This window comes from Pieris napi, chromosome 12 (assembly GCF_905475465.1).
Source record: "Pieris napi chromosome 12, ilPieNapi1.2, whole genome shotgun sequence".
NCBI classification, from domain to species: Eukaryota; Metazoa; Arthropoda; class Insecta; order Lepidoptera; family Pieridae; genus Pieris; species Pieris napi.
The window spans coordinates 6,969,695-7,113,873 of NC_062245.1; the positions used below are offsets into that span (position 1 = coordinate 6,969,695).

A 144,179-nucleotide genomic window follows, 5' to 3' on the forward strand; every position below is an offset into this window, starting at 1 on the left:
ACGGTAAAAAAACATTGAGCGTTGGGGGAGTACTGCGGTATAATAGACTTCCACAAAATATAAAAAGTGCAGACAGCCTGGCAATATTTAAATTAAGACTAAAAGACCATCTCTTGAGTGATCTCAGTTACCTGCGTAAATGAAAGTCCACCCAAGTTCTACTTCGCTAATTGATCCTTGAAGCTCTTCAATGACCCACGACGTGATAAATTGTATCTTTAGTATATAAGTTCTCATGTAAGTGACTATTGTCTGTTATGAGAATAAATAAATGTCTTTAAACCTAAATATCAATTAGCAACCTATGCAGTATCGTTTGTTGTTTTCTATTTCAAACTGTAGCTGTCGGGTTTATTGATGAAGTCCGTTAAAATGCCTGCGTTCGTTTGGCAGTAACTTTATCTCAGTTATCAGTCCAAACATTTTTTTCTCTTTCGTCCTAAACGGTTGATAAATGTACCTATTTAAATATTTTATTATCAGTCACCCAGAAATCGGGTTTTATGTAGTAAAAAATGGTCAATCAATGCTCTTGTGAAATTATTTTACTTGGTTTAATTTTTTGTTCAGCGTATTAGGTATTTTATGGATTGCTTTGCGTATTCTCAGAATGGTGTGAAATGTAAAACAATTACTTTTCAAACTTAGACTTGTTTATGTCAAAATTTAAAACGATTAAGATATTCTTAGCGCTAAAGATTCAGAATCTTATCGCTTACTAGTACCGGTAATCTTCAAAATTTATTAGACATTTCTGACGTAAGAGAGGCTGAATTCAATACTGAAGTCTGAATTTGTGAATACCCTAGATCATCGTTTCTCAAGCGGGGGGTCTAGTTTGTTTTAAAAGGGGGTCGCAGTCTATTAAAAAATAATAAATACAAACTACATATATGTACAAAAGATTCGTTTATTAAAGGAATGAATAAATAGGGTAGTGTTATAATGCTAATGCTTTTTCGTCGCGAGATAAAAAATGGTTGAGAGAAACGATGCCCTAGATGCTAAAATTAAGATGAATACTTAGTACACTAAGATTGAAGTAGTTAACGAAACAGACATATTTTTGGGAGCAATCGACTTAACTCAATTTTTATGCGCCTACATAAATGTGACAAACATTCAGCAAAGCATAAAAATAATTTACATCTTCTGTTGCGCTTTACATAACTGCGCTATCTGAACAAATTCATGAGTAAAAATGAATATCACATAACAGATATAGACACCAGCTATGGTACCACACGGTATGTAGAACCAAAAAAATATGTTACCGTAAATGTAAGGTAGTGCCCATATATTTAATTTTAAATGCGTTAAATCCAAATCTACGAGACTAATTTTCAATTGTGTAATTTTTACTACCTTAATGTTTTTAAATTTAATAGATTTGGTATAATTATTTCCCCATTCCTCATTTTTATTACATTTCTCTACTATTTTGTCAAAAATATGATAAAACACTAAATATATCATTCATCTGATTTCTTTTAACACTAGGCTTCGAATACTCCCCCTATAACACGTTCGTCTATTGTATGAGAAAAAAGGAAAAATGTAAAACATTTTGAACTGTAATATAAAGTGTCTCAACCCCAGCCCAATGAAATAACTAGATAATGTGGGCATTGCTATTTAAAGCTAATCAAACTTTGTTAAGAAGTAGTCTCACATGCGCAGGCGTCGCGCGACGCCATATTTGTTTAGTTAGAATTCAAATTTCGAACGCGGCGGTCGTTTAGTGGTGTTTATGTGATTTTGTATGGATTTAGTTTTATTAAGGGTAAGTTTTGTAATGGATCTATAATAATATTCGAATCAAACAATAAAGTAGAAGTAATATCGATAGAACTCCTCTTTTTTATTATTAAGTACTTTTAAAAGGTACCCTACCTTTTATTTTTCAACTGTATTGTTTGTTTGGGTATATTTTTGGATTATATTACAAGGATAACGTGTCATAAGGATAATTAATTGAGCGCATTATTTCAACCCTATCATCATTATTGCGAATAGCATGACGTTTCGAGTTGGCTCATCATAATATGAAGTCAAGGGTTGTCGCTGCATTTTACTATGTGATGTACAATGTACACACGATTTTACGTTTCTACATTTGACGATCGTAAATTTTGGGTTTTACATATATCTACTTAATAGGGTTGTGTTTATTACTGTCATTTTTTTAATTGTAAACCTAAGATTAAAAGCTTCAAGTAAAATTTGTAACAGCCCTAAGTCTATAGGTCTAATCAATTCTACTAAGTGCCTCTATCATACATTCCAACGAATTCTCGTATCTTCGTAAATTAACGCTGAAATTATTCGAATTAGATTCTGGCGTAGTAATGATCTCACAATTTTATTATTGACTATTATTTTGTTATCCCGAGTTTCGTTTAGACTTAGATATCAAATGTACGTAGAACACGTTTTTAAATTATTAACTTACTAAAAAACACATGTAAAAACATACTTTGGAATGTATTAAATTGAAACTACATATTAATAATATCCCACAGTAACAATATTAATACAAACATCTAAAGCATTATTCATAAACTTAAATAGTGCGTTGTAACTGTCAATGAACAAATAACTTTCAAGAAATGGCGCTCTGTTTACACCACACGATAAAACAGGGTGGCAACTATAGATAGCGGGGTCAAAAGTTAAGGATGAGAATAAAGAGACCCTGATAGCATAAACACGACAGTGTAATAAGTCTGGTAAACTCTAGGCAGTTTAAAAATATAAGTTAAACAATATTAATATTAGTAATAATAATGATATTTATATTGTCATTAATTAATAATAGATTCCTTCCTTTATCTATCTATAAAAGTGTGAGTTCTATTTTACTGGTCAAAAATTCTCTATAGTTTTCAGGAATAGATAATAATATTACATTACAATCCTTATAGTATCTCAAATAAACTCAAACCGCACCCTTAAATAAAAAATAAACACAGACACCGATATATTATGTCTATAATAAGAAGAAATCTATAAACAAAGCGTGGTTCAGCCACGCATATTATAAATTTAGTCAATATCCCAGTAGTGATTTGATAGTGAAAAAAAATTAAAAAAAAAAAAGATGAAGTATTTCTTGTTCATTTAAACATTAATCTTTTGATTAATATTCTACAACAACGCCCGCATAAATTAGCCCAATAAATAAATAATAATGTTTGGCTACGCGTTATAAAATTATGTATGCCCTCTTTTCGCGTTGATGAGTAATTCAACGCAGCGTGGCAATTAAAAAGAATTTGTGCTCCCGAACGTAGGTCATTCATCCCACTCCGCCATATGGGGACGCGATCAAGACTATGCATTAATTAGACGAACTAACACGTGCATAATGTAAATGGATTATTTTGACAATTCTTAAAAGTAAAAAGATGTGTCTAACTTCGTTATAAGTTATGATGTCTACCTACAGTCACCACCACAAGCCTGTGTTATGTTCAACACTAGGCGAGATTACAAAAAAATCTGTGGCTCTCGGTTTAACCCGTTTCAGTCGAAGCGTGTTGATAAATAAATTCACTACACTGTAAAAGGATTGCTAGACTAACGCGCCAAATAATACTATAGAATATAGATTATAACCATAGACTAATTAATGCTAAGAAGTTAGCAACCTTCAGCCACTGCTATTTTAAAAATGGAATTCAATACACACAGGCCATGCACACATGTAGCCTTTGTAAAACACGTTAAATTAAATTACAAGTGACTTAAATCTCCAACAATCAATCTAAAACCGTTCAAATCACGCCGCATTTATCGAATTAGTGTAGAAACGTTAATAAGGATACTGGTACTGGCCGTCGTTTGCTCTTTGCCCGCGGATGCAACCAATTGACCAATTTACTAAAGCTAAATGGTTCTTTAGGAATTGTGCCCGCTTTAAGTAATAGTCAGGAAAGGTCATAGATACGTAAAAATATCTCCAAAATCCTTACCTTTTAACGCATTTACATTTTGTGTGCTGTCAGAAATTTGTGGTTTATTTAATGAGGTAAACACCGTTCTACCATTACAATGGCCATAATAAGTGCCTATGTTTATGACCCGCATATATATAAACGTTAGTTTTACACACCAAAAAATTAAATATAATAAAAAAATACTTTACTACTAAATAAAACGAACGGTCAAAAGTCGGTGCAAACATGCTGCAAAGGGCTTTTAATCAAAGCTAATGCGTAGGCGACACAATGTGAATATAATTGTCTATCCAGACGATTTTAATTTGTATTCGTCGAATTACTGTCTGTAAAGCAAGAGTAGGTAATCTAGCTAAGTTTCATTTCAATTCTTGTATTACAGATTTTTCAACGAATTATTGCTCTGTCTCAATGGAATAGTATCTACAAGAAATAAAAATATAATACTAAATCGAAATAAGGATGGATGAAGGTAATTGTATTTATTGTAAATTTGTGTGTGTTTCATGTAATCATACTTTATTTGCATGTGTGAAATTGGTCGACACTGGTCTAGTATAAAATTCAACCATAGCGGGTATATCCCACCGAAGGTAAAAGCCGAATCTTTCTTTTTAATCTCAGAGTGCCCATTGATTTGCTTCCCGTAGTAATTTGTTTCGGTAGACCACAGACCGTCATGTGCTCCATCGATAGAACCCTGACGTTTAGCACAAACTTCTATAATTCCAGCTTTATCACGAACTATATGCTTGCTTAATCCAAATACGTTTACAGACCGCTCATGTTTTCAATTTGAATATATATTGATACTTACTGAATTACAAACTATTTGCTTTACGCTTAATCTGAATGAACTGTGCAGTGGGTGCTTTTCTCACACAGAGAAATAGCTGTGAATCTAGCGACGATATGGCGCCATAACGAGGTGGTAGCTTCTACTTATAATTATAGATTTAAATTATTTAATTATTAATTATATTAATAATTAAATTTATCTTATCCCAGCTAGAAGATGAATTAGAATAGAAGAGATCAAGAACAAGGAAGAAGAATAATGTAACTAAATCTGGTTCCTAAGTACTAGTGCCGCAGGAGTGTTTTATGTATCTCCTGCTGCTTAAGTGCTTATCAATAGATTTAGAGATTCGTCTTTTAAAGAAGAAAGAAGAGAAGCTAAAACAACCGAATTTGATTTAGGAATCTCATGTCTTTATTGAAACATGCACAGAGCGAAATGATTCGAAATAAAATTATGTTAATATTATATAATTGTTACACAGAAAACAACATACCTTTGTAATAACCAGATGCAAGTATAGTGGACAAAATATTCACCAGTAATAATAATGAATGTTACATTAAGTAAATGTGTTGTTCCTAGGCCGGACTTTTAAAGTTTGATTAGATTTTTATATAAAGATCATTTAATTGATTACGAAATTCATTCATTGTATGTTTACGGGATCCACTAGCCACTTGAACGAAGGGTAAACTCAATAAAACGAAGCAAATGAGAGAAGTGAAATCAAAAGCCATCTTGGTATACGTTAGCAATTAAATGAAAGACTTTATTTTACACAGACATACATACCATTTTATACGATTTTCAGATACAGATGGATATTAATTTTAAAAATTAAAATGTTATCGTTTTTTACAGTGGGCCAAACCATTGCGGGTGATCAGCGTATCAGTTGTGATAAAAAGTAAGACATTAATTATTTCGTTTTGTTTCAGAATGAAATGACCAAAATATTTTTTTAAATACTTTATTTAATAATTGCTTAACAAGTATAGTGATTGTCAAGCGGAAGGAAAACCAAGATAACGTTACAGAATATTTTTCTTGAATTTTCGATCTCTACAGATTGTTTTGTTATACAGCAAACAATTATTTAAAATGAAAAAACATTTCGTCAAAAAATATTTTTATTGAGAGCAAAATTGTCGTTTCTAAAACGATAAGAATATTTCGGTGTATATAAAATCGCTTAATTTGGATTGAGATAGAAACAATTAAAAATACAAACAACAGGCTTGCTCGGTAAGTACTCAGCCGTGTTCCACATTGTTGAATCTTTGATATAAAGATATTCCGGTTTCCTTTCGAACACTTGCTCGTAGGGTGATGGTTTTCTTAGTGCGTAGGAAAACATTCAGTGGCTAAGTGGAAGTTCAGGACAAACACTTCTTTATAAATTCTAAATATACTTTTGAATTGAAATTAGAGATAACTTAAGGAAAATCTAAATTGTTATTCAAAATAAGAATGATATTGACATTCACTCTTGTAGTTTTATCATAGTATAATTTTCATGTGATAAGAATTAAGGCAGGGTGCTCAATTTAAATAGGAAAAGGGGTGTTAATGCAAAATTAATAAAATCATCTTATTTCTTCGTTACTGAGTCCTTAAATTTTTCGTGAACTAAAGATTTCTTTTTAAAACATTTATGTTTTTGTGAAACAAAAATGGCAACCCTGGTAAAAACACGAAACTCTTAGTCCACGTTTTATTTTAGCGTTCAATAATTTTAGGAAGGTCGGATGCACGTTCTATGACGCAAGATTTAGAAAGATAAATACACAATCAAACACACACGAGAGACTAATTGAAAAATTGTGACCAATAGAATCCCAGCAATTGCATTCCCAATTGGCCTATTCAGTGCACTGCAAATCTGTGCAATCAACTGTCAGTTATTTGAATCTACGATATCCTGTATGGGTATATTACCAATTTATCACAGCCTCACTCAAGTGTGATAGATCAAATTATGATGGTTATTCGACCCGTATAGATCACTTAAGTTAATAAAACTCCCCTTGGCTATTAAATTTAATAGTCTATGAAAGGGCCACAAACGGTTCTTCCTGTTTAAACGGAAGACGCCGATTGGCTCAATTGAGTGCTCTGTTCACCAATCAGCGAGGCTGTTGCTATGATATATTGGTTCTTGAGGAATGTCTAACGGTTGGACATTTTAGAAGCTTTAATGCATGTTTCATTTATTCCCTAGTTTCACTTATTTTAATTATTTTTTTATCCTTACTAGTTAGAGTTAGTAGAGTTGAAGTTTTTATGGATCCTAAGTGAGACCAATATATATAGGTTCTATAGGTTTCAGGATCAAGGAGTTCCATTGTTTTTATAGCAGTGAAGCTAGCTAGTTTGACACAAGTTAGTCACAAGAAATTTTGACAGTGGCAACATTCCCTTTCTTCAGCCTGTATTGTCACATCGCGTAGAGAAATAAGAATTCTTAAATCCTTGTAATTATTTCTGTATCTGCATTCGCAATAAATTACAGTTTTTATTTTTGTAGCTCACGCCAATTTCCCAAAAGGGTAGACATAAGCCACATACCTACCTCTACTTGCTATGGTCCCACCTGTCTTGCTTTCTCTACTCTCAGAATAATAATTTAGAACTATAGTAAGTTATTACTTAATGTGATGCGAGTGGTTGCCTTTCTGTCTCTATTATAGGCTGTTCAGGAGCGGCGATCGGCAGACGTAACTTAACTTACAAATGATCTCTTCAACAGTTACGTCAAATATTTAGTTATTGACAACTCCAACGAAGTTTAATAAATGTATTTTATTTGAAAGATCTATTTTCTATTACAACCCGGCCCGGCTTCGCTCGGGTGAACATTGATTTTTAAACATTTTTTGTAGATTTATATGTTCTTCAATATTGTTAAACATTATTTTATTCTATCATCAATAGTTGTTTGTTGTTTTAGCAGAACATGCGAAGAAAGATATTTTATAGGCATTTTTTACACCTTGGGTACCAGTATTGTAGTTTTAGTAGGGACTTTTATTTTTTTCTCGCAATTAAAATAGCCTAAATTAATCAGTGATAAAATATTCAAATGGTGAAAGAATTTTTAAAATCGGTCCAGTACTTTTTGAGCCAATTCGTTACATGTAAAGGCCGATTTACATTATCTTAGTGTTTAGGAGAGTGCTTTAGGATAGTATTTTAGTTGAAACATGTAAACGCTACTTGCTTTAGTAAACGCTACGCTAAAGAACTTGCCTTTCAAGTTGTACTAAAGCACTCTCCTAAACACTAAGATAATGTAAATCGGCCTTTACATACAAATCTTTCCTCTTTATAATATTACTAGCTGACCTGGCAAACGCCTGCCATGTATAATATCATTTATAATAAAAAATAGGAGTTGATCGTAGAGGGGTGAAAATTTGGGTTTGTATGTGTAATGCTGTATCATAAAAAAATAAAAATAAATAAAAATTTATCTAAAAATTAAAAAAAATAATAATTTAGGGGTGGACTACCCTTAAAATTTAGGGGGATGAAAAATAGATGTTGTCCGATTCTCAGACATACCCAATATGCACACAAAATTTCATGAGATTCGGTCAAGCCGTTTCGGAGGAGTTTAACTACAAATCCCGCGACACGAGAGTTTTATATATTAGAAGTCATATTGATAGGTCAGTTAACACTGGTTCCGAGGGCTTCATATTCAGGGGCTTTCGAACTCGAATTTACTTCCCGATTTTAATGACTTAATTAACGTCTTTGATAACAATGTTCTATAAAAAGACTCAAATAAGTACAATAATATAATAAACAATGATAAAACCAATGTTTATAATAATAAAAATCATTTAATATACAAATAAAAATGTGGATAAACTTAAACAATTCTTTATCGTCTACTTATAGAGATTGTATTTACTACAGAAATGAACCCATAAAATACTCCAATAATATAACTATTGCACTATATTTTGTAACTATTGTTGCTTTATACAAAAAGCAACAAAAAACTATGTAATAACATATTCATAAAATTTAACTTATGCTCGTAGTGTGTGTATGTAAGTAACAGCGTAGTACTCCCGTAAAAAGGAGTTCTCTCCATTATCTTTTTAATATTGGCAGTTTTAAAACTTTTCCACTTTGACCACGAGAGTCCCTATATCTTGGATGGTGCTTTCTACGAGGTCACCGGGTTTAAGGTATTCCGGGGGTGATCGGTACATACCCACACCCCCAGGAGTGCCTGTTAATATGATGTCACCCGGTAGGAGAGTCATTACCCTGAAAAAGGTTTGGTTAAATTGCAGTGAATGTTATTTTTTAATAGTACGTGATTTAAAAAAAATCAGTAGCGCTACAACCTTTTTAGGTCTTGGCCTCAGATGTTTGAATCTGTTTCATGATCATTTTTAAATCTAATAGGAAGGTGATCAGCCTCCAATGCCTGACACACGATGTTTTCCTTCACCGTTCGAGCAAAATGTTAAATGCGCACATAGAAAGAAATTCCATTGGTGCATAGCCGGGGATCGAACCTACGACCTCAGGTATGAGAGTCGCACGCTGAAGCCACTAGGCCAACGCTGCTGCAGTACATGACTTACATGATTAAATACAGTGTAAATATTTATAACTCTATATAAATTGTTATAACGAAAAGCTCTCTATAACGTAAAAATGAATTTAATTTATTTGGTTTAACCCATTACCCATTTATTAGCTCTTCCCTCCCTATAACGAAACCTGTCTATAACGAATAAAAAGGCTCGGTCAATTGAAATTCGTTATAAAGAGTTTACACTGTAAATCATGTACAACTCTTTCAATTAGACTTAAATTTTCTCTCTGCTTATAATAGAACTGGTGTGGAAATATGATGCCCTATGTAACTTTTTTCTCAGAATTAGCAAGCAGAAAACTGGTATGAATGAGGAATAAATCTATGAATCTAATAACGCTGAAGCAATACCACGAAAACAATTAGCATGACTTCTTTTGTTCCTTCTTTTTTCTTCTCGGTAATTTAGCATCTTCATTGCTTAGTTTTAAGGTAAACAAATTTAAAGTAATTAAAAGGCTTCTAATTCCGCGGTAATCAAACAAGCAACTCTACTCTATATGTAATAGAAAAGGACAGGTGAGTGCTTTAGTTAGAATAAAGGAATCTTAATATACTTACGATGATAGCCTCTCAATAACATCAGGTATCTTATGCACCAACTGATCTGTGCAACTCGATTGCTTAAGTACGCCATTAACAGAGCATTTGATCTCTAGTTTTTGTGGGTCTGTTATCTCATCACTTGTGGTAATACACGGCCCAATAGGACAGAATGTGTCCATTGACTGAAATTTGTGTCTTGTTTTATAATTGCATCAGACTAAGACTTAATAGGCGTTCTGTACATACATTTTTATTGTTAAAGAACTAAAAATATATAATATATATAATATAATATATATAATATAATATATATGTAATATATAATGGCGAGGTCTTACTGACCAATACTTAGTACTACTACTAGTATACAGTCAAAACCGTTTACGACGACATCGTTTAGACTTTAAGACAACATACCGGTTATATTGACCAAAATCAAAGGTCCCGGCTGATAGAAGTATGTATAATAATACATGAACACTAATCATCGGCTGTTATGACTATCGGTTTTTACGACCGAATATGAGTAGTCCCTTCGATATCGTTATAATAGATATTGGCTGTATATAGAAGAACAAATCTGAATCAATTCAGTAAAATTTTAGTTAGAAAACCTTCAGCTGGCTAAATTAAATACATAATCATTTTCCATTCGGATTTTTTTCTCTACGATTTTAATCAAGTTTAATAGATCGATATACTTAACTTAAGAAATTTTACCTCAAAAAAGTGAGCTTATATACATTAAACAAAACGTTAAAAATTTAAAATGAGATTTAAACATTATAAAATATTGTTATTTTTATAATTTCAGGAAGTAGCAAACCTTCAAGGATACGGAGATTATTTGATTTTGTCAAAGATTTCTATTTAAAACTAGTTTTAATTGTGTATCTTACCTTTCCAAGCAAAAACTGCCCACCATTCTTAGTCTTCTGCCAATCCCTTGCGCTTATATCCTGAGCTACTGTGTACCCAAAGACATAGTCAAAAGCATTCATCGCTTTGACGTTACTCGCTGGCTTCCCGATCACTACCACTAATTCCACCTCCCAGTCCACTTTCTGTAATTTGTAACTAACTTTAAAAAAACAAAAGAAGGTTTATAATATGATGAGCTGTTTTTACTCTTTAGCTTGGTTGAGTTTCAGGAAGTATTCAATATTGAGTTTAACCTTAGTTTTGTGCGTAACGTAACCGATATTTCATAGAAAAATTTCGCACAGACGTAAGTATTTACTACTTTGTCAAACTCATGCTATATATTGGACGATATAGGGGCGAACCTAAGATTTTCAAGGATATTCGAAAGGTGGACGAATGTTTTGAAACAAGACATTTTTACAAAAAACTAATATGTCTTCTGTGCTCACTTAATGTATATAAGACAAATTAATTAATAATTCATTTTGAAATTATCTTATTTCAGCAATTTTGTGACAAAATGTAGTATCTGAATTTCGTGGATAAGTAAGTAGTTTCTTGGGTGTGGGCTATAGTGGAATGTGTAGAATACCACATTCTCACTATTAAATAATATGATCTATGAATAGGACATATTCTTCGTCTCTTCAGTTGATAATTTTTCCTTTATAGATCTTTATAAGCAAGTAGGTGATCAGCCTTTGATGTCTAACGCATGTATCTATTACGCTTAATGCGGATATAGATAAACTCATTGGTAGAGGTTCGAATTTCAATTCAACCCCACTGTTGAGACCAGCATACTTAAATTTATGGCTAACCCTGCTCTCTAACACGAAAATATTGTGACCATAAACAGTCCATGCATTAGGGTGACGTCATCCCGCATAAACGCAATTATTTCATCCACCTACATGAATGAGACTCAATTTGCCTCAATAATTGACCCCAATTGGACCATGGGTCATATGCTCTGATTCATAGTTTATAAAAATTGTGGATTAACACATCTGCCGTTGCATGCAGATGGTAATTGAGAACGAAAATACAATAAATATTTAATGAATCGCACACGAAGTCTTAATGATAATTAAAACATAATGACGTACAGAGATGAGGTACGTGGATTCGATTCCCAGCCAACCAATAATTGATTCAGCTTGCAGAGATCGGGTGACACGTGCTATAAAGAAATATTTCGTGCCACCAACATTCTACTATTATAAAATTTTAGCGGATTTAAACCCTTGTCAATCCGAGACTAAATGATAAATGATTTATTTCTGTAAGTAGGTTTTTACAAACACTTTTACACGTCAAACATTTTTTTTTAAACTAGATGAGATCGACGTTTCCTATCTAGTCAGATAAATCGTCTCTGAGAAGAAACGCTGAAACAAACTCAGAGGTCACAGTCTCTTTTAAAGTCCAGACATAACAAGATTACGTGAAGACCATGTAGATTGCAGTCTGAAATGGTCTTTTGAGGAAAGAACCACACAAATTGAGTGGACCTGTCAAGTCCAAAGACAAGACATTTGGGTAGGCCGCATAAATTACTCAAACCGTCAGACTATGACTAAAGTGTTACATACATTAAATAACAGGACATCTGTGAGTGTGGCTTGGATGAAGGCACTGTATCTCACATTCTATTTAATTGTACCAAACTAACCTATCCTCTCTATGACGTTCTTCCCCGTAAAGTTCCCCGTCCTTTAAGTGTTAAATGTTTGTTAATGTTTGTGTTTAGTCCATATTGTAGATTTTTATGTAAATATATAGAAAGCAATAAAATTAAAGTGTAATAAACAATATTTAATAATGTTATTATTACACACTCATATTTGTGTTGTCTGTGCCGTCTTAAAACTAACAATCGAATTGCAACTATTTTGTTTTTGTTTAGGTGCATATTCAAAATTAACTTAATTATTATTTTCACCGATCAATCTCCATCGTGCCTTCTCCATCTACACGACACTGGCGAAGTACCTTGTGCCCAGATGGCACAAATAAAAGCCATTAAAAAAATAAAAAATAAAAATAACAGGACTTACATCAGTAACATCAACTCTAAGCCGGACGCTATCCGATGGGCCTACAACAGTACTAGCGAATTTGCTGAATATCATTGGAACCTCAGGAGGCGTCAAATTTTGTTCTTCACAGTGATCTTTATAGTTTAGTCCTATGCATAGAACCTTGTCCATACCCGTAATCGGTGCTTTAAGATTTACAGATGATACCGGTAGCTTTGCTGCGTCAGTAACACATTCACAGAGGCTGAAAATATAGTTTGGTGAGCACACAAACAATAAATTGAGCATAAATTCAAAATGTTGTACAATCATATATTTTAAAATTGTAAAAATATATATATGAAATTGTAAATATGTGATTTATTTACTATAAAATGTAAATTATTTATGGTGAAAAATAATAAGTATTAATAGAAATTTATTAATAAATAGTATTGAAACAATCAGGTATAATAAAATTTATATCATAAATGAATTAAGTTAAAAAAACTAACAAATATTTTCCATTTGCATTTTTGCTAATGGCACATTTTATGCTATATCTATCTATATATATATATAATGAAAATGGTCTTCGTTTGAGGCTCAATCACGCCGAAACCACTGATCGTATCGTATATGAAACTACCACCATTCGATGCGAAATTTTTCCTAGATGGTGGAATTCTAACGTTCCTTCAGTTTTTTATTGCTGTTTTACTTTTATGAAAATTTATCCATACGGACTTCACCGCGGAAACATTCGGGGAGACTTCCTAGAACCTCTAAACGTCAACATCTGTTAAAAACTCGATTTTCGAAATATTTCAATTTTCTTAGCGGGAAGTTAAAAAGAAGAATAATAAAAATATGAAAAAAAATAAAATAATGAAACATAAAATTTATTTTAATTCGTCCAGCAAAGCGGGCGCGAAACGGCTAGTACATTCATAAAAATAAAAAAGTCACCATTTCAACTAAAGTTTCATCTGTCTCTTTACATCGCAGTGCTAAAATAGTGTAACAGAGAAAGACTAAATAATACTTAAGTTAAGAGAATTAAATTTAGTTCTTACTATATCAATAATAATATAGCTGTTTCCCACCTAAATTTAATACCCTCTCACCAAAATATGTGACCCCCCACTCATGCATGTCTCGTTGTTAACTTAATTTTTTTCATTGCAGATTATCACTACATAGTATAAAACTAAGTTGCTTTCTCTGTCCCTATTTATGCTTAAATCTTTATAGTAACGGATTTTGATGCGGTTTTTTTAAATTGATATAGGAGTAATTGAAGAGAAAGGTTTATATGTATAATAACATCCATTAAATATGGATGGAGAAATACTGTTATTTTTGAGGTTTATAATGTGATGTCGTAAAACGTAAATAGTTACATTTTTCCGCTTAAATTGCGAACCCTACAAGATTTATCAAAATATTTTTTTTTTTTTTTTTTTTTTTATAGAACGGGGGGCAAACGGGCAGGAGGCTCACCTGATGTTAAGTGATACCGCCGCCCATGGACACTCTCAATGCCAGAGGGCTCGCGAGTGCGTTGCCGGCCTTTTAAGAATAGGTACGCTCTTTTCTTGAAGGACCCTAAGTCGAATTGGTTCGGAAATACTTGAGTGGGCAGCTGGTTCCACATAGTGGTTGTGCGCGGCAAAAACTGCCTTGAAAAACGCTCAGTTGTGGAACGGCGGACGTCGAGGTGATACGGGTGGAATTTCGTATTCTGTCTCGACGTCCGATGATGAAATTCAGCTGCAGGTATTAATCCGAACAACTCCTCTGAACACTCTCCATGGTAAATGCGGTAGAAGATGCAGAGTGACCCCACATCTCTACGCAACGCCAAAGGATCAAGCCGCTCGGAGAGGGATTGGTCGTCGACAATTCGAACCGCTCTGCGTTGTATACGGTCAAGTGGAAGGAGCTGGTACTGGGGAGCCCCCGCCCAGAGGTGAGAGCAGTACTCCATGTGGGGCCGAATTTGCGCTTTATATAGTTGCATGCGGTGGCCCGGAGTGAAGTACCGCCTCGCCTTGCTGAGCACACCAAGCTTTTTGGAGGCTAATTTAGCCTTTCCCTCCAAGTGACCGCGAAACTGAACGTCGTTCGATATGTCAACGCCAAATATTCCAATGCTGGCTGTGGCTTTAAGAAGAGTGTTTTCGAAAAGAGGAGTAGCGACAAAGGGTGTTTTTTTAGCGGAAAACGCGCAAACTTGTGTCTTCTTGGGGTTAAATTGGACTAGGTTTTGTCTGCCCCAGTCTGAGACTCCACGTAGTAGAGTTTCGACTTCAGACACAAGTTTGTTCCGGTACTCATCAACAACTGCCCGAGAAATACCTGCCCGGCCAGTGTAAAGAATATCCCCAGTGCTGTCATCCGCATAGCAGTGAATATTGCTAAGTTGCAACATATCATTGATATGCAGAAGAAATAGGGTCGGGGATAGAACACAGCCTTGTGGGACCCCAGCGTTCACGGGTTTAAGGTCGGAACATGCTCCGTCGATGACGACCTTGATGCTCCGATCGGCCAGAAAGCTGGAGATCCAATCGCATAATTTCTCGGGAAGCCCATAGGCTGGAAGCTTCGAGAGCAGTGCTCTGTGCCACACCCGATCGAAGGCTTTCGCTATGTCCAAACTTACCGCCAACGCCTCCCCCTTGGACTCAATTGCTTCCGCCCACCTATGGGTAAGGTATACAAGGAGGTCACCAGCTGAGCGACCACGACGAAAGCCGTACTGAGAATCGCTAATCAACTGGTGACCTTCTAGATAACTCAAGAGCTGGCAATTAATAATGGTTTCCATTATTTTGGAGAACAAGGAGGTTATAGCTATTGGGCGATAGTTGGACGGATCAGAGCGATCGCCTTTTTTTGGGATCGGATGTATCGAAGCGGTCTTCCAGCACTTCGGGACAGTGCCGAGCGAGTACAGGTACCGGAAAAGGCGCGTTAAGACCGGAGCCAACTCAGGAGCACAAGTACGCAGCACAATTGGGGGGATACCATCCGGCCCGCTCGACTTATGAATGTCCAAGGAAGATAGTGCTTTGCGGACAGCACGTTGCCGGAATGTGATTTCCGGCATCGAGGAATCACACCGCGAAATGGTCGGTGGTGATCTCCCTCGGTCATCCAAAGTCGAGTTGGACGCGAAGAGACAGCCCAAAAGGTCGGCCTTCTCCTTCGCAGTGTGGGCCAGAGAGTCATCCTCCCTGTGCAGTGGCGGAATGGAGGGCTGACAAAAATTCCCCTGGACAGCTTTGGCGAGAGACCAGAAGGCTCGAGTCCCTGAAGGGAGTTGGGCCAATCTCTCGCCAAATCTGGCAATGTGCTCTGACTTTGCCTTAGTGATTTCTCGTTTGAAGGACCTGGAGGCTGAGTTATATGCTGTTTTAAGTTCGCTGGTATTGGCATCACGAGATTTCGCCGCTTCCGCCCATGCCTTAAAGCATTCTCGCTTTCGACGCGAGGCCGCCTTGCAAGAACGTTTAAACCAGGGCTGAGACTTGCCACCGATCGGCACCGCAGAAAATGGAATAAAGAGTTCCATGCCCTGCAGAACCACTTCGGCGACAGAGGCGGCGACGGAATCTGGAGCTTTCGGCGAAAAGCACATGGGCCTCCAAGGGTAGGACGCAAAGAAAGACCGCATCCCGTCCCAATCTGCTGACTTATAGTGCCAAATACGGCGACAACCCATAAAGCGGGGCCGTGAAGGGCGCGTAGATGGCACAGTACTCCGGACCACACAATGATCTGATGAACCCAATGGCGGGTCAACAGAGACTTGATAGTTCTCCGGATGTGAAGTCAGCAGAAGGTCCAACAAAGAGGGTTTATGACCATCCACATCTGGTATTCGCGTAATCGCAGGGACCATTTGTGTCAGGTCGTAGGCTAAAGCAAAGTCGTGAAAGGATCTTCCCGCGTGATCGGTAGTTTCAGAGCCGAGCCAATCGGCATGGTGGGCGTTAAAATCGCCAAGTATCACGATTTCAGCGGTAGGAACCCTTTCGAGCAGGGAATCTGTAGCCATTTGGATGTGCTCAATGAGTCGGTCAGTTTCGATATTTCCGCTATGGGACCTATACAGGCATGCGTAGAATCGCGGATGGTCATCGCAGTCTACGCGCAGCCAGAGGTTAGATAGGTCCCTTCCTTCAAGCGTCCCGAGGCGACGAGAACAGATATCCTCTCTGACGTACACGCAAACTCCCGCCCGCGGCACAAATGAATGTTCCAATTTGTACCCCGGGTAGGAGAGGTAGGAAGTATCAGCCGGGGAGGAAATCTGAGTTTATAATGGTGGGTGACTTATATGACAGAATTTAAATTTTTATAAATTTTAAAAGGAACACACCGATAAACATGATTTTTGTGTAAACAATAATATTTTAAAAATAATAAAATTGCAGCTTTTTGATACATTTTTTATTCACATTCCTCTCCTAATGGTAGTAATGCTTAATAGCATTATAGTGTTATTAAATAACTGGACTATACATATAGTCCATTTATTTATTAACTTTATAATGTTGGTAAAGATAAAGCATATAATTCAACAGTAAATCAGAATAGTCATAAAATTTTTGTCTAACTATTACTAAAGGCCTTATAAGGCGCTGGATTGATAATGATATTTTTATTCATATAACAAAGGTGATTTTGTTAGATAAAATTGCAAAGGGCAAAAAAAAGAGTTTATTGTATCCTTCTTAATAACTTCTTACCTAATTATAAATAATATTTATTTTTTATTTAATCTAACCCGGAATTTAACATTGTAAGATTTTGCTTTCGGAGGGACTTTCAAATACCAGTTTTCTAAACAATGACTCTTATAAACTAGAAACTATACCTACTAGATTAACTAGATTAATAATCAATGTTTTTTTAAAGCTTAAGAAAATCTTAGTCTCTATGAAAGAATGCAAAAATTATTTAAAATATTGAATGCAATGAAATAAGGTAAAATTGTAATCACTTGATATCATTGACAAGTGAAAAGATGTTAAGTATATTGTAGGATTACTGTTGTCATGATAATGTTATCAGGTGTCAGATATTAAGCACTAGCAATACCTATTTTATTCTTAAATGTATTCATTACAACCAAAATGTAATTTTAATATTACACAGATAATTAAAACAATATGTATTATCATCTAAGAAGCAACTAAAATATGGTATTGATTTAAGGAATAGAAGTCAGTCCTTATTAATTTATTCTATTTTGCATTGTGCATTATTTTAATATACACTCTAAAGTTTTTACCTGGTTTTAAAGGCTACCTCTTATTACTCGGGTATAATAAATAAATAATCTTATTTGTTTTGTACATATAAATATGTTACCAAGAACTTATTAAAAATTTAAAATAATTTATAGACTTACCGGAAAATTTGTTTCATTTCCTTATTCCTTAGGATCTCCAATAGCGTTCTGGGTAAGGTCGGCACCGCCTTATTAAGGTCAATAACATTATCGCCATCTAAATATCCGACACGAATTTCATTTGGATTATTTGAGTAAGTAAATTGAACAAATTTCATATTTGCTACTTTTCCCGCCGAAAAACGTCGAAATCCGAATGCTGTGCCGGGTGTCGTATTATTGACAATATTTTGCAAAGTTTTAGGTTTTATATGCCTTATCACGCGATGGGCGAACCTTGTACTATGCATAGCCGATGAGGATAATATAATTTACGTCACTTGTTCAAGATTCACAAATAGATTTTGTGTAAATTGTACAAAAACTATTTTACAACAACAAAACTTTTTGAATAATTGTTACGCAAGTATAATATACTTGGTTTCAAAATGACATTGACAGATATATCCGTGACATATAACAATTAACTAGAATAGAGTTAGAATTTATTTAATAGAATTAGTGATTAGTCTAGCAATTCAAAGGGGGAAGTAGTGTGACCGTTTTTAGTATATTCAGTACCAAATTGGTATAATTTGGGCTCCGTGTAACTAATTTAGTATTTTTTTGGTATCCTTTTATATTCTGGTATTTTTTGGTACATTTAAACTTTCAACATTTTAAAACACATTTTGATATATTTTTGGGCTGGGCGGGAAACACCCACTTCCATTCGTTCGTATTTCGTTCACATGTTTTTGTCTTTGTCTGATGTTTACCGCAAATGTATCATTTTGTCTCTTTCGAATGGTTAATGCTAACAAATTCGCGAATCGTGCTTTAGCTACGTATTTCTCTACTTTTTTACTCTACTAATTACTCTACGTATTTATCTACGTTAAATGCTGTATTTTTATACATGTGGTCCCTTTTGGGACCACGGATGTTTTAGTTCTTTATTTATTTCTCTCTGTGTGCATGTGTAGTGAAGATAATGAAGCGCAAAATATACGATCAGAAATATAGATCTGAGTGGGAACAAAATTCTGAATTTTCGTCATGGTTGACAAAAGATAAAAATAATGAGAACGCCTTGTGTAAAACGTGTGGAGCAACATTTTTAAGCAGAATCGCTACAATTAAAAGTCATGCATATTCTGAAAAACATCGATAGAAACTTATACGTTATAGTGGACAACCCAAGGTAAGAAAGCCCCCATTAACATATTTATAAGATTATTGTGTCCCTTATTTTTTTATGGCACATGAATTAATTGTCCTACTTCTACAGGATGTCCGATGAATCTTGGATAGTACATGTACAGTTGTACACACATGTATAATTGATTTAAATTCATCAAATTAATCAAATCCTGTTTATTTTCAGAACGATGATAAATTACTTCAAAGGAAAGAACCCATATCTGAAGAAGTAAGAAAAGCAGAGCTTATATTTTATGCAGCGTTGGCAGAACATAACATACCATCTCGGGCCATGGATCATCTCAGCGATTTATTCAGCAAAATGTTTTATGATTCGGAAATCGCAAAGGGCTTTTCCTGCAAACGCACTAAATCTGCTCAGTTAGCTCAGTGCAGCGAATACTGACTTAGTATTTGTAATAAAACTTATTGTAAATATTTATTATTATTTTAATATTTCTGTATAATGAAGGTGTGTAATTGGTAAAATTAAAAAATATCTGATAATAAGCGTTTTAATTTAAAAAATCCTCTTTTTCTTTTAGTATAATTCAGCATGTGTTTTGGTATTATTTAGTACTGGCACCTTGTAGTTTTAGATAGTAGATCGCTATTTTTTAAAACGGTTACACTGGGGGGAACGCTGCCAGTATCTTCGGAACCTTGCCTAAAGGGACTCCTTTTAGTGATATATTTTAGTTTATGTTTCCTATCTATTATATATTACGGTGTATCTCCATTAAAACTAAATTAGACATACTATAACAGTATTTTAACTATAAATACAATTAACTATATACAAGAAATGTGATGATACAATGTCAAATATATTTATGGAAATATTATAAATTTCAAGAGAAGCAAAAATAAAATCTTTTTGAAGATAAAAAAAAATCGTTGGTACTTTATGAATTCTGCAGTCGATATAAAATTATTTTCTAACTCACAATATATTCTACTGTATTATTTTTTACTCTCAAGACAATACCAAAGTCGTTAGGGTCGTTATCGACGTACGGGATTGGGATCCATTATTTACGTTTCTGAATCTCACCCTTATGGCCGATTTACACGTATTAAGTTGACTAAAATTTACTAAATATTAACTTAATTTTAAGTAACTTAACCCGTGTAAACAGTGAATTTAGTAAGAAGTTGCAAGTTAAAATTTAGTTGCAACTAAACAAGGTAGAATAGAATTTTGTCTATTTTTCGGTTAAGTTGGTTGGCGTGGCTAATCACTTGACACGTTTGGACAGGCAAAATTTAGTTAAATTTAAGTGAAAAGCATAAGCTGGCGGAGTCATTGCAAAGCTATGCTTTTGCTTTCGGCGCTGGAAGCTCAAACACATATCCAAAACTATTTGTCCGATATGCGTATACAACAATTAATGAACAGTAGTAGAACCCCTTCCCCAATGAATAATAGTAGCCGTTTTACTCCTTCGCCTTCTTCAAATACGTATTACGTTGAGTCCCCAGAACCTTCACAATCATGTATTGGAGCATACAATACAGTAAATCCCCAATCAGGAAGAGAAAATCCTATAATATTTTGTTCTGTGGTCGTCCATCTTGAGCAAATAAATGAGTTTAAGTAATTATTTAGTATTTTTACGTGTAAACGGTTACTTAAAATTAAGTCACTTGAAATTTAGTTAAAATTTAGTTAAGACTTGGCAACTTAATACGTGTAAATCAGCCTATAGTATGGATTATGGAACATGGCCTGCATTGTAACCTTTCATTGTATAGACATTTATACATGTTTATACCTGGAGAGACTAATCTTCACATAATATATAGCAAATTTTTAAGGTGTAACTTAATTTTTTTATAAATGGACAGAATTTGGACAATACACGACAACAATGCGACGACACAATAAAAAATAATATCTTAGCCCCAAATATAAAAATAATCAATCAAAAATCGCTGTACCTCTTAGGGGCACCGTTTTGCATAGAAGCTTTTGAAGAATACATTAATTCATCAATATCAAAATTTAAAGATCATTCTCCTCGCCTTTTGGATATTAGGTACAGCCCACTCAGCACTGTTCATTTTAAAATTCTGTCTTTTTATTCCCAACTTAAGGTGATGTACTTCGCTTCTATTACATGATTTGGATAATCTTTTAAAATCTTCTTTGGAATCTATTTTAACGTTCGTTCTGGAATCAAGCGTCGCTCGGCGGATTAGGAGTACACAAGATCTGAAAGAAAATCCTCTGAATCTGATCTGAGAAATCTAGCAGCAGTCGGGTAGATAAAACCCTTAGATCTTATTCTACAAACTACGAAATTGCGGATTTAAAAAATGCGTGAGTAGCATCCATGATCCAGCCCAGGCTTGAGTTTGCCATCAGCCTTCGATTCGGAGTGCCCTTACCATAAGTGTCCCAGTTGCTTTGAAGTAAGTAGCCTTAGACACAATGGCCTCCATTGCCAGAGTGCAGGTCGTTTTTGTCGCTACGGCGCGCTCAAAGACATCATACGACGCTCCCTTGCCTCCGTCAATGTTCCAGCTATTTTGAAGCCAACAGGTATCACTAGAGAAGATGGCAAGCAGCTGGATGGGATGTCATTGATGCCTAGGAGGCTGAGACAGGTTTTGGTATTTGATGCTACATGTGGATCGACACATTAGCCCCATCTGAGTACTTTCCCTCCGGGTTGAGGTTTTTAAAAAAAACTGGAACTATGTATTTAGTTCCAAAATAATATTTTATATATAATAAAATTTGATTAAAGATTCCACTTGAATATTTAAAATATTAAATACAATAATGAAAATAATAAGATGTTGAAGTTTTTTATTTATTGAAATTTGCTTCTACAGTTATATATTATACTACAGCTATATTATGTATGAATCAAAATAATTAGATCAATCAAACTTAAATATGCTTAGTGGTTAGTAGGTTTTTTCCTTGTTATATGAAATTCTTCCCGGGTGTGATATGGAGCATATGGATCATCTACATAATATTTAGGTTTCTTCCAGAACTTTGTTACCATTTTATCTAACAATGTAGACTGAGTTGCATTACAAAATACATGCTGCCTTAAACGCCTTCTTTGTGGTTGCGATTTCTTCCAGATTTTTTTATTTCTACCAACTTTAGTCCTGATCCAGCCACCCCAATCTAGTCTTAAGAACCTTCGAACTGCAGCTTTAACAGTCTTCCGTTTACCCCTCTTTAAACTAAACTTGGTGACTGTTCGAACAGATAGAGGTGTTATTCTGTTACAAATATCAAGGATTTGTTTGTTTTGTATTAAGGCTGGTCTAGATAATCCTATATTGTTTAAGGTATGTTGTCTATTCATTATAGTTGAAAGACTTCTAGTTTCATTGCAAGTAACCGTAGTCCCATTAACGTAAGGAACTAAAATCGGTCGTAAACGTCGGATCACTGAAAATAAATATAACCTATATTACTATTAATATAAATGTCTGTATTATCAAATACGACTAACTTTCAATTTTACTCTACCAGACAATGTGCAGCGAAACATTTTTTAAAAACTGTGACAGAAAACTACCTAGACTACTAAAACATAGTTTTTATAGAATTTTAATTATCTAAGTATCAATGCAAAAGGATTAAGGAATAACATTTAGAAATTTAAAAAATATGAATAAACCATAGTCAACAGCACAGCCGTCAGCCACAGACTTTTATTATGGTTTAACATTAATAATGGATATAACATGACTAAATATTGACCCTTATATTTTAAATAATTTTAAAATCACATGATTTCTAAAGCCCTTAAATCTTCTTTTCATGCCTTCTGAATGTAAAGTTTAAAACTCTAAAGTATATACATCTTATCTTCACATACAGTTGTTTTGGCATGTGGTTTTAGAAGCACAGTTTTACAATATCCATGTTTTTAAATATGTTATCATTGCCTGTTCTCTATGGTTTTGACTTATGACAGCCCGAGTGAAAAAATCATTGCCTGCCGAAAATGTACAGATTTACAAACCAAATAACAAATCCTAGCTTAGTTTTGGTAAGTTTTGTTATTTAATTTTACTTTTATTTATGTTATAATTTAACTTTACATTAGTTTTTTCTTCAGAAGTATTGATATTAAAATTTCTTATCTTACTTAACTTTCCGCCCATATAAAAAATATTTTTAATTTTCTATTTGATATCACTATAAAATTTTAGTTTTTAATTAAAAAATGCGGTCCAACCTTTACATGTAATGTTAACTATAATGTTGTGTTGTAATTACATAACAACAACCATTGATCATCGTCATAAATAACCTTAAACTTAATTTGTCCAATCAAAACAAACAGCTGATAATGGTGAATCTTTTTCTACTACCAGCTATAATGGTATTTAATGTTAACGATATTAATTATTCAATTATCATATTGATTGCATCTGAGGATGATTGACATGAAATCATTATTTCGCCTCAAGAGGATTGTTTCCTACTATACACATGAATTAATACATTTTTTATTGTTAATGTATTCTTCAGGTCAGAAAACAAATTGGTGATGGATCATGTTCAGCCCTTATAGTAATGAGATCACCTCATCGGAGGAATGCATCAGACAAACATTCGGCAAAAGTTCCCCCAAAATCACGTAAATTACTATGGGGGACCCTTGGTGCTTCGCTTCTCACTGGTACAGCTGTTGTGTATGCCAAGTAAGTAATGAAGACATACATATCTACAGATCTTTAGTACCTTGACAGTTTGACATGTATAGGTTCAAATAGGACTCTGATGGGTATCATAGTTTAATTGGAGTGGATCGAAGTGGCTTGGAATGAGTCTGTTATTAAAAATTGCCAATTAAACTATGTTGGTAAAAGAAGCTATGTAAGAAGCATAAAAATATATAGTTTTTTTTAGATAATTTATTTGATATCACTATAAAATTTTAGTCAGGAACCCACCTATGAAAAACCATGTTAGGTGACCATTTGAAGATTAAATCTATCTAAAAATATTATTGTGTTAGGGCATTAATTATGGTTAGAGTATTTTATAGTACTAGTAACATAGAGGGAAGTGTGAACTGGAACATGAACACTATACAAACTATGTCTTCAACAGGCACAGCCCAGAAGCAAGAAACTGGTTGGAGTCAAATGCCCCCTGGGCTAACAACTTTGTGGCCCTTGTCTACCAAGAGAACACAACTTATTGGCAATTCACCTTTAACCAACTGAGCAAAGCAACCTCCACCATCACAAACTTTATGTTTGGAAAGGTAATAATTTATTTAAACTTTATTTTTTATTATTTAAAATTTTATTTACAGGCTATGTGGGCGATTGTTTCTATTAGATATTTCTCATACAGTTTTTACAATCATTCACAAATTTATAATATTACTATTAGGTCCATAAATTTTACTTGTAAATTATCAAAATTTCACATGATTTCTATCTATTTTACTAGAATGATATTGATATTTAAAAATATGATTGAATAAATTTTGATAATAGATTTTTATCAATATTCTAGTAAAAATCATAACTTACTAAGTTTGTTGCTAAATTAAAATAAAGTAATAAATCAGTCACATCATACACATAATATGAAGTTAGTCTTCTGTTGGATTCTTGATGAAATTGTTGTGGTTCAAGTGGAAAAAAATCTGTGTCATAACATAGAAATAGACACATGTCTGCATTTCTCAGTTTTTTTTTCAGACACTACAAATGAGGCTTATATTTGTCATTAATAGAAGAGTTATAATGTTTCAGGAAGGAGTATCCCCTATGGATTTCCAACAACGTTCAGAACAAGATATTGAAAAAGATGCTGCAAGGGATTTTGCTAAGAAGACTTATGAACGTAATGAATCTACATTCTTAAATCTCTCTAGATACACAATATAATTATATCATGCTTAAAACATGTTTCACAATAATATGAAATGATTAATACCCATTTGAAAAATAAGAGTTTGCAATCATAACAAAACAGTCATATTATGATGACCTTTCTTTAATCGTTCTTTGTAAAGTTAGATATCACTTAAAGCTATAGTAAATGACTAACTATCATGAATACCTAACAGTTCCACCGACGAAGTTTGAACCATTGTATGTTGAAGAAAAACAAATGGAAACTCCTGAAATTGAAACACCAGGTTAGTGTTCATAATTCACAGACAAAAAGGAAGCAGTATTTTTTATGTGTATGTCTATGATATTGTTGAAATTGGATATGAACTATTTAAGTATGCATGCTATATTTTCGTAAGTGTTTGAATATTTGACCACAAACTTCTCATAAACTAATAATCATATAGATTATTCAACAGTTCAACAACAATTTCATTAAAATCAGTCGAGTAGTTTTTGAGATATGGGTGTCCCAGACTTCAGGGTGTCTAAGTAAATAGGGTTTTGCAGGTATTTAAAAATGGTTTTATTTTTTTGTACGTTTTTCTAAGGTGAGATTAATAAATTGCCTAAATCAGTGCAACTATTATTTTCTAGTATAGACACACACACATAGACATTGTTCTGACCTTCTCAATGTAATATTTCATAGATACCATTACCGATACCAATACCATTTAATTCCACAATTGGCCTGTTCATTCTCGACGCGTTCTTTTATAATCATTGAAGTTGGTGTTTAGCTTAGATTTTCCCATCTGAGTGTAGATTTGAACCTAGCTATTTTAAAAATCTTAAAAATGTCTAAATAATTCAAGTTTAAGAAAAAGCAGTTAGCTTATAGAAATTCCGTAAAATTTCAGCAACCCTCGTCCAAACGGAAGCCTGTGAGCCTCACGAAGCCCCACCAATCAGGATTACAAAAGACATGGTGGAATTAGAACATGATATGCACGAGAACACTAAATCGGCCATAGACAATTATAAAAAGGCAACCAAGTTCTGTGCTGAATATAATAAGGCACTTTATAGGGTAAGTTGTAAATAATTCTAATAAAAACACTGCCGAAGATAATATAAATTATTAATACTTATTGTTTGTAGTTTTTGTAGGTAATTAAAAAATATGCGATTATTAGAAGTCTTGGTTTGTCTTGTATTTACACCCACCGCATTTTTAATTAAAAAAAAAGTAAAAAATCATTTAATCACATGGGTAACATAATGTACACTTATGACTTGTCAGTAAAGAAATACATATTAATGCTTCTAATTTGACATTTACTGCCAGTTCTCAAATCAAGGGCGTAGAACGGGAGAGAAGAACTGGCAATAGACTCTCCGCCACTCTTTTTAATCGCCATTTTTTTGTTTTACAAAATGTTTGTAAGGAGCTGCAACCATTACACCATGTCCCATGTGACATTTTAAGTAATTAATAATAATAACAAATTAAAAACAAAGATTTGTCCTCTATCAGCAGGAGGCATGGTGAAATAGGAGCACGTACTTACATTCGTGGGAACAACACGCAAACACATAGTCGAAATAATCAACATCATTATTATTTCTGATTATTTAGTAGATTTATACATCGAAGTCTATTAAAACATTAATTTCTTCTGGAACAAGCTTAGGCTTAGTTTTCACCATATCTTGTATTTGATTTCGGGAAACGATAAATATGTAAAATCAATTTTATACAATTACACCAGTTCATAAAGGAAATAAGAAAAATCTCAATATGCAATATATTTTCCGGATTTTCTGTATTTGCGTTTGATCTAATAAATGTCTTTAACAGATAATAGAAGCGCCGCTAGAAGATTTAGACAAGAAGCAATTCACATCTCTTCAAGGTGCCGTAAACGAGCGCAACGCAACCGTTGCTAAGGCCAAGGAGACGTCTGCGAAGGCTAAATGTGCTATTGGTAAGCTTTATTTAGGTTTATTTATCCGGAATTCAAACCGCAGTCCATAGATATAATAATGTTTAGTTCATTGTTGGACTTCAACTGCCTTTTATTTGAAAATCAGTGATTCAATCTAAAGTGTTTCTGTCTGTCGTTTATAGAAGGGTTACTCACGGTAACATGATGGTGAAAAAAAAAAAAAAAAAATTAGGAAAACTTGAGATTTGTTGTCATAATCATAATAGTAGTTTTACAGAATTTTTTATTACTTTCTTAGAGTTTTTTTATTTATTCAGAAGATTCACAGCACAATACAGAAATAAATGTATATATATATATATATATATATATATATATATATATATATATATATATATATATATTTATACCATTATAGGCCAATTACAAATCTTCACATATAGTTTTTTTTTTACAACAAGAAGGTAAACATGCCAAATATTTTTAGTTTGTAATACAAAAAAGAAAAAAAAACAGAATCCAAATCTCAATGCATTTCATTAATTATGGTTAACCGCTATATTATGCCATGTCACCCGTCCTGTACATATATATTTGAAAAAGATGCAATGTATAGAGTATTCTGAGAACCGGATTCGCTAAATACGAAATCTATTGTAGTTTTACGCAGCGCTGCAGTATGGTGGAGTGCACCTAATAGAGATCTTTAATATTAGACTAATAATATTCAGTTAATTAAGGAATTTATATCCGCTCTTATATACTCCGGACATCTAATTAAGATCATTTCATAGCAATAATCCTGTGGCCCAATGCTTTATTGTATTCTTGTTATTTCATGTAATGAAAATTAATGTCTTATAATCAGAGACCCTATATATGGAGCAGTGTTAGCCTAGTGGCTTCAACGTGCGACTCTCATACCTGAGGTCGTAGGTTCGATCCCCAGCTGTGCATCAATGGACTTTCTCTGTGCGCATTTAACATTTGCTCGAACGGTGAAGGAAAATATCGTGAGGAAACCGACATGTCTTAGACCCTTAAAGCCGACGTCGTGTGCCAGGCACTGGAGGCTGATTACCTACTTTCTTATTAGATTTAAAAATGATCATGAAACAGATTCAAAAATTTGAGGCCAAGACCTAAAGAGCGCCACTGATTTATTTATTTTTAATCAGAGACCCTGGACCGTATGATAAAGGCTGGCGTACAAGCTCCGCCAGAGAGCATCGCGGCCACTCAGAGGTACATCAAGCAGTTCAGAGCGGACCTGTCTCAAGCTGAAAACGAATACAAGGAGTGCCTGGAGAAGGCAGTTCTGTCAGATAAATATTGGAATAAGGTATATTTATTGTTAACAATATATTATATCCCAGGCTCTTGGTGTAGTCTGTCTTCAGGAACCTGTGAGATCCTTGTTACATACAACAAAATTTTATAATACATGGTATTAACAGTAATTGGTAGGCCAATTTAAACAGTAAAAAATAATAGTGTAAACTCCATGTAACGTCACTCGATTTAACGACAAAGTCCCTAAAGCGTCGAAATCACTCTGCTTTGGTTGGTTTAGCTTATCTTCCATACAATACTATGAGAAACTAAATAGTAGGTTAGAATTATAATGCAACATATTGTTACGAAAATTAGTACAAATGCAGTAAATTAGCATTCTTTAGACTGTTATTTGAACAGTAAATCCATAGCATTCTTGATTTGGATTAATTTTTTCTGTACATTACCCAGAATAAAGATAAAATAAAAAAAAGAGTGTGTGTACGTATGTACACGCGTTAGAAGTTATACTTCTTTGGCGTATGGAAAAAAAAATACTAAAATGCAGTAGTGATTAACGATAAATATGAAAATTAAACAATAAAATTATTATTAGTAAATACTATCACCGACGTAAATGAAATTGGTTTAATAAAAACACAAAAATAATATTTATTTATTCACACTGTTTAATTGTACTGTTACGAAACACGTGTTCTAAATATAAAAATACTAGAATATACAACTTGAACATAGTTACTATCGATTTTCATTCCACCTAGAACTAACTTTACGATGTAGAATTTAGGTGTCGGTGTGCGCGCGCATCGTAAAAATTCACTCTCATCATTTTTCTCCATCGCGCCATAAGAAGTATAACTTCAAAAAATAATTTAAAACATTAATATTATTTCCAGGTGGAAGCTGCCCGTAAAGCATACAAAGACGAATTACAAATGTTATTCCCGGGAGTCAACCTCGCTGCCCGCAAACTAGAACTTAAGGGCGACACAGATCTACTCCTGCTATACACATTGAAACAGGTAATTACTTTCCCATAATACCTTCTTGTATGTCATGGAAGATAGTTATTTTTTTTTTATTATAATATATTTATTCACAAAAAAGTTACACCTTAATTCAAACCATGCCCCGCAAAACTGCTTACGCAGTTTGACTGCAGGTAACTCGCCTTAAATAAACATAACTTCTAAATCACTAAATTAGGTCACACTAATACTATTACTTTACTTAATGGCTACATCATATTTAGCAAATGGTTTTGTTAATCTAATATATACAATTCTCGTGTCGCGGTGTTTGTAGTTAAACTCCTCCGAAACGGCTTGACCGATTGTCATGAAATTTTTATACGCATATTGGGAATGTCTGAGAATCGGACAACATCTATTTTTCATCCCCCTAAATGTTAAGGGTTTTTATTTTTTAGATAATTTTTTTATGATACAGCTAAAAAAAGACATACAACCCCTAATTTTCACCCCTCTACGATCAACCCCTATTTTTTATTATAAATGATATACATGGCAAAACGACGTTTGCCAGGTCAGCTAGTAAACCTCTAAATTTATCCAATGAAGGCTCACGTCTTATGTCCTCGAGTAAACTATTGAGCAAGGAACCCGTTTAATCAACGTTCTTATCTCCATAATAATTTTGCACCATGGGTATTTTAAATTTACCTTTGGACATTGACCTTGTGTCAGTTATATGTTGCACCAAACTAGTAATCATTCACATAGTAAAGACAGTAAATGTGTATTCGAATAAATTTTATAGGTACAATATCTACAAAACGAAATAGCGGAACTACAAACTACAAGAGATTTGAAAATCAAGAGGGCGATTGAGTGTAAGTACCCATTGGTAAGACCCTAAACAAATGATTATATGCGACTAAATTTACAAAAACATAATTATATGTATTTTATTTATACGTTTTTGCACAAGACTCAATTAAAATAAAAAAAAAAAAAACAAAAGAAAAACATGGTGCGGGCCGGCCTTATTTACTACGCGACCAGGCAATTTATTTTGTTTCAAAAATATAAATCTTAGTGCCATTTTTTTAAAACCACCCTCATTTTTTGTTTTTTAATTTTCTTTACACAAGAAAAAATTAAATAATAAGTTGCGCATTTTTAAGTCTGTTTTATTATTTTTATTGGAAAAATAAATAATAATATTTACGAGTGCATATAATATCATTAATTAAAAATTCTTTAGTAGATTTAAAATGATTTTTAATTTCAGGTCACGACGAACAAGCTATCATAGAAGCGAAAGTAGAAGATATGATAAAGAGAGAGAGACTGGAGAAAGAAAAAGAGTTCCAAAAGAAGGTATCATTATGATTAACCTGTAATTTAAGAAGACAAGAGCAGTGTTGACTCTCATCCCCGATCGACATCCGGTCGTACGGTTTAGAAAACCGGCATTTCTCAAATCCAAAATCGATGACATGTGTCAGACACAAGGCTGATCACCTACTTGTCTATGATAAACAATAATCAAAGAAAGCAATGCAATCTAAGGCTGTTATTATTAGGACATAAAGAGATAAATAAATTCACGTATCAATTCTTGAAAAGGCCGGCAATGCACTCGCGAGCTACTTTGAGTTTGGGAGCGTTAAAGTATTACGTCACGAATTTTGGGGGGGGGGGGGTCCTTTTGTAAAACGTTACGATGCGGGGCGAGGATTGAATTACGCGTTATTGTTAATATTATTTTCGACTTCCCAGTATTTTACATCACATAATGGTCACTAGGTGGTCACGAAACGTTCAACTATACTTGGGTACAGAAAAACGTTACGGCGCGTTACATGGGGGGGGGGGGGGTCAATAATCTCCAAAAATTGCGTGACGTAATACTTGAACGCCATCCATCCACTGCGGTATCTCTTAATATGAGATGAGCCATCAAATGACACAGAGAAAACATATTTATACAATGTATCTGTATAAATATATAAATAAAGTTATGAATATAAAATAATGAATTATTTCAGAGCTTAGCTGTTCAGGCGGAAGCGAACAGAAAACTAAAGGAGCAACTTAAGAAACAGTTTGAAATTCAACAAGAAGTGTTGCAAGATCAGCTTTCTAGAAAAGAAAAAGAGGTATATTTTCTTTCCTTATCTGTGTCTTCGAATATTGTTTGACCTATGATTTCCACTGCATATTTTTTTTTAACTAAACTAATCGTGATTTAGTTACACTTTAGTCAAATGAACTTAATTAATATGAAAATGAAAGAAATAGTTAATTCTATGTTTATTAATTTGTTCTGTGTTTTATGTTTATTCAAATTAACATTTATACTTTATATATAATTGATACATTTAAATTAAGATATACTCAACTATATTTTTTTTAATTTTTAAATGTAAGTTATTACGTAATATTTATTATTTTAAGGTTTTGGGTAAATTCAGCCGTTCAGTATCGGAACAAGTCGAGAAAGAACGCGTTGTGTTCAAACGTGAGCTCGCTACGATGGCTGGGAAACTAATGGCCATTGAACAGACTCTAAAACGTGAGTTTATTAAACTTTATTTTATTAGGCGTTTAATCAATCTTTAAGTATGGTGATTAAAGTAAATCTCTTATAACTTGCACAGTTAACCTATCACGTTAGGTTGGTTCCGTGTCGTAGGAAACGCGTTGTAGGATTAGTCTTTTTTAATTCTGGTATACGCGTTAAATGCGGGTCATCCATTAACGCGTTATGTACAAATGATTCTCGTTTAACTTTTCTCGTTAAAGGGAATTTAAATCTTTAATTTTAAAAAAAAATAAAAAAACTATGTCATAACGAAATAATTGCAAACAAATAATTGAAAATGTCACAGTACAAAAATGTAACGTGTGAAATCCCCGCGTTTTATGTTACCAGTGTTATAACAGGCACGGAAATCGCGTAATATGATGGTTCTGCATTATATTCCTGCATGCCAATCAAAATGTAATGTTTGATATCATGAATTTGTAAAAAAAAAATAAGTATTTTAAACATAACTTTATCATTTCTATTTAACAGAATATAACACAAACCAGCAAAAATATTTAAAATTACACTAATATAATTGAATATTGTTCATAAAATATTGTATAAAAAAAAATTACTTGTTTAAGGCCATTATTTTATTTATTTCCAGAGCGAGCCAAAGCGGAAACGGAAGCCCGTCGCTCCCAGTCCTTGTGGGCGGCAGCGGAAGCCTTACACGCCGCCACACGTCGCACTACCCAACACGCGTTACTAACACACGAGATCACAGCGTTGGAGAAGGCCGGTAAGTTTAATAGATACATAGATGTTATAAAAGGGTTTTCTTGTTTGGTTCAAAGAGATTATCTCAGGAACTACTGGTTCAATTTGATAATAACGTTTTTTGTTAATCCATTCAGCGAGAAAGGTCATAAATGTTCCAAAAAAAATGGTGCGTGTACTTAAGTACGCGCGTAAGAAGTTATACTTTTTTGGCATTATTAAAAATTGTTTGTGATTGCATGCAAATAATTATTTACAATTAAATAATCAAAGACTGGAAAAGGAGTCATTATAGTCAATAAAGTTCAGTTTACATTTAAAAAATTAAATAAATGAATATTTATTATTACACTCTTAGATTAAGTGTAACATATTATTCGAATGTTGTTTTTAAATTATGTCCAATGCCGTAGCATCTTCCGTAGGCAACTTCATTCTGTTAATTTTGTGTCACGGTGCGCGCGCATCGTAAAATTTCACTCATCAATTTTTCATAACGCGCCTAAAGAAGTATAACTTCAAAAACGTCTAAATTTACATTGAGAGCTAGAACTGTTATGACCTTAATGGAGTTTAGACTTTACAATAAAATATTGAAAACTTTAATATATCGTCTCTCAATAGGTAAAGACGACAAACTGGTGCAAACAGTGCTTCAAGGAATTCCCAAGGAAGTCAGGGAGAAGGGAATTGTCACTGAGAAAGCGCTACGGGATAAATTCGATACGGTATAAAATATTTCTTTATAAATACATATCTATGTAATTCATAATTTAATATAATATTGTTTGATAGAGCTTGAATATATGAAAAATAATATTTAAACGTAGGTACAGATGCGTTTTATAGGGAATTTAAGTTTAGTTTAAAAAATATTTTGTTATTGGTAAAGCAAAATAAATTTAACCTATTAATTTCAAGGCTAAGGGAGCGTTCGATTATTACGTAATGAATTTTGGGAGGGGGGGGGGGGGGTTTTTTTTGTAAAACGTTACGATGCGGGGCGGGGAATAAATTACACGTTATTGTTAATATTATTTTCGACCTACACCAACCACATAATAGTAACTGAAGAGTCACTAGGTGGTCACGAAATGTTTTACTAGACTTGGATACAGTACTGTACTTGGGTACTGAAAAACGTTACGGCGAGTTACATGGGGGTGGGGGGGTCAATAATCTCCAAAAATTGCGTTACGTTATACTTGAACGCTCCCTAAGGCAAAAATTCTATTAAATATAGCAATGAATGTTGCAGCTAGAGAAGTCGGCTGTGAAAGTGGCGCTAGTGGGTCGGGAAGGAGCAGGGTTGCCAGTTTACTTCCTGTCATGGTTGCAGTCCAAATTACTTTTCCAAAAGGTATTTTTATAGAATATATTAAAATTTTCCTAAAATGGTAATTTTTTATCTAACATTTTATTCTTCATTTTATACTTATAATTTTTTGTCTAAGCTTGGGATTTCATTTTATGATATTGGTAAGCAGAACTAAAGCAAAAAAAATAAGATTACCATGATTAACTACAATACAAAATCTAAGATTTTAATGTAATATTTCAACATTTAATATAAATTTTCGGGAAAGACAGTTATTTCCATTTAAAAAAAATATGATTTTTTTAGTTTGCCGAAATCCCAAAAGACGAGTTGGACAACCTCCCAACAGACTTCACTAAATTGGACACATTTGATATAATACAAAGAGCCAGGTATGGTTTTAACTATATTTAGTATGCCCTAAATATTTCAAATTTATTTGTTTGATTAAATAATATGAGCTAATTTATGTTTTAGATATTACATGGACCACGGCGATCTTTCCTCAGCCCTACGTTATATAAATCTTTTACAAGGCGCTCCAAGGGCAGTAGCCAAGCCTTGGTTGGACTCAGCTCGCAGACATCTTGAAATACGACAAGCGGCGGAAGCTGTCATGGCGCATGCCTCTGTTTCTGGTCTATTATACTTGTAGGGTTGCTAGTGATAAAAACTAGAAATTCGTTTTATGTTATCGGAAATCGCTGTTGATTTTTAATTATATAGGCCTAGTATCATGTGTTCTGATAAAGGCAAATATGTAATTAAGTGTATGAAATATCTCTTATAGGGTTCAAAAATGTGTATATTATTATATATATTAACTATGTGGAAAAAATTTCATATGCTTTGAATTAGTCAAACTTTAATGAAAAAATATTAAAGATGCAACTTTTGTTTAATGTCACCAAAATTACACTACTTGACTTTTTTGGAACCTGTTGAAACTAGGTCTATCTAATTTAGAAAAAACAGTAAATAATTTTGTAGGCGCTGGTTTGTAGTTAATGGTCGCCGGTTTCATTTGTTTTCGGTGCGCTGTCGCCAGATTTGAGGTATTTTCAAAAAGCATTAATGTCAACTACAAAAATCCTTTGACTCCCTAGAAACATTACGTCCTAAACCATTACATCCTAAAATATTGAAAAATCCAAATTTTAGTTCTCATTTCCAGCAATAAGATGCATCTTGAGATTTTAGTTTTTCAAAGGCTGGTGGTCTCTTACGATTTTAAATTTTCTATAATTTTTGAAATATTTCATAGAAATTATATTTTATAATTTTTAATTTTTACAACACATTTCAGTTTGCATATTATTTAAGTATAAAAATAGTAAAATCCACGCATTTAAAATGCTGACATAACCTTAAAATCTTAGTTAAATGAGGTGACCTTTCTGTTATGTAAATATGGAATGTATGTAATTTAAAATTAAAGTATGAGTTCAAATGATTGGACATTGTTATTTAATATCTATAAACTAGAAAATATATTTATTTATTCATTGAAATACCTATACACCTATGCTTAAACTCTAGGTTTATCTTTAAAGTAAGCAACCATTATATTTATGCAGCCAACGATTCTTGAGTGTCAACTGCCTAGCAATCACGCCATATGGCCATATTATCTTTCCTGACGGCGTCGTCTTACCGTATCCAGAAACGAGACAAACTTGGCTTGCTAATTGCTTGGCAATATCGTATAGGTTTTTGACATACGGGACGGGAGTCCCATAGAGCGTTAAGTTTCGTTTATGGTCTATATATTAATGCTTTCTCTCGTCTTGTTTGTCTTTGATAGGGCTACTGTATGATGTATCTATGTTCTATACACAGAGTGCCTTTAATTTAATAGTCTTTCTTAGTCTGTGACTCTGTGGTAACGGTATTTGGATATTGATAACTTTGCCTTTCCCATTAGGGATAAATTATTAATTAATATCATTAATCATCAATCATCATCATTGGTATTGATAACCAGTTATCACGTCCACGGAAAATAAAGAGTAATTCGTTACACGAATTTCCAAATTAAAAGTTCGTTGGTATTTCAATTTTCATTTATATTTTACTTAATCAGGTCAACTGTTTTAAATGGTGTGATAAAACTCCTTAAGAAACTAAATAACTATATCATAAAACTTATAGGTTATATAAGTTAAACAAATATTCAAAAACAAAGTTTTCAAAAAGGTTAAGAAATAATAGTATGGTGTTTTACTAAATATGTCTACCGGCCTGGTTAATCTACAGAGCAACTTAGATAGTACTGAAAGCAGTTCTCTAGAACAGCATATACCTATAACGACTCAACCTCGCCCCGAAGTTCCCGACTCAGATGCGGAAGAAATAGACCAAGAAGGTGAGAAGAGAAAAAAGCGAAGAGAAGATTTACAAGACTGTTGTTGCGATCCGTACTATGATCCAGATGAGTGGGAGTTTTATTTGTTTTGTCGATGTTTTGGTTGGTGTTGTGTACAGTTGGGTAAATGTATGGAAAGTATGTTAGAGGGGTGTGGAGATTGTATAACATCATGTTGTGATGGTGAAAGCTCTGAAGATACTGGTGGTTGTGAAGATGTTGAATGCTGTGATTGCAATTGTTTTGATTAGAATACCCTGCATTTAAAAGTTATATTTGATGCTCAAAACATTAAAGCTTAAGGCAGTACACTTAGCCACATTGGAGTATTTAGCCTACATAGTTTTTATATTTATTAGATAAGGACAATTATTGGAAGTATAAATATTATAAGGAAAAAGCTTACCTTAGGGATGTGTTTACTAATTTAAACATATTGCAATCTACTTTGGAAATGCACAGTATGTTTAACATATCATACACTTGAATGTGAACAAACAAGTGAAGAAATATGCTATAATATTCCACACTACTACACTTTCTATCTGTGATAAAAGTTAATTAAATGAATTTATGACAATAATATAATGACCTAGTTTACATGTGAAAAATCTTACTATTCTTAAAATCTTACACTTATTTATAATGTGTATATTATAGTAACACAAGTGCCATTAATGAAATTACTTCCAATTTGTTATATTTTGTTTAATGTTGGCTTAAGGAACTTATAATGAAACATGTTTTTAATTTTGATATAAAAGTTTTAATAAACAGTTTTATAAATGCTTGTTAAAATATTTTCATTTTGATGGCCATTAATGTCTTAAATTTAATTATATCTGATAAAAACTGCAATAAGGATCTTTTTGCCAATATTGACATTGCTCAAACAAGGGCAATAATTAAAAAGAGGCTAAACCCTTTGGAAACAAGGAAGCGGATTGTGATCCATCCACACGGATAAAAAAATGGAGTTTTTGAAACAAAAACAAATAAGAGACGATGATTTGTCCAATTATGCTGAGGAAGAGCATCAAAAACATTTGCTGCACAGAAAAGAGGCCCACCAAAAATCCACGCGGCATAAAGAGGAGGCTCACCAAAAAGCGATGCAGCAGATGGAAGAAAGGCACAATAAATATATGTAGCAGCAAAAAGAGTTGCATCAAATTGAGGTGGAATGCAAGAAGAAACAATTAGAAAATAATTAATTGCCACTTTAGGGTTTCATGTAAATTTTGTACTTAATGGTTTTTTAATAAAAATGGTTTGTATTTAAGTTATAATTAAACAGTTTATTAATCAAGACACATGTTTTATTTATAATCTTGTAATAAAGTAGGTAGATGCTAACTCACATAATGTAATAAAAGCCCTTAAGAATATCATAGGTCCCTACCTAATGTGTAGCTGTAGTTTATTACAAGTATGTACTTATAGTAATTATAAGAATATTGTAGGCAATAAAATACATAAAGAGTTAATATTATTTATTAATATGCTTAATTATATACTGCTGCGGTTCTGTAGCTAGTAATGAAGCAAAATAGGTTTGTATGAGCTGCTGTCTATACTCTTGTTCATTGGCAGTTTAAGATCATTCCCAATTTCAGTTACAATTCGGAGCACTGTTCGGTGTTCCCTTCTATACCTCCTATCGGTGTCAAAAATCTACGTCAACCCAGGTTTCTAATGGCGGATGGCGATGCCTAAATATTTTTGGTCTTCTCATTAACACATTCTAATATAATATCATCGTCTTCTTCGTCTCATTCATTAAAGTATCTCACTATGTTTAAATTCATCATTAGATAGTAATTAACGTATTTATCATAGTTTGATTTCTGTGACAAACAGCTGTTACTACATAAATAACCAGCGGCCATCTTGTTAACCCTCCGATACTGAGTAGTTAACTTTTTTGACTAATGGTTAGATATTTGACCATTAGTTACTCTAACTACGGGTCAAAAAATGCATTTTGCTGATATTTAACTAATAGTTAGGATATTTAACCAATAGTTGAGTTATCTACGGATCAAAAAACCGGCCCTAACAACTAAAAATGGTGTAACAAGAATAACAGAAGATACAACCACCCAATGAGCCTACAATAGTTGGATGTGAACGTGTTATTAAAATAATTCCAAATAGCTTATTGTTTTCATATTATAAATTTGGAAAATATATAGGTACATTTTTTCCAAATTTATAATTTATTTAAAGAAACATAACATCATAGGTGAATAAAACAATTCATGAATATAATAAGAAAAAGTTTAATTATAATGAATACTATTCGTTGATTTACAGCAAATTATAAACTCTAAAACTAGAAGAGGGTTGTCATCTTTTTTATTATCTCCATCGACTTTTTAATAATTTCTTCATATCACACTTCCTAAACTACAAATCAACTCAAAATAAAAGCCTTCCGACATAAAAAAATATCTTTAAAGTTTTTACTATTTTATACGCCGACGCCATATTGACAGTTTGAAGAGTTTCGTTTCGAGTTTGAGAGTGGCAGAAAGTGGAATTAAATTTAAATTAACAGTAGCAGTACTTGCCTAGCCAACAGGCAAGAAATAAAAGGTCAAAATCTAAGTAATTTGCCTAGCTGTATAATCAACTGGCTGAACATCTTTCAGGCCGCTAGTTAAACGGCGGCGTAATATTTTTTCATTATTTTTATAATGAATAACAAAAATCTTGTGACATTTAAAGCATATATTTTATTATATATAACAGTTTCTTAATAGTTTAGTAGTAGTTACAATATTTTAAAATGCTTTTATTTTACCATGTTGCAGTTATTTTATTTAATGGAAAAAAAACGAAAAAGTATTAAAAAACCTACTTTACGTTTTATTTAATGTGACGTTCTAATAACAGTTTAATATGACCACTTATTAACGCTTTGTACATTAATAGTACACAGAAAAACAGATAACATAAATTATTAGTGAGGCAACGGGTGTCCTCTTCGCAACCAAATAAATTCAAATCTAAGCTAAAACAAAAAATACTTAAACGTATTTTTTTCGTACTTAAAATAATAGTCAATGAGGTATGAAGTAAAGTTTTCTTCGGTTAGGAATTAAATTACGTCATCTTAATTTATGTAGTCGATTATTAAGACATTTTAGGCGAATTCGATGCTAATTTCGTGTCCGCCAGCTGGCTTATTAATAACTTGGTTCTTCAATTTCATGTTGAAAAAATTCCCTGTCATCTTATACCTACGAAGAATATGTACCAGGGATACCTTCATTGTAGTAATGGCGTATACTTTAGCTGAAACAAAAAACCAAATTTAATGCTAGTTCCTTTATATAAATATGTACTTAGAATTTGAGAAATTTTGTTTGATTAGTGAAAATAGACAAAAAATCTTACCAACACAATTTCTTCTTCCAAAACCAAAGGCGCCTAAAGCGTTGGAATTTTCTGGAAGTCTCCCTTCCAACCACCTTTCTGGTATAAATTCACTAGCATCTTTACCCCATAGAGCTGGATTATTAAGTATGCCGTATAATAGAATAGCGCATGGATACCCTTTACGAAGGACTGTGTTTTCTGAAATAAATATGTACCAATAAATATCATCTCTAGCCAAAGACTAATAGTATATTGAATACTATATTATATGTTTCACCCGCATTCATTTGAAACAACACTGAATCGTGGGGAAGCTTAGCTCCAGCTTCACAAGATTACTTCCTAGTCTTATTAGACATATCTATTATTAAATAAGTCGCTTATTATTTTTAAGTAGGTAAAATAAATGATTCCAAAATCTCTCATAATTGTGTTTACGTGATTTTGAGACATGATCTCAAGGTTTGTTTGCATTTTGTATCTACGTATACCACCTCAAAATAATAGCTACGTTCACAAAACAAATGCGTACTAAGTTGAATGTCTTCAGTAATTAAACGGCCAGTGAATGGTGCTACCGGACACTGTCGCATCGTCTCTTTTAGGACTGCATCTATATACTTCAAGTTGGTCAAGTCTTCTTTCTCCACATCTCTATCGGATTCGCCGAATATCTCACGAATTCTGTAAAAGATAAGTAATGTTTACCCTTGATTTAGGCCGTATGAGGTTCTACGCAATACATTACTGTTCGGTATTAAAATCATCGGTCATTTTTCCTATTTGTATGCTGTCTTCTTTACATCCACTGCTATTGGAGCTGTCATGTGTTAGAGGAAAACTATTATGTTATGATTTTCAGCCGGTATAAAATGATTCGCTCAACTATAGCGCTTCCCGGACAATTATCAGAAGTACCTATATGTATAATTGTATATACGTACTTGTAGGTACGGCATAATTTCTATTCAACGCTACTCACACGCGACATTAATTTCCGATCATACATAGACCTTATTAATAAACAGGAACAATATACATAGTTCTTAAAGTCGTGGTTTCGTAAATGGATCTTAATGTCTGCGGTACATACATACATATTTTGTAATTTTCTATTTGGCTGAAATGTTTCTAGACCTTAGATATAAGATTGTAGTAATTATTTAAACGTTACGAAACATCATCCGGTAATAAACTATAGAAAATTTAACTGAGGCATTTTTATTTAAATATTTAATTAATATAGGTACTTACTCTTGTTGACATTTTTCTAGTATACGGGGGTATGTACCTAGAATTAACAACGTATAAGCAAGAACTGCCGAGCTGGATTGAGAACCCGCGAACATAATATTATTCATTTCGTCTTTAATATCATTGTCGCTTAATAGGGTATTACTAAAATCCAGCAAGCGATGTAGGAATGGCTTCAATTTTTTTTCTGAAACAATAAATTATTGAAAATCATTATTTGATCATTCGGTCTTTCGGTCAATCGGTCTCTCTATATGGATTTTCTTAGAAGATTCAGAAATCTTGGGATTAATTTACACATTTTAAATGATAAAATCTATCGTAATATTTTACTTATTCGCTATTTACATTGTCTCTTAAATCTCACCTGAACATTCTTTATTATTATCTTCGGTTGCGTAAACCTCACGCTTTTTTTTCAGGACCTGTAAATTACATACTTTAAAGAAAATCTACATATTAGAATAATTTCCAGCTAGAAAAAAAAAACTATTACATTTATAAATATAAAATGTAGCAATTAAAATTGTACTCTAAAGTTTATTCTACTAAACATAAACACAACAAATAATACAGTTCATTCTAACGATACCGAACTAAATCCTAAACAAAATATAGAATGGTTCCAGTTTCATTAGTCTAGTGCACGTTTAACTGCAGATGGTGAGGACTCGAATTCCCGGGTCGGGTAAAAATATACGCCAAACTAATTTTGCTAATAGAAGTTCAACGGTAGCCCTAAAATAAGAAATTAAGCGGTGTCTGAACACCCCCGTGCCTCGGAAGCACGCTAAGCCGTTACTTATACACTAATTAATGTCGAACGGGGACACAAGAAAAAATGAAATCACTTTCTTTAACTTTTGCCAGAAAATTCAATATTTATTTTCATACCAACTTTGCTGGTCTATTACTTTATTTTTTTTCCATAAAGAGATCGCTTGATTGCGATGAGGACACCCGTTGCCTCATTAATAATGTTATCTGTTTTTATATGTACTATTAATCTACGAAGTGTTAATAAGTGGTTATATTAAACTGTTATTAGAATGTCACATTAAATCAATCCGTAGTTTATACGTACAAATATTTATATCGGGTGTTTTTTTTAGAGGTATAGAACTTTAAATTGCAATAAAACAACGATGGATTATTGGACTGACATGATTTTTTTTTGAAAGATCTTGTGGCAATACATTTTAAATATGATTTCTGGCATATGACTGCCACGGCTGGCTCGGATATAGTCCAATCTGGACGTCCAATTTTCCCGTCCGTTGTTCTCGATTTTCATAAGCGAATTTTGTTTAGCGATGAAGCACACTTCTGGTTAAATGGCTACATCAACAAACAAAACTGCCGCATTTGGAGTGAAGCGTATCCTCAAGTGTATGTCGAAACACCGTTACATCCAGAAAAACTGACTGTTTGGTGCGCTTTATGGGCTGGTGGCAGCATTGGTCCATACTTCTTCAAAAACGATAATGGCCAGAATGTTAAAGTCAATGGTGATAGGTGATGTCATGATTACTATTTTTTTCATTCCTGAATTGAACAATCATGATGTCCAAGAGCTGTGGTTTTAACAAGACGGCGCAACATGTCACACAGCTCGTGCCACAGTCGATTTACTGAAAGACACCGCCTAATTTCACGTTTTTGACCTGTGAATTGGCCTCCAAGATCTTGTGATTTATCACCGCCAGATTATTTTCTGTGGGGCTATGTAAAGTCATTGGTCTATGTGGATAAGCCACAAACGCTTGACCATTTGGAAGACAACATTCGCCGTGTTATTGCCGATATACGGCCACAAATGTTGAAAAAAGTCATCGAAAATTGGACGTCCAGATTGGACTATATCCGAGCCAGCCGTGGCAGTCATATGCCAGAAATCATATTTTAAATGTATTGCCACAAGATTATCTTTCAAATAAATAAAAAATCATGACAGTCCAATAATCCATCGTTGTTTTATTGCAATTTAAAGTTCTATATCTCTAAAAAAAACACCATTATAATGAATGTTTCCATATATTTTGCAAAACTTTAAAATTCTAATACCGGTGTATCTGACCTGTTCAGTTAACTCATGAGTTATTTTGACATGAGCATCTTCTATTTTCTTCAATTTTGATGTTCTGTAGATATTATCGAAATAGTAGAGAGGGTTTTTGGCTCTCGCTACGACGCCGTCGACGACAGCACGAAATGCCATAAGACATTTGTAGTTGAACTCTTTCTGATTGCTAATGTCTACTCCCGCCATTGTTACTGTACGAAAAAAATATAGTCTAATTAAAGAAATAAAATTTTATCTTTAATTTAACGCAACCTTATATTTAAGCGTACAAAGGTCTGTTTGAAATCATAAACTTTTTCAAACCATTGAAATAGTAAAAAAACAGTGTAGCCTGGGTATATATATAACATGGGTTATATTCTAAGTAGTTATTCTTATTTCTATTTATATTACACACGGATAATGAATATAAAATTATATGTGTTTATTCTGCATATGTTTGAAATTTATTTTGATTGTGTACTAAATTTAATTTGGTCGAGCATTGTAAACCTATCGAAGTTAAATTAGGAAAATCGAGTTTAAGATCGATTTTAATGTGTGGTATTTATTATATAGCTAACGTATTATGATGCAATGCAATGAATATATCTAAACAAGTAAGATCTGCAGGTCTTAGCGTTACAAAATATGTTTCGGTTTAGGAAGAGTCAAATAAACAAACATCCTACTTCAACGCTTACACTTCAACATAAACAGTGTTATTACTTAGTTACTATACTAACAAGAAATAGTCTCCAATGCGGTTTTCTCCAAATAGTCATGATGGTCGAATTGTCCCTTGCCCACATGGTTTTTCAATGTTTCAACCAAACGTCGACTCTGAGCATTAAAAATTCCCATAAAGCTGTCCACTACTTGTTGATTGAAGGCTGGGTTTATTAACTTACGGTGTTGCTTCCAAATTGCCTCTAAAAATATAAATAACTGTTGAATAATCGTAATAAGTTTTCCCAGGAAAACATTGACGGCTGTTATCTACAGCCTGATAAAAATGTGAATGAAACGAACACACAAACTGGGTTTGAGCTTCCTTTTATTGTGAATTCTTCTATAAATGTGAGGATAATTTAAAATTAACTTTCGGTTTTATACTGGTTACATACCTGGTCCAGTCAGTAGACCATTACTACCAAGCAATTGTTTTAGAAACTTATTCGCAAAGCCAGGCCTTTCTAAGCATGTCGTCAGCACCTTGTAGCAATCATCCGGATCCGTAATAACTGGAAAAATATACTAATGAGTCGACTAATAAGTGATACGTTGTTTCAATAACATAATATAGTTATCGATTACATGCTTTTTTGAAAAAAATCGTAAAAATTGTGAGTGTCTTTCATTCAATCCTTATAACAAATACCTAAAAATTTCAAAAGCGTCTAATTGTAAACTAAAAAAAACTTCCGTTAAAAAGTCTAAATTATGATACTTACGATAAATTGGCATAATTCCTGCGTAAACAACGGAAACATGTCCATTATTGTATGTGTATTCAGTCAACTTCTTTATGTAGTGCCATAAAGCTGAAAAAAAAAATTAAATTTCAACTAAAAGATAACTTGAGAGACATATAGGTGGTTCGGAGCACGTAAAAATGTTTTCATGAAGTCTTGTACTCACCTGTGGTACTACACAGGGCAGAAAACTTTTGCCTAGTGTAGGCAATCTTTCTGTACCTTATACACGTGGCCAATTATTGGTTCATACAGTTTCCTTCACCAAATTATTATTTTTATATAATATGGCGAAGCAAATAGAAAAGAAAAAGAGTATATTATTTTTGAAGTTACACTTCTTTTGGCGCGTTAGGGATAAATGATGAGAACATTTTTTACGACGCGCGAGCACACCGTCACTAAAATCCGACACCCGCTCACCGTCACAAACCGACACCCTGAAGTTAGCTATAGTCAACATTTTAGTTTCTTTGGCGCGTTAGAGAAAAATCATGAGAATACATTTTTTCTATTGTCAGTCTCATTTCTTCTACAAAAGCGAAAGATAAAAATTTTGAAAATATTTTTATCTTATTACGCTAAAGAAGTATAATTTCTGACGCGTGTACATAAGTGCACACACGTTTTTTTTATAAAAATCTGTTCTATCTATTTTTTTATTGAAATAAAAGACATACCAATTGAATCTCCCAAGAGCAAAGAGATGTTGCCCAAAATTGGTACCCGGCCGGGATATACTGGCATATCCCCAGGGTACATTTTGATAGACAAATATATATATACACAGCATAATGCAAAAATTATAAGTAACCACAACATAGTCCGGCCCTTCTGGTAGTTAAAAATATTATGATGCATTTGTAGTAGGTTTGATAATATAAATGTATAAAAGTTAAGTTAATAATTTTGTTTTTTTAGAGTTCCGTTGTTAAATTATATGTATATCCAGTTTGACAAACTATCTCAGAGTAAGAGCCATACATCACCGAGATGCCATGCCGTGGCCAGCGACGCCGCCATCTTATTCTTATTGAGATGTATGCCGACTAACTCACTTGGCGACCGCTCCGCATGCGGCGACTGGCGGGCTACCTGGCGACGTCGCCAGTAGTTTGCACGTTTTTGTATGAAACTTGTTGAAAACTAGATAATATCAAATATTTAAAAAATTATGCGGTGCTGTTAGTAGAAAAAAAAACTCGATTTTTAGTATTTTAACGAATTATTTTAATCATATTTAAGTATATGCATATTCTATAATAATGACTATTTTTGCATAATGACGTCATAAAAAGTATACTGGAAACTAAGTATAAAATCATCTATAGGTATTATAATTAATGTCGTAGTCGTAAGTAATATTGAAATTAATAAACTTCAAAGAAGACCAGTTCATAAGAAACGGCAATTGGAAATGGCAATAAATTAAATAGCCAAACGTGCACAGGCCATTAATTAAAATTACTAAAACATGTTTGAATAACTTTCCTTATCGACAGTTTTTTGTTGTGTATTTTATTACAATACAGTGCTAATTTAAAGGTTAAAATCTTAACCGTACAACAGTAAAAACAATTAAATATTATTCAATGTTTATGTAAAAATTGTTAAAAGTCAAGTTTTTCTCGCAATTCCAATAAAATGTGTCAATTTATTTACCTATATTAGGTACACATGCCGAAGGACCTTCATGGCTCCAAAATTCATAATTTTATTATCTAACAACCCTACGGATCCCTAAGCCCTACAGACGTACTCTAACACAAAAATAGTCAATATACAGGGTGGCCAAAAAGTCGTGCATCAAACGCAAATAGGGGATAGATGAGGTCATCACCTGCAAAAAATTGTTCTACGGGAGGTCTCTAAGCTCAATCCCTGCTGAGTTATAATTTATTTTGCGTTCAAAAAATACCTTTAAAGTTTTTAATATATTTGTCATAGTACTAGTATCTTATTAATATTACTTTATGAACTAGTTTTAATGAAAATATTGAATTTATATGTTCTAAACTATTTTTTGGACATTTAGATAAAAAAGTTGACCAAAAAGTAACTTTTTTAGAATCGCTTATTCTGTCATAGTTTGAAGGCGAAACAGTCAAATTTTGGTTCAGTCGCGAGGTACGAATTTTTATACAATTAATTGAACGAAATGTCATTATCGCTGAGGTCACGTGGAAACATAAACGTGCTGATTTTTTCGACGTCTTGGTATGAATAAGCGATGCATAAGAGCTCATGGTAGGAACAGCTATAGAAATGTCATGAACAATTAGGCTTTGAAGCTTTGCATTTAGGCGACATTCACCAGTCTTATGCATTTGACGTAAATTGAGTTTCTTATCCTACTATAATAGCTTTGGAACTAAAAATATTCTTCTAGTTAAAGGACCTGGGGCCTTAGTCAAGATGCCTTAACAGTAGTGTTTGTAGAAAGTCGAAAACTTAATTTGTATGAAAACTTTTAGACACGAACTGTAATTTCCATACACATTAAGTTTTCGACTTTCTACATAGGTACACTACTGTTAAGGCATCTTGACTAAGCCCCCAGGTCCTTTAACTACAACGCAGACAATGCAAATTTAGATGCTCCCATATAACTAAGTCTCGTATGATGGGTTGTAAAATGAAACTACAGGAGGTTAACTAATACCTCCTTAAAATTCAGGCGGGAGGCATGGTGAAATTGGAGCACGCACTTATATTGTCATGGGAATAACACGCAAATATATACCGGATATATAGTCGGAATAACTAACATCACGGCATACACCACTAGTAGCACCCGTTCACGAGTATGACGCATGGCCAGCCATCGGCCCCCTGCCATATTTAGGGAAACAGACAACCCGACGTATGGACGCCGCCACACTATCAGGAGTGCCTTACCAGAAGTTGAGGTTGAAAGATAGCGTTCCAGTCCTATTAATGAGAAATCTAGACGCACCACTATGTAATGGTACACGGCTACAAATTACTCATCTGTCACACAACATTACAAAAGCTATAATCATGACTGCAATGGCAAAAGGACCAAATTCTGTGTTCGGTAACCCATAAATAGCTATATTTTACAAGTAGTTTAAGAACATTTTCAACTCCTGCTTGCTGAGCTGCTGTCTCAGAATTACTAGTTAATTTAATTATAATAAATAGGGCACTTTAAGAGTTGTGCCTGTCAGAGTTCAGACATCAATGTCAAGAGAAACTTCATAATAAATTCCTCCTGTTCGTACTGTAATTTTATACTCTTTGAATTAGTTGTAAAGTGAACTGAGTGAGGAATGACTTGTTTGTTATTTTTCCTGTGAATGAAATCGCAAAATGTACATATACGAATTACCTTTTGATATAAACAAGGAGTTGTGTAGATTGCTGGATAATGATGATGATTGGAAGGATCTTGCTGGTATACATATGAAGTATTCAGCTTTTGAAGTTAATGTAAGTATCACGACAGGTTCTTTAGGGTTTTTCCAATGGAGATATTTTGTTCCTTGGGATTTCCAAATTGTTTGTTACAAGTGCGTTATCCGCTTTGACGTAATATAATTTTTGCTAGGTTTCCTCTTTCTTTTGCATCAAATATTGGATGTTTATGATTTTACATATGATATAAATCAATTTTAAAATACAGTTACATAAATAAAGTTTACAGGCGTGATGTATACAAGTGTGCTTGTGTTGCTTGCCTTGAGATTAATAAAATTATCATTTTCATAAAGCCATGTATTTCTTTTCTATTCTTCATATATATATATATATAAAAATACATTAATCATATTCAAAGTTAATGTTGAAATGATTTTGCAATAAATATGCAACATATCTTTTCAGGAAATAGAACAAATGGCAAAGCGCCAGGCATCCTCCCCAACTAATCAGCTTTTTACAAGATGGGGTCAATTAAACCATAGAGTGGAAGAATTATTTATTCTATTATATAGAATGAAACATATCCCTGCTTTGCGTTGCCTGGTGCCTGTAGTTGATGGGAGATTCCATAGATTACTTCATAAACATGATAGCAAGAGTATTAGGGACCGAAGTACTTTAGATGGTATGTCATTTATACTATATATTTTGAGAAATAAATCATTTCCTAAAAACAAGAAATATCTTTATTAAAGGAAGATACTAAGTATAACATTTCTCATATTGTTTTTATCAACAATTAACTCACCTTGAACTCACCATAGATACTCAGTATTAAATAGTGTTACTTCTATTATATAATTCAGTTTAAAATTTTATATGGTTATAGTAAACTATTATAACTTTATATTATGTTTCCAATAAATGCTGGATTTTTTTCTTTAAATTCTTTTGTATAGCATTGCAATTCATGATTCCGTCAGATTAGCTTTTTAGTTTATTTTAAGGTTTGGTTTTTCTAAGATTTGGATATGCACTTCTTGGACTTTACACAACATGTTTATTTTTTTAGAGGTTTTTTTAAATAAAAAAATAAAATTTTCTAAAATTAAATGTTGGCCAGGTAAGAGTGTGTCTATGGACATTTAGTTCTATGCAGTCTCATCATTTTGGCAGTGTGCCGTTTAGCTAGTAATGTTTTGTTGTTTGTTTACTTTTTATAATTTACTAGCAAACTCGGCGAACTCCGTTTCGCCACCAGATGGCTTCGTTTTATGTAACATTTCGTTTGGTGATCCCGCTTTTCTGTTGAAATTTTTCCTGAATTTTCTTTGCTATAAACTTGCTATAAACCTCACGGAGCCCGAGACCTTTCTAACGAATGCAAAACCGTGGAAATCGGTTCGTGCGTTCTGGAGTTATAGCGTCAGGAAGGAACACCCAACTTATTTTTATATAGTAGATGAGTGATCTGGTTACCTAAGTGTTAATAAACAATTTCATTCTGTTATATGAATGAGGATAATCAATTTTTATTTTAGTTTTCCTTATTTACTTCTGTTGATGAATTATAGATTCACTCATTCATATCAAAGAATTATCTTACAATAATAGTGCATGTTATCAATTTATTACTAATTATTTATTTAAAATAGTTGATAATTTAACGGACCAATTAAATTATTTTTTTCTTAACAGATTTTGTCTTAAACCATATAATATGTCCTACAAGATACTCTTCATATAACATGTATATAACAGTAGGTAAAGCCATGGGAAAAACAAGTCTACTAATCCTTGGTATTATTCCAGTCAATGAAAATAGACAGATGACACAGAAAATAGAGGGCAGTGAATCATCCTTACCAGTCATGCTTTTTGAAAAGGTAAATGCATGAACATTTTGTTAAAATACATAATGAAATAAAAAAGTAAAAAAGAGTGGCAGAGAGTTTATTGCCAGTTCTTCTCTTCCGTTCTATGCCCTTGCCCTTAATTTGAGAACTGGCAGTAAATGTCAAATTAGAAGCATTTAATGTATATTTCTTTTTGACGTTCATAAGTGTACATTGTGTTACCTACATGAATAAATGACTTTTGCCTTTGAGTTTAAAAAACGCGAAATTGAAAAAAATACACTTTTATCACTTAAATCATTGTCTCTTTAAACTGGTTTTTAAGCTTTCAGAGCCTTCAATTATTGCCAGGAATTAAATTCAATAACTTCGTGTTTTACGGAATGTGTTAGAAACTAAAGCCTTAAAGCCAGTTTAGTAATTTATATTTTATCTGTCTTCAATTGAAGTCAATAGAAGAAAAAAAATTGTTTTGCAGCATGGCCAATTTCCAACACCAAACCGAGTCTTCGATGTACCTTCGCCAAATCCACAAACTACAGACGACTCTAATACCGATTCAACAAAGGTAAAATACAGTATATAGTATTTCCTTCAACTTCGATTTTGTTCCCTTTTGAGTAGAGACTCTTGGGCCGTGGGGTTCAAGTGCAGTGCTTATTAAAGATTTAAATTGGCGCCTAGTAGATAGTACCCGGCTCAACGAATAAGTATTGCAATATAGCGAGGAAATGCTGCCAGCGATAAAGGTACACTGCCACAGTGACCAAACTTTTTAAATTTGTTTTGACTTGCATTTTAATTATTTCTATTATTACTTTATAGTATAAAGTATTTGTTTACATTAAAATCTGGTATTTAATAGGCATCTGTTGGACTTGGTTTGTCTTCCTCATGGTTCTTCCTTTATGTTCAAATTTTGCTGCAGATCCTAGCATGTACGTTGACAAGAATTCGTCCGAAATGGAACCGTACGTGCATTAGCCGTTAGCTACGTATTTTAGTTCAATTAAGTTTTAGTTTAGAAAAAACACTAAAAAATTAACATTTGATTAGTATGTTATAATTGACAGCGAATCCATGGGTCCCGGGTTCGATCCCCGGCTGAGACGAACATCGATGTGATGAGCATTTGGTGTTGCGCTTAGGTCTTGGGTGTTTAAATATGTATTTATATATCTATCTATTATCTTTTCTATTATTATTAATAGTAATAGAAATGATCTTCAGGAATCTGGAATGGAGAGACATGGGCATAACTATTAATGGCCGCGCGCTAACGCACCTACGATTCGCTGATGATATCGTATTATTTGCAAAAACACCAGCTGATCTAAGCAAGATGATAAATGATCTAGCATTGGAAAGTGCAAAGGCCGGATTGAAGCTAAACCCGGAAAAAACAAAAATCATGACCAATGGCAACAAAGACCCTGTAATAGTGGAACAGAACCAAATCCCCTACGTGGAAGAATATTTATACCTCGGCCAACTGATGTCTCCAGACGACAACGGAAACAAAGAAGTCGAAAGAAGAGTTGCAAACGGCTGGAAAAAATATTGGAGCCTAAAAGAAGTGATGAAAGACAAGACCCTACACAATTCAACGAAAAGCAAATTATTTAACACATGCATCCTGCCAGTGCTGGCTTACGGGAGCGAAACATGGGCTTTAACAAAAAACGTAACAAATAAACTCTCCGTATGTCAACATGCCATGGAAAGGAGCATGACTGGGATCAAAAGAAAAGACAAAGTAAGGAGTAACAACATCAGAGGAAAGACTAAGGTACAGGACATAACATTGAAAATAAGAAGACAAAAGTGGAAATGGGCAGGCCACATGATCAGGGGAAAGGACAAATGGAGTAAAATAATCACACAATGGTACCCAAGAGATGGAAAGAGAAAGAGAGGTAGACCACAAAAAAGGTGGGACGACGACATTATACAAGTCGCGGGAACAACATGGGGTAGAGTGGCCATAGAAAGGCCAGAATGGAGAAGGTTGGAGGAGGCCTTTGCCATTTGGCAAACGGACACCCAAAAGTGGAAGAAAAGTACAATATACGAAAAATAAAGAAAAATTACTGGCATGTCCGAATAGAGGCTATAATAATAATAATAATAATATCTATCTATCTAATATGTATGTATATCCGTTGCCTAGTACCCATAACACAAGCTTCACCAGCTTAGCATGGGACTAGGTCAATTTATGTGAATTGTCTTAAAAAAAAAACATTTAACGTAGAATTTACACCTCGCAGGTTTGACTTTATCTCAAAGCGTCCAGTCCATACCTTGTATATCTCGTACATAGAAATATAAAATTTACAATTGTGAGCGTCAAATAGCATTAATAATTTTTTTTTAAATTACATATTTATATTTTCAGAATTCGTCAGCTCAGAGTCAAGATGGGAGCTTAGGGGATGAATTCCTTAAGAGCATATCAGCTATACCAATGCTCAGCTATGAAGACTTAAGGACTGCAACCAATAATTGGAGCGAGGCCAATTTACTAGGCAGAGGCGGTTTTGGACAAGTATTTAAAGGTATACCTAGTTATTTTAGCTTTTTCATAAGAAATTATTGTATTGTTAATAATGATATATTTTTAAAGCATTATATTAAGTAAGACTTACACTTATTTCCAAAACTTGGATGGTCTCTCTTTAACATCAGATCTAGTTATAATTGCTTTAAATTTTTGTGCTTTGCAAAATTTATTTTAGTTCAAAATAGAAAATTACCATTTTTGTTGTATGTAGTTACGAAATGGTTATTCGGAAATTTGGTTATAGTATATAGTATTCCGTACTAATAAAATAGAAAATAAAATATATAACAATTGTTTTAGATTTTGGGTCCAAAAACTAAATCGTTCATTCACTGATTGCGTATATTTTTTATAAAATATTTTTACTCATCAGACGGCCTTTGAACGCACTATATGTATCTTCATAATATACATATTTCAGTTTCTTCTTTCCAGGCGAATGGAAACTATTACCGCTCGCTGTGAAACGTCTAAAGGACAACGATGATAAAAACAAGGAATTAATCAGAGAGATGTGTCTGAATCAGTATAGACATGATAATATATTGCCCTTATATGGATACAGCTTGGGAGGTATATATTACTTTATATATAATAAAGAAATTACTTAACAGAATGACTCAATTTATACTCGTGTGTAATCGAAATAGATTCACTATTTTCTATATACGATATTAATATTTAATTTTACATAAATATAATACATATATATGTATGATTTCTTTTATTTCTAAGATAAAAATGACATATTATGTAGAATTACTTGATTGATGTTTAAAAAATTCAACAAAATATCTCCTTTAAATTTATTATATTAAGTGGTAGTGGTATCGAGTCATCTGATATATAACAAGTACATATAAGGTTAAAAATATAATAAAGGCTTAATAATAAACAGAAAATATAGTGTCAATTCCATTTACCGTAAAAGTCCCTATAACATCGGAATTACTCGATTTCGGGATTTCCTTGTTGGAATATGATAACGATCGCTAAAAAACTTTACACTGTGTTTTTTATATTTATGGCCAGCGGATTGATTTATCATTTGGATTATTAATAAAAATAAATTCAACGTGTGATTCTTATCCCTGAGGTCGTAGGTTCAAACCCCGGTTGTGCACTAATAGACTTTCTATCTATATGCGCTAACACTAGGCATCCATTACACTTAAAAATGGACGGCGTGTGTCAGGTACCGTAGGTTGATTACCTACTTGCATATAAGAAAAAAAAACAATGATCACGAAAAATTTAAATTAACATATGTCTTTTATATCTCCCCTTGAGTCGTTTTATAAACATCTTAGGTTAACATATCCCCCAAAAATGTTTTTGTAAAACAGAGAAATATCAAATATTAACAATTCATGTTAATTATTCACAAAATCTCTACTCAAAATAAATATTCCAGGCCCGGAAGCATGTCTGGTATATCAATTAATGGCGGGTGGATCTTTAGAACAGAGATTGAGAGGGAAGACATTACACCGGCCACTTTCATGGGGACAACGGTACAGAATAGCTCACGGTGTTGCCAGGTAAATAATCTATTTAAATTAATTTAGCAGTTCATAAGTTATTCTGATTCTGTAATTTTTGTTAAAAGAGGACTCCAATACCTGCACACGATGGCTGGTACGCCATTAATACATGGAGATATTAAACCAGCTAACATCCTACTGGACCAGTGCTCTATTCCCAAAATCGGAGACTTCGGCCTTGCAAGGAAGGGGCCCTATGGAGAAGATCGGACACATTTGAAAGTCTCTAGGTATTTAATTATTTATTATTCTTATTAATGAATTTCAAAATTATGAGGTTATTCACATGCAATTTTGTAATTTGTTTGTATAACTTTTTAACCGGATTATAGTTATGTATTATTATAAATTTACAATTATTTAACATAATTTTAAATTTAACCGACGTTTCGCGTGCTTTACAGCGTGCGTGGTCACGGTGACTGAAGACAAAAGGTTTTCAAAAAAGTATCACACCTGTAGAAAAAGTTGTATTATCTTTATTTATTTCCCCGGAGTGGGTACCGACTAAAAGATGGAGGGTTTTGGCAGAAGTGGCTCACGGTGTCCTCTATTTTCGCGGATTGTTTATCTTGAGATTTTTATTTGGATATTATTGGATCCCAGTGTTTGAAAATTTTAGGCCGTCTTCTCTATTGATAATGTGTTTGTTTTATGTTATGCTACAGGATATAATCATTGCTTAAAATAAGAATCTTCCATAGCGTCAAGTATCACTTCCGTATGTAAAATCTATTTTTTTTATGATCTACTCTTAATCCTTGAATTAGTGCAGTATGTGGTCTAGTGTTTGATTCCTATGAATAAAATGAATACTTTCAATGTGACTAACGTGCGATGTTATGAAATAACGTAAATTGTATTTTAAATTAAGCGAAATTTAATAAGGTTTTTTTATGTGTTGTTACACATAGAATTACAATATACCGAATACATTGTGATGACACTGAATAGTTTAATGTAATTCTAGAGTTCACGGTACTCGTCCCTACTTACCAGATGAGTACCTACGGTCCCGGGTTCTATCTCCTGCGGTAGACGTGTTCAGCTATGGAGTTGTAATGCTGGAAATGGCGACGGCCCTTCCGGTCCTCGACAGGACCAGGAAGGTTCTTCTGCTGAGTGATTTCATGCATCAGCAGGCCAGGGAAAACGTGCCTTTTTGTAAGTAAAATCCACAATATAATTCACTAAATACATATTTTTTTTCAACTCATTAATAGTATGTTAAAAAAATAAACATTTCTAAAAGGGAGAGTATTAATTTTGACAAATATTATTTTTATGAATATATATATACATATATTTAAACCGTTACAATCCTTAATCAGTTTTAGCCTTAGATTGTCTGTTTTATTGAAATTTTTCTTTCAACAAGATCAATTCTGTACCTGTGTGTGTAGAAAGTTTCCTTTTTGATTAAAAAATGTAACTACTACTTCAAAAATGTGTGCGTGCACTAGTATATACACGTAAGAAGTGAAACTTATTTATGACCTTATTTTTCGAAAAATGATCTACTATATGCAACTTTACAGAAATTGGTTGAATAATGTTAAATTACATAAAGTTTAACAAAAGGCTTTTATTGTCATAGACATGAATACAAATAATATAATTATTTCATTTTACCTTATTACTACTAAGATTATTATAGAATTTCATTAATTGTAATAGAATTATTACTATCATTGTTATCCCTATTATATATTTTTGTTATTAATGGCTTCGAATCTCTTCGAATCAACCGTTGTAGGGACGAGAAAAAGATAGCGCGTAACGGAAAAATGTGACGGTAAATTTTTAAACGCCGATAAAGAAGTTTCACTTCAAAAATATTTAATTACCACTGTGTTTTGATATTTCCAGCCATATTAGAAGATCGTATTCTCAGAGGGACTCCGAACTCAAATCCCTTGCTATGTTCAGCCTTTATAGATGTCGGTTTACACTGTACTAGACTAATCCGACACGAAAGGCCCTCAATGTTGGACGTGTATAAAAGACTTGACGCCATAGAATTTCCGGATAAACATTATGCCTAGTATTGCTATTTTTAACTGACAACAATATTAAAACATGGATTAATAAATAGTATGAAACTTAAAAGAATTTCGAGAGTAATGGTAGATACCATTTAAAGTTTTTGACGTGATAACGTCTTTAAAATCGTTTTAGTCGGGTGACATGTTCAGAAACTTGTGTCACACCAAAACCTCACGAGCGCGATCGCAGGTATAACGAGAGAGAGACGGACCGATCTCCCGTCTCATCTCGAGCGCTGCCAGTCATTCCGTGAATGTATGAAGAAAATGTATGAAGAAAAATGTATATCATAGCCGAATAAGTAAACTTGTCATTTTACACCCGAAATTTATCATCAAAAGTGTGAATAAAACGATAGATGTAATTTAAAATTTGAAAAAATTGTTATCTTCATTAATTCCTTACTTCCCAAAAACTTATATCACCAATAAGACGTTATCACGTAAACATCTCGATCGTAAACCTACTTTACAAACAACCAATATTTTTTTTTTATAACATTCAACAGTTATTAACTTGTATATGGCCAAATTTAACTAAATTTTGCCTTTAAAGCGTTTAAATGATGTACATAATTCAGAGACTTGGCCCTAAATCCGACTCAACGTCAAAAATGTGGAATGAATCAGTTTGTGACAAGTATTCTTACTGAATTTTACCCTAAGGGAATGTTAAATCATTAAGGAAGTTTATATGTTATTCTAACCTTACGATTTTAGATATAGCTGTAAAGACGGCTAATAATTTATGTTACAAGTTATCTTAATGTATTAAATCAGCTAAAGCTACACGAGAAACTATGACAACTTTTAAAAATATAAGTCAGTTGTCACAGAAGCAAAAATTTTTATATTTATGAACAAGCTTTTGTAACAATATTAATTTAAAAAAAAAATAGTTTTCTTGTCGCATCTGCAAGACAAATCTGTCTCAAATAAATGAGATCCCTACAATTGTTTCTGCTCTTGCGGCAGAAGTGGCCTTAAACTAGTATTATGAGTATTTATTAAGATTTATATGTATATTATCATTGTTATCGAATGTTTTTTATTTAAGTGACTGATTCTACATTGTATTTTTTAATAAATTATATTTTTCTTAATTGTTTTATTACTAATTATAAAATTAATTCTCAGTACAGAACAAGACATTTCTACATGCATTGCCAAGACCCGAGCAACCTTCGCACATAGTTGGCCTGTATTTTTTTTTTGAGGCAAACGGGCAGGAGGCTCACCTAATGTTAAGTGATACCGCCGCTCATGGACACTTACATTGCCAGTTCAATGGCAAGTGCGTTGCCGGCCTTTCAAGAATTGGTAGGCTATTTTCTTAAAGGACCCTAAGTCAAATTGGTTCGGAAATACTACAGTGGCAGTATGGCAGTCCCGGATGTTGATACGTCGAATCAAGGTTAAAATATTCGGATCCATTTCAAATCTGTGCTTCTCTCCCGTAGCGCCAATACCGTCTTCACCATAAGGGCTCACGGGGCCCGTGCCCAGGGCCCCCATTCTCAGGGGGCCTCGAAGGACCGACAATTCCTCTCCCACATTTATTCTCAAAACATTTTTGTCGCGCACAGTTATCATAAGACATTATATACTACGCCATTATATCGATAACTGCGCCTATTTCTACTGTACTAATTAATAAGGATATAATAGAAGACTCAACAGAAATCTCGAAAGAAACCGTTATCGTAATCGTAACCAAAAAAACCAGCAGCATTCTAATATCATTAATGACATATATATCAATATATCATACTGTATTTGATGACCTAAATGGTCATACTTGGTAAAAAAAATTATTATAATTAGCTTTTTTTTTACTTTCCAAAAGGGCCCCAAATTTGTGTGTGCCCAATGGCCCCAGCCTAGTTTAGACGGCCTTGCGTAGCGCAGCACAGATTGGAAGGTAACTAAAGCTGTTTACATGTTTAATTTAATGTACAGCCAAGAGCACGTTCAAGTTTTAACTTGTTTTATATAACTTATCGTCGCTGTAGAATGATAACCTCGTATGTCCAGAGAACCAAACATTACAGGAAACGAAAAATTTTTTTCGAAACGAACGAAAAATATATATTTTATATTCAATTTGTTAATCATAAAGACTACAGATACAAGATAACAGATTGTAGCATTTTTAATGCATTGCGCGTACGCAACAAGCTTTCCCAATCGCGAAATAGTAATTTTAATAGATGTGGATTTCATGATTTTTGGATATTAAATGACACTACAAAATAATTCATTGAAAATATATTCAATACATTCATAAACTATTCATTCAAAAACAACACATAATTAGGCATTAGATTTCATAACATTTGCAGTACATTTAACAGTAATCCAAGGCGGTTATTTTTGTAAAAAAAAATGTTAAAATTTGTTCACATTTGGAAAAACGGTAAATCTTTCTTGTAAAAATATTTTCTTACTCATACGAATTAAAGTAAATGAAAGTTTTAAATGTTAAGATTAATAAATTAATTGTTGTAATAAACTACATTTTTAATATGGCTTTAACAGGAAGCACATCACAATACATTTCTAAATTTAAAAAAAAATGATCGCGTATTATCGTATTTTTTTAAATAAACATTAATCAGTCAAATAAACGCTTTTACATTAAAAATAATAACATTAATTTATGTTGTACCATAAAACCAGATTTTTTGTCACTTTATCCAAATATGATGCAGTAATTTCAAAATTGTCTAAATTTACACAATTTCGAAATCCACAAAAGACCAATTTGCACCTTAAAAGTACTTTACGGCTAAATTAGATTGATTATGGACATTAAAACTTGTTTATTATTTAAATTTCGGTTTAAATCATCAGTACATAAATTTTAGCTACGGGACAGAAATTAATAATTTTAATTAATTTTAAAACTATTCGAACATACTAGCCAGTGTCCCATGACTTTGTCTGCTTATATTTGTTTCATTTTTCAAAATTAGCGGTGAGCAAAAGCTATTTTTGTTAACAAACTATTAAATAAATAAATTTTTGTCACAATTATTTATATATTAATCAAAAACTATCGATTTCACAAATTTCATCAAAAAGCTCTATTTAAAAACTATCACTGGATTTAGTAGGAAATTCAAAACATACTTTGTTGATACGACACAGTCGTTTGCTATCGTTCGAAATAAGTCGCACACTCTCGATGTCGACGGCTCCTGTGTGCGAATAGACCCCCTTGCCGTTTTACACTCGAGACAATTGATTTCATACCCCTTTATATCCAAATACCTAGAGCCAATGTCATATGAATTTGGCTCATTCAAAAGTATACCCTTGAAGCGGATCTTGTCATTTTGTCGAAGTAATTTCGTGTAATTTGTGAAAAAGTTATCAAAAATGAGCCGTATCTCCGAGTGACGTTTTAATAATCCCCCACTTGTTTCCATGTCGACTGTCACTTCATATGTGTATCTGTAGAAAATATTAACAAATTATTTTCTAACGATTGCTTAACCATTTTTAAATTATTCTGGAATAGAGGTTGTGGTGATACGTGTTGGTATAAAGAAAATGTGGTACATTAGTATAATAAAAATCGTAAATAACAATCATACTTACTCATTCAAGTTATTCAAATGACAGTTCTTCCCACTTTGCCGCGCAACCGTCCTCACAAACTCGCAGCCCTCCAAATCTATGTCTTCTGGCCTCGAACATAAAGTCGAAAACTCCTCGCCATAATAACACTTGAAATATTCCCTCAAAAAGCCCGGCAACCACAAGGAGAAATCATTCCATTTATTCCTAACATTTGTCACTGTGACATCCTTGATATAACCTTCCCAATTGATTTTAGCTCCATCTAGTATAGAGCACTTGATTTGCGTGGACGCCATGTTGTTGTTAATCCAAGATGGCGCATGACAGTTGTTGTAATAATCCTCCCACTCTACGAAATTTGTGTTTTCTTCGTAATCTGTGATGAATTCGTTTTTTAAAAGGTTTTTGAGGCTGGCTTTGTCATCTGTTATTAGTTCTAGAAGGCCAGACGGTACGCCTTCATCTTGAATGCCAGTAAGCAATTGATTGCTGAAGTATATTAGGGTAATTAGACCAATTGCAAGCTGAAACAGAATTCACACAACGTTTATGCATTACAACTAAATTCAATACAAATTGGATCATTTTGAAACATGAAAAAAAAAGATTTAATATTTCAACAATTTAAAAAAAAAACTATTAATAAAACCTTATTGAAATAATTAAATTTAAAAGTTTTTGCACTCATTAATAAATATTGTCCTAGATAAAATATGCACCAAAGTTTGGTTTGAGTAGATTTGACCCTTAAGCTAAAAGAACTCAAAACACAGATTAAAAAAAATTGGCATAACTGTAAAACTGTTTGTTATTAATTATAAATTACCTGAAACGGAGTAACAAATTTCTTGGTAGCCTCCGTTTTTGCAAGGACACAAGTCACACCCAATGTCACGGTCAATGCAAACAATACTGTCGCTGTGTACACCAGCCTTGGAACCGTTATATATTGCAGGAACGCGAATATCGGTAGAGTTACCGTCACCACGCCTATTAAGGGAAGGAAAAGGAAGGAACACACTAGTGCTAACGTCCCTCGAATCAACCCATACGTCGTACACCCGTGAGAACAAGTTATGAACATCTGCAACCAACTCAACGTTACACAATGTGGCAGGGTGTACTTGAACAATCCCTGCCAGTTACTCCTTCGAGCCATCATCACTAATATCACCGGGATTAATAGTGAAAAAAACACGCGCGCATTCAAGCAAAACTCAATGCTATTTCCTAAGATATAAGATGGATAATTCGATATGTGCAGATCGAGAAATCGCCATCCTTGGTGGACTACCGTATCTTTCTCGTAGGGATACTTCGCTAAGACATTTAAACCAAAAGATATCAACGCCAAAACGTCGGGACACAGCTGACCGTTCGTCCCAAAAGAGAAAAGCGTCATAAACATTAAACAAAATGACAAAACGCAAAATTCGGAAAACGGCACCCATTGGGTCGCTATAAACGGGTACAAAAACAAATTAACAAATAACGCCACGAAAAATTGCAAAAATGGTCCCAAATTATTTTTAACAAACAAATTCTCCGACTCGTCTGGTTGCAAATTGCCATCGCTATATCTCAAAAATAAGCCCGACCATTTTCGGAAATCGATGAACTGTCGTTTCGCGAGCAACATTTTGAATGTACATATGACCATGGCAATGATGCTTATGTAGTATATAATAAGTGGTACTAAATGGTAAAGGCTGTCCGTGCTAACCGACAGATAAGCTATGATTAAAAGGGAGAGTTCTAAATTTGACAATCGAAAAGAGAATGACCCAAAATAGTATAGAAGTTTTAGATACAGTATCTGTATGAAGACTAGGGGGTGCAGAAATGCTTGTTGGAGAATTGGGATATGGTCAAGGGCCTTAATACTGGGGTCGGTAAGGGTTAAATCGCGGCTGACTAGAGGTAACCCTCCTTGGCAATAGTCCACAGCGGCTGAGACCAGATTGTCAACTGTCAAATTACGAATTTCGTCACTGGGACATCGATCTGGTAAATCTGAAAGAGAGATTTCTTTTTACTTAATAGGTAGAAATATAATATTTTTACTTCCATTATGAATTAAATAGGCTATAAAATAAAAAAAATATATTATTAGAACCTTGAAAAATCCAAATTAGAAAAGTCTATTAGATTAAAGCATATTAAAAATATAAATCACATAAGTATAGACATTTTATATAATTCATCATCAAAAATGAAGTTCGTAACCATAGAAGACACTTCTGCAATATTGGCAATTTAGACACTTTGCCAACTCAAAATAATTATTGTTACCTCGTGAATCAAACCAAGGACATCCGTATTATTTATTTATTAATCAACCGGATCCACAAACTATATAAAGAATTACTAATAACAATAGAATTTTGGTTCGGTTTTCACCGTTACCACGATAAGATAATAAGATCTATGTTATGTTATGTTTTTTAAGCTTTGGTAGCAAAAAATACTATTTAATTATTATATACGTGCGTGCAAGAGATAGGTATCGAATTACAACATGGAGGCGTAATCGTAAAATTAAAATTCAACTAAATTTGGCGAAACCTACCATCATCAACAACTTGCGCAGTGCGTAAAGTACCATTCCCGACATGGTCACCTCCCTGCAATGACTCTAACGCTTGAGCATCATCCAAAGCCGGTGCTTCATCTAAAACATTTTTTAATAATACGTTCTAGTATTGTACATTGTTTTCCTTACATAGTTAATAGTGTAATTTCAACTTCATTAGCAAAATAAATGTATCATAGCATAGTCCTTTAAGCTTCTCTTTGTTAGCTTTAATAAGCTATATTACACTTGAATTAAAATAATAAATATACCATAATACACGGAACAGATAAAGTTTTACTTAAAATTCAAACTCTCTCTCTAAACCCTGAAATGTGCTTTCGAATCACGGCTGTGCACTAAGATTTTATCTCTATGTGCGCATTTAACACTCGCATGTACCTATGCAGGACAATCGAGAGGAAATCGGCATTCCTAAGATCTAAAAATCAACTAACGTATTTGATTAAAAAATAATGATTACGAAACAGAAGAAACTGGCATGTCTAAGGCTATGTTCAGATGGCAAAAACTTGATGCGCGTTTTCAAATCGCGCGACTAGACATTGTGGTATTTTCATACAACTGTTCACATGAGCGCGCGTTGACGCGCGCTTTGATATTAATGTAATATCCGTTTGCTGTTCAGATGAGCGCGCGCTTTCATCGCGATCGCATGTAATTTTGTTAATTTTCGTAATTATATTTTGTTCTCGCATTTAAAATGAGTGAAATTTAAGATATTGACATCGACTTACTAATCGATGAAGTAGAAAAAAGGCCAGCACGTTGGAATATAGCAAATTTGTATAAAAAATATGATATAATTTGAAATTTTTTTTCAAAATTGGATGAACCCAATGTGTACGTTTTCTTTTTCTATATTTTTCTGTATAATATAACCACAAAATAATAGCCACTTCCACGTCCGTTTTCTACGTTCTACCGAACTAGACTGACGAGTACTCTCGCAACGCGCGTTAACCCGCGTTACATGTGAACATAGCCTAAGACGTGTCACAAAAGGCTTATCACTTACTTGCCTATAAAGTATATGTCAATTAAATATCTGAAGAGAATCCGGGTTTGTAGCGCCACCAAGGAATAGCTTACTTGGTCCATCTTTTTATTTATTGAGTTAATTAGGTAATTTACCATGAGATTCGTCCAATGCCTCATCCTCTTCATCCTTTTTGAGTGTCGTGGTACAAATTTCACGAATACGCCGTTCGAGTTGCGCCGTCGTTATATACTGCTCACCGTTAGATAAACTGAAATACAAGGGAAAAACTAATGTAGTTATCCTTAACCTAATGTAGTTAATATTAGGAGTGGTTTTATCTATTTTCCCAATAATGACAATATTCGAGTGGAAACTTAGTGCGAAGTACGAATGTCAAAATCCAATACATTTGCGACATATGTAACGCCGAGTCTCGACTCGGAATCTTTTAGGTCCGTATTCAAAGACGTCACTCAAATTAATGATTGATACAATTCAGATTGCTACTCAAATAGCTACTTTATTACAGAGATTTGACTAAGGATAAATATTTTGCTTCGGTCTCTGGTTCAACTTAGCATTCAATTGCGTTTTTAAAACAGATAAAAGTTGGCTTTATTAGACGCTCTGTGATTAAACAGATTAATTAAATATTTACTTTTCAATTCAAATAATATTTATAATACCGAAACATTATATGTATAAAAGTTCTTAGCAATATCAGTTATTTTAATGTATGTAGCAAGATTATTACAGTTTTTAGACCGTGTGTCTACCCAATATACCAAAAATTAAGGTAAAGGTTATATTAGTTTAAAATTAAGCTTTCCTTTTAAGTGAAATCTTAGAAAATTGTGTCGATTCTATACTCCAAAAGAAGTTTACATGGCTTCGTTACATCAAAGAAAACGTATGAACGAAATATTCTGCAGGAGACTGCCACATTAGGTTGAATGAAATTATTATTAAAATATATTGAAACGTTGCCATTACCACGTCGGTATTTGCAATACGCCGCTGGATTAAAAAAAAGGGTGCGTGTACTTATGTACGCGCGTAAGAAGTTATACTTCTTTGGCATTATTAAAAATAGTTTTTGATTGCATGCAAATCATTAATTACAATTAAATAATCAAATACTGGAAAAGGAGTCATTATAGTCAATAAAGTTCAGTTTACATTTGAAAAATTAAATAAAGAAATATTTTTTATTATTCTCTTACATTAAGTGTAACATAGATTGCATATGTCCAGTGCCGTAGCATCTTCCGTGGGCAACTTCATTCTGTTAATTTTGTGTCACGGTGCGCGCGTAAAATTTCACTCTCATCAATTTTTCATAACGCGCCTAAAGAAGTATAACTTCAAAAAATACCCTTTTTTTCAGTATGTCTGGTTTGTATACCTTGCAAAGAGGTCTCTAGCAGCTTTTCGGGCTACAGTCTCCTGTCGGCTCGCAGCTAGACAAGACTTAGCACGCACTATCGGCGCACTGTCCTCGTCTATAACGCCACTGCGAATACACCTGGAATAAAATTATTAAACTTTAATTGAAGAGTAAATGAATACTTTACTGTATACAAAAGATATTTTTCGCTCAACCCCAAGTAAACACCCAAACCTCTTCCTAAGTTAATTACTATGATTCTACAATAAAACAATAATTACTTTTACGTAACGATCAAGAAAAAGTTTATAATGCATATAAAAGTGATTTTGAATAAAACTGACTTTGTAGTAGCCGCATTGCTCACTCCACCTGAGTCTTATGAGCTCAGTAACTACCTAGATCGCCGGTTACGCGCAGACTTTTACCAGATGCAGTCTCCATTAACTCTCTTAAGCATAGCACTATTAGCATTTATATACATACAGTGTAATACTTTATAACGAATTTCAAGGGACCGAGCATTTTTATTCGTTATAGGGAGGGAAGAATTAATGTATGGGTTAAACCAAATAAATTTAGCTTATTTTTAAATTATAGAGACTTTACACTGTAATTAATAATCTGTCGCATGCTAGTGGTTAATACATAGATACATTTATTATAAATCCAATTATATACGATTAGAAAAGATGAATATAATAGCTTGTGTTTACACATAATATCCAAACCTATCAAGCAGTTTTTTTCATTAATGCGGGCCATAGACGGACCGCATTTTGCAGTCAAGACCGACTGCAATATGCGGTTTGCTCAGGAACTGCTCGAGCGGTCCGTGTATTGCGAATATGAATTTAGTATGGAAACTGCAGATCGCCGTGCGGCGACCGCATATTGCAGTCGGTTTTGACTGCAAAATGCGGTCCGTCTATGGCCCGCTTAACACAGTGGATAACTAGGAGAAATATAGAGTAGAAATATCGAAATCAATGTCAGTTGTCGGCATTTAAAGGTTTGAGTAAGTTCACGAGATAGCGGTTATGGATACTAAATCGTTAAATAAGTATCTATGTCAGGCTTGTGAAGAACTTACATGAAGCTTTGAAGTTCAGCCTGTACCCTATTCCACTTTCTCTGCCAAGTCAAAAAATCACACAAATTTTCCTTCATTGGGAATAAGTTCTCGTCTACCTCACAAGAACATTATGTAATATCTGACCAATACTATTGTTTTCATGTTTACTATTTACAAAGATTTATCGTGTTTTATAAACAATTATCATACCTCATATCATTCTTTGCATATTGCAGCGAATTTTCAACTTTTTTTATTGTTTTCATAACTCGTTGACGAAAATATTGACGTTTAAAAATTTCTGACATATTTCATATTTTAATTTCTGTCAATCTTTTTTCTATGAATAAGAACTTTGTTTAATTTAACTACTGTTTGTTTGACCAATTATCAGACCTATTATAAAAAGAGACATTAATGCCGGCCATATACACTACGGTCTACCGGAGAGGTCCACCTGGGCCTGGTATGCCTGGGCCAGGTATGCCTGGGCAGGTAGACCGGAGTGTGTGTGTGAATAAACCAGTGCAGGTTTTTGAACCTGCGCAGGCGACCGGCGCAAGATCGAAAATCGATTCTTTCGAGTCCACCTGCGCAGGCATACCTGACCTCTCCGGTAGACCTTAGTGTGTATGGCCGGCATGAAACGCCATAAAAGGTCAAATTATATTTTCAAATAAAACAAATTTGCATTTTTAATTATAACTACTAATTATAACATACTACATCCTGTATCTTTTCCATAATATCCACTAGATTGGTACTGATGAGTCCTTGCGTTAGACATACTATTTACAGTTGTTTATTGAGTGTATTGAAGATAATATTAAGTTATAAGAAATATTTTTTTTTAAATCATAACTTTTTGTTTACTTCGGACCCCACAATAAAAAAAATATTCTCTACCGAAAAGTGACCCTGTATTACAAGTTTTGGCGCATTTAGTAGGGATTCTGAAAAGGCCATAAGTCGTTCTAATATCTTATTTAAATATTAATAAATACATACATAATGCGATTAATAAAAAAAAATGTCTGTTCGTTTAGTATGGTGTCCTGTTAGTACGAAGTAATATCAGCGGTCCCTTGGCTGTCGTTATAACCGGATTCTACTGTATATATATATATAAGAGCAACTCTAAAAGCTGTCAAATAATTTTATCTAGTAATCTCAAGAATAAATCAGAATGAACAGAACACACATCTCTAACCTAACAATTACACCTACACATGTAATGTAGTCTTTGGGCTGATTCAGTGGGTTTTAAAAATTTGGTTGGATTTAGAAGACAAGTTGTGAAATTCTGATTTTATTATATAAAATTTTATTGTATTACCTTCGTAACATTTTTCTGGCCTCTGGATGAGCTTGTTCAGTAGCACAAATAAGCCATTCCAAAGCTTGTTTAAAATTAGACACTTTGTCAGCCTCAAGTTCTGAAAATTAATATTATATGATACTGTGTATTTAAATTAAATTATTTAACATTTAGCATTTAGTCACATAATATATTGGGATTGGAGTCATTTTAATTTTATCATTTGTTTAATCAATTAATGTTTAACATCTCAACAACATAACAAAATGTTAAAGTTTAAATTTTCTAACAGATACCAATAAAAAGATTTTCTTAGCTTGTAATATCAATCACACCACGGACAGGTGGTTGATTATGATGTATGCTTTAATATCCTTAGCAGCCTTAAAAAAGCTATTGTGCAAGTTTTTAACATTGACAAATTTATTATTTCACTTGAAAAACCTGATATATTTATTACCACAAAAATATATTTACCACATTTTTCTTCTAATAATTGCTTTGCCAACACAACTTGAGACTCAGCACAACCATCCTCAGCTAACTGATTACGCAGACGTCTTAGAGATCCTTGAGGTCCATCTGAGATAAATAATATAAAAAAAAGTAAACAATGAAACTGTGTGCTTATTATGAAAAATATACCCCAGAAAGAACTTAAACAAAACATAAATGTTTAATAATAAAACATACACTATCTTAGTTTTATTTTGTACAATACAAAAGTTGTCATAAAAGTACCACTACTTGTTGAAAAGTAATGTAAATTTCCTATCATGTTAATTAACTTAATTTTAATATATTATCCACTTACCATGAATATTCCAACGTTTTCTTCCTACAGGCATTATTTCATAATGTGGAAAAAAAATTAAACTAATTATAAATTAAGTCCTTATGGCATTATAATATATTATTTCGTTTATTGATAAAAAACTTGTTTTTTACCATATGGAATAAAAATATTAAAAACAAGTTTTAGAAGTGATTTTTATTGATTTGATTTGTTATAATTACACAGAACTAAACTAAACTTTGATAACTGATTGTCACTGTCACATGGGCAGTGGTCATTGGCATTTAGCAAAGATAATATGTCGGCTGGCGAAAAGTGCTAAATATTTATTTAAGCACTACAATTTTTTAATTTTTGATAATAACAAGATTGGTACTGAAGTCACCAGTCACAAATGGAGCTATTATTAGTAAATAATAAGTAACAGTCGCTAATGAACGTGTATATGAGGCATATGACTAAAACTATTTACGTACGGTATACCACCACCGATGGTTTAAATGTCTAATTATCTTAAAATAAATTTTTGACATGCTTGCTTAAGTTACAAATAAATATAGTAGCATTTCTTCTTCATGTGATTCTAATGCCTATTTTAAAATAGCGTCAAGTGTACATTTTCGTTTATTTAAGGTTCAGATTTATGTTAAGTATCTACTTCTTGGTCAAGATAAAAAACCTATTTTAAGGGGTTTTTATATGATATTGAAAATTTGTAAATAATAAATGTGTTTTTATCATATTCTAACATTTATTACTCACACGGACAATTTATAGATAATTTAAGCTGGACATTTACCAGCTTTGTTTGAGAACAACCTTTTAAAATATGTATAACAAGGGCGTCGCCAGTGAGGGCATAATTATAATCCGTCAGTAAAAAATTTACCATACTCTTTACGTAACAGTAAATTACATTTAGGCTATTCAGGACTATAATTATCGAACGACGTCGACATGGACGATGCAAATATCTTAAAGGCGACTGGTCGCCCGCTAGGCTACTTCAAGGACATGTCATGTTTCGCAAATGAACTACTTTTATTAAAAATCATAGTCACTCTAAGATCTGTATGAGATATTAAAATAGTAAGTTTCCGGACGGGGAATTTACCCAGTATTTATTTAGTACCCAGAATTTGTCTTAGAAATTATGAATTAACCAAATTTAGGAGGTAGTGCTGTGCCACATACTATATTGCTGTTAGTGACTACCGCAATTATCTATATTAAGGCCGATTTACATGATCTTAGTGTTTAGGAGAGTGCTTTAGGATAGTACTTTAGTTGAAACATGTAAACGCTACTTGCTTTAGTAAACGCTACGCTAAAGAACTTGCCTTTCAAGTTGTACTAAAATACTCTCCTAAACACTAAGATAATGTAAATCGGCCATTATACTGACTAAATTTGGGAAAATATTTTGTGCCTTTTGTTTCGTTCGCTTGGTCACTTTGTTCTTCAACTTCAACATAACCAGTGCGTATAACAAGTAATTTCAAAGCTATCATTTCTGTGAAAAAAGCATGTGAAAACACGCCAAATATGTGAAGCATTATCGCGAAGAATGGGAAAAAATACCATGAAAAATTAATTTAAAATTAAGTGTAAGAACTAATGTTTTTTTACTGTTTAAGAGGGCCTCCAGTCAGGCAAGCAGGAAATCTCTAGGAACTCTTAAGTCGTGGCGGTGGCGGTTGCGGGTTTGATTCCCGCCTCGGAACAAAATATGTTTGTACGATCTTCAGATATTTGTTCCAGGTGTTCTGGATTAAGTATAAATAAAGTTAAAATTAAATATACACTACAATTTTATTTTATTTTTATATTTCGGCTACTTTTTAGGCTACACTATCCTAAAATTCGGCTACATTAGGCTACTTATGCTGTGAAAAAAAAATGGCGATATCAGTCCCGGTGTCGTTGGCAACACTGTTACTTCGTACTTCGTAGACTCACAACTCACGACTCACGAGTAACTCACGATCTCAAAAGTCAAAATCCGAACAAAAATTGTGCTCTGTTTGAAATACTAACTACGAAAGTTAAAAATTTTGTAACATTATTATATATTTAATGTTAGCATTTTAATTTGTTTTAAAGAACTTCCCACAAAATGCTGACACCGAGCTTTAAGCTGTCGCAAGATGATAACCACGTGTTTATCGTTGTGCATGCACCATATACAAACATTGGAGACACTGATATCGATGTTGACGGAGAGAATTTATTATTTGTGTCCAGTCCCTATTTTCTTAGACTTCGACTACCTGGTCGTATTCTAGAAAACGAAGAATCTAAAGGTTCATATATATGCGATTCTGGTGATTTTAATCTTACTTTCGATAAAGAAAATCCGGGAGAGCATTTTGAAAATTTAGATATGATTACGAGTCTACTAGCCCCACGAGACATACCGAATTTGAATCCTAATTTAGTGGAAATATTAGAAGAGGATGGCATTACAATTGAACATGAAGAACAAGATCAAGGAACGAGTAATCAGTATGGATATGGGTTTGCATGTAAAATTACAACAAAATTTCATAGCATAGGCAGTGAGTTTCCTCAAATTTTTGCTCTAAAAGTTCCAGAAGAAGTTAGTATTCAAGACAGACATGAGTTACGGAAAAAGTATGAAAGCCTTAAATTTTCCTCTGATCATTATTTAGCTGACTTTTATGATGATGAACTTATCAATCCATATTTGACTTCTAAAATGCAGTGGGATGAAAATGGCTTTGATGACAATGCTGCTTTTACAGAAGATCAAATTAGTCTGCTAAAAGAACTCGCCAATAAGCATTATATTTTAACTAAAAGTGAACATAAACAAGTATTTCTAAGTTTAGTTGACATTTTGTATGGATATTGCTATGACAAAAGAACAACATTAAATGAAAGCACAGTTGAATCTAGTTGGACAATAAACAAAATATCTTCTACTTTGAGTTGGTTTTGTGTATTCAGTGATATGAAAGATGTATTAGTATCCTGTTATAGAAGAGCTCTAATTTTTCCAATATTCAGAAACTTTGAACTATGTCACAAAGTCAAAAGTGATGTGGTTTCACTTTTAAAAAAGAATAAAAAATGTGTTATAAAATGCTTTATTGATATACACAGTATGTTTAATACAAGTAATGATGCTAGGTATATCCTTAATCAGTTGTACATTAATGACTATTTAATATTTCTACAAAAGTGTAGATCTGAAGAACTAATAGAACTGTGTCATAATTTAGCCAATATTGAAATAAGTAAAGCAGATTTGTCTTTAGAATTAGATGAATTAGAGGAAGCTGCAAAAATGGTATGTCAAGAGGAATCACAAGTCACAGAGAATGAAATGGCTTTAAAAATGGCCTCAATGTCTCTATTACCTAAATCAAAGGGAAATGCAGTATTTTATAGCGACAGTTCATCATCTAGTAGCAATTCCTCAGATTCTTCAGATCTTGATTCTGATGATGATTCATCTTCCAGTAGTGATCCATCAGAATTATTGTCAATACAAGATAAATTTGTGATAAGGACTGATTAGCATTATAATCTCAGCAATTACTATTTTTCTACTAAACAATGTATTTTTATGTGTTTGACTTAGAATGTGATGAATGAAATTTAAAATACAATGTTTTTTATAATTTTTTTTACATTGTATAGGTTTCAAAATGTTAATTTAAATGACATAAAATATTTTTTAATATAAAATAAATCTCATATTTTTAAAAACTCCTTTTATTGTGTCACTTTCAAAATACAAGTTTCTGCTTAAATATTTACATAATTCAGCTTCAAAATACATAAATTGTAGATATTTTAAACCTATAGTATAATAATATTTTATAATTACTTGTTATAAATAACTTAAAACCAGATTTTCTAATATGCATAGGCAACTATATTCAATATGTATATACTTAATACAAATTTTGGTTAAATAGCCAAATAAAAATATGACCCATTTACTGTGGCAATTAAAGAAATTGCCAAAGAACATAAAACCAATTTATAATGATGACCGATTTTGCATCATAATTTTATTTACTAATATAGTGCTTGCCACACATAGTTGTTTTGCACATAATAATTTAACTACCAAATAATATTCAAAACTGCTACAACTAATACAAATAGGAATGAACTTTTTATATTTATTGACGCATCTGTCGCAAGGTCTGGGTTGTATGATGGATCTACACTTCTTGTGCGAACAATCTCTTTATAAACAAGTGCCGAGTATTTGGGTTTCCTTGTCTTCTCTGGATCATTCTGGTCGACTTCATAAAGCCCAAAACGTACGCTGAAATGGATGAAAGCTGTTATCAGCGAAATATTTTTCGAATAATTAGAATAAATTAACCCTGATATTTGTGTAATAGAAGTTTTTATCTATCCTTGTGAAGTCCAATATTCTTAATATGTCTCGGGCCATATAAATTCAAACAATAATTTTTTTTTACTGGTACTATAAGATTTGATGGCGAAAGTAATAATTGATTCAGTTATCAATTCGTCAATGTACACTTTCAACTCATGCCCCTATTAATAAGAGCGTTGTTAGCCTTTGGTCAAAATAAGCGAGGGGGCCTACTTGAAGTATGGATAACTTGCAACTTGAGTATCATAGTTCTTCTCCTACTAATAAAAAACACTTTAAAACAAAGGTATTAGTCCTACGTAACGCAATTGAATCCGCTGTCCCTTCCTGCACCACTATTAATGTACCTCTAGTACGATATTTACCTGTAGCCGACCGCCCATTCGAAGTTATCAATAAGACTCCAGGCACAGTAACCTTTCACATTGACGCCATCATCAATAGCGTCGAGTACACCATTTAAATATTCTCTATAATACTCGGCTCTATCAGTGTCATTTCGCTCAGTTGCTGTCCCGAAACCATTCTCCGTAATATAGACCGTAGGGTTGTTGTATGTGTCCTTAATATATACTAACAGTTTGCGTAATCCTTGGCCGTATCTCTAAAATAACGATTCTTAGAAATTAAAAGATTCTTGTATTTTATCTGGAAAACACTCATACGTAGAATTTGAGTTAAGTAATAATTAGCTACATTTAAACCTATTAATTGAGTAAATAGGGTTATTTAATGTTAAGGAGACTTTGGTTCTTACAAAGGGATGGTTTCTATAAAAAATCAAACAATATATTGTCTTTATATTGCTACACAGTAGGTACATATAACTGGGAAGTCTCACAGACTACTGAACTATTTAGTAAAAGTTCTCATTACATCAGGAGTCTGGGATGCATGTTTGTTATGTAATCTAAGTTAAGAACAATAAATAATTATTACGTATTCATTAAGAATACTTACATATACCCAAGCAGCCGGGTTTTTATACCAATTGGGATCGGGGAAGGTTCCTACTTGGAGATCATCATTTAAAGAAGGCACCGCATACATTCCAGTTACAGAAGAATTCCTGTAGATAATAATTGTATTATGAAAGTTGAAACTAATTAGATACATTTTTGTCTTTTTGTCAAAACTAAAAAAAATATTTTAAATGACCCTCAAGATGTTTTAAAAACAAAACGATTCCGGTGCAATGTATTTTTTTATTTAATAACAAATGTTTGACCATATCAGAAAGTGATTATATTACGTGTACTTACTATTTTTTTCGTAAACCTATGATTATTAAATTATCTGGTCAAACAATGTCATTATAATATATTATCTACAATATTTCCGACGACGGATATACTCCTTCGTCAAAGGCCGGCAACGCACCTACTATAATGGGTGTCCATGGGCTGCGATGACTGCCCTTTTTTGCGTTCCGTAGAATCGTTAGGTTTGCCTTTATAAAAAAAAATCCCACTACGGAATATTATCATTTTGTGAGATGGATAGCATCATGATTTGCCCAATACTACGCGCAATCTGGTTTAAAACCTTCTATTTTTACAAATATACTGGCATGGTTTTTAGTATGTATGTATGATTCACATCAAAGTATATGAACAAATTTTCTTAAAAATCAAATTACCTATACACATAGGTACTGGAATAATGGTTTAGTCCGAAAAAGTCTGAAGTTCCCTTATTATTGTTAGCCTCTTCCTGAGTGAATGGTACTAATCGAGATTCATTTAGACCTTGTCGTCTGCTTGCTTCTGCGACTAAATCGATCACTCTTTGTGGGTAGTTGCCTGTCGCGGAAAAAATTGGGTCTGCGTATTGTCCGAGCTAAAAACAGAAATAATTAAACGTGTTTTTTACCGGATTGAAACCCATTTTATCTGTCAAACTGTCATAGTTAAGCGTATTTAGTTTGTTTAGCTTTAATGTTGGACCAATAAATAATCTACGAAAAAAAATTATGAAGTGGTACGTAATGTCATTAGATATTTAGTAGGTAATTTATAAGTGAATGTATTAAACAAAATAAAAACTTACATAGAAACTCATATAATCAGCTGCACCTTGAATATCATCAGGAGAATTAGAACCCGGCATAGCCATTGTGGAGTCCAATGTTATACCTATCACACCTCCTTGGGTTGCTCTAAACTCCTTATCATATATGTGCCAAGCTTTCGCATTTGCTAGAATGATATTTCGTCCACATTCGTAGAAACCAACCCCTGGAGACCTGATTCTTGGCGCGTGAGACCCAGTTGCGTAACCGAAGCTACAATGGATGTAGGGTTCGTTAATCGTGATCCAATGCTTTACCCTGTCTCCAAAGTTTTCAAATAAAACCCTGGAGTAATCTCCAAACCAGTCAGCTATTTCCGAAGTCAACCAACCACCCTGCTCGTTCAGGTTCTGCGGCAGATCCCAATGGTATATTGTCACGAATGGGGTGATATCATTTGCCAGTAGTTCGTTTATTAAATTATTGTAATATGCTACTCCTTCAGGGTTAACATAGTCTGCACGGCCGTAAGGTAATATTCTAGGCCATGCTATCGAAAATCTGTAAACGGATACACCCAATTCTTTGAGGATTTCAACGTCCTTCTTATAAAAATGGTATGAGTTGGCTGCAACATCCCCATTGGTGCCGTCTCTAATGTGATCAGGGTCTGTTCTTACCAAGTGATCCCACATTGACCATCCTTTACCTGAATTAAACAAATTTAAATATTTATTTTATATTTCTGTGTTTTGTTTATTTACCAACGCTAATTCTAGTACTGTTCTGGAAGGTTCGATAGCCTAAATCTATTTTTAGGATTATTATAAAAAAATACAGAAAACCTTAAACGTACTGTAAGCCTGATTTAGTTAATGTTAAATTGGCATGAATGATCAGGACAAAACATTCAACGGCTATTTAAGACTTATTAGTAAGTTTATAAATAAGGGAAGGTTTATAAAAAGATTTTGAAACACTTAATTAAACCTACCTCCTTCATTCCAGGCTCCCTCAATTTGATAAGCCGAAGTCGCAGTTCCGAAAAAGAAGTCACTTGGGAATGTTCTCAAATTTTGCGTTTGTTTATCATATTGTACTGATGATCCACTGGTAGTAAAAATACTGGAATGTTAAAAACGCGTTGTAAATACACTAATAATGTATTTCTGTAATATTGCTCGATTTTAGTGAACAACTTTATCATTCAATTTATAAATAAATAAATATGTATGTATGAAATTGTGAGCACCTTAATAAGAAATCCTATTAATTTATATAAAAAAAGTAGGTTCTGAGATATTTTCTCAAAAAGATTATCTTTTTAATATATTTGTTTGCAGAAAAAAATAACATTTTAAATGTTACTTACCATACCACGAAAATAAATAATGTATGGAACATTGTGATCGGAACGTTTGTGTGTTGAAAGAAATTGCAGGAAATATATAATATTTTTATCAAGATAAAACAGTATCTTTATTCAATTTTTATTTGTTTCTATCTAAATGGAGGGTAATAAATTATATAATATTTAGGGAAATGTTTGCACTTTAAATAATAAACTCCAAGTCAACGTGACTTGGAACGCTTTCTAAATCGTTGTCATCATCAGCCCTAGTTGGATAATCTTAATATATATAAATTACGCGTCCGCTATGGACTACTAAACTACTTAACCGATTTAAATCAAATTTGCACATCGTGTGCAGTTTGATCTAACTTAAAAGATAGGATAGCTTACATCTTAATTTATACCTATATATAATATATCCTAAATTATTTTATTGCAAATTATTTGATTACTATTTGACAGTCACAATTCTAACCGATTGCGCTGTGTAGAAAGTAGCAACGTTTTAAATGAGCTACAATTTAATGGCATAACCACCAAAAAACCATGGTGGTACCCATGATTGGTGTTCTCGTACCGCTTCGCTTGAACAGTTTACTACTATGTAATATAACAGAAACCTTAGCCACAGCAACGCTTGGCCGAGTCTGCTAGTATGAATATAAATGTCTTAACCTACACGCTTAAACCTTACCTTAGAATCAAGACTTCTTGATTTAACGATAAGACATTCCTAGGTAATGGAATTCATTAAGGTGCACCTAAATTTTATAATGCGTTTGCAAATCACTTTGTTTTTGTTTAATATAAACGTCATACAATAATTGTAGGTATATTTCTTTAAGATGAACAACATTCAAAATTTTCATTTACATAATATCGCAATCTTATCTAGACCATAATGACCTTAAGCACCATTTACTAGACATCAATATATATTTATTGGATAATAAAAGATATTTATTTTTGGCTTAAATAAAGGATTTTACCACACAGTATGCTTGATAATACAGATTATCTCTAAAAACAAGACTTGTAAATAATTTTACGTAAGTATGTAAATTTAGACAAACTGCGTATATTACGCATTTATGAAACTCAACGTATGAAAATTTAATCAACGCGACATAGATTTTTAAAGTATAAATAAATTCCCGGCGAGACATCTAAATGCCTGAGATTAACGCCTTTAACTAAACAGACGAACTCTTAAGTTTTATTATTTACACGTTACAACCAGGCTCCAGAAGATAAACCACTCCTTATATGGAAATTGTATTCGTTTTTACAACAAACTCCCAAGCGAAATTAGAGAATTATCACTAAATATATTCAAAGCCCTTGTTAAAAGTAAATTAATCAATAAAACTTTTTATAAATTTGACGAATACTTAAATGATCCTAATCCTTTCGATTGATTTGCTCCAGTTCAAACAATTTATATGGCTCAAAACTTAGCGATTAAAAAGAGTGGCGGAAGGTTTCTTGCCATGTCTTCTTGTACTTGTTTACCTATATGAATAAAGATATTTTGAGTTTCAGTTAAATCAGTTTTATTAATATCGGTGCGATGGATCGCAAGCGTCCCGCGAAATTATGGTGTAGGTGATGAAGGACCACATTACCTTTGATTGAGGAGAAAGGATCAGTTTCGCTGAATAACGAAGGAAATTCCGCAATGGAAAAAACTGTAAAATATGAATGATTTCAAACAGTTAGCCTAATACTTTCTGTTCTCAGCTAATTCCTTATATCGAGATTGCGCGCTGAGAGATGTTGCTGTAGGGGGTTTTGGGGCCATATTTCCCATGAACCTGTTCATTATTGAAATGCTTTCGAACATTTTCGATCAATCAATTTTCGTTCCCAGCCGTACATCTACAAATACAGTACTAAAATATTACACCACAAATCTATTTCATAGGTTATGAGTTTATTGCGTTCATATAGACAGGTAGATGCGGCCAGGGGATTTAATTTTATAATATCAAAGACTTGCCTTTATGTGAGTATATGTAATATGTAAGGATTGTAATCGTTGTGAGATTACAAATTATTGAATATTCATTACAAGTTTCTGTAAGTCGCAAATATGCAAGAATCACATCTAGTTCACTAATGTCGCGTGACGGCGAAAATAACATTACCTATGTTTAATAATTACGATATACATAGCCGATATGTATATCGTAATGATTAGCCAACTAAAGCCCGTATTCCAATTCATTTAATAATCACGTCTTAAGTCCTGTCATATGGGACAAATTTACTATACAGCTCTTACCTTGTAAGAGATTTCAGTGTCGGTTGAGACTAGGCGTAACGGAACTCGCAACATTTTGATGTAGTGGTATTTTGTTAAATTTAGTACCTTGTCAAACTTGGTCAGTTATGGGAGTGGTGATATATATTAATTTTGCTACATAGCACTAACACAGTAACATTATTATAATGTTGAGGGAGTGAGTTTTTTTAACGGAGAAGATAAAAATTACAAACCCAAACCTGGACTAAGCTCTTGGAAGTGTTATAATAGTACAATTAGGTAATGATTTGTGCAGCTTGAAATTTGGTTTCAAGAATTGTTCATAGCTATAACCGCTAAATTTAAAGTTATTATCTCAAAACAACACTGTCACTGTTTCTTATTTGAAACACGAAAAATATGGTTTTACTTTATTTGCTCAATTTTATATAACGAGAATGCGTGTGTAGAGAAACAAAAAAGTATTCTAAATAAGTATCTGTCGGACAAATAGAAAATATTTTTGAAGTGAAACTTCTTTATCGGGGTTGGAAAAAAATTTAGTGTAACATTTTTTCGTTACGCGTCACATTTTTCGGTTACGCGCCATGTTGCTTTTGGAAGTGAAACTTCTTTATCGGCGTTGGAATGAAAGTTCTTTATCGACGTATCGGAGAAATTTAGTAGCAAATCGTCACGTTTATATTATTTATTATTGAAGTAAAACTTCTTTTGGGGGTTGGAAAAAAATTTAGTGTAACATTTTTCGGTTACGCGTCACATGTTTCGGTTACGCGTCACATTTGACCGTTACGCGCGTCTTTTTCTCGTCCCTACCACGGTTGATTCGAAGAGATTCTAAACCATTAATAACAAAAATTTATAATAACTATAACAATGATACTAAAAATTATATTACAATTTATGAAATTCTGTAATAATCTTAGTGGTAATAAGGTAAAATGAAATAATTGTATTATTTGTATTCTAGTCTGTGATATTAAAAGCCTTTTGTTAAACTTTATTTAACCAATTTCTGTAAAGTTAGTTGCATATAGATATTTTTTCGAAAAATAAGGTCATAAAGAAGTTTCACTTCTAACGTGTGTACACTAACTAGTACACGCACATTTTTTTTAAACAACCAGTTCCTTAATCAGTTGTACATTATTGACTACGTATGTATTTAATATTTCTACAAAAGAGGAGGTCTGAAGAACTAATAGAACTGTGTCATAATTTAGCCAATATTGTAATAGGTAAAGCAGATTTGTCTTAAGAATTAGATGAATTAGAGGCAGCTGCAGAAATGCTTTGTCTAGAGGAAACACAAGTCACAGAGAATGAGATGTCTTTAAAAATGGCCGCAATGTCTCTCTATTACCTAAATCAAAGGGAAATGCAGCATTTTATAGCGATAGTTCATTATCTAGTAGCAATTCCTCAGATTCGTCAGATCTTGATTCTGATGATGATTCATCTTCCAGTAGTGATCCATCAGAATTATTGTCAATACAAGATAAATTTGTGATAAGGACTGATTAGCATTATAATCTTATAGCAATTACTATTTTTCTACTAAACAATGTATTTTTATGTGTTTGACTTAGAGTGTGATGTGATGAATGAAATTTAAAATACAATTTTTTATACATGTGTCTACTGTATAGATTTCAAAATGTTAATTTAAATGACGTAAAATATTTTTCAATATAAAATAAAGCTCGAATTGTTTAAATCTCCTTTTATTGTGTCAATTTCAAAAAACAAGTTTCTGCTTAAATATTTACATAATTCAGCTTCAAAATACATAAATTGTAGATATTTGTTGGCCTCAGTTAATGTTTTTGGGTCAATTAAAAAAATTGCCAAAGAACATAAAGCTAATTTATTATGGTGCCATATTTTGTACCATATTTTTTAAACTAATATAGCACTTTCCAAACATAGTTTTTGCACATTATAATTTAATTACCAAATAATATTCAAATCTGCCACAACTAATTATTAATAGGAATTAACTTTTTATATCAGCTATTGACGCATCTGTCGCAAGGTCTGGGTTGTATGATGGATCTACAGTTCTTGTGCGAACGATCTCTTTGTAAACAAGTGCCGAGTATTTGGGTTTCCTTGTCTTCTCTGGATCATTCTGGTCGATTTCATAAAGCCCAAAACGTACGCTGAAATGGATGAAAGCTGTTATCAGCGAAATATTTTTTGAATAATTTGTTACGGACAACGAATAATACAGTTTATAAAGCCGCCGACCGAAGCTGCAAGCCAGATGTTATTCTTGGAAACGGTCGGCGGGTGCGCAGGTAGCGTCGGTCCCTTTAACCAGCGTGTTATTTTAGAATTAGTTTTAAGTTTTAATTTTGTATAGTCAGATAGATTTACGCAGCCGTGCCGGACGGACGTTAGTTATAAGCTCGCTCCGCATTATTTTGTATCACCATCACTAACGTTCGGCCAATAAACATAACATTTATAATTCCACTCCGAGTTTCATTTCAAGAATAGCGGCGGTGGTCAGATCGACATCGTACGCTTATAGTTTGGTCCTTCGAGAAGCCGGATAACCAGAAGAATAATACTCTACGCATCGACGCCGAGAAGAAGGAAGATTTTACCTGCGATCCCAGGAAGATTTTCATCGGCAGTACTACCTGCGATCCCAGGAGTACGTGCAGAGGGTTGACTTCATCGCCTGTACAAAGTGACTCGCCGCATCGACGTATTGCTGCTGTGGGTCACTGAAGGAAAGCATTATCCACCAGTTCATGGAAGCGAAGAACACAATCGACTTCAAAATGAACACAAGAAGCCGACAAGCTAGGAGGGCAGAAGAAATCGATGAAGATGTACGGACAGAATACATGCCGTTAGAATCACCATCGAAAGTACTACAACGAAGACTAGCCGATATTACACACGACAGGGAGTCAGTTGAATCAATACGGAGGAATGAAGCCGTTGATTCAAAGTTGTTACCTGTGGGTTCAGCATCACAGACCTCTAGAAATACGATGAGGTCGAAAGCATCCCGTGTAAGGCAAGCTGAATATGAAGTCCAAAAACGCTTGGTCGCATTAGAAAAAGAACATTTAAGAAAAAAGTTCGAATTAAAGAAGCAGGAGATGGAACAAGAGATGGAGCTTGAAATGAAATTGTTAAAGAAGCAAATCGCTGTTGACTTACCCAGAGCAGACGACGAAGAGAGTATCGTCGAATGCTTGCCAGAACAGCGGAACGGAAACAACTCCGCTGCTATGGTAGATAGATGGCTAAGAAGTCATAGCGGCGTGAATAATCTATCTCAAGGTGATAGGGAAGAAGACACAGCGCTCCCAGAACGCGTGGAGCCATTGAAATACAATGTGTCGTGGGAAAAAGAACGGCCCATATCACCTATCGAAGAGGCCTCCGTGCCGAGAACGCGATCCCATGATCAAGGGATGGAACGGCTCATCGGAGCCTTTGAAAAAATTGCTACAAACAGACCCCCTGTACGACATGCTCAAGATCTGCCGCAGTTTAACGGGAATGTCTGCGACTGGCTCTACTTTAAAGTTGCTTATGAAGACTCCACGAAGCTCTACAAATACTCTAAAGCGGAAAACATGGCAAGATTACGCACATGTCTTACGGGAGCCGCTAAAGAAACAGTCGCCGTATTATTGAGTACTGCTTGCGATCCCGAGCTTATTATGAATGCACTAGATCAGTGTTATGGCCGACCGGAGATCATAATTGATAAAGCGCTGGAAGAAATAAAGCGATTACCCAGACCGGGATATACAGCGGTTGAATTTAACCAGTTTGCAATAAAAGTGCAAAACATCGCGTGGCTATTGAAAAGTGTAAACGATCGTAGCTACACGAGTAACGGTGCCTTAATCCGAGAAATAGTGTCTAAACTTAACCTGCACTATCAGGCTAGATGGACGGACTACGGTAAGGCTAATAGTAATGAGAAAGAACCAATTCTCATTACGCTCTCAAAATACCTCTTAGAAGAAGCGAGCTTACAACTCACTTTCAACTATAGCCGTAAGATAGAAACAGCGACATCGCTAGGTACAAGTAAACCTAGATCAAAAACGAATGAGCGCGTTTACTCAACACAGAAGAAACTCAGATGCCTATGCTGTAACGGCAACCATCATGCAACTCATTGTGAAGAGTTTTTGAAAATGAATCTAAATCAACGATGGGATAGATTGAGAGAAACGAAGGCATGTTTTTTGTGCCTAGAAGAATATCACCGACGATCACAGTGCAGGAAAAAGCGATGTGGTATTGATGGGTGTGAAAAAGCTCACCATAAGTTGTTGCATTGGGTAGAACACAAACCACAACAACAACCATTGTTGGTGCAACCATCAACATCTAACTCAGAGGCTGAAGTTGTTATGTCGACCTCTGTGACTGCAAAGGATGAATGTCAAGCCGTCTTACTGAAAGTATGTCCCGTAACTGTGAGAGGCCGAAATGGAAAGATCGTAAAAACTCATGCCCTACTGGACGAAGGTTCGACTATTACAATTATCGCGGAAAAGTTAGCCCACGAATTAGGTGTGAGCGGGCCAAGCAAGCCGCTAAAAATTCAAGGAGTTAGTTCTCAAACAAAAGATTTTGAGAGCCAACACGTCAAAATTGACATCAGTCGCTACGACGGAGGGGCTAATTACACTTTGAAAGCGCGAACGATGCGTGATTTCGATATTGGTAGCCAAAGAATTAGCGCGGATAATTTGCGCTACAAACACTTAGTTAAGTTACCACTCCAACAAATGATTGGCGAAGCTAAACCACAATTGTTAATTGGAGCAGACAATTGGCATCTCATCGTTTCCAGAAAAGTATACAGTGGGAAGAAAAATGAACCGGCTGCATCTTTAACACGATTAGGCTGGATTTTACATGGTACAGCACCTATACGAAGTTTAATAGAAGACAACGAACGTGTTTTACACTGCATAAAAAAGGCGGCAGAAATCGACGTTTGAAGACGACAGAAACAACAGATGAGCGTCTAGAGGCGATATTAAAACAAAGTTTTGCAATAGATGCCTTGGGTATAAATAATAAAAAAAGGTTAACAAGTGCCGACGCACGTGCAGTTCAATTGTTCAACAAAACAATAGAGAAACGGGAAAGGCGTTACTACCTGGGATTGCCGTGGAAGACTGATAACACGAAATTCCCAGAAAGCTATAATATGGCATTTAAGCGGCTTAAAAGCATTGAACGGAAAATGGATCAGTCGTACGAGTTTAAACAGTCATATACAAAACAAATAAATAATCTGTTGGAGAAGAATTACGCCCGCCCTGTTGAAGGAACCAGAATATTGACATCAAAAGAGTGGTACTTACCTCATTTTGCTGTAACCAACCCTAATAAACCGGGTAAAGTTCGTCTAGTATTTGATGCAGCGGCAAGATCAAATGAAGTATGCTTGAACGATGAGCTGCTAGATGGGCCAGACTTATTGCAATCATTGCCTGGTATATTATTTATGTTTCGCGAGAGAAAATACGCGACAACAGCCGACATTAGAGAAATGTTCCTGCAGATTAAAGTGAACGAAGACGATCAAGTTGCTCAAAAGTTTCTATGGCGGGGTGAAAATCGAGATAAGCCCCCAAAAGAATACGTAATGACTTCATTGATATTTGGCGCTAAGAGCTCGCCATTTCTAGCACACAGCGTAAGGGATTACAACGCTTCGTGCTACCGTACTACACATCCAAACGCTTATAATGCTATTACAAAAAATCATTATATGGATGACTACGTAGATAGCTTTGATACCGAAGACGAAGCCATAAAAACAATGCAAGAAGTGATTGAAGTTCATAGCTATGCCGGGTTTACATTGGCTGGATGGAATTCAAACTCACAAAGGATAGTGGAAGCTACGCCTACTGAGCTTCGCTCTACAAGCCCCAAAGAGTTGGGAACCACACCCTTGTATTATGAGAAGACATTAGGAATAATATGGGAGGCCGCAGAAGATGTACTTTCCTTTAACACAAGCCTCCACAGAGTTCCTCAAGAAGTGAAGCAGGGAATTAGGCAACCGACTAAAAGAGAAGCTTTAGGAGCCGTTATGTCAGTTTTTGATCCGTTAGGGTTAATAAGTTATTATACCGTAACGGCGAAAATAATTCTACAACAGTTATGGAGATTGAAGACAGGATGGGATGAAGAAATTCCTACTGACCAAGCTTCGGAGTTTAAACAATGGTTGTGTCAGTTAGAAAATGTAAAAACACTGAAGATACCTAGATGGTATAATTACACGAGGGGAGCTGAGCTACAATTGCATGTATTCTGTGACGCATCTGAACAAGCACATGCGAGCGTGGCATATTGCCGAATTGGAACCGATGTAATTGACGTCAGACTCATCACAGCAAAAGCACGGGTGGCACCTATTAAGTCACAGAGTATACCGCGGCTAGAACTACAGGCAGCCCTTATCGGAGCGAGATTAGCTGTGGCCATTAGAGAAGGTCACAGAATTGAACCAAACAAGATCGTGCTATGGACGGATTCAACGACGGTATTACAGTGGATCAGAAATGATAAAGCAAGGCACCCACCTTTTGTAGCACATAGATTGACTGAAATCACTGAAACAACGGATGCTAGTCAATGGCGTTGGGTTCCAACTAGGGAAAATGTAGCGGATGATGCTACAAGAATAACGTTGGACCATAAAACCGACAACGACCGGTGGTTTGTGGGACCAGCGCTCCTTTACGGGCCTGAAGAAACATGGCCAAAAGAAAGCTGCGAGCCACAAGTGCTGACTTTGACCGTAATCGAAAGGAGAGCCAACAGAAACGATCTACCAGATATAGAGAGATTCTCGCAGTATGAACGGCTGATTAGAGCCACAGCTTACGTCCAACTATTTATACGCAAGCTTAAGGATCGCAGTACCCGATTAAGCGTAAGCGACTTAAAAGATGCGGAACTGGCATGGGTACGCGAGGCGCAGAATCAAAGCTTCCAAGACGAAATCGACACCTTGAAGAAGGGGAAGCCAATCAAGAAAACAAGTCGTTTGGCTAAATACGACCCTTTTCTCGATGAATATGGATTACTGCGTGTACGTGGGCGGTTACAAACACCGATAGCAGAGGAGACGAGAAATCCCATTCTATTAGATGGGCGTCATAAGTTTACAAAGTTGATCGTTATGAAAGAGCATAGAAGGGCGCTGCACACTAACAACGAACGCGTCGTGAACGATCTTCGACAGAAATATTGTATACTGCGACTTCGGCCTACGGTGCGTAGTATCGCCCGTAGCTGTATATTGTGTGTGCTTCGAAAAAAGGCGCCAACAAAACCTAACTTTGGCTTACTACCTAGAGTTCGAACCGAAGCTCATATTCGACCATTTACAAATTGTGGAATGGACTATTTCGGCCCAATTTGTGTAACGATAGGACGCCGTCATGAAAAGCGATGGGGAGCAATATTTACGTGTCTAAGTACAAGAGCTGTACATATTGAGATAGTTGCATCGCTTTCTACGGACTCGGCTCTGATGGCACTAAGAAGAATGGCGGCGCGACGAGGTTGGCCGCAAATTATATATTCTGATAATGCGACCAACTTCAAAGGCGCAGACTTAGAACTGAGGAAAGCGATGGAAAAATGGACTCCAGAGATCGAGAATTTATGTCTAGTTCAACGGACAGAATGGCGATACATTGCTCCAGGAGCCCCGCATCAAGGCGGTGCATGGGAACGCTTAATAAGAACAATAAAAGACGCCATTAGAATCGTCTTGACAGAGAAGTACCCTAAGGAGGAAACTTTCAGCACGCTTATGACTGAAATAGAGTACAGTGTGAACGCAAGGCCACTAACGCACGTTCCAGTAAATCCGGACGACCCAGAGGCTTTAACTCCAAATCATTTTCTGCTTGGAGCTCCAGACACAATGCCTATATTAGGCACCTCACCACACGTTACTAAAAGAACGTGGAAGACGGCGCAAGCATTAGCCGATGAATTCTGGCGAAGATGGGTTAAGGAATATCTTCCTACTTTAAACGCCCGGGGACACACGCCAAGAATGAAAAGCCCTGTAAAGATCGGCGATGTGGTCATCATTATGGATCCCTTGCTGCCGCGCAATGTTTGGCCGCGGGGAATTGTTACGAAAACGCATAGAGGGCCTGATGGAGAAACCCGATCAGTAGAAGTGGAAACGAAACTTCATAAGCTGAGACGACCAGTGACGCGCATCGTTGTCCTACCTACGGAAAGCTTCACGTCATAGGAAGGTTTCGCTGAGGGGAGACTGTTACGGACAACGAATAATACAGTTTATAAAGCCGCCGACCGAAGCTGCAAGCCAGATGTTATTCTTGGAAACGGTCGGCGGGTGCGCAGGTAGCGTCGGTCCCTTTAACCAGCGTGTTATTTTAGAATTAGTTTTAAGTTTTAATTTTGTATAGTCAGATAGATTTACGCAGCCGTGCCGGACGGACGTTAGTTATAAGCTCGCTCCGCATTATTTTGTATCACCATCACTAACGTTCGGCCAATAAACATAACATTTATAATTCCACTCCGAGTTTCATTTCAAGAATAGCGGCGGTGGTCAGATCGACATCGTACGCTTATAAATTAGAATAAATTAACCCTGATATTTGTGTACTTATATAAGTTTTTATCCTTCTTCTATCCTTGTGAAGTCCAATAATCTTAATATATATTTGTTTCGGGTCATATAAATTGAATCAATAATTTTTTTTGACTGGTACTATAAGATTTAATGACGAAAGTAATAATTGATTCAGTTTATCAATTCGTTAATGTACACTTTCAACTCAAGTCCCTATTAATAAGAGCGTCGCTAGCCTTTGGTCAAAATAGGCGAGGGGGGCTACATGAAGTATGGATTACTTGCAACTTGAGTATCATAGTTCTTCACCTACTAATAAAAAACACTTTAAAACAAAGGTATTAGTCCTACGTAACGCAATTGAATCTCTGCTGTCCCTCCCCGCACTCCTATTAATGTACCTCTAGTACCATAGTCACCTGTAGCCAACCTCCCATTCGAAGTTATCAATAAGGCTCCAGGCACAGTAACCCTTGACATTAACGCCATCATCAATAGCGTCGAGTACACCATTTAAATATTCTCTATAATAATCAGCTCTATCAGTGTCATTCCGCTCAGTTGCTGTCCCGAAACCATTCTCTGTAATATACACCGTAGGGTTGTTGTATGTGTCCTTAATATATCCTAACAGTTTGCGTAATCCTTGGCCGTATCTCTGAAATAACGATTCTTTGAATTTAATAGATTCTTGTATTTTATCTGGAAAACACTTATACGTAGAAGTTGATTAAAGTAACAATTAGCTACATTTAAACCTATTAATTGGGTAAATAGGGTTATTTAATGTTAATTAGTTTTTGGTTTTGACAAAAGGATTGATTCTATAAAAAAATCAATCAATATGTCTTTATATTGCTACATAGTACATATAATTGGGAAGTCTCACAGACTCCTGAACTATTTAGTAAAAGCTCTCATTACATCAGGAGTGTGGGTTCCATGTTTGTTATGTAATCTAAGTTTAGAACAATAAAAAAAAATTACGTATTCATTAAGAATACTTACATATGTCCATCCAGCCGGGTTAATATACCAATTGGGATCGGGGAAGGTTCCTACTTGGAGGTCATCAGTAAAAGAAGGTTCCGTATATATTCCAGTTACAGAAGAATTCCTGTAGTTAATAATTGTATTAAGGTATAAGTACATAAAAATCGAGTAGAATGGCGATTAGAAAAGTTTAATGAAACGAAAAGTTTTGCATTTTTGTCTATGTGTATGGCCACGTTATCTTTAAAACTGAAACTAAATTTTATTTTAAATGACTGTCCTTATGATGTTTTAAAAACAAAAGGATTCCGGCGCAATGTATTTTTATATTTAATAACGAATGTTTGACCATATCAGAAAGTGGTATATTATTTCTAACCAAACTTTCTAACCTAACCTAACTATTAACCTATTAATTCATCTGGCCAAACAATTTCATTATTTATTATTTACAATATTTCCGACGGCGGATATATTCCTCCGTCAAAGGCCGGCAACGCACCTACTATCATGGGTGTCCATGGGCTGCGATGACTGCCCTTTTTTGCGTTCCGTAGAATCGTTTGCCCCTATCATATAAGAAAAAACCTACTAGGTACGAAAGACTATCATTTTGTGAGATGGATAGCACATCATGATCTGCCCAATGCTACGAATAAGTTTAATAGATTCTATTTTAACAAATATACTGGCGATTTTTTTAAATATGTACCACGCCAATGTTAATTATGAACAAATTTTCTTAAAGAATAAATTACCTATACACATAGGTACTGGAATAATGGTTTAGTCCGAAAAAGTCTGAAGTTCCCTTATTATTGTTAGCCTCCTCCTGAGTGAATGGTACTAATCGAGATTCATTTAGCCCTTGTCGTCTGCTTGCTTCTGCGACTAAATCGATCATTCTTTGTGGGTAATTGCCTGTCGCGGAAAATATTGGGTCTGCGTATTGTCCGAGCTACAAACAGTTAAAGATGTCTTTACCGGATTCAAACCCATTTTATCTGTCAAACTGGCAAAGTTCAGAGCATTTAGTTTATTTAGGTTTAATGTTGGACTTCACCTATAAATAATATATGAAAAAAAATATGGAGTGGTATGTAATGTCATTAGATATTTAGTAGGTAATTAATAATTGAAGAAGAAATAAAAACTTACATAGAAACTCATATAATCAGCGGTACCTTGAATATCATCAGGAGAATTAGAACCCGGCATAGCCATTTCAGAGTCCAATGTTATACCTATCACTCCTCCTTGGGTTGCTCTAAACTCCTTATCATATATGTGCCAAGCTTTCGCATTTGCTAGAATGATATTTCGTCCACATTCGTAGAAACCAATCCCTGGAGACCTGATTCTTGGCGCGTGAGATCCAGATGCGTAACCAAAGCTACAATGGATGTAGGGTTCGTTAATCGTGATCCAATGCTTTACCCTGTCTCCAAAGTTTTCAAATAAAACCCTGGAGTAATCTCCAAACCAATCAGCTATTTCCGCAGTCAACCAACCACCCTGCTCGTTCAGGTTCTGCGGCAGATCCCAATGGTATATTGTCACGAATGGGGTGATATCATTTGCCAGTAGTTCGTTTATTAAATCATTGTAATATGATACTCCTTCAGGGTTAACATAGTCTGCACGGCCGTAAGGTAATATTCTAGTCCATGCTATCGAAAATCTGTAAACGGATACACCCAATTCTTTGAGGATTTCAATGTCCTTCTTAAAAAAGTGGTATGAGTTGGCTGCAACATCCCCGTTGGTACCGTCCTTAATGTGACCAGGGTCTGTTCTTACTAAGTGATCCCACATTGACCATCCTTTTCCTGAATTAAACAAATTTAAATATTTATTTTATATTTCTGTGTTTTGTTTATTTACCAACGCTAATTCTAGTACAGTTCTGGAAGGTTCGATAGCCTAAATATATTTTTAGGATTATTATAAAAAATACAGAAAACCTTAAACGTACTGTAAGCCTGATTTAGTTAATGTTAAATTGGCATGATCAGGACAAAACATTCAGCGGCTATTTAAGACTTATTAGTACGTTTATAAATAAGGTAAGGTCTATAAAAAGATTTTGATACACTTAATTAAACCTACCTCCTTCATTCCAGGCTCCCTCAATTTGATAAGCCGAAGTTGCAGTTCCGAAAAAGAAGTCACTTGGGAATGTTCTCAAATTTTGTGTTTGTTTATCATATTGTACTGATGATCCACTAGTAGTAAAAATACTGGAATTTTAAAAACCAGTTGTAAATACACTAATAAGTACTTATAAAATTGTGAGCACCTTAAGAATAAATCGTATTCATTTAGAAAGTAGTTTATTAGATCTTTTTTAAATAGATTTTGTATTATTATATTTTTTGCAGAAACAAATAGCATTTTAAATGTTACTTACCATATCACCAAAATAAATAATTCGTAGAACATTGTAATCAGAACATTTGTGTGTTGAAAAAAAATGCAGTAAATATATAATATTTTTATCAAGATAAAACAGTATCTTGGTTCAATATTTATTTGTTTCTATCTAAATGGAGGGTAGTAAATTATATAATATTTAGGGATTTGTTTGCAATTTAAATAATAAAATAATTTAAGTCTCGTTATTGGAATGCTTATTTGTCAACAGTTTTAGCCCTAGTTTGATAATATGAATATAAATGTCTTCCTATACACACGCTTAGCTCTACCTTACCGTAAAATCAATAGGTACATCTTGATTCTACGATAAAATATTCCTAAGTAATGAAATTCATAGAAGTGCACCTAAATTTAATTATATATTTGCAAATCACTTTTCCTTCGTTTAATATAAGGGTCTAAAAATAATAGTAGGTGGTAGGTATATCTTTCAGATGAGAAACATTCAAAATTTTCATTTACATAATATCGCAATATTATCTAGAGTCTAGACCATAATGACATTAAGCACCAATTTACTAGACATCAATTTATATTTATTGGTTAATAAAAGATAATTATTTTCGGCTTAAATAAAGGATTTTACCACATAGTAGATGCTTGATAATACAGATTATCTTTAAAAACAGACTTGTAAATAATTTTACTTTTCTTTGTATTCCATTATTTGTATTCCAATTAATTTAACAACCACCAATTTATTATACAGCTCTTATCTTGTAAGAGATTTTACCGTCGGTTGAGACTAAGCGTAACGGAAGTCGCAACATTTTCATGTAGTGGTATTTTGTTAAATTTAGTACCTTGTCAAACTTGGCCAGTTATGAGTGTTGTTATATATTAATATTGCTATGTTAATATAATGTTAAGAGTTAGTATATTGAATGATGCGATGTTGTCGCGCTTACCAGGTAAGTACATGCCTACAGTATTTTAATGAATAGCGCCGAAATATCCACAGTCCAATTTTCGTTCAAATTGTTTTGCTAAAGGTTTGGTCAAACAGCGGGTGGGGCGGGACGGCGACGCGATGTTGATCGCGATGTGCAAATGCGTGAGAAACAAAAAAGTATTCAAAAAAAGTATCTGTTGGACATATAGAAAATAATTATTTTAAATAACCTATGTTTATACAAGTAATGATGCTAGGTACATCCTTAATCAGTTGTACATTAATGAAACATAAACATACGTATTTAATATTTATACAAAAGTGTAGGTCTGTAGAACTAATAGAACTGTGTCATAATTTAGCCAATATTGAAATAAGTAAAGCAGATTTGTCTTTAGAATTAGATGAATTAGAGGAAGCTGCAAAAATGGTATGTCAAGAGGAAATACAAGCCACAGAGAATGAAATTGCTTTAAAAATGGCCTCAATGTCTCTATTACCTAAATCAAAGGGAAATGCAATATTTTATAGCGATAGTTCATCATCTAGTAGCGATTCCTCAGATTCGTCAGATCTTGATTCACCTTCCAGTAGTGATACGTCAGAATTATTTTCAATACAAGATAAATTTGTGATAAGGAATGATTAGGATTATAATCTCATAGCAATTACTATTTTATTACTAAACAATTTATTTTTATGTGTTTGACTTAGAATGTGATGTGATTAGTGAAATTTAAAATACAAACAATGGTTTTTATTATTTTTTACACTTGTTGACATAAAATATTATTGTGAAGACGGGTTGACTGAAATGTTTCTCGATTTTTCCACAAGTTATAGACGATTTCAGAACCTAGGCTGAAATGTTTGATTTATGGCTGTTTCAGGAGAGTCTTTATCACATTGTAGAAAATTGTAATTTGCATAATGTTACCATCGTTTTCAGGAGGCTGAAACAGGCAGTTTTAGAACATGTGTAGTCCAGTGGTACAGTTTTCAGGAAACTCATTTTTAGGCGTTTTCAGGACCCGTCATACACCTTTGACGAAAAACATTTTTAGACCGAATTGAATTGTGCATTGTGCAACCGCTATTCAGTGCCAATAAACTGACTAGAGAGTTCTCGTATATATATTGTTCAAGATTATTCTCAGGGATATATAAGCGAACCGAAACGCGACCAATTAATTCAGTTTCAGTGCGATACCAATAGACTAACACCGAAGTGATATAGTGCGAATAGTGAAGACAAGTGATAAAGTACTGTGTGAATTGCGCATAATTGAAGTAACTAATGACAGTATATTGTGTGTGTTAATTAGTGTATAGTGCGTAATTTGTGGTTTTTAGTGTAAACAAATTTCTCGTAGATTTATTTAAAAATAAACCCTTGAAGAGATCTACGGCGTTTTCTATCGATCCTCCAGCTCGCAACAATTTTCATAATGTAAAATAAATCTCATATTTTTTAAAACACCTTTTATTGTGCCACTTTCAAAAACAAGATTCTGCTTAAATATTTACATAATTCAGCTCCAAAATACATAAATTGAAGATATTTTAAACCGAATGTATAATAATAATAATAATTTATAATTACTTGTTATAACTAAATGAATACCAGATTCTCTAATATACATAGGAAAATATATTCAATATGCATATAATACAAATTTTGGTTAAATGGCCTCAGTAAATGGGTCATATTTAAATATTTTTGGGTCAATTAAAAAAATGAAAAAGAACATAAAACTAATTTATTATGGTATCAGATTTTGTACCATATTTTTTTACTAATATAGCACTTGCCAAACATAGTTTTTGCACATTATAATTTAATTATCAAATAATATTAAAAACTGCTACGGCTAATACAAATAGGAATGAACTTTTTATATCTATTGACGCATCTGTCGGAAGGTCTGGATTGTATGATGGATCTACACTTCTTGTGCGAACGATCTCTTTGTAAACAAGTGCCGAGTACTTGGGTTTCCTTGTCTTCTCTGGATCATTCTGGTCGACTTCATAAAGCCCAAAACGTACGCTGAAATGGATGAAAGCTGTTATCAGCGAAATATTGTTCGAATAATTAGAATAAATTAACCCTGATATTTGTGTATATAAGTTTTTATCTATCCTTGTGAAGTCCAATAATCTTAATATGTATTTGTTTCGGGTCATATAAATTTAATCAATAATTTTTTTTACTAGTATTATAAGATTTGATGATGAAAGTAAATAATTGATTCAATTTATCAATTCGTTAATGTACACTTTCAACTCATGTCCCTATTAATAAGAGCGACGCTAGCCTTTGGTCAAAATAGGCGAGGGGGGCTACATGAAATATGGATTACTTGCAACTTGAGTATCATAGTTCTTCACCTACTAATAAAAAACACTGTAAAACAAAGGTATTCGTCCTACGTAACGCAATTGAATTCGCTGTCCCTCCCTGCACCACTGTTAATGTACCTCTAGTACGATAGTTACCTGTAGCCAACCGCCCATTCGAAGTTATCAATAAGACTCCAGGCACAGTAACCTTTCACATTGACGCCATCATCAATAGCGTCGAGTACACCATTTAAATATTCTCTATAATAATCGGCTCTATCAGTGTCATTCCGCTCAGTAGCTGTCCCGAAACCATTCTCCGTAATATAGACCGTAGGGTTATTGTATGTGTCCTTAATATATCCTAACAGTTTGCGTAATCCTTGGCCGTATCTCTGAAATAACAATTCTTTGAATTTAATAGATTCTTATATTTTATCTGGAAAACACTTATACGTAGAATTTGAGTAAAGTAACAATTAGCTACATTTAAACCTATTAATTGGGTAAATAGTGTTATTTAATGTTAATTAGACTTTGGTTTTGACAAAGGGATTGATTCTATAAAAAAACAAACAATATGTCTTTATATTGCTACAGTACATATAATTGGGAAGTCTCACAGACTCCTGAACTATTTAGTAAAAGCTCTCATTACATCAGGAGTCTGGGATGCATGTTTGTTATGTAAGTTTAGAACAATACATTACTATAACATATTCATTAAGAATACTTACATATGTCCAACCAGCCGGGTTTTTGTACCAATTGGGATCAGGGAAGGTTCCTACTTGGAGATCACCATTAAAAGAAGGTTCCGTATAAATTCCAGTTACAGAAGAATTCCTGTAGTTAATAATTGTATTGAGGTATACATAATAATCGAGTAGAATGGCGATTAGAAAAGTTTAATGAAACGAAAAGTTTTGCATTTTTGTCTATTTGTATGGCCACATTATCTTCAAAACTGAAACTAAATTTTATTTTAATTGACTGTCCTTATGATGTTTTAAAAACAAAAGAATTCCGGCGCAATGTATTTTTATATTTAATAACGAATGTTTGACCATATCAGAAAGTGGCGATACATAGCTGGTATATTATTTCTAACCAAACTTTCTAACCTAACCTAACTATTAACCTATTAATTCATCTGGCCAAACAATTTCATTGTTTATTATTTACAATATTTCCGACGACGGATATATTCCCCCATCAAAGGCCGGCAACGCACCTTCTATAATGGGTGTCCATGGGCTGCGATGACTACCCTGCTACCGTAGAATCGTTTGCCCCCTATCATATAAAAAAAAACCCACTACAAAAGACAATCATTTTGTGAGATGGACAGCACATCATGATTTGCCCAATGCTACGAATAAGTTCAATAGATTCTATTGTATCAAATATACTAGCAATGTTTTTAATAAGTAACACGCCAATGTTAATCATGAACAAATTTTCTTAAAGAATAAATTACCTATACACATAGGTACTGGAATAATGGTTTAGTCCGAAAAAGTCTGAAGTTCCCTTATTATTGTTAGCCTCCTCCTGAGTGAATGGTACTAATCGAGATTCATTTAGCCCTTGTTGTCTGCTTGCTTCTGTGACTAAATCGATCATTCTTTGTGGGTAATTGCCTGTCGCGGAAAATATTGGGTCTGCGTATTGTCCGAGCTAAAAAATTAAAACCCAATTTATCTGTCAAATTAGAAGAGTTAAGCGCATTTAGTTTATTTAGCTTTAATGTTGGACTTCACCTATAAATACCTAATATTTAAAAAAAACTATGGAGTGGTACGTAATGTCATTAGATATTCAGTAGGTAATTAATAAGTGAAGGAAAAATAAAAACGTACATAGAAACTCATATAATCAGCTGCAGCTTGAATATCATCAGGAGAATTAGAACCCGGCATAGCCATTGTGGAGTCCAATGTTATACCTATCACTCCTCCTTGGGTAGCTCTAAACTCCTTATCATATATGTGCCAAGCTTTCGCATTTGCTAGAATGATATTTCGTCCACATTCGTAGAAACCAACCCCTGGAGACCTGATTCTTGGCGCGTGAGACCCAGATGCGTAACCGAAGCTACAATGGATGTAGGGTTCGTTAATCGTGATCCAATGCTTCACCCTGTCTCCAAAGTTTTCAAATAAAACCCTGGAGTAATCTCCAAACCAGTCAGCTATTTCCGCAGTCAACCAACCACCCTGCTCGTTCAGGTTCTGCGGTAGATCCCAATGGTATATTGTCACGAATGGGGTGATATCATTTGCCAGGAGTTCGTTTATTAAGTTATTGTAATATGCTACTCCTTCAGGGTTAACATAATCTGCACGGCCGTAAGGTAATATTCTAGGCCAAGCTATCGAAAATCTGTAAACGGATACACCCAATTCTTTGAGGATTTCAACGTCCTTCTTATAAAAATGGTATGAGTTGGCTGCAACATCCCCGTTGGTGCCGTCTCTAATGTGATCAGGGTCTGTTCTTACCAAGTGATCCCACATTGACCATCCTTTACCTGAATTAAAAAAATTAAACTTTCTTAATTTTTCGGTGATTTTTTTATTTAACGACGCTAATTTAAGTACAGTTCTGCAAGGTAATTAGCGTGTGGATAAACTTAATCTATTTTTAGGATTAATATAAAAAAAAATACAGAAAACCGTATGTGATTTAGGTAACGAATGTTGTGTCAAGATAATTTATTTTTAAATTGGCATCAGCCATCAGGACAAAACATTCAGCAGCTATTTAAGACTTATTAGTACGTTTATAAATAAGGTAAGGTCTATAAAAAGATTTTGATACACTTAATTAAACCTACCTCCTTCATTCCAGGCTCCCTCAATTTGATAAGCCGAAGTTGCAGTTCCGAAAAAGAAGTCACTTGGGAATGTTCTCAAATTTTGCGTTTGTTTATCATATCGTACTGATGATCCACTGGTAGTAAAAATACTGGAATGTTAAAAACGCGTTGTAAATACACTAATAATGTATTTCTGTAATATTGCTCGATTATAATTTTAGTGAACAACTTTATCATTCAATTTATAAATCTATAAATAAATAAATATGTATGTATGAAATTGTAAGCACCTTAATAAGAAATCCTATTAATTTACTTAAAAAAACGTAGGTTCTGAGATATTTTCTCAAAAAAATTATCTTTTTAATATATTTGTTTGCAGAAACAATTAACATTTTAAATGTTACTTACCATACCACGAAAATAAATAATTTATAGGACATTGTGATCAGACCGTTTGTGTGTTGAAAGAAATTGCAGGAAATATATAATATTTTTATCAAGATAAAACAGTATCTTTATTCAATTTTTATTTGTTTCTATCTAAATGGAGGGTAATAAATTATATAATATTTAGGGAAATGTTTGCACTTTAAATAATAAACTTAAGTAATAAAATTATAATCGTTGTCATCATCAGCCCTAGTTGGATAATCTTAATATATATAAATTACGCGTCACGTTGTTTGTCCGCTATGGACTACTAAACTACTTAACTGATTTAAATCAAATTTGCACATCGTGTGCAGTTTGATCTAACTTAAAAGATAGGATAGCTTACATGTTAATTTATGCTAAATTATTTTATTGCAAATTATTTGATTACTATTTGACAGTCACAATTCTAACCGATTGCGCTGTGTAGAAAGTAGCAACGTTTTAAATAAGCTACAATTTAATGGCATACATAACCACCAAAAAACCATGGTGGTACCCGTGATTGGTGTTATCGTACCGCTTCGCTTGAATAGTTTACTACTATGTAATATAACAGAAACCTTAGCCACAGCAACGCTTGGCCGAGTCTGCTAGTATGAATATAAATGTCTTAACCTACACGCTTAAACCTTACCTTAGAATCAAGACTTCTTGATTTAACGATAAGACATTCCTAGGTAATGGAATTCATTAAGGTGCACCTAAATTTTATAATGTGTTTGCAAATCACTTTGTTTTTGTTTAATATAAACGTCATACAATAATTGTAGGTATATTTCTTTAAGATGAACAACATTCAAAATTTTCATTTACATAATATCGCAATCTTATCTAGACCATAATGACCTTAAGCACCATTTACTAGACATCAATATATATTTATTGGATAATAAAAGATATTTATTTTTGGCTTAAATAAAGGATTTTACCACACAGTATGTTTGATAATACAGATTATCTCTAAAAACAGACTTGTAAATAATTTTATGTATGTAAATTACGATAAACTGACATCCGCGTATATAACTCATTTCTCGCGCAACGTATGAAAATTTAACAACCGCGACATAGATTTTTAAAGTATAAATAAATTCCCAGCGAATCAACTATTCATCTAAATGCCTGAGATTTCAGTAAATAAAAAGCAAATGGTGAGATTAAGACATAATATAGGTAAACACCTACCTTTATTACCGGTAGGTACTACCGTTGATACACAATACAACAATCTAAGTGATTGTATTAATAAAGAGTTCAACACCATCTTTACCCCAAAGAAAGTCTCTCATTCGCAGTGTAAATCGTTTAGTGATTGGGCGACAGCGGGAATTTATAAAAGTAGACAACGGTTGTATGACCTTTACGCTGAAAAGCATACAATCATAATGAAGAATTTATTCTTTATGTTCGAAATTATTCGAAATTATTTAAGAAAGTTTGTTACGCGGCCAAGTCCTTAAATATCAAAAACAAGATTAAAAACAGTACCAATAAAACTAAAATGACTTGGAAGATAATTGATAGTGAAACTGGAAGAGTCAGGGATCGCAATCAAGACATCGAACTATGTGTCGATAACACTATAATCAAATCTAACGAAGAGATAGCGATTGTTTTTGATAAGTACTTTTCTGACATTCCAATTTCGACTACTAAGTCTCTTCAATCATCTCCCGCCCTCGCTGAATCGCTGCTCAAAGATAATGTAAACGAGTGCAAGGTCAGTTTTACATTCCGACCCATTGGTGCCGACGATATAGTTAGGATATTTAGAACAATAGACATTAAGAACACTACCGATCTTTGGGGTATTTCTGTAAAAATAATTAGTAGCATAATTGATGTAATTGCTCCCCTATATAATCTAGCTATAATATTCAACAATTGTATTAAAAGTGGCGAGTTTCCCGATCTAATGAAACATAGTAAAGTTATTCCTTTATTTAAAGCAGGTAGTATGTCCGACCCCAGTAACTTTAGACCAATTTCCGTACTACCTACTTGTAGTAAAATATTTGAAAAAATTATATAAAATCAACTGGTAAGTCATTTTAACGTAAACAAATTATTACATAATAATCAGTTCGGTTTTACCAAGGGTCGCTCGACAGCCGATGCCGGTGTTGAGTTATATAGATATATAGTTATGGCTTGGGAGGAGTCGCATGACGCTTTAGGTGTTTTCTGTGACTTATCCAAAGCATTTGACTGTGTCCAACACGAGACCTTAATCGGGAAACTCCGTCACTATGGCATCAAGAATACCGCACTGAATCTTCTGACTTCCTATTTACACGGAAGAACTAAGAAGGTTGAAGTGAATGGTAAGAGGTCCACAGGGGGTACCACAGGGCTCAATTCTTGGCCCTTTCCTCTTTCTTGTTTATATAAATGATCTACCTTTCATGGTAGAGAGAAATCATCAGATAGTTTTGTTTGCTGATGACACGTCCTTGATTTTTAAAATCAAACGACAAATAACAAATTTTGACGATGTGAACAATGCTCTATCTTCGATTGTCCATTGGTTTAGTATGAATAACCTTCTACTTAATGCAAAAAAGACGAAATGAATTAAATTTTGTGCAAAAAATGCAAGGTTTATGGATACTAGACCAATTATAAACGGCGAGGAATTGAATCTGGATGATACAACTGTATTTCTCGGAATCACCATGGATTCAAAACTTCAGTGGTCACCTCATATTAACTGATTGGCGAAGAGACTTAGTTCTGCAGCCTACGCGGTTAAAAAAATTCGCTCACTAACTGATGTCGATACAGCTAGACTTGTTTATTTTAGTTACTTTCATAGCTTAATGACTTATGGCTTATTATTATGGGTTCATGCTGCTGATGTCGAAACTATTTTCATCCTGCAGAAGAGGGCTATTCGTGCAATCTATAATTTAAAATGTAGAATCTCTTAGAGATAAATTCAAAGAAATTAATATACCTACTTACCTTTCCCTCGCAATATATTTATGAAAATATTATGTATGTATACAAAAATAGTGATAAGTTTAGTCTAATACTTTCTGTTCTCAGCTAATTCCTTGTCACAGGTTGTCACATTTTTATAACCCCCCTCCTGATGTGACGTCACACATTTTTTACTGCGCCAGCGCGTGAGGTAGCACTTGTCGAAGGTCTCGCAAACAACCGACGTGCGGAACGATAGAAAAGCGAGCGAGCACTCGCCGACGACTTATACATATGTAAATCCTTACCATTCAAAATTCTCGTGAATTTGAGTGTCTCAATTGCATTACAACGCCGCTCTAGAAGTTAAATGAAGTTGCATGAGAGATTATTGCATAGCGAGAATGCTAAATTATTAATAAATATAGATCAAGTCGTAAATTTAAAAAAAATTTAATTCACATCCAAACTTTGCGTTTTAGTATTTTAAATTTTAACATGTGACGTCACAAAAGTATTGACCCCCCCATGCCCCTTGTCACACGATGTCACACTTCGGTGATACCCTCCCTCCCCATTAACGTGTGACGTACTTTATGGATGGCCCCTTACCTATGTTTAATAATTACGATATACATAGCCGATATGTATATCGTAATGATTAGCCAACTAAAGCCCGTATTCCAATTCATTTAATAATCACGTCTTAAGTCCTGTCATATGGGACAAATTTACTATACAGCTCTTACCTTGTAAGAGATTTCAGTGTCGGTTGAGACTAGGCGTAACGGAACTCGCAACATTTTGAAATAGTGGTATTTTGTTAAATTTAGTACCTTGTCAAACTTGGTCAGTTATGGGAGTGGTGATATATATTAATTTTTCTACATAGCACTAACACAGTAACATTACTATAATGTTGAGGGAGTGAGTTTTTTTAACGGAGAAAATAAAAATTACAAACCCAAACCTGGACTAAGCTCTTGGAAGTGTTATAATAGTACAATTAGGTAATGATTTGTGCAGCTTGAAATTTGGTTTCAAGAATTGTTCATAGCTATAACCGCTAAATTTAAAGTTATTATCTCAAAACAACACTGTCACTGTTTCTTATTTGAAACACGAAAAATATGGTTTTACTTTATTTGCTCAATTTTATATAACGCGAATGCGTGTGTAGAGAAACAAAAAAGTATTCTAAATAAGTATCTAGTCGGACATATAGAAAATATTTTTTTAAATAACCAGTTCCTTAATCAGTTGTACATTGATGACTACATATGTATTTAATATTTCTACAAAAGAGGAGGTCTGAAGAACTAATAGAACTGTGTTATAATTTAGCCAATATTGTAATAGGTAAAGCAGATTTGTCTTAAGAATTAGATGAATTAGAGGCAGCTGCAGATATGGTCTGTCTAGAGGAAACAAAAGTCACAGAGAATGAAATGTCTTTAAAAATGGCAGCAATGTCTCTATTACCTAAATCAAAGGGAAATGCAGTATTTTATAGCGATAGTTCATCATCTAGTAGCAATTCCTCAGATTCGTCAGATCTTGATTCTGATGATGATTCATCTTCCAGTAGTGATCCATCAGAATTATTGTCAATACAAGATAAATTTGTGATAAGGACTGATTAGCATTATAATCTTATAGCAATTACTATTTTTCTACTAAACAATGTATTGTTATGTGTTTGACTTAGAGTGTGATGTGATGAATGAAATTTAAAATACAATTTTTTATACATGTGTCTACTGTATAGATTTCAAAATGTTAATTTAAATGACGTAAAATATTTTTTAATATAAAATAAAGCTCGAATTGTTTAAATCTCCTTTTATTGTGTCAATTTCAAAAAACAAGTTTCTGCTTAAATATTTACATAATTCAGCTTCAAAATACATAAATTGTAGATATTTGTTGGCCTCAGTTAATGTTTTTGGGTCAATTAAAAAAATTGCCAAAGAACATAAAGCTAATTTTTTATGGTGCCAGATTTTGTACCATATTTTTTAAACTAATATTCCAAACATAGTTTTTGCACATTTATAATTTAATTACCAAATAATATTCAAAACTGCCACAACTAATTATTAATAGGAATTAACTTTTTATATCTATTGACGCATCTGTCGCAAGGTCTGGGTTGTATGATGGATCTACAGTTCTTGTGCGAACGATCTCTTTGTAAACAAGTGCCGAGTATTTGGGTTTCCTTGTCTTCTCTGGATCATTCTGGTCGATTTCATAAAGCCCAAAACGTACGCTGAAATGGATGAAAGCTGTTATCAGCGAAATATTTTTTGAATAATTAGAATAAATTAACCCTGATATTTGTGTATAGAAGTTTTTTTTCTATCCTTGTGAAGTCCAATAATCTTAATATACATGTATTTTTTTTGACTGGTACTATAAGATTTGATGACGAAAGTAATATAATATATTCAGTTTATCAATTCGTCAATGTACACTTTCAACTCATGTCCCTATTAATAAGAGCGAGCCTTTGGTCAAAATAGGCGAGGGGGGCTACATGAAGTATGGATTACTTGCAACTTGAGTATCATAGTTCTTCACCTACTAATAAAAAACACTTTAAAACAAAGGTATTAGTCCTACGTAACGCAATTAATGTACCTCTAGTACGATAGTCACCTGTAGCCAACCTCCCATTCGAAGTTATCAATAAGACTCCAGGCACAGTAACCCTTGACATTAACGCCATCATCAATAGCGTCGAGTACACCATTTAAATATTCTCTATAATAATCGGCTCTATCAGTGTCATTCCGCTCAGTAGCTGTCCCGAAACCATTCTCCGTAATATAGACCGTAGGGTTGTTGTATGTGTCCTTAATATATCCTAACAGTTTGCGTAATCCTTGGCCGTATCTCTGAAATAACGATTCTTTGAATTTAATAGATTCTTGTATTTTATCTGGAAAACACTTATACGTAAAAGTTGAGTAAAGTAACAATTAGCTACATTTAAACCTATTAATTGGGTAAATAGGGTTATTTAATGTTAATTAGTTTTTGGTTTTGACAAAAGGATTGATTCTATAAAAAAATCAATAAATATGTCTTTATATTGCTACATAGTACATATAATTGGGAAGTCTCACAGACTCCTGAACTATTTAGTAAAAGCTCTCATTACATCAGGAGTGTGGGTTCCATGTTTGTTATGTAATCTAAGTTTAGAACAATAAATAATTATTACATATTCATTAAGAATAGTTACATATGTCCATCCAGCCGGGTTAATATACCAATTGGGATCGGGGAAGGTTCCTACTTGGAGGTCATCAGTAAAAGAAGGTTCCGTATATATTCCAGTTACAGAAGAATTCCTGTAGTTAATAATTGTATTAAGGTATGCATAAAAATCGAGTAGAATGGCGATTAGAAAAGTTTAATGAAACGAAAAGTTTAGCATTTTTGTCTATTTGTATGGCCACATTATCTTCAAAACTGAAACTAAATTTTATTTTAATTGACTGTCCTTATGATGTTTTAAAAACAAAAGGATTCCGGCGCAATGTATTTTTATATTTAATAACGAATGTTTGACCATATCAGAAAGTGGTATATTATTTCTAACCTAACTTTCTAACCTATTAATTCATCTGGCCAAACAAATTCATTATTTATTATTTACAATATTTCCGACGACGGATATATTCCTCCGTCAAAGGCCGGCAACGCACCTACTATCATGGGTGTCCATGGGCTGCGATGACTGCCCTTTTTTGCGTTCCGTAGAATCGTTTGCCCCTATCATATAAGAAAAAACCCACTAGGTACGAAAGACAATCATTTTGTGAGATGGATAGCACATCATGATCTGCCCAATGCTACGAATAAGTTGAATAGATTCAATTTTTAATAAGTAACACGCCAGTGTAAATCATCAACAAATTTTCTTAAAAAATAAATTACCTATACACATAGGTACTGGAATAATGGTTTAGTCCGAAAAAGTCTGAAGTTCCCTTATTATTGTTAGCCTCTTCCTGAGTGAATGGTACTAGTCGAGATTCATTTAGCCCTTGTTGTCTGCTTGCTTCTGCGACTAAATCGATCATTCTTTGTGGGTAATTGCCTGTCGCGGAAAATATTGGGTCTGCGTATTGTCCGAGCTAAAAAATTAAAACCCATTTTATCTGTCAAATTGGAAGAGTTAAGCGCATTTAGTTTATTTAGCTTTAATGTTGGACTTCACCTATAAATAATATTTAAAAAAAAAATATGGAGGGGTACCTACGTAATGTCATTAGATATTTAGTAGGTAATTAATAAGTGAAGAAATAATAAAAACATACATAGAAACTCATATAATCAGCTGCACCTTGAATATCATCAGGAGAATTAGAACCCGGCATAGCCATTGTAGAGTCCAATGTTATACCTATCACGCCTCCTTGGGTAGCTCTAAACTCCTTATCATAAATGTGCCAAGCTTTCGCATTTGCGAGAATGATATTTCGTCCGCATTCGTAGAAACCAATCCCAGGAGACTGGATTCTTGGCGCGTGAAACCCAGATGCGTAACCGAGGCTGCAATGGATGTAGGGTTCGTTAATCGTAATCCAATGCTTCACCCTGTCTCCAAAGTTTTCAAATAAAACCCTGGAGTAATCTCCAAACCAGTCAGCTATTTCCGAAATCAACCAACCACCCTGCTCGTTCAGGTTCTGCGGCAGATCCCAATGGTATATTGTCACGAATGGGGTGATATCATTAGCCAGTAGTTCGTTTATTAAATTATTGTAATATGCTACTCCTTCAGGGTTAACATAATCTGCACGGCCGTAAGGTAATATTCTAGGCCATGCTATCGAAAATCTGTAAACGGATACACCCAATTCTTTGAGGATTTCAATGTCCTTCTTATAAAAATGGTATGAGTTGGCTGCAACATCCCCATTGGTGCCGTCACTAACATGATCAGGGTCTGTTCTTACCAAGTGATCCCACATTGACCATCCTTTACCTGAATTAAACAAGTTTAGGTATACTTTTTTAATTTTTCGGTGATTTTTTTATTTACTGACGCTCATTTAAGTACAGTTCTGCAAGGTACTTAGCGTGTGGATAAACTTAATCTATTTTTAGAATTAATATTTAAAAAAAATACAGAAAACCGTATAGAGCAAGATCCCAGGGCCGCCAGACGTCACGTATTTTCTGACGGATGAAATGTGGACGATTGGGTAGTGTTAGTATGTACTATGATCGTATGCCTACCTGCTAGCTTGGTCAAACGGCCAATTTCCAGGTATCAGGTAATCAAGGTACACAAAAACATTACTTACTTCACGTAAATTCTCATGGCTGATTTTTATATATGTTTTCGAGTGTATAGTTAAAAATAAATTGTCAATACTCCCAGACACTTTCCGTCGGCCATATTGCTTAACAGACGCTTTAAGGGTCTCAAAATAGTTAGTCAACTTCACGTAAATTCTGACGCTCCATTTTTATATATGTTCATCCCACAACTATTTTAAAAGCTTTGACAAGAAGACAGACCGATCCAAGGGGCCAATCATCCCCTAACTAAATTTTAATATCTCTATGAGTGGGAGAGCATTATCTACGCGCATGAGACTGAGTGAGACCGACTGCGCTGTTAAAGCCATGAAAATTACTTGAACAGATATTTTATAATTTTTAGAACTTTTGTTGACAAGTAAATTATAGCAACAAAAATAAGAAAAAAATTGATACATAATAAATAATACTAAAGTTAGCCGACATTTTTTTTTTTCAATTTATTAATTAGAACTAAAAAATATTTTTTTAAAATACCACTTATATTTAAATAGCAGCAATTTTTTTAATTAATTATTTATTGGAAATTTGGAAACAAAGTGGAAAAATATTAATTCTTCAATATTTCTTAACAGTGGCTTTTAATCTTCATTATCATCATCATCAAATATCAATCTTGAAATTGAATATCTAAATCGTGATCGTCATCATCAGCATTATCCTTATTTTCTTCCTCTGTAAAAAACAAGTTAAACAATGAAGGTCTGAAAAAACTAAAAAGATACAAATAATATGAGAAACGAAAATAATTTACCTGATTGTTCTTCCAGCGACTCACTGACAAAACCCGGTAATTGATCTCCATCGAACCAATGAAGTAGTGTCCAGCCATTGTTTTCGGGGTTGAAAATATTTATCATCATCATACTTGCATTGTTCCAAAGCTAGCCCGTCGAAACTGTTGCCAAAGCTCACTTTTACAAGGTGGTAAGTTACTGGCATCGAAGTTTCTTAAATTCTTTCGATTGAATTCTTCATTTATATCAGATACCATGTATGTAAATGATAAACAACTGTAGTCTGGCAGCATCTACATCAATTATTCCAGGAACGTTGTAAACATCACAGATAAATTTTTGTATTATGTTGAATACACGTTCTTCTTCATCTACATCACCAACAAAATCCAATGTACCAAAACGGTGAAATGCTTGTTGGTATTCTTCATTTTTCTTCAAAATATTAAACGGCTTTTGCTTGCCCTTTTTGAATAATAATAATTTTTCAAGTAATTTTCATGGCTTTAACAGCGCAGTCGGTCTCACTCAGTCTCATGCGCGTAGATAATGCTCTCGCGCTCCCACTCATAGAGATATTAAAATTTAGTTTAGGGGATGATTGGCCCCTTGGATCGGTCTGTCTTCTTGTCAAAGCTTTTAAAATAGTTGTGGGATGAACATATATAAAAATGGAGCGTCAGAATTTACGTGAAGTTGACTAATTATTTTGAGACCCTTAAAGCGTCTGTTAAGCAATATGGCCGACGGAAAGTGTCTGGGAGTATTGACAATTTATTTTTAACTATACACTCGAAAACATATATAAAAATCAGCCATGAGAATTTACGTGAAGTAAGTAATGTTTTTGTGTACCTTGATTACCTGATACCTGGAAATTGGCCGTTTGACCAAGCTAGCAGGTAGGCATACGATCATAGTACATACTAACACTACCCAATCGTCCACATTTCATCCGTCAGAAAATACGTGACGTCTGGCGGCCCTGGGATCTTGGACCAGTACGTGATTTAGGTATAACGAATGTTGTGTCAAGATAATTTATTTTTAAATAGGCATCAGCCATCGACAAAACATTCAGCAGCTATTTAAGACTTATTAGTACGTTTATAAATAAGGGAAGGTTTATAGAAAGATTTTGAAACACTTAATTAAACCTACCTCCTTCATTCCAGGCTCCCTCAATTTGTCGCCGAAGCCGAAGTCGCAGTTCCGAAAAAGAAGTCACTTGGGAATGTTCTCAAATTTTGTGTTTGTTTATCATATTGTACTGATGATCCACTAGTAGTAAAAATACTGGAATTTTAAAAACGAGTTGTAAATACACTAATAAGTACTTATAAAATTGTGAGCACCTTAAGAATAAATCGTATTCATTTAGAAAGTAGTTTATTAGATCTTTTTTAAATAGATTTTGTATTAATATATTTTTTGCAGAAACAAATAACATTTTAAATGTTACTTACCATATCACCAAAATAAATAATTTATAGAACATTGTGATAAGAACATTTGTGTGTTGAAAAAAATTGCAGTAAATATACAATATTTTTATCAAGATAAAACAGTATCTTGGTTCAATATTTACCTATTTGTTTCTATCTAAATGGAGGGTAGTAAATTATATAATATTTAGGGATTTGTTTGCAATTTAAATAATAAAATAATTTAAGTCACGTTATTGGAATGCTTATTTGTCAACATTTTTAGCCCTAGTTTCATAATATGAATATAAATGTCTTCCTATACACACGCTTAGCTCTACCTTACCGTAAAATCAATAGGTACATCTTGATTCTACGATAAAATATTCCTAAGTAATGAAATTCATAGAAGTGCACCTAAATTTAATTATATATTTGCAAATCACTTTGCCTTCGTTTAATATAAGGGTCTAAAAATAATAGTAGGTAAGTGGTAGGTATATCTTTCAGATGAGAAATATTCAAAATTTTCATTTACATAATATCGCAATATTATCTAGACCATAATGACCTTAAGCACCAATTTACTAGACATCAATTTATATTTATTGGTTAATAAAAGATAATTATTTTCGGCTTAAATAAAGGATTTTACCACATAGTATGCTCTAAAAACAAGACTTGTAAATAATTTTATTTTTCTTTGTATTCCATTATTTGTATTCCAATTAATTTAACAACCACCAATTTATTATACAGCTCTTATCTTGAAAGAGATTTTACCGTTGGTTGGTTGGAGACTAAGCGTAACGGAACTCGCAACATTTTCATATAGATAGTGGTATTTTGTTAAATTTAGTACCTTGTCAAACTTGGTCAGTTATGAGTGTTGTTATATTATATTAATTTTGCTAAGTTACTATAATGTTAAGAGTTAGTATATTGAATGATGCGATGTTGTCGTGCTTACCAGGTAAGTACATGCCTACAGTATTTTAATGAATAGCGCCGAAATATCCACAGTCAATTTTCGTTCAAATTGTTTTGCTAAAGGTTTGGTCAAACAGCGGGTGGGGACTGGGGCGGGACGGCGACGCGATGTTGATCGCGATGTGCAAATGCGTGAGAAACAAAAAAGTATTCAAAAAAAGTATCTGTCGGACATATAGAAAATAATTATTTTAAATAACCTATGTTTATACAAGTAATGATGCTAGGTACATCCTTAATCAGTTGTACATTAATGAAACATAAACATACGTATTTAATATTTATACAAAAGTGTAGGTCTGTAGAACTAATAGAACTGTGTCATAATTTAGCCAATATTGAAATAAGTAAAGCAGATTTGTCTTTAGAATTAGATGAATTAGAGGAAGCTGCAAAAAGGGTATGTCAAGAGGAAATACAAGCCACAGAGAATGAAATTGCTTTAAAAATGGCCTCAATGTCTCTATTACCTAAATCAAAGGGAAATGCAATATTTTATAGCGATAGTTCATCATCTAGTAGCGATTCCTCAGATTCGTCAGATCTTGATTCACCTTCCAGTAGTGATCCGTCAGAATTATTTTCAATACAAGATAAATTTGTGATAAGGAATGATTAGGATTATAATCTCATAGCAATTACTATTTTATTACTAAACAATTTATTTTTATGTGTTTGACTTAGAATGTGATGTGATTAGTGAAATTTAAAATACAAACAATGGTTTTTATTATTTTTTACACTTGTTGACATAAAATATTATTGTGAAGACGGGTTGACTGAAATGTTTCTCGATTTTTCCACAAGTTATAGACGATTTCAGAACCTAGGCTGAAATGTTTGATTTATGGCCGTTTCAGGAGAGTCTTTATCACATTTTAGAAAATTGTAATTTGCATTATGTTACCATCGTCTTCAGGAGGCTGAAACAGGCAGTTTTAGAACATGTGTAGTCCAGTGTTACAGTTTTCAGGAAACTCATTTTTAGGCGTTTTCAGGACCCGTCATACACCTTTGACGAAAAACATTTTAAGACCGAATTGAATTGTGCAACCGCTATTCAGTACCAATATATTGCCTAGAGAGTTCTCGTATATATATTATTCTCAGGGATATATAAGCGAACCGAAACGCGACCAATTAATTCAGTTTCAGTGCGATACCAATAGACTAACACCGAAGTGATATAGTGCGAATAGTGAAGACAAGTGATAAAGTACTGTGTGAATTGCGCGTAATTGAAGTAACTAGTGACAGTATATTGTGTGTGGTAATTAGTGTATAGTGCGTAATTTGTTGTTTTTAGTGTAAACAAATTTCTCGTAGATTTATTTAAAAATAAACCCTTGAAGAGATCTACGGCGTTTTCTATCGATCCTCCAGCTCGCAACAATTTTCATAATGTAAAATAAATCTCATATTTTTTAAAACACCTTTTATTGTGTCACTTTCAAAAACAAGATTCTGCTTAAATATTTACATAATTCAGCTTCAAAATACATAAATTGTAGATATTTGTTGGCCTCAGTTAATGTTTTTGGGTCAATTAAAAAAATTGCCAAAGAACATAAAGCTAATTTTTTATGGTGCCAGATTTTGTACCATATTTTTTAAACTAATATAGCACTTTCCAAACATAGTTTTGCACATTGCACATATTTATAATTTAATTACCAAATAATATTAAAAACTGCTACGGCTAATACAAATAGGAATGAACTTTTAATATCTATTGACGCATCTGTCGCAAGGTCTGGGTTGTATGATGGATCTACAGTTCTTGTGCGAACAATCTCTTTGTAAACAAGTGCCGAGTATTTGGGTTTCCTTGTCTTCTCTGGATCATTGTGGTCGATTTCATAAAGCCCAAAACGTACGCTGAAATGGATGAAAGCTGTTATCAGCGAAATATTTTTCGAATAATTAGAATAAATTAACCCTGATATTTGTGTATAGTTATATCTATTATAGTATTTGATTCGGGCCATATAAATTGAATCAATATTTTTTTTACTGGTACTATAAGATTTGATGACGAAACTAATAATTGATTCAATTTATCAATTCGTCAATGTACACTTTCAACTCATGTCCCTATTAATAAGAGCGTCGTTAGCCTTTCGTCAAAATAGCGATGGGGCCTACTTGAAGTATGATAATTTGCAACTTGAGTATCATAGTTCTTCACCCACTAATAAAAAACACTTTAAAACAAAGGTATTAGTCCTACGTAACGCAATTGAATCTCTGCTGTCCCTCCCCGCACTCCTATTAATGTACCTCTAGTACGATAGTTACCTGTAGCCCACCGCCCATTCGAAGTTATCAATAAGACTCCAGGCACAGTAACCTTTCACATTGACGCCATCATCAATAGCGTCGAGTACACCATTTAAATATTCTCTATAATAATCAGCTCTATCAGTGTCATTCCGCTCAGTTGCTGTCCCGAAACCATTCTCCGTAATATAGACCGTAGGGTTGTCGTATGTGTCCTTAATATATCCTAACAGTTTGCGTAATCCTTGGCCGTATCTCTGAAATAAAGATTCTTTGAATTTAATAGATTCTCGTATTTTATCTGGAAACACTTATACGTAGAATTTGAGTAAAGTAACAATTAGCTAAATTTAAACTGATTAATTGGGTAAATAGTGTTATTTAATGTTAATTATACTTTGGTTTTGACAAAGGGATTGATTCTATAAAAAAAAACAAACAATATGTCTTTATATTGCTACAGTACATATAATTGGGAAGTCTCACAGACTACTACTCTATTTAGTAAAAGTTCTCATTACATCAGGAGTCTGGGATGCATGTTTGTTATGTAAGTTTAGAACAATACATTACTATTACATATTCATTAAGAATACTTACATATGTCCATCCAGCCGGGTTTTTATACCAATTGGGATCAGGGAAGGTTCCTACTTGGAGATCACCATTAAAAGAAGGCACCGTATAAATTCCAGTTACAGAAGAATTCCTGTAGTTAATAATTGTATTAAGGTATACATAAAAATCGAGTAGAAAGGCGATTAGAAAAGTTTAATGAAATGAAAAGTTTTGCATTTTTCACTATTTGTATGGCCACATTATCTTCAAAACTGAAACTAAATTTTATTTTAATTGACTGTCCTTATGATGTTTTAAAAACAAAAGGATTCCGGCGCAATATATTTTTATATTTAATAACGAATGTTTGACCATATCAGAAAGTGGCGATACATAGCTGGTATATTATTTCTAACCAAACTTTCTAACCTAACCTAACTATTAACCTATTAATTCATCTGGCCAAACAATTTCATTGTTAATTATTTAGGTACAATATTTCCGACGACGGATATATTCCACCGTCAAAGGCCGGCAACGCACCTTGTATAATGGGTGTCCATGGGCTGCGATGACTGCCCTTTTTTGCGTTCCGTAGAATCGTTTGCCCCTATCATATAAGAAAAAACCCACTAGGTACGAAAGACAATCATTTTGTGAGATGGATAGGACATCATGATCTGCCCAATGCTACGAATAAGTTGAATAGATTCAATTTTTAATAAGTAACACGCCAGTGTAAATCATCAACAAATTTTCTTAAAAAATAAATTACCTATACACATAGATACTGGAATAATGATTTAGTCCGAAAAAGTCTGAAGTTCCCTTATTATTGTTAGCCTCCTCCTGAGTGAATGGTACTAGTCGAGATTCATTTAGCCCTTGTTGTCTGCTTGCTTCTGCGACTAAATCGATCATTCTTTGTGGGTAATTGCCTGTCGCGGAAAATATTGGGTCTGCGTATTGTCCGAGCTAAAAAATTAAAACCCATTTTATCTGTCAAATTGGAAGAGTTAAGCGCATTTAGTTTATTTAGCTTTAATGTTGGACTTCACCTATAAATAATATTTGAAAAAAAAAATATGGAGGGGTACGGTAATTAATAATTGAAGAAGAAATAAAAACTTACATAGAAACTCATATAATCAGCGGTACCTTGAATATCATCAGGAGAATTAGAACCCGGCATAGCCATTTCAGAGTCCAATGTTATACCTATCACTCCTCCTTGGGTGCCTCTAAACTCCTTATCATATATTATGTGCCAAGCTTTCGCATTTGCTAGAATGATATTTCGTCCACATTCGTAGAAACCAACCCCTGGAGACCTGATTCTTGGCGCGTGAGATCCAGATGCGTAACCGAAGCTACAATGGATGTAGGGTTCGTTAATCGTGATCCAATGCTTTACCCTGTCTCCAAAGTTTTCAAATAAAACCCTGGAGTAATCTCCAAACCAGTCAGCTATTTCCGAAGTCAACCAACCACCCTGCTCGTTCAGGTTCTGCGGCAGATCCCAATGGTATATTGTCACGAATGGAGTGATATCATTTGCCAGTAGTTCGTTTATTAAGTTATTGTAATATGCTACTCCTTCAGGGTTAACATAGTCTGCACGGCCGTAAGGTAATATTCTAGTCCATGCTATCGAAAATCTGTAAACGGATACACCCAATTCTTTGAGGATTTCAACGTCCTTCTTATAAAAATGGTATGAGTTGGCTGCAACATCCCCATTGGTGCCGTCACTAATGTGACCAGGATCTGTTCGTACCAAGTGATCCCACATTGACCATCCTTTACCTGAATTAAACAAATTTAAATATTTATTTTATATTTCTGTGTTTTGTTTATTTACCAACGCTAATTCTAGTACTGTTCTGGAAGGTTCGATAGCCTAAATCTATTTTTAGGATTATTATAAAAAAATACAGAAAACCTTAAACGTACTGTAAGCCTTATTTAGTTAATGTTAAATTGGCATGAATGATCAGGACAAAACATTCAGCGGCTATTTAAGACTTATTAGTACGTTTATAAATAAGGTAAGGTCTATAAAAAGATTTTGATACACTTAATTAAACCTACCTCCTTCATTCCAGGCTCCCTCAATTTGATAAGCCGAAGTCGCAGTTCCGAAAAAGAAGTCACTTGGGAATGTCCTCAAATTTCGTGTTTGTTTATCATATTGTACTGATGATCCACTGGTAGTAAAAATACTGGAATTTTAAAAACGTTCAAATTAATCATAAATTAAATAAATATGTAGGTAGTTATAAAATCTTGAGCATAAATCCTATTCATTTACTAATTAGTTTATTAGATCTTTTTTTAGATTTTGTATTTAAATATATTAGTTTGCAGAAACAAATAACATTTTAAATGTTACTTACCATACTACGAAAATAAATAATTTATAGGACATTGTGATCAGACCGTTTGTGTATTGAAAAAATTTGCAGGTAATATATAATATTTTTGTGAAGATAAAACGGTATCTTAATTAAATTTTTATATGTTTCTATCTATATGGAGGAAAATAAATTATATAATATTTAGGTATCTGTAAATAATAGACTTTAAGTCACGTTTTTGGAACGCTTTCTTAATCGTTGTAAACGTTTGTAGCACTAGTTTGATAATATCAAATACCGTCAGGTCACCTCGACGTCCGTCGTTTCATAGAAGTGCACCTGAATTGAGTACAAAATTTTCACATAGACACTCGTACCATCAACTTAAGAACTTAAGAAATTTAATATGTTACTGTACTATCGGAGATCTTTAGTAGGTGGTTCGTTATTGTATAAATTGCTAAATACAGATATGTATTTATTATACAGAGCAGCAGACCTCTTACAGGACATTAAAATTGTCGTCACTCATTCCCACGGTCAGCAAAAATTTCAAATTCCTTCTGCAAAAACCAACCGAGGAGTTCAGGCACATCTCTTTCGAATTATTCGCGATTTTAACGGATTAAACAGTACTTATCCGGATCTGGATATATTCGGTAGTGAGCTGATCGTTTTTAAAGAAAGCATTAAGTGCCTATCTCGAACATAAACCGCTGTTTTGCTGGTAATATTTCTTTTCTTAACAAAAATTTCTGGTATTTTTATTTTATCTTGTATATAGTTTAACTGTATTTTTTTTCTTTTGTATTAAACATTTAAGGTTTATCTAAATTGTCATACATTTTAAATAAAAGAGTTTGTAACATATACCGTAGATTAGTACTTGGTATGATGTGGTAAATTTAAATAAATAAATTTAGTAATGTATTTGCCTAATGTAAAAATTATAACTTTGCATTCGATCATTTCATATAATCGTCTAACAATAATTGTAGGTATGTAGTATATATGTATATTGTATTTTTGAGACGAACAACATTCAATATTGTCATTTACATAATATCGCAATCTTATCTAGACCATAATGACTTTAAGCACCAATTTACTAGACATATAAATAGATATATTTATTGGATAATAAAAGATAATTCTTTTCGGCTTCAATAAAGGATTTTACCACACAGTATGCTTGATAATATATATATGTAATCTCAAATAGAAGACTTTTACAAACCCGGCATAGATTTTTAATGTATGAATAAATTCCCGGCGAAACAACTCTTAAGTTTTATTATATAGACGTTAATTCAGCCCGTGCGATTGAATAGAGAACCTATGAATGGAGAAAGGGTCAGTTTCCCTAAACGATGAAGGAAATTCCGCAATGGCGGAATAATACATTCTGTTCTCAGCTAATTCCTTATGTCGAGAAATCGCGGTGCGCTGGGCCGCACGCGGCCTGCTAGATGTTCTGTTTCTTTGGGGGCCACGTTTTCCATGAACTACTGGGGAAAAGCTCACATCCCTTAAAGGTAGGAAATAATAAAGCATCGAATATACCTATTGTTCTTTTTATTTCATCTCTCCCGGACATACACACTGGCAAATTTTATTGCCGCAAATGGTCATCTCTTCTGTCGGTTCCACTCAGTTTCATGCTACGATAGGTACTTACTTACAAGTTGGTCAAATCGAGCGTTCATCAATGTAAAGCGGCTCTCTATACAATTGATTTTTGTTTTCAACCACCCCAAATAGTTTTTACCTCACATCTGTATTCCACCAGTTATCACCGTTTTCGCGTGCCATCGAAATTAATTAAATTTCGTGCGACTGTAAAGTAAATCGAAACCAGAAGAAGGAACAAATTTTAGGATTTCTTGAACGGCTCAAGAGTCAAACACATCAATTTTCAGCTCCTTTACGCGAGAAACACCAAGTTACCCATCTCTTTTTCCGGCATTTTCATTTTTTTCTACTACCCCTATCAATTGCTAAGGTTCATTACAACTTTTGATAATATATTAAGCCACTTATTTTTACATAGCCCCCCATTTATTGAGGCCGTTGGCGTTCCAGATTTCATAATTCCTATATCCCGACCCGAAGTTCAAAACCATACAATTCTACAGCGTTGCGTCAGTTACTCGAAATAATTTAAGTTTTGAGCAAAATTCTACAAATTCCAAAATGGAACGCAATACTACCGTCCTCAATCGATGTGCTGGCAAAATTTCAGCCATAAGAATCCTCAAACGGCGATTTTATCCAAGGTCATTGTTTTTGAACTAAAATTCCCACTTTCCAGTTCTTATATTATATACCTTCAATGAAGGTTATGAGGTTAAGTGTAATATAACAAAAAACAGTTAATGTAAAACATGTATTTGATTATACTATTTAAACTAGGGATGCATCCGATACCGATGCCGATACCGATATATCGGCGATACTTTGGGTTTGCCGATATATCGGCATCGGCGATATTTTCATTGCCGATTCACCGATACTTTTCAAATTTCATGCTTTAAAAAATAATGTAAACGCGCATTTTGTATGATCTAGTTTGTTGCAAACGAGCCACGGACTATTGTTGCCCGAGAAATCCCCGCGTTTTATTAAGTTTGCTGTCTCTATCATTCGCTTGGGGAAAAAGCATTATTATTTATGTATATATGTATTTCATTTCGCTTAACAAAACAAAATTTGAAGATCATTTAGTTGGTTTTAACTGCTATCGCGAGTAGTATTTTTTCAATACCAAATTTAATAAAATACAGAATTACAACAATGTTATCATTGTTAATTTCAATTATTAACAGTTACTTATTTTCTTTTAATTTAATTATTACTCTTAATTCTTAATTTTAGTAACAAAATCTTTAAAATTATTCAAAGTTTGTGACAATTTTTATATATATATTTTTTAATTAAAATTATATACTTTAACTTAACCTGATATAGTTTACCTTAATTTAATTTTAATTCAATAAGCGTTGGTATCGGTATCGGTATCGGTATCGACGATATTCCTATTAGTGTATCGGCATCGGTATCGTATCGGCAAAAAAGCGTATCGATGCATCCCTAATTTAAACATGTTGTAAAATCTAATTAGCATTCTGGAAGTATTCTTTGCTTTCTTTAGGGTTCGGTTTAATTGTGTCCGCGTTGCTCTCTGGGTTCCAATTGGCAGGACAAACTGAAAAAATACAAAATTTTTTAAATTCAAACGCGTATACAGACTATCGTAAAACACACATATGTATCATTAATATCTTTTCTTTTTGAAGTGAAACTTCTTTAGGTGTATGAGGGTAAAAATTTTACGGATAAAACGTCACGAGGATGCAGCGTTTTTGTCGAAGAAAAGGGAGAGAGCGAGTGAGAGAGAGTGAGAAGAGCGAATTACTTTATAGAAATTCTATTTTTATAATTAAAATTTCGTAAGGAGAATTTATGAAATATTTATTTTATGAAAAATAATTTATTGAAATCGTGACGTGCGTGAATACGTGTTTTTATTATAGAATAAATAAATTAAAAAAAAAAAATATTATTTGTATTAATTTTCTAAAATTTTAATATATTAATGACAATTAAATTCCTAACATATTATCTTCCTTCTTCCTTCCCTCTTAGTTTTAGAAATCCAAATGTATAGATTGATATCTGAACAAGACTTAAAACTTAGTTTGCCAAAGAAGTTTCACTTCTGACATGTGTACTTTGTGCACTTTTTCCTACTGTAAAGTGGGAGTACGTTTTTCTTCTCAACATTATACTGGCTGGCACTTGAAGAAAAGATATCATTTAGATCGAAATCGCTTTTCCGCTGAATTAGCATTACGCTTAATATTTTTAAATTTACTACATATCACAAATGTGAGCCTCCACGGCTATTCATTAATATCATATAAATTTACCTTCACCATGTTTATCTGCAAACTGGAAAGCTTTGACCAATCGGAGCGTCTCTTCTACTGATCTACCAACTGGCAAGTCGTTGATAGACATATGTCTTAGTATACCCTCCCTATCTATTATAAACAATCCTGTGGAGAAAGAATTTTTAAATTATATGTTGTTACTCAAGCCACAAGATATTTCTATCTCTTTCTAACACGCACATCAATTTGGCGTAGGAAAAGAAAAGTATAGTTTGTAAAAAACTGTTGTTGATTCTTAATCTAGAACTGTTTTTATGGACTGGGATTTATCTTAGGTTAGTGGAATAGCCAGCCATGGTCACTTATTGCCGCTCACATAAATTAAACGTAAACATTAAGTGTCGACTAGTATTTGACTATGTCAATGTCAGATATGGCCAATATTCCATACCTCTTAAAGCAAAGCCGTCATCTAAAAGAACATCATAGTCTTGAGATATTTTCTTTTTGTAATCAGCTAATAGTGGAATATTCATTTTTCCTAATCCACCATCCTGAAAACAATATAATAAATTGTTAAAAGTTTCTTTTCAGATATTGCTCATTGTATAAAACATATTTTATATCATTAATGAGTTACAAAGAACTGCACAATTAACATGCAAAATATAATTAAAAACAATTTAATTATTTTTAAAGTCATAATACATTATCTCAGCAGCACTGTGCCTTTAAAAATCTATGGAGTCTAATCTAACAGCAGTTTAGGATTCCACGGTAGATAAAGGCAAGTTTGACTTTTTTTTTAAATAACTGTTGTTCGGTCTCAATTATAAATAATTATAATACCTTTCTTGGAGTGTTAACCCAGGCTAAGTGGCTAAATTCTGAGTCAGTGGAGACGCCAATAACTTGACAGTCGATACTTGCAAAGTCTTTTGCTTTGTCGCTAAATGCTATCAGTTCAGTTGGGCAGACAAATGTGCTAAAAATTTGAATTTAAATTAAAGCAAGATGCATATTGAATAAAACGAAAATATCTTAATGAGAAATGAACAGATGAACTTTTCAAACCTATAATTTTAAACAAAGTGACATTATGGTTCCCATATTACCAATATAAAAGAAATGAAAATCATGGTAACAAATGCAGTATTTGTATTTTATAAATTTCTTATCAATGGTAAATCAAATAATTTTATTCAAAAAATAATTATAGGCTATAACTGTGGCCAAAATATGATTTATTTTAAATAATAATTTAGTACCTGTCCGATAATATATTTTTATTATCGACTAAATATAGCTAACCAATCTCTTAATTCCCTATGCAGCAGAAACAACTTGTACTAAATTTTCAGTGGCCTTCTGTTCCTTCCACATCAGAACAAACATCGGACTACTAGGTTATAAGAATATCTTTGCAACAAACACAGTCCTAGGTCACAAAATATATAAACTACAAAGAATACTCACAAATCTAATGGATAAAATACCAGGACAACATATTTCCCAGAGAAATCAGCAAGTTTTAGTTGATTGAATTCTCCATTAACAACAGCTGTTGCTGCAAAATCAGGAGCTGGCTTTTGGACTTTTGGGGTAAATGCACAAACTGCAGCTGAAATTTAGTTTAATTTTAACTGGTATTAAAAATAATCCATTAAATATTAAGAAAAAAATTTATGAATTAAAAGCTTTATGTATTACTCATTTAATTTAATTTTTAATGTTAGAAAGATTATTATTATTTAATATTACACCTACATTTTACCTAAGAGGCTAAATTGTACTGCTTAATAATAAAGTCTTGTGGTAAATATTAGAGTGAAATAGACCATTAAATAAATAAGAGTGTCATTTAATGTGGAGTACTAGTAATAAATCTATACACACACACTTTTCTCAACGGGCATTATATATCAATATACCTTGAATTGAATCAGAAACAAATACTTTTTGACAAGTTGGCACTATCAATGGTACAGATTTAGGGGATGTGCGTTTTGGTAGGATTACACATAAAATTTGTAGTATCATAAAGCTTGCTATACAGTTGCTTAAGTGATTGGTTTAAAATTGTGAAAAACAGTGTAGTGTGACTTAACTAAATTACTGTAGTAAAAAATAAATTAGGGGACTATGGTAACACTTAATTTTCATAATTATTTGCAATAATTAACGATAGTATCAAAGGTCAAAAAGGCACAGGCAGTTACAACAATAGACAAAAACATGCAATTTTTTTATATAGTACCCTAATATACATAATCACTAAACATTATACAATTTACTCACTCGTTGAGAAGTTTTTTGATATGGAAATAGCCGGCGTTAAAACCTACGAAAATAATTGTTATGAAATAGACTTCATGTTTTAGTTTCTGACAGAAAATGGAATTATTGTTATACTAACCCTTCGAACATATTGCCTAATTAGAAAAGACATTCTAGGAGGAAACAATTATTATTTTTCTAAGTGTTTTAAAATTACTGATGATAACCCAATAGGTTTTAAAATTTTCTGTATTTCTGACTTGAGTGTTTCAGGGTATGTTCCGATATACACTGCGAGTACTGTATAGTGCTCCCACTGTTCAAAAATTTGTTCCGCTATGGACTGCAGTATACAGCCGCAGCGTCCTAGGAAATATATGACGTCACAAATCCCCGCTATACTTCTACTGCGAGCACTGGCGTTTTCGAGGTAAGGTACTCGCAGTGCTTTGATCACGTGATCAATCAAAACCACTTGAATGCCTAACGGCTGATATAACTTACAGTTTAATAACAAACATTTAAAATTCTAACTTACTTTCTTTGTATATTAATTCAATTGACAGTTAATATTAATATAGATTTTTTTAATGCGATAATACTCCAATAATAGTTTTTCTTGTTGAATTGAAAAACTTTGATGCACTCATTTGAAAACTGTGTCGAAAAACGAAGCTGACTAGTATACTGGACTGCGTTCCGTTTTAAATTGTAACCAGTATAGCTGGCTATAGAGAAACGGTTTCACAGTATACTAAATTGACGGTACTCTGTACAGTGGTCGCAGTGTATATCGGAACATACCCTCAGTCTTTCACCAAAATGTTTAATGTCAATTTTCATTGGTCAAGTCAAAGTCCATCAAATATCAATGCCCGAAAATGTCAACAGTCATTATGATAAATTTATGAATTATTTTACATGTTTATATTGTTGTGTATAGAATTCAATCAATCACAAGTTGAACAATTTATAAATGCAGTTATTTTTAGATTTCTTTATTTACGTTTCAGTGTGGTACTTATAACTAAAGTAGGTTATAAGTATCCCTTTTTTCTACCCCTAGAGGGCGTTTGTACACTAAACATTAGACTCAACTGTAACTCCCGTACTTCAAAATCCAATACATTTTTGACGTACGGGGTAACCGGAGTCACAATTAACGTTAAAACGTGAAGATTCTTAATCTTTGATATTTATTGTGTACATTACCGTTAATTAAGTGTTTACCGCAATTTTTATTGTAGCCTTACAGAATCTATTGTACCTACTTGTAATCAGAATATATTATTTCTACTCAAATTCCTCTACACTGTATAATATTATTTTCTAAGCTTGAAATGAACATTAGATATTACAGATACTACACTCCAAGTGTTCCTTCAGTAGGTCATTATAAGGTTAACAATAATGACCTACTGAAGGAATATAACATAAATTAAATTGTTAAAACTATGTTATATATATTAGATAACTCGCGGTACGCGGGTAAGGTTCGTAAAAGCAAAGATAATTTTAGTGTCTAATTTGGTAAAGTGGACATTTGCAATATGTTAACATTTACAAAACACCGCAGCCATTTCATTAATTGAACAACACTGTGCTATTTGTAATACACTAAACTAGACTAAACACAAACTAGTACAAACTAATCAACGGGATAGCGTATGAATGAACTACGCCAACTAAGGATATGAATAATAGACAATTGCAAATTTACCTTCTAATAGAAATGGTCCGAATAAATCACCAGGTAAATATAGAGTTAACGGCTAATTAAATTCTGAAATAAACGTCGAATAGTTTATACAATTTACATAATAATATTATACACTTAATCTTTCTGGAAGCATCACCATATGTTATCTGTCATTAGTGAAGACCGACCCGTACATGATACATCTACAAATACAATACTAAAATCTGCCGATCGTTTTGAGTTTATCGCGTTTATATAGACAGGTAGATACGGTCAGGGGACTTCAGTTTATAATATCAAAGAGATTTTATGTGAGATTACAAATCATAACAAGTTTCTGCGAGACGCAAATTTGCAAGAATCACATCAAGCTTTCTGTTGTCGCCAGTCGCGTGACGGTGAAAATAACATTATAAACCTATGTTTATCGTAATCGCCAAGTAGGGCCCGTATTCCAATTCGTTTGACAATCACGTCTTGAGTCCTGTCACATGGGACCAATTTCTTATCTTATAAGAGATTTGAGTGTCAGTTGAGACTAGGCGTAACTGAAATCGCAATGTTCTGAAGTAGTGGTATTAATTATGTTAAGTTTAGAACCTTGTCAAACTTGGTCAGTTTTGAGTGCTTTGTTACTATGATGTTAACCGTTGGTATAGGCAGCGGCACGTAAGTCTAGCGCTGGCCGATACGTGGAGGGGATTACTGCGCATGTATACTGTCGCGCGGGGGACAAAATGCGACTGGAGAGCCAATCGACGCTCTTCATTCCGCTAGCCCCCCTCAGGTACCTTATTTTTTACTTCTGCGCAATAACGGTCAGCGCTAGAGTTTCGTGCCGCTACTTGTATATTGAATGATGCGATGATGTCGCGCTTACCTGGTAAGTACATGCTTACAGTATTTTAATGAATAGCGCCGAAATACCTACCCAATTTTTGTTCAGATTGTTTTGCTAATAATATAGCTTAATATTTTGTTGATTCAGCTCATTCAGATATTAATATGTACCGACAATAGGTAAAAGAAAAATGTAATTTTTATTGTTGAAGAAAGTTGAGCTTTGAGCTTAGCCCTAATTTCTAGGCCTTTACAAAATAGTGAAATAATTTCTTACAAAGGTAGTAAGTAATCGATTTGAAAAGTTTAATGAAATCACTGTCGAAACTTTGATTGAGGCCTATTAAATTGTCTAAACAAATTGCGCAAATGGCTTTTATAAACCTACAACGCTCTTTACTCTTTAGTTTTCTATCTAAAGGAATTTTATGTTAGAGTCTGGCTAATGAAAGAAGATAATTTAATTATTTGAAAACTTTTGGATGGCAACACAGAATGTCATTGAATTTCTTAGGTTAGTATGATTTATTGTCTTGATACTTCATGTGATTACTCATTTTTATTTCTATTATATATTTTTTCCGAATTGTTAACAGGTATAATAGCCTAAACTTTGTTTTATTTGATAGAATATTTCGTTTCTTTCGCAGGATTTGATTATTCTGAATAAAGTTGTGTTTTATAGTAAATATAGTTTTAGTTTTCCATGAAATGCTAATCATTTTAAGTATCAATAGTAAAAGACTAAATACTTACTATACGTATTTAACCTTTTACTAATTTAATTTCATAGAAATACAGTTACTATTAATATAAAAATAATATCAAGTACCAAGTAAGTATCCACAAAATATATCAAACTTTTAGGGATTGGTATCCCTAATTTTTTTTGAATTAGCCGCGCTTTTTCGTTATCTTCTTTCATTAGCCATACTCTAGTCGTAATATCATAGTCTGTGCCATATTTTGTCTGAGACGAAGAAAACATAGACGATAAATAATATAATAATATAATAATTATATATAATATTAATAATATAATAATTAGATATAATAATTGTAATACTCTGTGTAGAATTTCACCCTTTTACATTTTTACCCAAGATACACACAATACATTATATTATATATGATTGTTCAATAAGAAAAACGAGATTATATGGAGAAGAATGACCAGTATGTTATTAAATGATTTGGTTATATTGAAGATAGAAGGAATTTGCAGTTTCCGAATTGATATTGCGTAGATTAATTAATTAGCCAAACTAGTATAAGCTAGCTCCATCGTAATAATGACCAGCTATCAGATGATTCTAGAACCAACCGTCGCAAAATTTGAAAATGGAACATTATGTTGTTTTTTAACGTAGCTCAAATTTGGAATCTCTACGCTATCCACAAATACTGGTGTTTGAAATATCAACCCAATATTTAAAGCTTTATAAATAGTAATTGGAATTTCCAACGTTCTAATCTATCCTTTCTACCAAGAGCTAGAATATTTCCGTTGCAGGAAATTATACGGAAGAAGTTTGATTAAAAGCTCGACTTGAAATTATGACAGCTTTGACTAGTCTAGGCAACTTGTAATATATGCATGAGAAACATATTTTCTTCTAAAAGGGATTAAATAACTAGTTAATATACTGAATGTTTTTATTATTTTATTAAAGTTAGCTCTGTATCTCACTTGATAAAAGGTGGAGATGCCTATTTGCTTTTGTTTTGAAGTTTGTCATGTTATTTTAATCTGGAAAACTAGACGCAGGGAGTGAGTTCCTTAACGGAGGGGAATACCTTTTCAGAATCCATATTAAATGCGCCAAAACTTGTAATACAGGGTCACTTTTCGGTAGAGTAATTTTTTTTCACAGTGGGGTCCAAAATAAACAAAAAGTTACGATTTGAAAAAAATTATATCGTATCACTTAAAATTATCTTCAATACACTCAATAAACAACTATAAATAGTATGTCTAACGCAAGAACTCATCAGTACCAATCTAGTGGATATTATGAAATAATCTACAGGGTGTAGATTTTTTCGAATTTTAATAAGAATTAGTAAAAAAAGTCAATTTTCATATAAAAACCAAAATAAATCATAACTCTGCAGGGGTTGACCTTAGAGACCTCCCGTAGAACAATTTTTTACCGCTGATGACCTCACCTATCCCCTATTTGCGTTTGATCCACGACTTTTTGGCCACCCTGTATATATAATGGTATTCTTTTTTATTACTCTATCAAAACTAAACTGAAATTTCTAAAATCAAAAAGTATACATTAATAGGTAACTATTTTTCTGTCCTGCGAAATGTCGCTAAAATAATAATATTATGCTGAGGAATATAATTTACTACTAAAGGTTAAATATTCAAAGCGTTATAATTGGATGACGTGTGGGTACCTACTGATGACATTATTATACAATCATTTATTGTTTTGTGTATCTTGTATAGTTATAATCACAAGGATTTTATGTAAATGGAATAGCTTTAATCCCACAGTAATCCTTATTAAAATCAAACACACGTGCAAATGGGTAAATATTTTTGCAGCACTGCGCTGCATAAATAGTATGCGTTTCTGAGAGCGCTCGCCTGTGTATGATAAACATTGTTTGCATATAAACAATTAGAACTCTACCCGGTTTCGTGCACGTAGAGAATGAAAAAAAAATTGTAATGTACGTTCTTTGTATCAATAGAAGGTTGTATTGTATCTATAGGTAGAGGTAACGTATGAATTGTGAATATTTATATATATAATAATAATAAAAATATATGCCATCAGTGTATTAAAAAAAAACGACGGGTTGCACTCCGGGAGTGCCGGCAGAAGTGAAAACTTGAATATTAACGTTGTGCATTTTTCATATTTTGGAATGGTTAGGGAATAATTTTGCACGAATTGCTTTAATTATCAGTATAAAAGCACTATCATTTATGTGTTAGAATATAATATATATTTATTGCGCTATCGTACACAAACATGACCATTTATATTACATTAAATACGCCGCGCCAGCTGTCTACTCTCCATCCGTCTTACGAATTTTCGATCAGGTCACGTGTCCTGACGCGAGTTTAACATTTTTTACCCATTCCAAAAAAAGTGTACAACGCCAACGTACGCTAAAGAAGTTTTCACTTCAAAAGATGTTGTAATATAAAATATTAGCGAGTGCTATATGATCACAGAATGTAAAATGTTTTGGTGCACAGCCGCGGTTCGATAGCTCAACTTCAGGGTTGAGAGTCACATGCGTCATTTGAGTAGTCCAAAAGTCTTTAGCGCATTTTTAATGAGTACTAGCAAACTCGGCGAACTCCGTTTCGCCACCAGATGGCCTCGTTTTATGTAACATTTCGTTTGGTGACCCCGCTTTTCTGTTGAAATTCTTTGCTATAAACCTCACGGAGCCCGAGACCTTTCTAACGAATGCAAAACCGTGGAAATCGGTTCGTGCGTTCTGGAGTTATAGCGTCAGGAAGGAAAACCCGACTTATTTTTATATAGTAGATTATAATCTTAATAATATATCTCACTGTTTCAGCCTGAATCTAGCATAAAACAGATAAATCATAACATTTGATGCAACTGCATAAGCAAGTAATTTCGGATAGTTTGATTTAATTGTGGAATACAATTTTAATTAAATGAGTAATAAACGTGATTGCTCAATTCGGATTAATTAACGCAACACGTTCTTGTTACTTGTTAAATATTTTATAGCTTTCGTCATTTGATATTTTGTGATGATTCAGTGTGTACAATTGTTTAAAATTTAATTAAAATTTTATTATACTATAATATAATTTATTTTAAAGATCTTTAAATCTGATCATTATACACATACGGTGGTAGACATCATAATAAATGCGGCATGAAGCATAAAGTGTACTACGGTGAGTGTTCTGAAGAATTGTTTGGGTTGATAAAACGAGTGAAACGAGGCTCGTTTCAAACGAGCCGTATGGCAGTTTTTGCCGCGCACAACCACCATGTGGAACCAGCTGCCCACTGAAGTATTTCCGAACCAATTCGACTTAGGGTCCTTCAAGAAAAGAGCGTACCTATTCTTAAAAGGCCGGCAACGCACTCGCGAGCCCTCTGGCATTGAGGGTGTCCATGGGCGGCGGTATCACTTAACATCAGGTGAGCCTCCTGCCCGTTTGCCCCCCGTTCTATAAAAAAAAAAAAATGAATTCAAAATTTCATCAACATCACCTTGATGGAAGTCTTCCACAGTCCGTTTTACAAGGCATATTCTTTTGAGAACTAGCGAATGTACTCCTCCCTCAAAGGCAGGCAACGCACCCACTCAAAATGGGTGTCTATGGGCTGCGATGACTGCCCTTTTTGGGCGACCCGCAGGCTCGTTTGCCTCCCTATTATATTAAAAAAATGAAGCAAGGTAAAACGGTCCAAAATCAGTTTTGGAAAAAAAAACGCATGAAATTTCCGGTTCATATTTAAGTGAACACAGAATCGATGAAATACGAATTAAACAAAATTTTTAAAACACCTGAAACGTTGGCGTGCCCTAAAGTTCTGCAAAAGGTACGCGTAGCCGGAAATGGCGGTGCCTTAGAAGTTTTAACTTACAAAAGAAAATACCCCAGTCATGTACTGCGAAAAATTAGGGGCTCGCAACGTAACGATAACTCAAAATGTTTTATTATAACTTTCATCCTGTTTCAATATCTAATATACGAGACGGAATTTTACCTTCGATTCCAAAGTATTTGCTGTAAAGTGGCTTTGACTTCGCATTAAGAGAGTTTAACAATTTCAACTTGTTACAACATAGAATACAATTAAATATCTTTGAAAAACCAGAGTAAATTTTCACATCAATCATAATTTTTATAATTATGGCGGAATAGAAGCCTAAATAAAACATACCGTATAACGTGTATCCAGTATTGTATATGAATTTATTATTATGTCTTTTATTGTACTTGTATTTTTTTTTAATAATATTAAAGCGATAAGATATCTAAAAAATATTTAACCTTTCCAAGCGTTTTCTTACATCCATTCTTATTTTTTTCTTAAATACGCCTTAACTATTGTTACGGTACAGAGTTTCTGATGAATATTCACTGATATGTATTATGTATATATTTTTCAAAAAGGCAATTCGTTCGTTTGTCTTGTCTTGAAATATTTGAGAAAGTTCACGAGAGAAATTGTATATTATTAACAAAAACGAGCATATTAACATAATGTTTTTTCATCAAATATAATTCATTGATTGAGCTTTTGTTGACGTTTACTGTATGAGTATATCTTAGATTTACATCTCATCATTATGTATTTCTTAATCTAACTAATCGTAGTCATATACGTTATATATTTTAACAAAAGGACTCATAAGCTAACCATTCTTTTATCTACTGCACAACTTTATTAGTAAATATTTCACTGTAAACAACAACACACAAAATACAGAATTTTCTGAACACTAAAAATGAATCCACATACATCTAACAATCCTGTTCATTCCAAGAATGCTGAATCACAGCATCACCAATCTTGATATTATGCCCGAACTCGTAAAGTCGACGCTGAGGGTTTAAAACTTTACCCACAGCTTTGTGCTTAGACATCAAACTCTGTAAACTATTTAGCACGTACGTGAAAGAATAATAATGATTTTAACATATTATGTTTTAGAGTTGGTAATTATGAATATACTTATTATATAACTATGTTAATTTGGTGGCATAATATGACTGCGGAACTTATGCGATTTATTCAGTAGAGCGTTATACGTTATACGCGTAGAACATGTTAATTTAGATGAGGCGTTGAGAGATATGTTGAATAATTAACATTAAAGAAGAAAAATAACTTTTTTCTAAACAAAATTCAAATAAAGATTTTTCTTGGTCATTCCAATAGAAATAATATTTTTTTTAAAACAAACCCATACATACGAGCCTATCAGGCACAGATAGGCTACTAAGTAGGGGTCTGTGGCCGAGAAGCTAAGCAGCTGGGCTGTGTCTAATTTCCCCTTTCCTAAAAAGGGACTTTATTTGCTTAAGCTTAGGTGGTGGGCTAGGCGTCTCCCACTAGGCCCGGGCGACAAATACTCCGTAAATAACCTCATAATATTTATGGGTGACTGGCCGGTAGGACCCGCGTTACCTCTTGTGTGAGAGCGCGGCCACACGATGCGGTAACGGTGCGGTGCGGCACCGGAGCGGTGAGCGAGCGCACCGGAGTTGTGACCTGGGAGACGAGGCGGGGAGGGTTAAAATATATTGCCACACCGCAACGCCGGTATGGCACCCTATAGCTCGAAGCAATTGCCGTGCGGCGCCGCACCGCACTGTTACCGCATCGTGTGGCCGCGCTCTGATTCATCTTACTGACATATTTGACAATTCTATGGCAGAATTTTTCGAAAGTCTGACAGTCTATAAGTAAGGACCACTGTTTGGTCGCTTCTTTCGTCGCAGTAGACTGCGACTCATCTTCTCTTCAGTTTGCACCTGTAACCAAAAGCCCAATGGCCAGTCAGGATAGTAATAATATTACATTTTGGCTTTATTTCATTTAAAACTAATTCTAATAGTAGTGGTTGAAATCGCGGGTGAAATATTTTATGAAAATGACCGTTACTCTTATTTAATTATACGAACTGGCTAAGATAAAGGTAAATAATGAACAGTGCTCTGTTATTATTGCAGGCTTAGGTGTGTAAATCAGCGCTGCTAGTGCTGTGCACCCTATGCAAATGTCGGATAGAATTAATTAGCTTACTTGCTAATTCAGGCCGCTAAATGGGTTAATGTTTTTAAGTACGTGATAAAGTTCATTGGTATTATGCAATTAAAATAAGCTTTCTTTACTACTGAAATTTTAAACATTAAATTCTCGCAGCTATATATAATATAGATTATATATTGTATTAAAAATTGTATAAAATAAATTTTACATGAATAAGGACCATGCAAATTTTAGTACGTTTTTTTGTTCTTCTGAAATTCGTACGGTATAAGTAATTTTATTCGATCACGTTTACTTTGAACGACTCAAGTTAAATGGGACATGTTTGACATTGCTTGTATAAGTGTAGTATGAAATTTCTCATATATACAACAACATACAACATACAATACAACAATGTATATATAAAGAAAAATAATTGCGCTTATAAAGTCTTTTCCTTTGTCCGAAACTTAATATATTTTTCTAGTTAAACTTTTTTCTTTCTTATTGTTATATATTTTAAATACAGTTTAGCAATATTTATAATTTCCAATACCCTAAATATGCTAATAGTAACTATTTAATTATACTTTATTTTAATTGAGATCTGTGCATCCCATAAGGGTCAAAGTTAAATAATTTCCTAGTAAAAATGTATTACGTATTTTAAAATAACGACTAACTTAGTTCAAGTTTATTAGCTTTATAGTATTAGACAAGGATATTTTATGCATACAATATTTGATCTTGCTGCGAGGTATACAAAAAGCCAGCCGCGCTAATTATCCAGCAATATTCTTGAAATATATAGGCAAGAGGCAGTAAAGCGTTGCTGACAGCTGCAGAGTTATTCCTGTTGTAATATTTAAAATTCGCGCCTTTTGCTCCATTGACTTGAGTTGTCTAGTCTGTTTCTCGTTCGTCTTTGCCCTCCTCTCTACTCTGTGAAAATTACTAGCTGATGTATTGTTTTTCAAACTAAATAAAGTCTAAGTTATTTTCAATAAAACCACTTGTTTCCATTAAATCTCAACAGGCTTAGATAGTCCGATTAGTTAAAATCTGTGAAAAATAAAAACTAAATTCAGTGTTAAATATAACTTAAAAACACATAACCTCAACCACAACGTGTTCAGTTTCAAGGAAAGTTTAAGTTGTTTTCCACATATAAAACAACTTGTTTCCCTTAATTCTTAACAATTCCTGTATTAATTTGCTTCGACTTCGAGGTTACCCATGCAAGCAGAGATTGTTTTTAAATGAAAGCGATGTAGATTCGATGTAACATTCATTCCACTCATTTATTGTTTACCAAACCAGCTTTTTATTATGCGACAGTGAATAAGCCGCAAATCCTACCGTGGTTGTGGTAGTTTCTACAGTTGTTTTGCCAGCTCATTTGCTCTCTCATATCCAGGGACTATGGAGGGTTACAAAATAGTGAAGAAATATAACTATTTTACCAAATTTCACAAAAGTTTGTAAAGATCCAGGTATTTTTTTTCAACATACGTGTATTAAATTAGCAAACTAGTACGTGTTTTCATTGCAGGGTTGTTGTTAGTAATTCTGTGCACGAACAAAAAGTTTCGAGCTTTTAATTTGTTGTGAGGATTATCTTCTTGGATTTTTAGGTTGAAAATATAGGGTTTAAAATTAGTGAAAAATACATTGGAGTACGATAAAAAATATTATTTGTTAACTTTTTTAATATTAGCATATTTTTTCTCCTCCTTTGCTGTTGATAATGCTATCATGTCTACTACTGTATCTAGGTATGACGCTGGATACCAAACTCCGATGGAAGGTTCATGTTAAATAGAAGGGTAAAGAGTTGGATCTTCGTTTCAGTAAATTGTACTGGCTTGGAAGGGATTCCATATTATCAGTTCAAAATAATAAAAAGAAAAAAGCTAGTTGTCAGGAGAATAGTCAATGCTACCTGGTACAATCTCAACGACGACGTCCATCGGGACCTACATGTAGAGGAGGTCGCCAGAATAATTAAAAAGGTTGCTGGAGCCTATTAACAAAGGTTCCACCATCACGTGAATGTCTAGGCCATTCAACTTCTTGACACCACGGCCCTAGTGAGAAGAAAAACCATTTGAGTTAGTAAAGTAAGTAAAGAAAAATAGAACACAAAAGCAGAGTGTCAGAGTGTGAGAATACAGACTGTAAAAAGCGTTGTTGGACACTTTCTTATGTTAAATATATTTATTAGTAAACTAGGTTAGACTTAAATTACTTATTAGTCTTAAGTTAGGCTAGATCGTAATATTCTACGGTGTCTTAGTGAAGAGACTATGTATTAAAAAAAATAACCATTTCCTCGGCTTGCAAAAAGTTTATATAACTTATTATTTGCATTAGCGAGTTAACCAACATTAAAAGGAAAATAATGTTTACAATCTAGATCTTTGTACGAAGGAATCTCCTAAACCTATTAGTTTAGTTTAACTTAGTTTTTTACCTTTTAACTTAACTTTAATCAGTGTATCGGAATGATAATTGTAAGTTTAAATTACATACCACTGCAAGAACTTAATGAGCAAATATGTGCTCTCCTATTTGAGCAAGTCCTTCGACGTAAAACAAAGTAATGCAGCGGAAGTTGCGACTTGGGCGGGCGGGATTGTGACACGTTGTAGAGATTATTCCTTTTGAGAGCTTAATTAAATTACTCGTAGACGCGCTACGAAACTGCTACAAATGTTTTAAGATTCGTATTTACATTGCTTTATTCAAAATTTTACTTATAAGTAAGCAAGTATAACTATATTCATATCTTTATAAATCAGCTGGTTTTCGACTCACTTTGATTAGTTGCAATAGCTATGTTTAAGTAAAGTAAGGGATCTCGACGTGCGCCCGTAGAATCAAGTATGTAGAAAGTAAGATTCTCGAAATCGTAAATTTTAAGTTGATTACAATACAAGAATGGTTGAAGCAATGAAAACTCTTTACTTACATTGGATATAAAACGGTTTAACATAAATACCAAACCGGCGGGTAGCCATCAATTCGCATTTTCCTTTTTCCTTCCAATACTTAATCGTTTTATTTCTTTTTACACCTAAGGCCGAATGGCTACTCTCAGGGGATATAAAGAATTTTTAAGCAGAAAAACATTCCTAACGGGGTTTTCAAGTATAAAATTAATTAATTAAAATTCAAATCTTAAATAATAAGTGAAGCGTAAATTAAACAAATTCTTAGGAGGCAGAAATTGAGTGGAAAATATTTTTTTTATATATACATACATACATATACATATATTATATACATATACGTATTAGCGGAATAACTTTTAATATTATCTTTAAAGGAAATTAATAAATAACGAATAACAACGAAACACAATCACGCTTTGTCACGATTTTTTCTTACTTCTAACAAGTGCAATTTATGTAAGATAAAAAAGAAAAATCCTGAAGTTAGTATGCATGACTACACGGTTCTAATGTGTTCGCTTAATTGTTCTTAACACTGCTCCAGGAAAAATGCTCCATGTATCAAGAAAAATGTAGTTATAATGAGACGGATAAACTTTTTAGAAATTAACACAAGAACTTAATGAAGTTCTTGTAAAAGGAGAATGTCTTGTGAAAGGAGACCAGCTAATAGTAGAAAATAAAAAAAAAATAAACTAAAAAATAAATAATAGTTTAAAAAACTAAAAAACACGCTTTTAAAGCACATCAAACTAAAAAGTGAAAAATAATTCCCAATTTAGGCTGAAAATGGTAATGAACAAAAAATACTAGTATTATTGTGAAAAAGCGTGGGTTGCTCGATAGACGAAAAATATGGCATAGAGCGTCCCACGCCCCAGTTAAATTTTTTTTATTTTTTTCGGATTATTGCATTGTCATCGAACTTTGACAAGGTGCGCAAAGTTTGAATAAAATCTGTCCGTTAAAAGTGGGTCAAAATCGAGTCCGAAGGAGTCGGTTACATACATACATACAGGTGAAGCTAATATAAAGCGTGTAAAAAAAGGAATGTGGGTGTAAAACTGAATTTATAATATGAATAATTATATTAATGATAATATGTACAAAAATAATCAATGAAATCTTAATATTATTAACTAATAACGGCTTGGCATAGACCACTTCTTACAGCTCACAGCCAATGTAGAATAATTTCTCGGGGAGCGCCCCCGGGAAATTATGCAAGTGGATCATACATTGCTATGCGGATAATAGCACTTGGGCACTCTTTATACTGGCCGTGCAGGTATTTTTCGAGCAGTTGTCCATTGTCTGAATATAAAACCCTGCTATGTGGAGTCTCGAACTGGGGTCGACTAAATCTAGTCCAATTTAATTCTAAGAAGACTCCTGAGAGCTCCCCAGTACCAACTCCTTCAACGTGACCGTATTCTACGAAGTGCGATTCGAATCGTCGACGACCAGTTACTTTTCGAGCGGCTTGATCCCTTGGCGATGCGTAGAGATGTGGGGTCTCTCTGCATCTTCTAGAGTGGATAGAGAGAATGGATAGTGTTCGCAGAAATACCAGCAGATGAGTTTCATCATCGGTCGAGGTCATATGAAAATCAACTCGGTGATACGACTGGAATTTCGTTCCTCAACTAAGCGCTTTTTAAGGCACTTTTTACTGCGAACCAGCTGCCCACTGAAGTTCCTTCAAGAGCGTATCAATTCCTAAAACGCCGGCAACACACTTCCGACCTTTCTGGCAGAGTGTGTCCATGAGCGGCGGTATCACTTAACATCAGATGAGCCTCCTGCCCGCCTTTACTTTAAAAGCCGTACTTTAAAATACATAATCTTATATACTTACCAAAACAGAGATAAAATGGGGGCAAATGAATAATAAAAATGCGATTATAGGTTTTTTTTTAAAATGATTTATTATAATTAATAACAAACCAAAATATGAATATACAAAAATATTAAGATCTATTTCTTTTATTTGAAGGAGAGTGCTATTCTGGGTCACCTTCCTTATTCTTCTTCTTCTTTGTGTATCTTAAAACCATTATTATAAATAATATTCACAATGGTTAGATATATAAATAATAATAGTAATCTCATATTTTAAAAGATTGGGACACGGCCATTACGTAACTCACACTAGTTTACTTTACCTTTCGTTTCCAGGACCAAAAGTTTTCGTTAAAAAAACTAAAAGAAAAGTAAAAGTTTAATAAAAAATAAGATAAGTAAATGCCAAGAAAAAATAATACTGAATTCAATGTTACTAACTTATAAGTTTTAACCTGAATAATATTATTACTTTTCTCGCCGTTATCACATTTTACTGAAAATGTTTCGTACAATAATTTAAAATATAAAACGATAGATACAATAAAAATAAGTTGTCAATATTATTCTTAATAAGGCCTTGTTTGTGTATTATCAGCACGTAAAATATAATTTTGTTGGCCCTCAATTCCATCGCAAACTAATATTCCTGTATAAAAATTACTCATTCAAATATTTGCTCAATTAAGATTCCATTACATTTCGCTGAAAGTAATTTCAGGGCAATGCAGACTAAATAATAATATTTTCCTTGTTGTTATTTAATTTTTTTTCTGTCACAGTCCCGTGGAGAAATCTACAGAGTCCACTTTAAACGAGATGTAGATTAATGTCTGGCGTTAGAGGAAACTTTTCTGCGTTTAATATGTAAATTTAACCTGTTTTATACAACAATATTTGTCCGTTTGAATATGAGGGTAAATGACATTGCGAATGGAGTAAACATATAAAGAAAGTGTTTTGTAACATAACTAAATTCGTCGATTATAGATGAAGCGTTTATGGGTTTTTCTGCTGAGATCTGTAGTTTTACGAATACTATTTGTACCTACTCAGTTTAGTAGTTTCAGCAGGCAAACGAGCCGGTACTTAGAATTAAGTGCTTATCTACGCCCATGGACATATGCAACACCATGTGGCTTTTAAGTGCGATGCCAACCTTTAAGACAGTCTTGATAGATAAGTCGTAACTGTTAGTCGTAATTGTTCGGAAATATCTGGACTGGCTGCTGGTTCCACACAGTGGTAGTGCACGATTAGAACTGTGTAAAAAGCGCTCTTCCGTGGAACACCAGACGTCAAGATGAATTTATTTGATTAACTATGGGCAAGTTTTGTTATGTAAAAAATAAGTCTAAGCTATAATTGTTCTTTTGCTGTCAAAATGTGGATATAAAATAAATATTATTAACAATGAATAAATACATCATGTAAAAGTATATGGTAAATATTGGGACCTTGGCAAACACATATAAACTACTTTTATGTCACGTGATCGTAAGAGAGGTCTTAGTTATCCATATATATTCGTGTTGCGATCGTTTAAATAACTTCATTTTTATACTAACATCAAATATAACTTTTATACTTATTTCCCATTTATGTCGGCAATGGCATAAATTATATCAAATCACATTTGTGCAACCAAATGATAACATACACAAAGTGAAAAATAATATTTAACCCAACAAAATAATATGAACATTTAATAAAATAGTATTAAAGCATAACCCGAGTTATTTCAGTGTGCATAATGACACTACAGAATCTCCGAGCACTGAATCCAGTTATATGAAAACATACGTATTGAAAATAGCATAGACAAATGACGTTTATTTTAAGCCAAAATATCAAAAATATGTTACCACTATGTCCCAAGGCTGTCAGTAGTGTCAAGAAATTGGAACATCACGAGACACGATGTTAAAGTTTTGCAGGTTAAACCAGCTATTAATTGCTGCTAAATAGTTTTATAATATACTAGCAGACACGGCCAAGCGTTGCTGTGGCTTAGGTTTTTGTTACACAGTAGTATACTATTCAATGGAAACGGTAGGAGAACACCAGTCATGGGGACCACCATGCGTTTTTGGTGGTTATTCAATTAAATTATAGCTTATGTGAAACGTTGGTACTTTCAACACAGAACCACCTGTTAGAATTATGACTGTCATCTTGTCTGTCGAATAAACAAATAATTTGCAATAAAATAATATTGCAGGTATTCATTAAGATGTAAGCTATCCTATCTTTTAAGTTCGATCAAACTGCACACGGTGTGCAAATTTGATTGAAATCGATTAAGTAGTTTAGCAGTCCATAGCGGACTAAGATAAATAAAAAGAAATCAATTAAAAGTTAACCCCAGACGGTTTTGAATTAGTGAGATTTGTTATTATTTATTTAATAAAACTTCCTTTGTTTTAATATTCTATTTGGTTCTTTTTTAATTATATATTTTGATTATTATTATACTATGTAGGTTAATGTATTAAGTTTTGTAAATTATAACGAATCAGACGGTTTTTTGACTTATGTTTATTTTGCAGTTTGTAAACTAACATGGTTGTTCATTAAAACGCTTCGTTTTTTAATAAACTATATTCTCGTATCTGCTCCACATTATTGCAAAGCTATGAATACCTAACGACCTGTGAAATTCTTTTTTCCACTCTAACAAGTCACCTGTGACTACAAAGAATTTAATTAGCAACGCAATTTCTATTATAATTCTCGTAATCCTCTTAGCAATACGGAATGAAGCTTTCCTTGTAATTAGAGAGATTTGTTTTTTAATTTGATTTCTTGAGTTGACGAAATATATTTTATCCAAATACTAGGGGAGCCGACAGTCGCCCTGTACAAAATTCCAAACTTTTTAAAATAAGCTGTTTTGATCACACAATTTGGACCACTGATGAAATTCTTGTAAAAAAAATCTAATTGTAAATCTAAACCATTCTCATATCCACTTGAATAAACACACAAAAATATCATCAAGTTCCAACCGTTTAGGAGGAGTTTAACTACAAATAAAGAAGGTTCGTATGTATAAAGATTATTATGAGATTATCGGATAGAAAAAGTTTTTAGTCTGTGCTTGAGGGTAAAACGGTCATAAACCACATTTCAGCTTGTTAAAAATGTCTCTAAGTTGTAGAAAAATCGAGAAAAAATTTCATTCATCCCATCTTCGTAACGACCTGAATGAGACAAACCTGACACTTTTAAAATTAAAGTAAGTTTTAAAATTCCGAGGGCTCACACAAATGACGGTAGTTTCTCTTATATCCAAAGTAGTTAGTATTTCCATCCACATGCGTGAGGTATTTCCACTTTAGTTAAAAAAATTGTCGCATTGAATTGTTTTCAAGGAACATTGCTAAGTGGCTTAATGATTAAGACACATGTCGAAATTACGTAGAACTTTTGGGTTTGTTTATAGGTGAAACGATGTGCTTTAGGTAAGGCTTATCATCTTCTTTACTAAATATTGTAGAAGAAGAAATGCCTCTGCTATTCTGAGGCTTTAATATTACAAACAACGACCCTGTTCTATATACAGTATATGTTGTAACTATAGACATAGTAACTAAATATTTGGACTCAAATCTTATAGCTTTTGTATTTTGGTAACCGTATGCAATATCGCATCAAATAACATGCATTCAACAACTTTATATGGATAGGAATTTCTTGGCATCACAGAAAATTTATCTCTATGTTCGTGGTACTAGGACGTATATTGCATTGCCATAGATATAGTAATATGTTTGAGTTTCAGATAGGTCTGTACAATGCCTAATAAAAATAGACAACGTTTCATAAGCTCCAAGCCACGAGTTCATCGCTTCAGTACATGTATTTCTTTATTAAATTTTATCGATTTTGGTTTAGCTATAAAATTATACATTGTTTAATAGGTTTGGGTTTCAAGCATTTTTTCATATAGACATAACATTTATTACTAACAAAAATATATAATATAATAATTTTGGGTAGGTAGATGCAGAATAATTATCTACTTGCCCTAAGACGCAGAAATGAGCAGATGCTGCTTAGGGAGGTTAAGTTTATAAACACCAACAGTTAACAACTCCGTTGACATCATTTCTTTAATTAACTTTACGCTTGATTGTTGTTTGTTGTGAAAAAATGTAGAAAGACATAGAAAAACGATAACATTGCTTTTGGTGAATTTATATTAAATCTAACTTGACTTACAATATATTTAAAGAAAACACTTTTTTACCGGATTGAAGGTATATTATAAACTTATAATTATTTTACATAATTAATTTTTTTTCCGACGGTTCGCGTGCTTTACAGCGTGTGTGTTCACGGTGACTGAAGACAAAAGGTGTTAAATGTCAAAAAGTATCACAGCTGTAGAAAAAGTTGTATTATCTGTATTTATTTCCCCGGAGTTGATATCGACTAAAAGATGGAGGGTTTTGGCAGAAATGACTCACGGTGTCCTCTAATTTCGCGGATTGTTTGGTTGGTCAAAGCCTATGTAATGATTAGGCCTATCTAGTGTGTGATTTCACAGACTGCTACAATATATTACTGACGGCACATCCAGATATCATGTATTTTTTTAAACAATTTCTATTTAACAAAAACACATATAAATAGGATTAATAGTTATGGTATTCATATTTTTGTAAATTATTATTTAGAAATCTCTATGATACGGCCATAATCTCTTATAACGAAGACAAATTAAAAATTTTGCCAAAATCTCAACGGGTCAATCAGTGTTGTTTAACTTTGTGGAATAATTGTGTCATACAATGATACCCAACATTAATTAATATTTTTGACACGGCAAACGAAACTTTATAGGTTGATTATAAGGTATATATTAGCATGAAGTACACGACTGCTTCACGAAACCTTCAGGGGTTAAATGAATCTATAGGAAATTAAAACAAACTTAGGGAATGTTCAAAGTTTAGACATGTACTTAGATTTTGATGTCTTTGAAAGCCATTATTATTACTACCAACTACGTTCTTATTATATAGTAAGAAATTAACAAATAAAATTACTAAAAAAAAAACAAATTAAATTACACGAAATTTACCACACAACTACTATTAATTAATAAAGAACACATAACCACAAATTCAACAACAATACTGTAAGTGACGTCTATATTATCTAGTGCGTCATGTTCAAGGTCAAACAAGGTCACATGCTACAATGCCTACAGCGTAGAAGCTCCGTAGCGTTTGTATTTTTATGTTTGGATTGTATTGTATTGTATTAAATAATCATGTTTCTAAACTGCAGTCTCTGCTTTAAAACTATGTATTAACATAAAATGTATATTATTCTATTAATAAATTATATCAATCAAAGAAAATATCTAGTGACGCAACAGTGACATACACAGGTCTTGTACTCATATAAGGAACATCAAGTTGTAAAATGGCATTGCGGCAAATGTGTTCATGGTTTCGCATACTACGTATGCCCCAACAGAGTGGTAGCTCCGTTATGTTATGTTTGGAATGATCCTTTTAGTTTCAAATTTGAAATTTGATTTAATTGTTTTTATTCTATTAAGTTAAAGCAAATATAATAATCGTATAGATAGCGTTAAAAGATTTTGTTTATTTATTTATATCGTCACGCTTCGGCTAGGTAAAGACACACTTTATCCACTTTCATGACATTCATCATGCATACTCGTCGGTCGTGGGTACTTTTAACTTGTCCCTTCTTTAGTACGTCCTGGATTTGGTTCAGATATGTACGACAAGGCCTTTCTCAACCCGACTTTAATATCCATCTGTTTCTAAAACAAAAACTTGATTTGAATTGATGATTTCTGATTATTGCCGCTCCGTCATTTAATCAAACTGTAGAACCTAGATAACAAGCTTCCAATTTGATCTATGGGAATTCTATGAATAAATGTTAAAATTAGCAGTGTTGGCCTAGTGGCTTCAGCGTGCGACTCTCATCCCTAAGGTCGTAGGTTCAATCCCCGGCTGTGCACCAATGGACTTTCTTTCTATGTGCGCATTTAACATTCGCTCGAACGGTGAAGGAAAACATTTTGAGGAAACCGACATGTCTTAGACCCAAAAAGTCGACGGCGTGTGTCAGCCACTGGAGGCTGATCTAGCTGAGTAGGTGATCACCTACTATTAGATTTAAAAATGATCATGAAACAGATTCAGAAATCTGAGGCCGAGACCGAAAATAGATTGTCGCGCCACTGATTTATTTAAGTGTCTCTCAAATATGTAACCAATACAGCTTAATTGAAAATCCTATATTTGCTCATAAAAGTATAACTTTAAATGTATTTATTATAGTATACAACTATTTACAATCTACAAATCCGCAAAGCATAAAAATTGTCGGTAAACGGAAATTGACTTGGAAGAAAATTCTTTATAATACCTAACTTTATTGCCTTCGTGAACGTACCTGAAAATAATTGAAGTACCTATCCGAGCTCTAGTCATTTTCTAGCTAAGGACTTTTCATTGTGGGATTTACGTGGCTCTTTAAGAAAATATTAGTTCTTGGTTATACGTTACACATACAAGTTTATTGTCATTACTCTCTGATCGTGACCGTTACTCAAAAGGCATGTTAAAATGTAAGAAATTAATTTAATTAATATGTTAAAGATTTTATTTAAATGTGTAGAACGCACCTAAACTAAAGATTTTTATTGAGCTAACAGTTATATCTATTTTGAAACAAATGGTGCATTCATATTGAGTAATTATAAAAATTTGACATAATTTATCTCTGCAATATTTACCAAGAAGAAAGAAAGAGTCGTGATGTCTACAACAGCAAGTACGCAACACTAGAAGATCTACATAATATTATTGTATAAACATTTTACTATAAAGGATTTGTATATAAGCCACATATCAGAAAATACTAAATTTTCTAACTAAACCCATTAAAAAATTTTAAACATGATAGTGGGTCACATGTAGGTATCATAAACAATAAACTATTTTTTTAATTACTATATCACCTTTTACTATTAAATAAATTTTAAAAATAAGAATAAGTCTAATAAAATTGATAAAAATGTGTCTACTCTAGATATAATCAATTTAATAAAATAACTGTCAAAACAATACTGCTAGCGTAGCTAAGATAGCGTTAAAATAAAAATACTCAAGAGCAAGTCATCTGTAAGAGAGAGGAAATTAAAACGACTCGAACAACTTTTCTCGTGTAAATGACAATTTAGTCCAATTCCCTATCGACTGAGGTTTATGAGGTTTTATTTTATGATGTTACTCTGCTCAGTAACTCTTGCGACTTATTTAATGATCTCCGAAGTTTGAATATTATGTATGTATATATTATGTCATAGTTAATGAGTAAATTATAGTGCTAATCACATCTTCAATTTTACTGAATATCAACTTTGAATTAACCAATGTATTGACATTTGGACCCAGTAAGATATTTAATATTTTATCAAAAAATTATTTTGTAAAAAAACGCCTTAACGAAAAACTAATAAGATACATCCGTATTTAGAATTAAGTTAAATGTATATAAAAATGTCTAGAAAACAAAAGTTGTTAATTTCGTAAAGTTTGTTGTATTTAAGATTATATAAAGTGTTGCTTTATCGTCAACCTTTTATCTTTTTGTTAAGTATTAAAACATAAAATTTTCATGTATTTGGGCGTATAAAAATGGGTGGATTGTGTAGACTAAAACAATAGTAGATACATTAGTTATTCTTTGTTCTATGCAGTCACCAATGGGCTGTATATAATTAAATAAAATAAACACTTTGCCAACTCATCTGTCATCAAAAGATTTGTAGTTAATTATATGAAAAGCAAATAGAAAACATTCCTTTTATCAATGCTCACAGAGTATTCACAAATAGGCTGGCTGTTACGGAATTTCAAAGCGTGCCAGCATTCAAGCGAAAGGGTCAAAGGAGGTGATATTGAAAATATGATATTAAAAGATTTATTCATGTGTTTTCTATGGAAAAAGAGACTCACGGATGAATTTTTCAACATCTTATTTTATATCGACCATCAAAAAGGAGTGGTTGTAGATTGTACGGATATAATAAAACGTGTTTCTTATTACCGTTTCTTTCCCTAAAGTGAGTTGTGAAGATTAGCTGTGGTTTACAAGCTATTTAAACAATTTCTATGGTAGTCAGCGAGACTGACACTGTGCAATGAACCTAGGATTATTTGGTTCATCGTTCACCGATCCCGAGCTAGTGAGCCGTAAATGTAAACGGTGCATTCTCCTCAACCTTGTTACGCAACCCATCGATATTTCAATTGAATACACTACACCTGAATTGATTTGATTTAATGAAATTCATTTAACTGAAATTGTAAAACCACTTTATAAATTTAATAATTTGCCAGAAATCGTGAATCTTATGATGCGTCACTTGTGTGACACTATAGGATGTGTCTAACTTCATTGTCATTGATGTGAAGTTAGCTGAAATTCCTTTACGAATAGTACCAATTGATGAATTAGATATAATAACTAGATGACCCCGTGAACATTGTTTCACCAACATATATTTCTGTCAAAAGTTTTAAAATATACCAAAAAGATCGGACCTCATACAGCAGACTACATATTAATACTATGAAACACATATTTCTGAAAGAATCTACAAATAAATGACAACCAAGTGACAATTTTTTATTTCTAAAAAGACGTCCAATTTCCCAACTAAGAACAGTTTTTATTGGAAAATCCAATTGTCATTTTTAGTATTTTTCTTTAATTGTTATTTACGTTTCCCATCGTTTAAACCTTCCCTGAACTTCCACAAATATTTTAAGATACATACACAAATATTTTAAGATACATTTTAAGATACATAATTAGCCAAATCGGTCCAGCCGTTCTCGAGTTTTAGCGAGACTAACGAACAGCAATTCATTTTTATGTATATAGAAGATGTTTAGAGATTGTTATTAGAATTTTTTCAGTACCCGGGGAATCTGGACTTGTATTTCTGTAAAACTGCTTTCCAATTAAATGCGTCTTTGTAACCTTTACCTTTACTTTATCTGTACCAAAGATGAAAAAATATTGTTACACTGATAATATAAATTGAAACTTCGTATGCGTAAACCACTAAGCCGTAAAAGGCAATACAAATAACTGGCTATGAAATGAAAGTGATTTTCTTCCAGTTAAAATAGTTCCACGTTATTATTTAACCAAGTTATTTAAATCGACAAGTTTCGCTTCGTTTTATTTGAAAAGTTCACATTTAATCGCATCAATTCACCTTGAGTTTGATATTAGAATCGAAATATTAACAATTCAAGTTTATTCATTCGTTCATTTGATGATTTATGCTTAAATAACTTTAGCTATTTATAGTTAAACTAGCAGACTCGGCCAAGCGTTGCTGTGGCTAAAGTTTCTGTTATATTACATAGTAGTAAACTATTCAAGGGAAACGGTAGAAGTGCACCAGTCATGGGGACCACCATGCTTTGTTGGTGGTTATGCCATTAAATTGTAGCTTATGTGAAACGTTGGTACTTTCAACACAGCGCCATCTATTAGAATTGTGTCAAATTATAAAAAAATAATTTGCAATAACATAATATTGCGGGTATAAATTAAGATGTAAGCTAGCCTATCTTTTAAGTTAGATTAAACTGCACACGGTGTGCAAATTTGATTGAAATCGGTTCGGTAGTTTAGGAGTCCAAAGCGGACAAACAACACGTAATTTATATATATTAACATGAAGGTAATAAACAATTAATGGTAAAAAAGAGTTAGAACCTTTTCTTAACATACTTATTGGAATTCATCATCACCATGAATGGCTATACAGCCCCTTGTAGCCCTTAGCCTCCTCAAGTATATTTCGCCATCGCAATCTATTTAGTGCTTTTTGCGTCCAACTTCGAACCCCTATTGTTTCGACAACTTCATTCCACCAACGCAGCATCGGTCTACCGGGTTTTCTGTTATTTTACTTATTTGATTGATTGAAAAATTTTATCTATTTAACTTATTTGAATTCAAGTAAGTGAAATAGTTCACTGGTGAGCTCTTTACATAAAGTATTTGGCTTATGTAGAATATTGCTACATTGCTATATGGCTACACAATACTACACATATTTAGATCTCAATTCTAAGAATAGATAAATTAACAACAATTACAAAACTAGTCCTAGATTTGAGCAAACCTCACGTAAGCTTGACACTAATTTAATATTGACGTTTATTATATATTGTAATTAAAATATATTATATATTATTTAGAATTTTAACGACGACTTCATTATTAAACATTATTTAATTTCTTAAATGCACTATATCATATACCATATAAATTCTAATATTTATCATATATCTTATAAATCTAAATTCTATATAATACATATCAGCCATGCGATTCTGTAACTCACTTTTCGAACTCACACAGCGGTTAATAATAATAAAGTGGTAGCTAGTAGTTTATTGTTTATCAGAATGCCAAATCATAAAATGACTGCTTCACGACTGATTTGAGAGCGACCGCCGATGCGAAAACCGCTGTGAGAGTTCGAAAAGTGAGTTACAGAATCGCAAGGCTGAGCAACGTAGTGGCTCGATCCGATCAACCCTGGGATTGTGTGTGTGAATCACGCCTGTGTTAGATGAATCCGGTCTACACCCCAACAAATTCTACATCACCCACTTGTCTATAATAAATTTCCTATTGAAGAAATACAACAGACTCCAAAGTTCTAACAAACAATATTTCTTATTTGTATCGGTTGGCCTTGTACTAAGAGTAATAACTTTATCATATACAAGGGTTATTGGACATTAGTCCATAATAGTTATATTGGGCACAAATTGAATCATTTGACATCTCAATAATCTAGATTAGTCCACAGACAGAAAACAGTTGCAGCCCTGCGATTCTGTA

General features: G+C 33.4%; 11 protein-coding genes across 19 annotated transcripts; 3 read left to right on the forward strand and 8 right to left on the reverse strand.

Annotated features, from left to right (window-relative positions):
* Positions 1-8,589: 8,589 nt before the first annotated feature.
* On the reverse strand, positions 8,590-18,710 carry LOC125054671 (fumarylacetoacetate hydrolase domain-containing protein 2). Its single transcript, XM_047656688.1, has 5 exons — positions 18,299-18,710; positions 12,913-13,138; positions 10,828-10,992; positions 9,944-10,110; positions 8,590-9,045 (listed from the first exon to the last, which is right to left on the reverse strand). Exons 1-5 carry the CDS (start codon positions 18,586-18,588, stop codon positions 8,889-8,891), a joined length of 1,005 nt encoding a protein of 334 aa, XP_047512644.1. The 5' UTR covers positions 18,589-18,710; the 3' UTR covers positions 8,590-8,888.
* A 3,573-nt stretch (positions 18,711-22,283) lies between these two features.
* On the reverse strand, positions 22,284-23,140 carry LOC125054334 (39S ribosomal protein L35, mitochondrial). 2 transcript variants are annotated; one of them, XM_047656142.1, is made up of 2 exons: positions 22,980-23,140; positions 22,284-22,898 (listed from the first exon to the last, which is right to left on the reverse strand). In XM_047656142.1, exons 1-2 carry the CDS (start codon positions 22,999-23,001, stop codon positions 22,390-22,392), a joined length of 531 nt encoding a protein of 176 aa, XP_047512098.1. In that variant the 5' UTR covers positions 23,002-23,140; the 3' UTR covers positions 22,284-22,389. The 2 variants fall into 2 exon arrangements, with proteins under 2 accessions (XP_047512098.1, XP_047512099.1); XM_047656143.1 differs by having other exon boundaries at positions 22,963-22,987.
* A 236-nt stretch (positions 23,141-23,376) lies between these two features.
* Positions 23,377-35,205, forward strand: LOC125054332 (MICOS complex subunit Mic60). 2 transcript variants are annotated; one of them, XM_047656139.1, is made up of 18 exons: positions 23,377-23,505; positions 23,991-24,163; positions 24,576-24,732; positions 25,232-25,322; positions 25,549-25,620; positions 26,239-26,408; positions 27,180-27,306; positions 28,446-28,609; positions 29,460-29,585; positions 30,343-30,415; positions 30,817-30,905; positions 31,577-31,687; positions 31,986-32,103; positions 32,726-32,860; positions 33,463-33,566; positions 34,097-34,198; positions 34,463-34,548; positions 34,634-35,205. In XM_047656139.1, the coding sequence occupies exons 1-18, from the start codon at positions 23,461-23,463 to the stop codon at positions 34,809-34,811; spliced, it is 2,121 nt and encodes a 706-aa protein (XP_047512095.1). In that variant the 5' UTR covers positions 23,377-23,460; the 3' UTR covers positions 34,812-35,205. The 2 variants fall into 2 exon arrangements, with proteins under 2 accessions (XP_047512095.1, XP_047512096.1); XM_047656140.1 differs by lacking the exon at positions 25,549-25,620.
* Positions 35,206-39,415: 4,210 nt separating this feature from the next.
* Positions 39,416-45,557, reverse strand: LOC125054333 (cytochrome P450 4V2-like). The gene is made up of 10 exons (XM_047656141.1): positions 45,377-45,557; positions 44,676-44,765; positions 44,349-44,465; positions 43,968-44,153; positions 43,237-43,433; positions 41,527-41,584; positions 41,160-41,346; positions 40,438-40,589; positions 39,924-40,103; positions 39,416-39,821 (listed from the first exon to the last, which is right to left on the reverse strand). Exons 1-10 carry the CDS (start codon positions 45,555-45,557, stop codon positions 39,670-39,672), a joined length of 1,500 nt encoding a protein of 499 aa, XP_047512097.1. The 3' UTR covers positions 39,416-39,669.
* Positions 45,558-47,952: 2,395 nt separating this feature from the next.
* LOC125054678 (serine/threonine-protein kinase pelle-like) lies at positions 47,953-56,275 on the forward strand. Its single transcript, XM_047656695.1, has 10 exons — positions 47,953-48,149; positions 48,543-48,765; positions 49,893-49,966; positions 50,415-50,504; positions 52,335-52,494; positions 52,935-53,072; positions 53,914-54,040; positions 54,109-54,273; positions 55,014-55,207; positions 55,913-56,275. Exons 1-10 carry the CDS (start codon positions 48,030-48,032, stop codon positions 56,086-56,088), a joined length of 1,467 nt encoding a protein of 488 aa, XP_047512651.1. The 5' UTR covers positions 47,953-48,029; the 3' UTR covers positions 56,089-56,275.
* Positions 56,276-58,341: 2,066 nt separating this feature from the next.
* Positions 58,342-68,005, reverse strand: LOC125054492 (wolframin). The gene is made up of 9 exons (XM_047656424.1): positions 67,843-68,005; positions 67,506-67,610; positions 67,047-67,146; positions 64,654-64,773; positions 63,401-63,516; positions 62,243-62,344; positions 60,500-61,686; positions 59,692-60,197; positions 58,342-59,544 (listed from the first exon to the last, which is right to left on the reverse strand). The coding sequence occupies exons 1-9, from the start codon at positions 67,874-67,876 to the stop codon at positions 59,175-59,177; spliced, it is 2,640 nt and encodes an 879-aa protein (XP_047512380.1). The 5' UTR covers positions 67,877-68,005; the 3' UTR covers positions 58,342-59,174.
* Positions 68,006-69,771: 1,766 nt separating this feature from the next.
* LOC125054666 (protein SHQ1 homolog) lies at positions 69,772-71,457 on the forward strand. Its single transcript, XM_047656684.1, has one exon. The coding sequence runs from the start codon at positions 69,941-69,943 to the stop codon at positions 71,366-71,368; it is 1,428 nt and encodes a 475-aa protein (XP_047512640.1). The 5' UTR covers positions 69,772-69,940; the 3' UTR covers positions 71,369-71,457.
* A 279-nt stretch (positions 71,458-71,736) lies between these two features.
* On the reverse strand, positions 71,737-75,711 carry LOC125054665 (myrosinase 1-like). The gene is made up of 7 exons (XM_047656683.1): positions 75,592-75,711; positions 75,214-75,344; positions 74,258-74,928; positions 73,848-74,047; positions 73,169-73,277; positions 72,574-72,812; positions 71,737-72,130 (listed from the first exon to the last, which is right to left on the reverse strand). The coding sequence occupies exons 1-7, from the start codon at positions 75,621-75,623 to the stop codon at positions 71,923-71,925; spliced, it is 1,590 nt and encodes a 529-aa protein (XP_047512639.1). The 5' UTR covers positions 75,624-75,711; the 3' UTR covers positions 71,737-71,922.
* A 3,836-nt stretch (positions 75,712-79,547) lies between these two features.
* Positions 79,548-96,479, reverse strand: LOC125054520 (myrosinase 1-like). 4 transcript variants are annotated; one of them, XM_047656475.1, is made up of 7 exons: positions 96,374-96,479; positions 95,981-96,111; positions 95,004-95,674; positions 88,229-88,428; positions 87,486-87,594; positions 86,897-87,135; positions 79,548-80,001 (listed from the first exon to the last, which is right to left on the reverse strand). In XM_047656475.1, the coding sequence occupies exons 1-7, from the start codon at positions 96,403-96,405 to the stop codon at positions 79,836-79,838; spliced, it is 1,548 nt and encodes a 515-aa protein (XP_047512431.1). In that variant the 5' UTR covers positions 96,406-96,479; the 3' UTR covers positions 79,548-79,835. The 4 variants fall into 4 exon arrangements, with proteins under 4 accessions (XP_047512431.1, XP_047512429.1, XP_047512430.1 ...); XM_047656473.1 differs by lacking the exons at positions 95,004-95,674; positions 95,981-96,111 and adding exons at positions 88,629-89,299; positions 89,580-89,710 and having other exon boundaries at positions 96,374-96,419; XM_047656474.1 differs by lacking the exons at positions 95,004-95,674; positions 95,981-96,111; positions 96,374-96,479 and adding exons at positions 88,629-89,299; positions 89,580-89,710; positions 89,881-89,976.
* Positions 96,480-101,353: 4,874 nt separating this feature from the next.
* LOC125054519 (myrosinase 1-like) lies at positions 101,354-113,389 on the reverse strand. Of its 4 annotated transcripts, XM_047656469.1 has the most exons (8): positions 113,051-113,389; positions 112,746-112,876; positions 111,787-112,460; positions 111,430-111,629; positions 110,697-110,805; positions 110,115-110,353; positions 109,476-109,694; positions 101,354-101,373 (listed from the first exon to the last, which is right to left on the reverse strand). In XM_047656469.1, the coding sequence occupies exons 1-7, from the start codon at positions 113,080-113,082 to the stop codon at positions 109,487-109,489; spliced, it is 1,593 nt and encodes a 530-aa protein (XP_047512425.1). In that variant the 5' UTR covers positions 113,083-113,389; the 3' UTR covers positions 101,354-101,373; positions 109,476-109,486. The 4 variants fall into 4 exon arrangements, with proteins under 4 accessions (XP_047512425.1, XP_047512427.1, XP_047512426.1 ...); XM_047656471.1 differs by lacking the exons at positions 109,476-109,694; positions 110,115-110,353 and adding an exon at positions 101,984-102,222 and having other exon boundaries at positions 101,358-101,594; positions 113,051-113,368; XM_047656470.1 differs by lacking the exons at positions 109,476-109,694; positions 110,115-110,353; positions 110,697-110,805 and adding exons at positions 101,984-102,222; positions 102,573-102,681 and having other exon boundaries at positions 101,358-101,594; positions 113,051-113,364.
* Positions 113,390-115,383: 1,994 nt separating this feature from the next.
* Positions 115,384-119,448, reverse strand: LOC125054746 (peroxiredoxin-2-like). The gene is made up of 8 exons (XM_047656793.1): positions 119,321-119,448; positions 119,203-119,245; positions 118,381-118,525; positions 117,754-117,889; positions 117,356-117,458; positions 116,941-117,069; positions 116,107-116,216; positions 115,384-115,414 (listed from the first exon to the last, which is right to left on the reverse strand). Exons 1-7 carry the CDS (start codon positions 119,351-119,353, stop codon positions 116,125-116,127), a joined length of 681 nt encoding a protein of 226 aa, XP_047512749.1. The 5' UTR covers positions 119,354-119,448; the 3' UTR covers positions 115,384-115,414; positions 116,107-116,124.
* Between the last annotated feature and the right edge of the window lie 24,731 nt (positions 119,449-144,179).

Bases quoted from the DNA above. Each gene is read 5' to 3' on its own strand.
- LOC125054332 (XM_047656139.1), top strand. From the start codon at position 23,461: ATGTACAGATTTACAAACCAAATAACAAATCCTAGCTTAGTTTTG. The intron at 25,621-26,238 runs GTTAGTGTTCAT...GTAAAATTTCAG, and splicing joins TCCTGAAATTGAAACACCAG to CAACCCTCGTCCAAACGGAA. The intron at 33,567-34,096 runs GTATAAAATATT...TGAATGTTGCAG, and splicing joins TACGGGATAAATTCGATACG to CTAGAGAAGTCGGCTGTGAA.
- LOC125054492 (XM_047656424.1), bottom strand. From the start codon at position 67,876: ATGCCTGTAGGAAGAAAACGTTGGAATATTCATG. The intron at 63,517-64,653 runs GTATACAAACCA...CTTGTATTTCAG, and splicing joins GCTAGAGACCTCTTTGCAAG to TTTATCTAACGGTGAGCAGT. The intron at 60,198-60,499 runs GTAATTTATAAT...ATTCTGTTTCAG, and splicing joins AATTTGTTACTCCGTTTCAG to CTTGCAATTGGTCTAATTAC.
- LOC125054333 (XM_047656141.1), bottom strand. From the start codon at position 45,557: ATGCATCATAATATTTTTAACTACCAGAAGGGCCGGACTATGTTGTGG. The intron at 40,590-41,159 runs GTAAGTACCTAT...TATCTTTTACAG, and splicing joins CTAGAAAAATGTCAACAAGA to AATTCGTGAGATATTCGGCG. The intron at 39,822-39,923 runs GTAAGATTTTTT...TTTTTGTTTCAG, and splicing joins TGGAAGAAGAAATTGTGTTG to CTAAAGTATACGCCATTACT.
- LOC125054746 (XM_047656793.1), bottom strand. From the start codon at position 119,353: ATGTCTTTTCTAATTAGGCAATATGTTCGAAGG. The intron at 117,459-117,753 runs GTATTATAATTA...TATTGTTTTCAG, and splicing joins GGGTTAACACTCCAAGAAAG to GATGGTGGATTAGGAAAAAT. The intron at 117,070-117,355 runs GTATGGAATATT...CTTTCTCCACAG, and splicing joins TGACGGCTTTGCTTTAAGAG to GATTGTTTATAATAGATAGG.
- LOC125054334 (XM_047656142.1), bottom strand. From the start codon at position 23,001: ATGTTTCGCTGCACATTGTCTG. The intron at 22,899-22,979 runs GTAGAGTAAAAT...ATTTATTTTCAG, and splicing joins GTTTCGCTGCACATTGTCTG to TGATCCGACGTTTACGACCG.
- LOC125054671 (XM_047656688.1), bottom strand. From the start codon at position 18,588: ATGCATAGTACAAGGTTCGCCCATCGCGTGATAAGGCATATAAAACCT. The intron at 13,139-18,298 runs GTAAGTCTATAA...CTATATTTTCAG, and splicing joins GAAATGAAACAAATTTTCCG to CCTCTGTGAATGTGTTACTG. The intron at 10,111-10,827 runs GTAAGATACACA...CACAAATTTCAG, and splicing joins GGCAGTTTTTGCTTGGAAAG to TCAATGGACACATTCTGTCC.
- LOC125054665 (XM_047656683.1), bottom strand. From the start codon at position 75,623: ATGTTCCATACATTATTTATTTTCGTGGTATG. The intron at 73,278-73,847 runs GTAATTTGATTT...TATTATCTACAG, and splicing joins TCCAGTACCTATGTGTATAG to GAATTCTTCTGTAACTGGAA. The intron at 72,131-72,573 runs GTAAATATCGTA...CATCCATTTCAG, and splicing joins GAATGGGCGGTCGGCTACAG to CGTACGTTTTGGGCTTTATG.
- LOC125054519 (XM_047656469.1), bottom strand. From the start codon at position 113,082: ATGTCCTATAAATTATTTATTTTCGTAGTATG. The intron at 112,877-113,050 runs GTAAGTAACATT...TTAAAATTCCAG, and splicing joins TTATTTATTTTCGTAGTATG to TATTTTTACTACCAGTGGAT. The intron at 111,630-111,786 runs GTAAGTTTTTAT...TTAATTTTTTAG, and splicing joins CTGATTATATGAGTTTCTAT to CTCGGACAATACGCAGACCC.
- LOC125054666 (XM_047656684.1), top strand. From the start codon at position 69,941: ATGCTGACACCGAGCTTTAAGCTGTCGCAAGATGATAACCACGTGTTT.
- LOC125054520 (XM_047656472.1), bottom strand. From the start codon at position 96,405: ATGTCCTATAAATTATTTATTTTCGTGGTATG. The intron at 95,675-95,980 runs GTAGGTTTAATT...TTTTTAATTCAG, and splicing joins GGGAGCCTGGAATGAAGGAG to GTAAAGGATGGTCAATGTGG. The intron at 94,822-95,003 runs GTACGTTTTTAT...TTAATTTTTTAG, and splicing joins CTGATTATATGAGTTTCTAT to CTCGGACAATACGCAGACCC.
- LOC125054678 (XM_047656695.1), top strand. From the start codon at position 48,030: ATGTACATATACGAATTACCTTTTGATATAAACAAGGAGTTGTGTAGA. The intron at 49,967-50,414 runs GTAAATGCATGA...ATTGTTTTGCAG, and splicing joins CAGTCATGCTTTTTGAAAAG to CATGGCCAATTTCCAACACC. The intron at 53,073-53,913 runs GTATATATTACT...TAAATATTCCAG, and splicing joins ATATGGATACAGCTTGGGAG to GCCCGGAAGCATGTCTGGTA.